This window comes from Sturnus vulgaris, unplaced genomic scaffold (assembly GCF_052056855.1).
Source record: "Sturnus vulgaris isolate bStuVul1 unplaced genomic scaffold, bStuVul1.hap1 Scaffold_195, whole genome shotgun sequence".
Lineage (NCBI taxonomy): Eukaryota > Metazoa > Chordata > Aves > Passeriformes > Sturnidae > Sturnus > Sturnus vulgaris.
The window spans coordinates 4,319,023-4,461,708 of NW_028276170.1; the positions used below are offsets into that span (position 1 = coordinate 4,319,023).

Here is a 142,686-nt window from a genome sequence, read left to right on the forward strand (position 1 = left end):
TGCAGTTCAACTCCTTCGTTTAATATACCAATCTCACTTCTTTTGCCAAACGCTTGTTTCCTACCTAATTCCTTCTTTTCCTTTTATTCTCTCCCCAACCTCTCTTTCTGACTATTTTCCACAATTCTTTCTTAATCACGTACTGAGTCTTCCATCTATTATCCTCCCAACAGATAGTTGAACCTGGTTCATTTACTCCCTTCTTAAATCACTTCTTTCGAGCATCAGCTCCCTTCTCAAAGACTTTTCTCGTGAGTTCTCGGGCTGGGACTTTCCCTCCCAGTCCCTCCCGGGGGATTCACTCGCTCTCCCCTTTCAGACATTCCTCACTCACACACAAGCACACAGCCGCCCCCTTTACCCAACCCCATGGTACTCACACAGCCCATTTTCGCACAGGGTTCTTGTGCACAAGACGTTTTACGGGCACCTTTCCCTTTCTGCCGGCGTTCTCACGGGAGCCTTCTTCTCCTGGCATGCCTCCTTGTAGCTAGCTTCTTTTGCTTATGCTTTATTTTAATTTGGAACTCCTTTTCCAAGAGAGCCTGGTCTAGCCTTGGGACCACCTTAACAATTGGTGGGGAGCTCCTTCCCAAAACTAGCCACTCTTCACTTGGACTGGAGTTCCCGGGCTTCAGCACCAAATTGTTATGAATGATGTTCTATTTTTCCCAATTTATCAAGCAACAAGATTAAATTTAATAGTAAGTTTTTAATAGTAACAAAATGAATACAATCAAAGTATTGGAGATGACAATTAAAGTATTGGAGATGAAACAATCAAAGTGCATATATTTAAGAATATACAAAATTTGGCAGTAAGTAATTTAGTATAATTGAGGTTCGTATAAAGCATAAGCAAAACCGACCGGGGAGGGGCCCCCCTCCGACCGGGGATACGGGGAGTGGTTCGCCATTCCTCACGTATCAAAGCATCCAGGCTAACAATCCCACTTATATACTGTAGGCTACAGAAGTTTCTAGAAAGCTCCTCCTAGTTTCTATTCCTAAGATCTACGTAACTATACTGCACGGCGCATGCTCTACTAATGGGTTGGGGGTCTCTTATCCTTTTAAGGGTCTTATTTCCGGTGAAGGCCTATCATCATCATCAGTGACCGAGGTGTGACCTGCAGGTAGCGCAGGCGCCCTGTGTGACTGAGCAGATGTTTTCCATAACATGACTTTAATTAAGTCCCATGCTTGTGATCATTCCATTTTTGACAGCTTCAAGGTTGAAGCTCTATTTCTAGATGCCGCTTATCAGACCTTCGTCCTTCGACTATTCTTATCTGACTTTCTTCCAACCTCCTTCTTCGACTCCCAACATCTGGGAGATGTCTTTTATCCTGTCTCACCCATCTCTCCCTTCTCACTCTGTAACAATTGTCTTCTATTGATCTAAATACAATTTTGTTAATATAGTTACAACTTAATTAGCACGAATCACATTTATCACAAGAGGAGTGTGAGGAAGAGTAGGGACACATGAGGAGCAGAAATGGGAAGCAGCACAGGATTCCAAACCTCCCTGTATCTACAGCGCCCCTGCAGTCCCAGGGCGTTGCCCCCCCCCCCTCCGCATTCAGCAGGTGACTGGAGAGGAGGATCCACGGTTTTCAGAGGGGTGAATCTTGCTGTTTGTGAGCTTTATTGGGCTAAGACGTGGTGTTTTGTATTTTTGCTGGGCCTGAATCTTTGTATTTTGCAGGGGGGTTTGGCTGAATCTTGGTTTTTTGGGAATTTATGATCTGTGTCTTGATGTTTGGATGATTTTTGGGATGAATCTTGGTGTTTGGGAGGTTATTAGAAACACGAGACGCCCAGTGTCTTCCTCAGCTGTACATCGGAAGGAAGAACCGCCAGCTCAAGGCACTCCCCTCTTGTTTTTTCCCCAAACCAGGATTCTTCATTCCCATGAGGTGGGCAGATGGCGGAGGAGGAAAATTCCCGGCGATCCCTCTGGAGGAGGGGCTGGAAACCCAGCCCAGAGAGCTGTGAGGAGGAAAGACCCTCCCTGAGCCGGGAAGGTGCCTGGAGATCCAGGCAGAGCTCAGAGCTGGTGGAGAAGCCTCATGGAGGGGAGAAGCCCCACAAGTGCTTGGAATGTGGGAAGGGTTTCAGCTGCAGCTCCAAGCTGATCCACACTGGGGAAAAGCCCTACGAGTGTGGGGAATGTGGGAAGAGCTTCAGAGACATCTCTGGTCTAATGCAGCACCAGGTGATCCACACAGGGGAGCGGCCCTACACCTGCTTGGTATGTGGGATGAGCTTTGGACACATCTCCAACCTGAGAAGGCACCAGCGCATCCACACTGGGGAGAGGCCCTATGAGTGTCCCAAGTGTGGGAAGAGGTTTCAGACCAGCTCAAATCTCCTCAAACATGAGAGGATTCACACCGAGGAGAGGCCCTTCCGCTGCCCCGACTGCGGGAAGGGCTTCAAGGAAAATAGCACCCTCACTGTCCACCGGCGCATCCACACTGGGGAGAGGCCCTACGAGTGTCCTGAGTGTGGGAAGAGCTTCTCCAGGAATTCAGCCTTGACCAAACACCAACGGAGGCTCCACTAAGGGAAGCCCTGTGAGTGCCCCGAGTGTGGGAAGAGCTTCGTGCTCTGCTCCAGCTCCATCCCCCATGGGAGGATCGGTGTTGGATGATCCCCAGTGACCCCCGTTGGGCAGAGCCCTGGTGATCCGTGGTCCTGGTGATCCGTGTTGGGAAGACACCTGGCTGAGGGGACTCTGCCTCATCCTGTCTCCCTGTGGGTACCTGGATGAACACAGGGGCAGGAACGTCCATCAGGATCCAAACTGAGATTGGGAATTTCTTGGGGAGAGTGAACTTGTTGACTTTCAACCCTAGGAAATCTTCTTTGTTCAATCCTATCTTCTGGTGGCATTCAGGAATACTGAATGGTCTTGAAGGTCCTTTCCAACCTCAATGAACGTGCAATTTTGATTTTTTATTACTAAAGCATGTCTTCTGCAGCCAAATCATGATGAACTGGGGCAAAGACCAAGATTTTGGAGACAGTGCGGTGGAAACACCTCCAGAAAAGGTTCTTCCCTCCCACCCAAGCACATGGATCCTCAGCCAGCATGGACACAGAAATAATTTTCTTTTGGCCTTGATTTCCTTTTCATTTCTCTTCATCCCTTTAAAACATCCAACACTGGCTTGAAAATAAAGACACTGAACTGAGACATGGGTGGGGACAGGGGGACAATGACATGGTGGGGACACAGACATGGAGAGTGACATGGGGACACGTGGACATGGAGGGGGATGTGGCCATCCGTGGTGACATGGGGGGACATGGGCATGGATGGAGATGTGGGGGACAGTGACAGGGATGGAAACATGGTGGGGACACAGCCATGGGTGAGGACATGGTGGGACATGGCCAGTGACATGTGGGGACACGGCCACGGCCGGTGCCATGGGGGGAACTTGCAGGGGCTGTGGGGGATGCTGGCTTGGAGGGAGTTGAGGGTTCCTGGCAGGGACTTGGGGCTCGCTGAGGCCTTTGGGGACCCCAGGCCGAGCGGCTCCGGCTGTGCTGGGAGACCCTGGCGGAGGTTCTGGGGCAGCTGCTCAAGGACCCCCTGCCCTGGAGCCCCAGCCGGGCATTGGGCTCCTGGAAGGGAATGAACGTCCTTGTCCCCAGCAGGGAAATCCCAGCACCCCCAGGGTGTTTGTCGCAGCTGAGAGGTCACAACAGGGAGGAGAAAGCCAGACAAAGCTATCCCCTTCCAAAACTGAGCACCGAAAATCTCAGAACTTTGGGATTCCACCAGAAAGAAGCTTTGAGGAGCTGCCCGTATTGAGGAAAAGAGGGATAGGACCCCGAGAGTGAGCAGGAGGGACCTGGAAGCCTCTTTCAAAAAGAAGCATTAGGGTAGGGGTGGTTGAGTGGGGGGCAGTGGGGAAGGGCTGGAAGAGCATGGGGAAAAGAGAGGGCTGGTACCACTAAAGAATTTGGAAGGGGGGCGGGATCCCGAATTGCATTGAGAGGTCCCACTCCTCCTCCTTTCTAGTCCTGCCTCCTCTCTGGCCCTTCTTCCACTCCTTTCTCAGCCCTCCTCCTCCTCCATCCCTTCTCCTGCTCTCCTTGGGCCCAGCGCTCATCCTTGGTCCCCCCCATTTTCCCAACGCTGTCACATCCCGTAGGAGGAGGTGGAATAGAGCCGGGGCAGGTCGGGCTGAGGCAGCGCTGAGCTTTTGGCCCAGCCTGGGAAGCCCCCATGTAACTCCTTCCCCAAATTCCCCTGCTGCCTTAGAGGGGATTCCGGCACCTTTGGGTTTGGCGCGGTGCCCTGTTGGGGTTCAGGGTCCCCCCAAGCCCCCCCAGAGCGGGGTGAGAAGTGGGGGACACGACCATTCCTGGGGGGTCTCCATTCCCAGTCCATGCCGGGGCCCATTCTGCCTCTCCCATTCCCTCCACGTCATGGTTTCCCCCGTGGGGTCCCTCCAAGTCCTTCCCCACTGGCCCCCAATAAACAGGACCAGGCAAACTGGGAAGCTTTATTGGGAATACTGGGAGCAGCCGTTCGGGGGCAGAGTGACACCGGGCTGGGGGTCCCCGGGGGGAGCACACACTTTCACCCGAGTCCCGCTGGCCCCAGACAGGTGAGCTCCCAGCAGCACCAGTAGCACCAGTAGGGCCCCAGCTCCCCCGACACGCCCCATGCCCAGCGCCGGGCGGTGCCGCCAGCCCCAAAGCAGCCGCGCTGTGCCCTGGGGGGGTCCCCGCGGCCCCGCCCCACGCGGCACTGGGAGCACCAGTCCGGACCAGTTGGAAGCGTGGGCGGGCGGCACCAGAACCCACGGAAGTGAGTCCACCACAAGGCGTTTAGAACCCCCAAAATTGGCGGAAACCATCAGGATACTCCCAAAAAAGGGGTCACATCTGCCCATAAACTAACTGAGAAATCCCCGAAAGCGTTTATGACCCTCTAAAACTGGTGGAAAGCAGCAGGATCTTCCCTAATATCAACTTCTGTGCTAGTTACACCTGGGGAGAAGAAACTCGAGAGAAATTCTCTCTATGAGAACTCCCTCTGGGAGTTGATGGGACCAATTGGAGGCTGGTTTGGTTACTGACAGCCTGAACAATCAATTGCAGAAAGTTAGTTCGCTCGGTGAGCACACATTTTGAAGGCGGTAACCCGGGAAAAAACTCTCATTTATTTCCGGTGGCTGAGCAGGTAACAACGGCCCAGCCCGGGCTCCCTCCCATGTGGGGGGAGCTCGGGAGGCCGCTGGGCCCCGTTTGCAAACCAGGGAACCCGATGGCCGGGGGGAGGAAAGGCTCATTGATGAGACCTTAGCCCGGCTTCCTCCCCTACGAGCCCGCGGCTCTGGGGGGGCCCGGCTCCTGCTGCTGGCTCGGAGCAGCTTTGGAGGGGCCGAGCCCGCCCAGCCCCCGCACGGCCTGGGGGAGGCAGCCGGGCCCTGTCTGGAAGCAGGGGTGGCCATGGGCAGTGCGGGGCTGCAGCAAGCTCCAGAAAAGCTGATTAACATCTCAGCCGCCCCCCACACCCAGCACCGTGACTTCTGTGTGAAACTTTAACTCTTCAGTGCTCAGGTAAGATTTTGCAGACCTCCGGCTTTCCTTTGAATATGAGAGGGGAAAAGGAGATGCTCCAAAGTCAGTGAAGCAAGAGCTAAGTTTCTTTAGATGGAAGGAGAATGAGGAGATGCTGTGAAGATGGCTGAAAAATCCTTTTGTAAGATTGTAGGGATGAACTGATGTACAGAATATTCCTATAAACCGTGGAGAAAGACATTGGAGATGTTCCATTTGATAGATTGTTAATCAAAGGCATCTGTGTTGAGAATCCTTCGTCCCGAGGAGAAAAGGGGATCTCTTGTTCTGGAGATGAAGCATGAACAGAGAGAAAGAGAGATGAAGAAAATTTTAGTTTGAAACAGTTAATTCTTAAAAGTAAATACCCCATGAGTTTAACATGGCCTATAAGCACAGCTTTGGGAAAGCTGTGAAGATGGGAGGAACTTCACGACTTTGCAAGTTTTTTCCCAGGCAGATGTAAATCGTGAAAGTGAAGCCATGAGAGGACTGGTTTTTTCCCTTCTTGTGGTGAAGTCCCTATGGCCTGACAAGAGGAAACTTCTCTCTCCAAAGTGAACTGAAAAGGACAATTTAACTTGGGAACTGACTGAAGTAGTTTTTTCTATCTTTGTTTTGTTGTTATGAAGGTTGGGAGAGGGAAGGAAGGAGTGCTCTAGAGATCTTATTCTGAATTTGCTTTTCTTTCTCTTTCTTTGTGTACTTAATAAAGTTTTTTATACCCCTTTTTAGGCCTGCCTTGCTCTTTTGCTCCTGGTTCTGTCTCACAACAGAAAAATGAGTATATTTAAATTGGCAAGTCAAAACTATAACAATGGAGGAGAGTGTCAGCAGCTGCAGCTAAGGGCTCGTGTCCCATCAGAGTCTCTAACAATGGCACCAACGCTGCTGCCTTGGGACAGCCGACTCTGGAAGGCGAGTGTGCCCTCGAGCAGAGCCGCTGAGGTCAGTCAGGGGGACAGGCTGCAGCTGAAGCTGCCAAGCGTTGCTGTGATTCTGGCAAGTCAAGAGAAAACCATGGTGACCACTTTCCCTTACACCCTTTGCCAAGCCACGAAAAATTGTGCACACAGCATCCCCTCTTTTGGCATCCTGTCTGGTGTGCATGTCTTCCTGAGGAGGTACAAGCCTTCTGGGTGCTGCTGTTCCTGTGCACACTCTGGTCATTTTTCTCTGATGTCCAGAGCCACGTTGACAGCAGCAGCTCCACAGGCCAGCTCCAGGAGACATCGTTCTTGCCATGGTGGCAGCAGCTCTGTGGGTCCCGAGCTCAGTGTCAGGGGAGTCTTGGCCACACAGCACAGTGGCCTGGACAGCTCTGGGGACCCGGGCTGATCGCCAGCGCTGCCACTTCCCACTGCTCCTCACCTGCAGCAGCCAGTGGCCGTGCTCCAGCAGGGCCTCCTTGTCCCTCCTTGTCCCTCCTTGTCCCTGGCCAAAGCAGCCTGGGCACCTCGGGGCTGTCCCCACCGTCCTGCTGAGGCCAGGCCTCGAGGGCTTCTGCCACAGGCACCAGAGACGCGTCGGGGAAGCACCAGAGCAGCCGGCTGGCAGGAAGAAGGTGGCTGTCTGGGGGCTGCTTATGGCCTCTGCCACCCAGTTCCTCAGGGCTTCCCACCAACCCATCCACACAAGTCCTCCTGGCCCATCACAGCCTCCCGCCAGCCAGCGCCACACGCATCCCCCTCACGCCTTCCCACTGCCTTCTCCGGGCAGGCCTTGGCAGCACCGCAGCCCTTCATGGCCTCCCACTGTCCCGTGCCCTCCACGCCTCCCCCAGGCCTGCCTGGCTGCTGAAGGAGCTCCAGAGGAGCCGCATCAAGAGGCACCTCAGAGCCCTCAGCAATCCAGCCAGCAACACACGGGCAGGACACAGATGGCGCTTCCAGGCTGGCAGAGGGGTGCTGGCCATCTCCAGGGACCGGTCTCTCAGGGATCCCCGCCGCAGCTCCGGCCTCTGCCCGCCCGCTCTGTCAGAAGCCTTAAGGCTTCCACAGAACCACCAAAGGCCAAGGGCCTTTTGGCCACTTTCCCTTCCACTCCGCACGCTTGGCCAACTTGCTGAGCACAAGCACCCTTTTTGCCCTCTTCCCCATTGGCCTGAAGACTCTGGGCACCAAGAGAAAGCTCCTGGACCTCTGTGTATGACAACAGCAATTTACTAATCCTACAGCGGGCTTAAAGAAAGTCCTTGCAGAGCAGAGGTGTTCCCTGCAGGCTCAGGTGGCCCCAGCAGACGCAGCCTCCCGGATCAGTTCTCCACAGTGCTCACACAGGACAACCAGCCCCTGCGACACAGGGAAGGCCGTGACTTCCAGAGGCGGCGGAATCCATCTCGCATCTGCTGGAGTCGGGAGGAGGGAATGCTCTGTACAACTCTGTTGATGTACAGAGTCTGAAGAGCCAGGCATGAGATGGCAGGGCTGGTGTCATCTGTCATGTCCTGAAGAGCTGGAAGAGAGAGGAACAGAGCCACAGTCAGAGCCTGCATCTGCAGGGACCTGGGGAGACCCTCCTGCCCCATCCCTCCCACACGGCAGCTCTTGCCATAGCCTGGAGGAAGCAGGAGACAGCAAGGATCAGCTGGAAGGCGCTGGCCACGAATGTCCCTCCCGCAGGCCCCTGGAAGGTCTCTGTGCTCTGCCCACGCCGCCCCTCGTGCGCGCAGGGAGCAGAGCCCTCCCAGCCGGGGCAGGGAACGCAGCTGCCAGCGCCAGCCCCCGCTGACAGCCCGCTGGCCTCACTCACCCCTGCACATGAGCTGCAACTCTCGCTGCTGCTCTCTCAGGAACCGCCCGGCCATCCCTGCCAACACAGAGCCTGTCACGGCCCCAGCCGCACAGCTGCCCCGCAGCGGCGCTGCCAGCCCTGCGGCCACAGCAGCGCCTTCCCCTGCAGGACTCAGGTCCGGCCCTCGCCGCATCCTGACGCCCAAGGACACGGCTGCGAGAGGGCGGCAGCGGCGCCGAGGGCAGGCGGGGCTCCAGAGCCCCGGCCCGGATGGCGCTGCCGGGGCAGCAGGCGGGGCTGGGGCCGAGCTGCGGCGGGGCGGGGAGGGAGCCGGGCTTGTGGCTCACCAAGAAACCTGAGGGCCGCCTCTCGCAGGGGCTCCTGTGGGCTCCGCAGGTACGGCAGCGCCTGGCGCAGCAGCTCGGCCGCTCGGCTCCTGTCCTGTGCCAGCTGGAGAGAGCGGCAGGGCACGGAGGGAAGGGTTGGCGCGGGCTCTGTCCCTTGGCCCCGGCCTGCCCTGCCCGCACAGCCCTGAGTGGGGCAGAGGGCCCGGCAAGGCGCGGGCTTGATGGAGCTCGGGGCTCCATCAGCTCCGGCCCTGGGGCCAGAGGAGCCTGGAGAAGAGCCCGCGTGGGCAGCCCAGGGAAGGGAGCAGCGTTCTCACCAAGCACTCGCCAAACCTCCACATCTGATCCGCCATCAGCAGGTGCTCAAGATCTCTCCTCTTCAGGAAGCTTAGTGCTGAAAGCAGCGTTTCACAAGAGGCCTGCAGAGCAGCAGAGACCCAGAGATGGCACCGCAGCCCAGGGCACAGGAGCTGCCTCCCTGTGCCAAGGCCAGGAGGAGGCTGGAGCCCATGAGGTGCCCGGGTGCAGGGAGACAGCTGAGCCCCCTGCCAGGAGGACAGCAGCGCCCAGGAGCCCTCACCTCTGCCACACGCATGTTCTCATCGTGGCAGTTGAAGAAGAGTGGCAGCAGGCTCTTGCTCACAAGCATCTTGAGGGGCTTTTTACCCTTGGCCGCTACCAACCTCATCACCTCTTGGAAGAGGCGAATGGAGAGCAGCTGCACATGGCCGTTGTCCTGTTGGAAAGGAAGCAAAAGCCCTCCACATCAGCTGCTCCAGGCCCCTCTGTGCACAGGCCCAAAAATCCACGGGGCACCACACTTGGGGGCAGCACCCAGTGGCCGTGGCTGGGGGCACAGAGCCTTACGTTGTCCAGCAGTGGCCAGAGCGCGCCAGCCAGCCGCAGGGCGATGGGGCTGGGTATTGCGAGGTGTCTGTGCGAGAGCAGAAAGCTGAGCACCGCGACGGTCATCTCAACGATGTCTTCATCTGCATCCCGCAACAGGTCCACAAGGCTTTCTGTCAGGCTGTACATTCTAATGTTCTGCATGGAAGACAAGGCAGGGCAAGCCCACGCTGCTGCTGCTGCTGCCGTGGAGCCCAGGGGCCGAAGGCCTGTCCTGAAGCACTCGGGCAGCTGAACAGCAACGCAGAAGAGCTGGGAGCAGCTGCCGCAGCTCCCAAAGCCCAGCCAAGCCCAAGGGGCTGCTTTCCCCAGCCCCACGCTGCCAGCACAGCTTCAGCCGCTGCTGTCTTCTCACCATCGAGGGGTCCTTGCTGAGCTGCACGAGGCCTCTGAGCACCAGGCGACGCATCTCCCTGGACGTGCTCTGCAGGCGCCTGGCCATGATCTCCAGGACGCTGTCACCCCATTCTTTGATGTCCAGGAGGTCCAGGACCTGAAAGGCACAAAGCAGTGACCGGGGTGCCCAGCTGGCAGGAGCTCAGAACTGCACAGGGCTGAGCCAAGGCAGCAGCACAGGGCACGGGCACCGTCCCAGGCAGCTGCGGCTGTGAGAGGGCAGAGAGGTGGGAGGCAGCTCAGCTGTGCTGCCCATGGGGCTCACCTCCACAAGGAACGCCATGGCGGGCAGCTGCCAGTCTGAAATGTCTTGGCTGAGGAGCTCCAAGAGGCAGGAGATGAAGCTGCAACACCAGATCATGGAGACACAGCGCATCTCCCTGGTGGGGGGGAAAAGGCATCATTGCCCCTGAGCCGAGAGGGCAAAGCTCTCCCAGGAGTGACCCACGGAGCTCTGGTCTTTTCCCAAGCCCCCCGTGGGCGCTTTGGGAGGCGGCTGTTCCCGGGCACCCTCCTCTGCCAGCCTTTTCCAGTCTGCTCGTCCGTCTCTTTGTGACAAAGCCCTCTCACCCATGCCCATGGGAACTGTGTGGGGCACCCTGGGCACAAGTGCCGGGGGCAGCAGGGAGAAGGGGGTCTCACCTGGCCAGGAGTCCCACTGCATAGTGGTGGGTGTCAGTACAGAGCAGCGTGTCCCAGCCAGCCTTGCCTTCCATGGCCACCACAACACGCTCACACTGCACTCGGCAGAGCAGGACCTTCAGGGTCTGCACTGCAAACCTGTGTGCAGAGCAAAGCCCAGGTCATGCTGGCAGCCCTGGCTCCTGCCTTGGAAGGGATAGGGACACTGGGAGGACTGGGATGGAGCACCTTTGGGGGTTGGTGGCAAGGCCCAGTTGCTCCTGGCACCCCTTCCAGAAGGTATCAACCTCCTCTGGCGTATCCAGTGCGCTGATGTAAACTTGGAAGAGCAGACACAGAAAGAGACGGGGAAAATACTCCAACACTATAGGTGGGCACCAGTTCAGGTTGAAGACCCTCCACAGGGTCACGGTTGCCTGCAAAAAATGAACCACCCAGAGACAACACTCAGTGCCAAGACATCCGTGTGGCAGGGCCCGAGCATGCCAGGGAGAGTCTGGGGGAGACACCGTGGGGTCACCCGGTCTGGTGCCCCTGAACCTTGCCCCTAAGGCAGGTTTCAGCGCAGTGCCTGAGGCAGAGAGATGCAGCTGGGGGGAGGACAGAGAGCTAGCTGCTGGAGAGGTGGCCTAGGGGCAAGCCAAGGTCAGTTGCAGGAACTCACAGCCAGGGCAAAGACTCCTGTGCTGTCCCCATCGGAGGTGTACACACTGTCCACTGGCCAGGCGTTCAGCACATTGAGGAGTATCTGCAGCGCCGGCTCCGCAGTCCCAGTGGAGGACATGATCACTCCCCACATGGCCGTAGCAGCTCTGTGGGGTCAGAGCTCTGTGTCAGGGGGGCCTGGGCCACAGCACTGTGGCCTGGTCTGTGCAGGGGCCCGCGCTGGCCGTCAGCCCTGCCTCTGCCCACCGGCCCTCACTGGCAGCACCCAGCCAGCCCACGGGGGTGCAGGCATCTTGAGGGGCAGGGAGGGAGCGTGGCAGCACGCTCAGGGGCTGACATGGCAGCACTGGCAAACGGAGGAGCCAGAGGCTCCTGGAACTGTCCCCCTGTCTGGCAGTCACCAGGGACAGGCTCTACAGGGTAATGGGCCGGGGAACCCTAAACCCTCAAGGCAGGTGGGGCTGCCGTACCTGTCACCCGATGGGGCCCAGCGCAAGAGAGTCATCAGCACATCGCAGGGGTATTCCCTGGTCAGCTCCAGAAGGGCCTTGTCCAGCCTGTGCCCAGCAGACTCATTGGCCATGAGCCACTTGTGGATGTACCTCACCATGGCTGGCACCTGCAGAAGGCCCGGGGAGACTTGGACACCTGCCCGAGCAGCAGGTTCCCCAGCTTCCCTTGAGAAGTGCTGCCCTTCCTACCCTATTGGGCTGGGCCTCAAAGACTGAAGGAACCCAGCAGAGCTGGCTTGAGGTGCCACACAATTCCTGGGGTGATCAAGCCCTGGCCACAGGCTGCTTACTTGCTTTGGATTGGAGACACCCTTCTCCACAAGCAAATCCAGCATGGCAGCCCCGGTCTCAGCACTGAAGAGGTGAAAGTTTGCCAAGAGCCCAGTGCCCACACCGCTGGTCTCTTCCTGCCAAATGCACATGATGAATTCATAGATCATCTGCAGGAGAAGGGCAGGAAGAGAGGGAGAATCCATGGAGTGCTCCAAGCACGGTGCTGGGCTGAGCAGTGACAGCAGGCCCAGCCCAGGTGGGGATGGCTGCAGTACCTGCGCTGTTCTGCGGAAGCGGCCACGGGCAGGGTCCTGCTCTTGTGTCGGGTCCATGGCGGCCCCTGGCAAAGAGCGAGCGCAGCCAGGGCTGAGGGGCTGTGGGAGAGGCCGGAGAACACAGGCCAGCCCTGCATTCCCAGGCAGGGACAGCCCTGGGATGCTTCAGAGATGGGGTGTGGCTGCCTGGGGGTTCAGCCCCAGCTCCTCTTCTGTCCTATCCATGGGCATGTTGGATGGGATGGGATGGGATGGGATGGGATGGGATGGGATGGGATGGGATGGGATGGGGCTAAGCTGGCTGCAGGCACCAGCCCTGTGGCCCAGCTCTGCTACTCACCCTCCTGCAGCAGCTGGATCTGCTCCAGTTCTTCAGGCTGCTGTGCTGAGGGAGCTGCAGCCTCCTCCTCCTCCTTCACCCAGGCCAGCTTGGGCACTCTGGGTGGTGTCTGCTCCATGGCCCTGTATGGAGTTGGGACTGCTTGCAGGAGAGATGTCTCGGAAAAGCTCCAGATGAGCAAGTGCTGCAGTTGTGCCTTGTGGGCACCTGCAACAGAGAAGCCTTGGGAAGGCTACAGGACACCGTGTCCTGCAGTCTGTCCTCGAGGTCACCTGCAGAGGAAACGCTTTGGAAAAGCTCCGGGTCAGTAAGGAACAAGCTGGCTGTGTGGGGGCTCCTCACAGCACCGCTCTCTCCGTCCTGTCCCGACGAGTGCACCGAGCACTGTGGTGTGGCCGTGTCACCGCCAGCACCTATGTCACGACGTGTCACAAAGGGTCACCCTTGTACGCTCTGTCCCTTTCCTATTGCACGGTGACCACGGTGCACTGTGTCACAAAGAGCCCTAGGACACACCTCCACGTGCCCTGGGGACATCCCCACCCCCCCCCCCCCCCCCAAAGTGGCTCAGCTTGCAAGGAAGACGTTCCCCCAAGGTTCGAGGACAGCCCAACAGGAATTTTAGGAATGGCTCAAACAACAAGCAGATGCTCCTCTGCTCTGCCTGCTCAGGGCAGCAGAAGGAGCCCCCACAGTTGCCAACGCAGCTGCAGCAGGAAGGGCATCGGGGCCTTCCACAGCAGCTGCAAGGGCCTCTCTGGGACAAGACCCGGTGCTGGGCGGCCGTCACACACACAGGAGTGTGACACAGACACGGGACGTATGGCCCAGGGCACGAATGCTGCTCTGAGCCCTGGGAGCAGTGAAATCAGCAGGTGTGGCAGAGTCCCTGCCAAAGGAGACCTGCCGCCCCCAAGGCCTGCCAATGCTGGTGCCTGCTCCTGCCACAGAGACCTGTGTCCCCTGGGGACTTCTCTGTCAGAGGACAGTCAAAGCCCACGTGCATTGGTGTGTGTGCTCCTTTCTGCAGGCGGCTGTTGGCAGGAGCACCTGGGGGCAACACTTGGTCTCTGTCAGAAGCTGTTACTCCTTCCTGAAATTATTTTTGCTTGGAAGTGATTATGTGCAGTGTCCACGCATCTCCCCAGCCCATCACTGCCTCACACACGAGGTGACCACCAAGCCACTCTCCGGCCATCTGACCCGCAGCTGAGCCCTTCCCAGAGTGCCCGCACCCGCAGGGAGCGCAGGGCTGGATTTGGCCGCCAGAGAGTTGGTGACCCTCGTGAGATCCTCGGTGCATTTAGTTCCTACAGGAGTGTGGGCACCGCTGGGAAATGATCTGCATGCCTTGTTAATTGGATGTTCTTCCACCGCTAGCCTGGGGCAGGATCTCTCCCGGTCCTCCTCTCAACTCCCGGTTCTCTCCTCAGCCAATCAGAGAAGGCACCAAAATAATTGAGCCAATCAGAGCGCGCGGCGCTGATGACTCCTCAGGCAGTCCCAGAGCGCCCAGAGCTCCTCACCTGGACTCCACCCGCGCCCCGCCCCCAGCGCCTCCCGACAGGAGAATTTGGGGAGGGGGGTATCGCGTTTTATCTTCTTTTTTGTTCTTCCAGAGTCCGCATTAAATGCTCGAGAGACGGAATTTCGTGTTCGGACTCAGATGTTTATTAATTCTTATCTATATTACAGTGAGTTCTACAGCACTTCTAGCTAACAGGTCAAAAATGGACACGTATCTCTCTCTACAAGGCCTTTTAAGGGCCAATCTGTCCAATTAAGAACACACAGCTGAATTCTTTTTACTTTTAACCCAACAACCAATCACCTGTGATCTGCACTGTGGAATTTTCTATCCAATTACAAAAGTACCAGCAAGACCCGTGAAGAAGGTGAAAAAGAAAGAAAACTCCACCCTAAAACCTCCATCTTGTTTTATATGTATTAATATAGTCTAAAACCACAAATTCTAAATTTTCCACCATGGGACATTACACACTTCTATTCAAACTACACACCAGTGATCCCAGTTCTATCACAATTCTGGAAAGCTTCTTCACAGCCTCAGGTCAAAAGCAGTGTTTTCCTGGAGGTCAATGCCTGTCAGCAGAGAAAGCCCAAACCCCTCAGTTTCCAGGGTTCCAACACGGGGGAGGTGTCAGACCCTGCCCAGTGCTGGCCATGGGGCGTGTGGCGGGGGCCCGGAGCTCTTGGCTACTGTGGGCTTCTATGGGGCTGCTGGGGGGCTACCCCAGACCTGTGTCCTGCACACACAGCGCTGTTCCAGGAGATGGTTTAGTCCGAGTGTCACTTCATTCACGGCACCGACCGGCTGAGGTTCGTGGAGAGGAACATCTCCAAGCGGGAGCAGTTCCTGCACTTGGGCAGCGATGTGGGGCTGCACGTGGGGACACCTCCTTTGGGGACAAGGCTGCCAGGCACTGGAACAGCGACCCGCAATGGATGGAGTACAGACGGGCTGCGCTGGACAGGCACTGCCGGCACAACTACGAGTTGTCCAGCCCGTTCCTCGTGGAGCGCAGAGGTGAGCGTGGGGCAGAGCGTGTCCCCTCGGGCCCTGCCCTGGGAATGACCCTGGAGCCCCTCAAAACCTGCCTGGGAATCACCCGAGACACGTCAGCCCTTCTTGTGCCCATCCCCGGGGCCTCCTGCCCCCTCAGCCCAAGTGACTCCAGTGGCTCTCCCAGTCCATCCCAGTCTCTCCTGCTGTCCTCACAGTTCCTCCCCGTGTCACCAGAGTATCTCCCATTTCCCCTCAGTCCCTAGCCATTCCATTCCCTGTCCGCTCCCAGAGCAGAAAAATGTCTCCAACCCCTTCCCCCCACCCAGCACGGATCACCAGGGCTCTGCCCAACGGGGGTCACTGGGGATCATCCAACACCGATCCTCCCATGGGGGATGGAGCTGGAGCAGAGCACGAAGCTCTTCCCACACTCGGGGCACTCACAGGGCTTCCCTTAGTGGTGCCTCCGTTGGTGTTGGGTCAAGTGAAAGCTCTGTGAGAAGCTCTTCCCACACTCAGGACACTCGTAGGGCCTCTCCCCAGTGTGGATGCGCCGGTGGACAGTGAGGGTGTCGTTGCGGTTGAATCCCTTCCCGCAGTCGGGGCAGCGGAAGGGCCTCTCCTCTGTGTGAATCCTCTCATGTAGGAGGAGACTGGAGCTGGTGTGAAACCTCTTCCCACACTTGGGACACTCGTAGGGCCTCTCCCCTGTGTGGATGCGTCGGTGTTTCTTCAGGTAGGACATCCACCCAAAGCTCATGCCACATTCCAAGCAGGTGTAGGGCCGTTCCCCTGTGTGGACCACCTGGTGCCGCATCAGATCAAAAATCGTCCTGAAGCCCTTCCCACATTTCCCACACTCGTAGGGCTTTTCCCCAGTGTGGATCATCTGGTGCCGGATCAGGTGGGAGCTCCACCTGAAACCCTTCCCACATTCCAAGCACTTGTGGGGCTTCTCCCCTCCAGGAGGCTTCTCCACCAGCTCTGAGCTCCGCTTGGATCTCCGGCCGCCTTCCCGGCTCAGGGAGGGTCTTTCCTCCTCGCAGCTCCCTGGGCTGGGTTTGCAGCCCCTCCTTGAGAGAGATCTCTGGGGTTTTTCTGCCTCCATCTACTGACGCCTTAGGAATGAAAAATCCTGGTTTGCGGAAAAAACAAGAGGATAGAGTCTTGGGCTGGGCGCTCCTCCATCCCCAAGTGCAACTCAGGAAGACATTGGGCATCTTGTGTCTGTAAGAATCTCCAAAATACCAAGATACAGCCTAAAAATGTTACAAACATCATGACACAGATCAAAACCCCCCCAAATAGCAAGATGTAGACAAAACTCTGTCCAAAATACTAAGGTTCAGCCCCTGAAAAAAACCAAAGCACCAAAATTTACCCAGCTAAAGCTCAGAAACACCAATATTCACCCCTCTAAAAAGTGTGGAACCCCAATGCTGCATGGGGGGGGGCAACGCTCATGGGACTGGGGGAGAGGCTGCAGATACAGGGAGGAGTGGAACCTTGTGGTGTTTACTGTTCCTACGAATCCTCCTCTGGTGTCCCTGCTCTTCCTCACACTCCTCTTCCTCCCATTATTCCTCTTTCTCCTGCACAATCCCACCTGCTCCTCCCACATACATCGTTTGATCCTTTTCTTCTTCAACCCTGCTTCTCCTTCCATTCTCCTGCTGCCCCCAGGCCCAGCACCCACTGCCGGCTCCCTCTTCCCCCCAAACCCACAGCATCCCAGCGCAGGGGCAGCGATGGAGCTGGGGCAGCTCGGGCTGGGGCAGCGCTGGGCTCTCGGCCGCTCCCGCCCGCACTCGCTCCCCACTGCAGCCGCTGCCGCCACCACAGCGCGGGGGGGCCCGGCCTTGGCGCTCCCCCCCTCCCACCTCCCCAAATTCCCCTGCCGGGGGGCGCTGGGGCCCGGGCCGGGCGCAGGTGGCTCCAGGTGGGCAACGCTGGGAGCTGCGGCTCTGCCTGGACACTGCTGCGTCATCACCGCCGCGCGCTCTCATTGGCTCAGCGCTGCCCGAGGGGCGGGGCTGCACCAAGCCGGGATACCCTGCTCCAGGGGGGATGGCCCCAAAACGGGGGACCCCCATGCAAGGAACAACAGCAAAGGGTCTCTACAAACACATGCTGCGAATCCGCTTGGACACAGGGCCAGCGACGTGGACATAAGGAAGTGACAGCAGAAGCCACCAGGGTCAGAAAATGTTATTAATTGACCACACAGACTGCTGCTCAGCCAAGGTCCTGCTCAATTCATGAACTCCCAGAGGAAGAACAAACACTTAATAGAGTCCTGGACATCGTTAGCTATGTGTGGTGCATATAAAGAGGTGGATGCAGTGAGTGCCTTGGGAAGTCTCTACCCCTTAAGTACTTCAGCCAATATGGAAAGGGAGAGGGAGATGCAGCTGGTAAAATTAGGATGAAAAGGAGGCTGTGTCCTCCAACAATTTCAGAAGCCCCATGGGAAATGGCCAGTGCTCTCTTCCATTTTTTATGAATTAAATTACTTTTACAAGACTCCTCTGTCTTCCTAGCAGACAGAAACCTCTGGTGATGTGAATTTTTCCACACACCTTGGGGCTCGGCACGAATTCCTTCCCCCGTCCGGGGCGGGAGCAGTGAGTGGAGCTGAAGGTGCCTCACCCAGTTTGGGTGATCGGCTCCCTTGGGTGGCGGCGGCACCGGGCATGGATTTGGTACCCGAGAGTGACCAGGAGACAGACGAGTGACAGATCAGGGGGGCTGGGAACAGTCGGCAGCCAGAGAGCACTGAAAATCTCATCAGGGACTACAGTGGGGTCTTCGGGGACTAAACATGGCAGGGCACCCATGGAGGGTAGAAAGGGAAAGCCACGAAGGAATCCCGGAAAAAGGGATAATGATGCCAAAATATCTCTGAAGGGCTCCTTGGGAGCATGTTGAGGGAGTTTGCACATTCTCCCAGAGGTAATCAAGGACAGGGACACCCAGGGGGGCAATAAGGGAAGTCGAGAAGGGATTTAGACAACAGGGGATGGATGCTGTTGGTGTGCTGGGAAGGGATTGCGTGAAGGGGAGTGTGCAGGAATATGGTTCAGGAAAGCGGCAGCAGGAAAAATCTATGTGGGAAGAAAAAGGATGATGACAAAGACGAAGAAGAGAAGAATACTGAGGATGGGGTTGTTTTTCAGCAGGGTTTGATTCTCAGAATTTCCCAGCTGCTGCAGATCCTTTGTATCCCCGGTTGCCAGGACAGGCACACAAGGAGGTCAGGATTGCAGGGGGTTTCTCTGTGCTGGGCAGCGGCAGGAGCGGGCGCAGAGGGGCGGCACCGGGAGCACGGGCTGGGGGCCTGTGGGGAGCTGCGGGGCCGGGCCGGGGCTGTGGGGCAGCCGGGGCTCAGCGCCGGGCGCTGCCTGAGCCCAGCACCCCCCGGCAATTGCAGGCCCGGCAGTGGCCCCCGGCCCCCAGGAGGCTGCGGGACGCCCCGGCCGCTGCCCGGCCCCGTGGAGCTGCCGGCCCTGCCCGCCGGGGGGGCCGCGTTTGGACACTGCGGCAGGACAGGCACCGGCTCTGGGATACGGGCTGGCCACGGCAGCCACAGCACAAGGAGCAGCACGAAGGAACAGCTGGGAAATGGGCATTGGACGGGCAAGCACCGAGAGGAGCTTTTAAGCATTTTCCTTGGGTCACTGCAGAAAGGAATGATTTAGCAGAAAGCTCAGCAGCTGTCAGAGGATGAGCACCCCCAGGCACTGAGGGGGCTGCAGGAGGGGCAGAAGAAGCCCCTGGAGCACTTGGTCACAAAGGCACAGCAGGGGAATGCAAGAAGGGAGGAGGAAAAGGCCAAGGGGAAGGCAAAGGCCATGGCAGAGTTTCTACAGCCCCTGAGGGATGAACCCCAGGGCCCAAGGGGGCTCCAGCACCCAGGGGACTGAGTTTGAAATGCAAGAATTTTCATTTGCACCTAACTGTGATTGTAATGTACTGAGAAGAGATTTGATAGCTAAATTCGAATGCAAATTAACATTGCAAAAGGTGTTACAGAGTCAAGTTCTGTTTTGCCTTTGTGTCAAATATTTGGCAAGGCCTAAGCTGATGTGAACTCAGAAGTTTGGGCAGCTCCAGAAAAATAGGGAAAATGAGATATGGAGCCTCTCCAAAGCTCTTTGAAGCAACCAGGACAAGCGGTGTCTAAAAGCAGTACCCTGCTCCAAGAGAGGGAAGGCAGAGCTTTCAGCCTCTTATTGAGTCCCTGCTAAAGGCAGGGCTTTTGAAGCCAGGGATCTCTCCCTGTAATGCTCCTATCCTGCCGGTCAAGATATCAGATGGAATCGATAGAATGCTGCAGGACCTAAGGAAAATAAATGAGATTATCCAACCCAGGTACCTAACAGTCTCAGATCCTTACACCATCTGGAACCAGGTGCCCTCCTCACACTGACACCATTCAGTACTTGATGGCAAAGATGCTTCCTGGTGATGCCCACGTACACAGTATGGAAAACTAGTATTTGCCTTTTAGTGGGAATAAGAGATAGAAGGGAAAATGGAAAATACATGGACGGTCCTTCTGCAGGGATGCAGGGAAGCACCAGCCTTATTGGGACAAGCCTTGCAGAAAATATCACAGGAATTTACCCCACCCCCAGGGATTGGGTTAATGCAGGATGTGGATGACTTGCTGCAATCAGGAGGACAAGAAGTGGCAGAAGAAGCCTCTGTGAAATGACTCAATGTTCAGGCTAAAAAGCATCTTTGAGTATTTGAAATAAAAGAGGAAATTTTGGAGAAAAGAGTTAAATATTTGGGACATATTTTGACTGAGGGTTTGTGGTGTATTGACCCAGAGAGGGACCAGGGAATCTCAGAAGTAATCCAGGACTAAAAAGCAGGTGCAAGAATTCTGAGGATTAATAGGAAATTGCAGGACCTGGATTGAAGATTCTCTGCTCTAGCCACAACATTTTATGACTTTTTAAACCCAAATATCCTCAGTATTGTGGTATGGACAGGAGAAAAGGAAAAAAACCTGAGAAAATGAAAAACAACAAAATGACTGGACCACCAGCTATGTCTCCTCCAGACAGAGAAAAAGAAAAATGAATTCTAGGTGTGTTATAAGTGTACATTATATTATTGAGACTTTGCAAATATTAAAATGAATCCTATATGCTGGAAAACATTGCTGTATGAATATAGTTTCTTTTAGTTCTGCAATTAACAAAACTTATAAACAGTTGTGTGATAAATATATTTTTCTTGGAGTGTAACGTAAAAATCTTTTGTTCATGTAACAAACTTGGAAAATGGTAAAGAAGATAAATCAGGAAATTCTTCACATTCCTGGATTATGGGACACCAGAACCCCAGGGAAGGCAAAAACAGTGATTTACAGGTTGGAGGGGAATGATTGTGAATAATGCATGAAGGTCTATGAATATGCAACATGTTGCTGCATTTAGGAAGTGTTTTCTGAGTCAGTGTGTGCCCTTGGCTGAAGGCCAAGCATCCGGCCATTATAACCTTTGGCCAGAGCCAGGGCAGATATTCAATTCTCTCCCTTGGAATTGATCTTTGCAATTCCTTACCCTGGGAATTCTCCACCTAGTGCGGGCTGGAGATAAGGGATGTATATTTCAAGCAGTCTGTGGCCAGAATCCTGTCTCTTGTGAAATCTCTGCCACAGGAAGCTGGGCTGGCACAGAGCCTGCCTTGGCACTTTGCTGTTCACAGCATCCACCCAGGACTCTGCCTCTCAATTACACTCACACACTGGGCTGCCTGCGATTCCACTGCTGGAAAATATACCAAATTTAAATTTTTTTACATTTCATTTTACTAGTCAGGCTCGGCTTGCCTTTCTCTCAGGAAAGAAATTTTAAAAGGTTTTTTTTAAGGGATGTTGCACCACTCAACAGAGATGAGTTTAACATCTCAACAGACTGGGAATAGCCCAAAAGATTCCCAGAAAGATAACAACATTCAACAAAACATCAAAGAAACATCAGCAAACATCAAGGAACACCCACCCCAGACACTGCCCCGGCATAGATGGAGACACCTGGTCTGGAAAAGACTGAGAAGGAAATCCAGGAATGTGGATCTAATTAACATCAGAAGAGGAGAAATCCGTGTGCAATAGGAAACCAAACACTAAGAACTACACAACCTGGAAGCAATGAACACAAAACCAATGGATTTCAATGGGTTCGGACTGTAAAAAGTTAAGGGAAAATCTAGTAAAACTCACATGTCATGGAATGATTTTCTCTGCACACCCGGGCTATGTGTGGATGAAATTATTTCTGTTGCACATCCTGACCAGGATCAAGTAATGCCTTAACTCTCTAACACTAAAGATATTGTTGGAGAGATTTTTATTGTCCCTGCAGTTTCAGTGACAAGATTACACCATGAGAAAAATTGTTCACATTAATCCTACTTTTAGATTGTCAGTTAGGTTTGGGCCAGGGGTGTGACAAGCAATTTTTACTCCTAGGAGAAGAGGCAGAAAAGACTTGATTGCATTGGAATATTTTTCTATATATTTGTGGTGGCTCTTAATGACGGCAGAATTTCGGAATGGATCTTTAGAAGCTCACCTTTAAGTTGCATTTTGCAAACCTAGAAGAGTACAAATGGTGAGGCTTTAACGCATAAACTGTTAATAAAAAATCGTTAAAAAAAATAATAAAGAAAAATAAAGCAGTTTGTGAGGGTGGACGTGTGAATCACCTAAAGGCTGCTCTGGAAGAAAATCCTAGTTCCAGGCAGCCAGGAGAGGAGTTTTAGAAATGCAAATTAACATTGCTCTGGAGAAGTGTGGACAATGCCCCAGGGCCTTCTTGCCAGGGGGAGGAATTTCCCTGAGTCCATCTGCCCCTCACCCCCAGCTCTGCCTGCTTGCACAGATGGAATTTGCACAACTAAAGGCAGAGCCCATAGTGAGGATATCTGACTGCAACAGAAATTGGTTAAGCTGCAAAGGGAAACAGCAAACGGAGAATATTGAGCAAATTTCATGAAAAAAAGTGTGTGTGTGGGGGGGATCATCCCTCTCCCCAAAGCAATGAGGTGTTTTTGCTAGTCCAGAGAAATCACTTGAGAATCCAAACATTTTATCATTTCATAAGATAAAAGTGTTCAATTGATGCAGACCTGGCTGGAGGGAGCACCCCAAAAAGGGAAAAAGATGAACGGCCACCAGAACAAATGCTACAACACCATGGACCAGCCCCTGGGATCCCTAACGAATTCATATCAGGACACAGAAAACCCATCCATAATTTGAGTGGCATAATTAGGTTAAAAAGTATCCTTGAAATAATAACCAAGCAGACAGCTCCAGCTCCTGACCTTCCTGCTGACCAAGCTGCTGAAATGAGGAACGAGACATTTCACCATGGGATGGAATCAGATTATCTACTTACAGAAGAAGGAGGAGTTTGTGGAAAATTAAGTGACACAAACGGCTGTTTGCAAACAGATGATAACCGAAAAGTGGTGAAACAGATAACAAAGGAAATAAGAAAATATCTCGTATTCCGGAGAAAGGATGGGAATGGGACAAATTTTCGTGTTTCTCTGGCAGACCACGGCTTAAACGAATGCTGCTGCTCCTCTGACGTGCTGCAGCAACTCTCAGCTTTTTACCATGCACGACACCTTGCACCAAAGAGGATGCAGGAAAAAAAATTGAGTCAATGGAAATTAAAAGTTAGTAAAGGCAATTCTTGAGAATATGAGAAAAGGAAGGATTTAAAGCAGTAAGATTAATATCGTAGTAGGGGTGCATATTAAGAGGGACATGCAGTAGGTGGATCGGGAAGTCTGAACCTTCCAAGTATCTCAGCCAGAGGGGAATGGGAGAGGGAGATGCAGACGGGAAAATGAGGATAAAAAGGAGGCTGCGCTTTAGAGACCGCATGGCAAATGCCGCATGGCCTCTCTCTTTGTTCATCAATAAAGTCACTTTTACAGGACTCCTCTGTCTCCTGCGGGCACACAAACCTCTGGCCACGGGAATTTTCCCGCACAGCCCCGGGCACAGGGCAGACACCTCTGTCTCACCCACAGCAACCGGGACGAGCCAGCGCTGCTCCGGCACCGGCTCCTGCCGAGGCCCCAGCGGGAAGGAGACCGCGGGCAGCCGCTCCCGCAGCGCCCTCAGCCCAGCGCCAACACGGGCCGGCACCGGCACAACCAACCCGCCAGAGCCCCCTGCCGCCCCCTCGGCCCGCAGCGAGCCCCGAGCCCCCGCACAACCGAGCGCGGCTCCCACCTGCGCTGGGGCCGCCTCCGAGCTCCGCCGCCGCTGTGGCTGAGGAATTCGATGGGATGTGTTGCCTTAACCTTTCTGACCACTCCCAGCCCATCTATGCCAGCATTCAAGCCCTGAAAGAAGGTGTGAATTAACTTCGGGTAGATAATGGGTACGACTGGCTGAACTGGCTCTTAGGGCACTGGGGACTCACTGGCTGGGTTAGGAATTTAGTTCAAATAGGTTTGTATGTATTAGGCATCATATTATGCATTGTAGTAGTTATTCCTTGTATTTTACAGGGTGTTAAGAATTTAATTGACAAATCGCTGAAGAGTGTATTTTTAGTTAAAAGAAACGGGGGAGATATGGACATGGGTAATGCAAATGAGCCTGATAGTACTGCAGATTTAATCAGCAAATGCAGCCTGACAACGAGGATGCCTGGCAAGAGCAAACAGAGACCTGACTGCAAGAGGACTGGATCAAGTCTGGGTTATGGGAAATAAGATTTTACTAAGTCCAAATGTAAAGTTTGTCTATGTGAGAGTTTTCTATGTAAGGTTTGTCTATGTGATTGCAGTAAAATATTGCCAGCCTTCCTGTAAATGGTATATAAGCACATGTAGTGCTCATTAAAAATTGGACTTTGATCACCATTCAGTGTCCCCGTCTCTCTCTCATCGTCGATAGTTCAAGTACTCCCAGTGGGGTCCTGGAAAGAGAATGGTGGCACATCTACTGCCTGCTACCCCCCTCTAGGCAATATTCAACTATTTCGTTCACAGACTAATCTTCTAGCACTCTTAGTGGGGTCAGCAGAGCCACTTCCCACTGGTGGGGGCAAAGAGCACCCTCTGTGCCTTTGTGGTGGGAGCAGACAGTGTTGTCTCAAAGGAAAGGTCAAAGAGAGACCAAGCTGGACCTCTGCCTCCTGCCCCTCACCCCACAAGGGCAGGAGGACACAAAACTGAGAATGCTCTTTTCTTTTCGGTCCTATCTTTCCCAGGAGCTTGACTAGTTTGAAGGAGAGGATTAGAAGGATTTCTTGAGGATCACTGCCAGTGCACAGCACACATGGCATCCCTCACCCCTTACATCATCCTGGGATGGAGGGGTAGGAACCAACAACAGCCCTACCCCACTGCTCCAGAAGCCAAACTCCCCATGCAAGCATTTAGTTATGGCCTTCTTAGAGAACCACATTCCCACCCAAATCTTCCCCTCTGCAGCAGCTCATTCCCACAGGAACTGGCAGAGCAGATGGGGTTTGGACATTGGCTGGCTTCCATTGCACTCCTTGCCCTGGAGCTGGCACGGCAGGAGAAGGGCTCTGGTGAACCTTCTCCTCCTCCCATGTAGGCTCTAACCCAGCTGCCAGAACTTCAAGTTCTCAGAGCACTTCTGGGCTCTGAGCAGCGGCCACGGGAGGAGGAGATGCAACTCCAAAGGCAGCAGTTCCCAGGCCCAGCTCCTGCCATCCCAGTGGGGCTGTTCGGTGGTTCAGGAGAGGAAGGGAAGGGCAAGTGCAGGTGGCAGTAGCTCATTTCAGACTGAAAGAGGGAAAGGTAATTTATTCACTTTGAAATCCCTGCATTCAAGCTCTGATTTCAACATGAAAGAGAAGTAGCACCTTCTTGTGTTTAATTTGGGTGAAGAACAACTGTTACATTTGATGTGGTAAGCAGTTCAATTATCAGAGGGAAAGTGTACAGCAAAATTAGTGTTCACAGAGAGAGAGAAAAGTCAGGAGGTAGCAAAAGAGAAGAGGAAAAGAAAGCACACCCCAAGCCAGTGTTTTTCCCAAATCCAGGATTTTCTGTTTGTAGGGAATGGGGTGCAGAGTAGCTTTCCCTTGAGATTCAGGTCTGAGAGGCCAGAGCTAGAAAGGTTGTTCAGTGAGAAATCCCCTCTCCCTGATCTGTACAAGAGCTGTTCTTTAGCTTTTACATGGATGTTTAAAACCTGACATATCCATCCCTCATGTGACTCATCCCACGACCAGTAAACCTAGTTGGACTTAATTACTCTCTTAGTCTGTTCTATTACACAACTCCATATCATCTTAAGTTCTTTGGTGATGGAGTCATATTTCCACCCGGCTAGTTTTCTTCCCGGGGGGCTATTTAAGGGTCTATCTGTTGACATATTTCCATTTCTTTTTCCCCTAGTGAATTCCTTCCTTGCTCTCAGTCCCATTCTTCCCGCCAATCACTGGTTCTCACAACAAAAGCTGCCTTCCCGACAGACAATTACAGGTCCTTGAAAGCAAAGCTGGACTACCAGGAATGTTTTTACAGATCAAGATCTGATTTCTTAGGAACATTAGTGTTAAATAAATGAGGATTTTCTCAAGAACTGTCTGAATGTTCCCACTGTTCTGGATTTGACTGGGCTTCCTTTCTTCCCAGAAAGTGGCACAGGGATGGGATTGGATGCAGGATGGGAATGCTGTGTATGACAGGGAGAGAATTTGGTTGTTGCTAAGCAAGGCTTGCCCTCCTCAAGGACTCTGCAGGGTCCTAGAAGCCACTCGATATCCCATGCTCTGTCATCGAGGAGGTGACAAAGAGCCTGGAGGGAGCCTGTCCAGGACAGCCGAAGGGACTGGACAGAGGGATATTCTCGGAGCTGGGAGCACCTGGATGTGGGACCAGCCAGCTCCTGCTGCCTTTTGGTGGTGCCTGAGCAGGGCTGTGACAATGCCAGGGACATCCTGCAGTGACATCTCCCCTGTCCGTCTGGGCGTGCGCTCGGTCCCAAAGCTCACCCTGATCCTGATCTCAATCTCACTCCATGTTGAGACACACTCACTCTCCTGGATTCAATCTCATCCCAGTGCCAGACTCGTGAAGCCCCAGAGCCAATCTCAAGGCCAGGCCTAAGGCAAATGGCACATTTAGCCTTAACCCCAATTCCAGCTCTAATCTAAAACCCAGCTCTAACTGAAAAACCGAGCCCCAATTCCAGCCCCTACCAAATGCTCAGCCCTAAACCAAATGCCACGTTTAGCCCTAAGCCCAAAGCCAGCCCCAATTGCAACTCTAAACCCAACTCCAATGATAGTCTCAAGCCCTAAGGGCAGCTTTGAGTGCCAGCCCACACTCCAATGCCAGCTTTAGCTTGAACTCCCAAACTCAGCTCCAATTCCTGCCCTAAGGCCAACACAGTTCTTAGTCCTAAGCCCAATGGCAGCCCCAGTCACACTCCCTAGCCCAAGCCTGGCTCTGAACTCAAGGCTCCTGTGTTAAATATATTACACTGCTGGCATTAGCAATTGTTAGAGTGAATACTATGTGCTTTCTAAGGTTGACTTTTGTAAAAGAAGTTTTCCTAAAGTTTAGAGATCTTTTAATGCGAATGTTGTGTTGTGAATGTTGGTGAGGAGTTGTTGTAATGTTAACATTTAACCAGTGAAGGAATTCACACCTGTTGAATGTATTGAAAAGTAACAAATGATGAGGACTGGGAAAACTGCACATGCTTGAAAAAGGTAGGACAGGGGAGCAATCTGTTTAAGTGTTTGAATATGTATAGCCTTTTGTAAATATGTATTGGGCTGATGCAATTCCCAGGTGGGCAGGGGGTAGTCTCTGCCCTCACCGATTCGGGTGGACTGGCACTGGCTCCATCCCCCTCTGATCTAGGGGGGGCAGTGCAGTCGCTGTTGTTACAGATGAGCAATGTGGTGGTTGGCTCTCACAATTAAAGGATGAACAGTGTGTGTATGTTAAGATAAGTTTTGTGGATGTATAATGATGTTATTGTAATATATCCTCCCATAGTCCTCTTTCCCCTCCCCCTTGCATTGTTGTCACGACATGGCTCAGGCAGTCGGGGCATTTGGGGAGGGCCGGCTTGTTCCTACACCTGACCTCCAGTGCAGATGTAAGAAAGGAGTCTCCAGCAATGGACGGCAGAGAAGGAGTTCAGCGACAAGACTTTGGGAGGGCCCAGGGGCATAAAAGGCAGAACATCCATTCTGTAGGGGAGCACGTGGGGGTTTAGTCCCAGAGCTGATATTTCTCCTAATTCAGTCTTTTGCTGTATGTGATAAATGTGATTCGTGCTAATTAAGTTGTAACTATATTAACAAAATTGTATTTAGATCAATAGAAGACAATTGTTACAGAGTGAGAAGGGGGAGATGGGTGAGACAGGATAAAAGACATCTTACAGATGTTGGGAGTCGAAGAAGGAGGTTGGAAGAAAGTCAGATAAGAATAGTAGAAGGACGAAGGTCTGATAAGCGGCATCTAGAAATACAGCTTCAACCTTGAAGCTGTCAAAAATGGAATGATCACAAGCATGGGACTTAATTAAAGTCATGTTATGGAAAACATCTGCTCAGTCACACAGGGCGCCTGCGCTACCTGCAGGTCACACCTCGGTCACTGATGAAGATGATGAGCCTTCACGGGAAATAAGACCCTTAAAAGGATAAGAGACCCCCAACCCATTAGTAGAGCATGCGCCGTGCAGTATAGTTACGTAGATCTTAGGAATAGAAACTAGGAGGAGCTTTCTAGAAACTTCTGTAGCCTACAGTATATAAGTGGGATTGTTAGCCTGGATGCTTTGGTACGTGAGGAATGGGAGCCACTCCCCGTATCCCCGGTCGGAGGGGGGCCCCTCCCCGGTCGGTTTTGCTTATGCTTTATATGAACCTCAATTATACTAAATTACTTACTGCCAAATTTTGTATATTCTTAAATATATGCACTTTGATTGTTTCATCTCCAATACTTTAATTGTCATCTCCAATACTTTGATTGTATTCATTTTGTTACTATTAAAAACTTACTATTAAATTTAATCTTGTTGCTTGATAAATTGAGAAAAATAGAACATCATTCATAACAATTTGGTGCCGAAACCCGGGAACTCCAGTCCAGGTGAAGAGTGGCTAGTTTTGGGAAGGAGCTCCCCACCAATTGTTAAGGTGGTCCCAAGGCTAGACCAGGCTCTCCTGGAGAAGGAGTTCCAAATTAAAATAAAGCATAAGCAAAAGAAGCTCGCTGCAAGGAGGCGCGCCAGAAGAAGAAGGCTCCTGTGGGAACGCCGGCAGAAAGGGAAAGGTGCCCGTAAAACGTCTTGTGCACAAGAACCCTGTGCGAAAATGGGCTGTGTGAGTACCATGGGGTTGGGTAAAGGGGGCGGCTGTGTGCTTGTGTGTGAGTGAGGAATGTCTGAAAGGGGAGAGCGAGTGAATACCCCGGGAGGGACTGGGAGGGAAAGTCCCAGCCCGAGAACTCACGAGAAAAGTCTTTGAGAAGGGAGCTGATGCTCGGAAGAAGTGATTTAAGAAGGGAGTGAATGAGTCAGGTTCAACTATCTGTTGGGAGGATAATAGATGGAAGTTTCAGTACGTGATTAAGAAAGGATTGTGGAGAATGGCCAGAAAGAGAGGTTGGGGAGAGAATAAAAGGAAAAGAAGGAATTAGGTAGGAAACAAGTGTTTGGCAAAAGAAGTGAGATTGGTATATTAAGCGAAGGAGTTGAACTGCAGAACGAATGAGAGAGAGCAAGGGAAATGTTGCCGCCAGAGATGGGTCAGAGGAAAAGTAAAATCTCTGACCCAGGGGTTGTGAAGTGTGAGAAAAATTCACAAGAACCCAGTGTGCCTGGGAACCAAGAGGGGGTTTCCCAGAAGGGGAGCGAGATTCCTCAGGACAGCCCCCTGAGGATAGTGTTACAATACTAAAGTACAAGGGAATCCCAAAGAGAAAAAGTAAGCAGAAAATTATACAGTACTGTATGTTTGAGTGGACAAAAGAAAAGATTTGTGCAAATAATTTGTACTGGCCAGAGTTTAAATCATTTGAGGATTAGATTTGTCAGGCTTTAAATCTATATATGAGTTCAAAACAACGTTTTAATTAGGAAAAAAAGTGAATATGCTGCTTTGTGGCTTCCAAAAAGTGTGTGGGGGGTAAATTTATAGTTCAAAGGCAAGAAAAAGAAGGTTATTCGTTATACCCTTTGCAAACTAAAGGACGGGCAGCAAGAAGGGACTGGCTAAAGCCATGGGAATCGTTAAATCACCTCCCACCCCCATACAGACAGCCTGTCCAGCCTGTCCAGCCTGTTCAGCCCTTGGTCCCCAATGCACCCCTTATTCAAGTCGAGCCAGTAGCACACAGAACTAGAGGCAAAAGGGAACAAGAGGAAGAAAGTGACAAAGAGAGTGAGGAAGCAGGAAGGGAAGATAGATTATACCCTCTTAGAGAGGTTCCAATGGCAAATCTGGCCCCAGGACAGGGACCTATTGGTTACGTGAGTGTTCCCCTGCATACTAGGAACTTTAAGAAATTTAAGAAAGAAATGGGCAGGATGCTAGAAGATCATATTGAGGTATCAGAGAAACTAGATCAGTTATTAGGACTGAATATTTACACCTGAGTGGAATTGCAGTCTATTTTAGGAATCTTGTTTACAGTGGAAGAGAGAAATGATTAGACAGTCAGGAATATGGGCTTGGAATAAAGATCATTAGAAGCCAAACCAAGGAGATCAGAAATGGCCTATGGTAGATCCAAATTGGAATAATCAGGAGGTAGAACATAGGCAAAATATGAGAAATTTCAGGTAGATGATTATCCAAGGAATTCAGGGAGCAGTTCCCAAGGGACAAAATATAGGGAAATCTCTGAGTGAGCACCAAGGGAAAGATAAGTGCCTGGCAGAATGGTTAGAGAGACTAAAACAGGATTTGCAGTTATACTCAAGCATGGACCCCGATACACCAGCAGGGCAGGTCCTTTTGAAAACACAATTTGTAGCTAAGTCTTAAGGGGGGACATCAGGAAGAAGTTAGAAAAATTGGAAGATTGGCAGGATAGGAGCTTCAGGAGTTGTTAAAGGAAGCACAAGAAGCGTATGTTTGGAGATATGAGAAAAAAAATTAAAGCCAGGATTCTAATGGCAGCAATCCAAGAAATACAAGCAGCCACAAACACAAAGAATTTATCAGGAAAGAATAAAAAGAAGAAAGAAAAATCAGGTCCTGCTTCTGAGGACACAAGACCTCTGTGCTTTTCTTGTCACAAAAAAAAAGACATTTACAAAATTTTTGTCCTGTTTCTAGGGGTACAGGAATGCCATTGGGACAAGTTATGTGATATCAAATCTTGTAGTTGGCATATCTCCGGAGCTTTAGTGGATTAGGAAAAATAACTGATCAATCTAGGGAGAGAGATAAGGCAGTGCTGCAAAACTACGAATATTTTGTGCCATCTTTGGAACAGAAAAAGTTAAAATAGCTCATATGAACCTTATGAGGCCAAGGGTATCAAAGAGAAACAAATTCCAGGATAAAAACTTTGCTACCGAGAAGATGGACATCTCGGCCCTTGGCTGCAACCCAAGGGGCCTTGAGACAGGTAGAAAGTTAAAATTCCTGAGAATTATTTTCATTGTGCTTACTATAATACCCCTGGCAACTGGCTAAAACCAGCATGGAGCAAAAAAGAACAGACCATGCAGGAACAAATTACAAGAAGACAAGCAATGCAAGAGCCAGCAGTAAATAAACTATTCCTGATACCTGTGGGTCAAGGATAAAATAGAATCAGTTTTTGTGGCACATTCACATGTTAGTGCTGCCTGTTACAATTGTACCAGCTTTTTAAAAAATTGTATGAAAAGTCCAAAATTCTATTGAGTAAGAAGAAATTTAGGATTCAATGGGTGAACTCCTTATCCTAACAATAATCAACTTTGTCCTAGATATAAAATTTTCTTTTGTTTTGAAAAATGTAATAATGGAAGTTGAAAAAAAAAAAAAAAAAAGATAGGAAAAGATCAAAAGGAAAGAGTTAAGGAAATTGAATGAGCTGTATAAACAATTAAAACAGCACTATAGCGACTGGGATTTGCCAACTTCAAACAAAAATTTGTGTGTAGATCTAATGCAAGAAATTGACACAGAATTGGGATTATCTAAATGTTTTGTTTGTAGAGGACTTAGAATGGCTAAAAGATGGCCATGAAGAGGTGAGGGTTTGGCTCCAGAACAATTTTTAAAATGGAATCATACACAAATTACTAAAACCCTAAAACGGCCTGAAGGCTGGGTCCTGAGTCATCAAGTCATTGGAACAGTTTGTATAACTCGGGAAGGGAGAAAATACACTGAAGTGGTAGGATATACTCCTTGCCTATCTACATTAGTAGTAAATTCAGACAATAACACAAAGACCTGGTGACCCAAGAGTCCTACTGGATATTGGGGAATAGCAAAAGAAATGAATTGCAAGTGGAATAATCAAACTAATTTGTGCTGGCATAACAGTTCTGGAGCTAAGCCCTACCAATCCATAAAAGACTTGAAATCTTATTAGGAACAACCAGAAAATACAAAAAAGAAAGATGGAAAGCCCCTGATGGAATATATTGGATTTGTGGGCAACGAGCATACAGTGAACTACCCCGAAAATGGGAGGGAACTTGTACCTTAGGGATTATACGACCCTCCTTCTTTGTCATACCAAGGTCTAAGGGCGATGTACTAGGAACACCACTTTATGAAACCTTAGAAAGAAAAAAAAGAGAATTAAATCTCGACTATCCAATGGCGGGAGGAAACCAAAAATGGAAAGATGAAGAATGGCCTGCAGAAAGAATTATAGCATACTATGAACCTGCTACTTGGGCTCAGGATGGGTCTTGGGGATATAGAACTCCAATTTACCTATTAAACCGGTTGATAAGGCTCCAGGCCGTAGTGGAAGTCGTCTCAAACCACACAGCAGACGCTTTAAAGTTGTTGGCCAAACAGCATTCACAAATGCGAGCATTTGTATATCAAAACAGAATTGCCCTAGACTACCTGTTGGCAGAAGAAGGAGGAGTTTGTGGGAGGTTTAATGAATCTGAGTGTTGTGTGGAAATGGATGACCACGGGGAAGCCATCACCAAACTTGCTGACGAAAAAGTGGCACATGTACCAGTTCAAAAATGGAATTCTATCCTGAAAGCTGACTGGTGGAATAATCTTTTTGAGGGTGTGTGGTGGAAAAAAATTAGGATTCATGCTATTGTGTTCTGTTTTAGGTCTATTGTTTCTGCCTTGCATGATATCCTGTCTAATCAAACTAATCCACTCAGTAATTCAAGGAATGCAACTTACAGCCATGCCCATAAATCTAAAATCAACAGCAAAAGAGAAATTAAATTCCTTGATGTTACTGAAAGCACAATCCACTTGCACTCGAAGAAAAAAAAAAGAAAAAAAAATTAAGAAAATAGTGACTAAATGCAAAAAAAAAAAAATACCCTGGCATGAGTAATGTTAACCAAATTTGAGAAAAAGTGTGAAAAGCTAGATGCCACATGAAAAATATTAAAAAAATTAGAAACTAGTATAAAGAATCATAGACAATACGAAGTAGCAACTTTTTAGAGCACGAATCAATATAATCGAAAAGAGAAATGGGGGAATTGTGATAAATGTGATTCGTGCTAATTAAGTTGTAACTATATTAACAAAATTGTATTTAGATCAATAGAAGACAATTGTTACAGAGTGAGAAGGGGGAGATGGGTGAGACAGGATAAAAGACATCTTACAGAGGTTGGGAGTCAAAGAAGGAGGTTAGAAGAAAGTCAGATAAGAATAGTAGAAGGACGAAGGTCTGATAAGCAGCATCTAGAAATACAGCTTCAACCTTGAAGCTGTCAAAAATTGAATGATTCCAAGCATGGGACTTAATTAGAGTCATGTTATGGAAAACATCTGCTCAGTCACACAGGGCGCCTGCGCTACCTGCAGGTCACACCTCGGTCACTGATGATGATGATGGGCCTTCACCGGAAATAAGACCCTTAAAAGGATAAGAGACCCCCCAACCCATTAGTAGAGCATGCGCCGTGCAGTATAGTTACGTCAATTTTAGGAATAGAAACTAGGAGGAGCTTTCTAGAAACTTCTGTAGCCTACAGTATATAAGTGGGATTGTTAGCCTGGATGCTTTGGTACGAGAGGAATGGGAGCCACTCCCCGTATCCCCGGTCGGAGGGGGGCCCCTCCCCGGTCGGTTTTGCTTATGCTTTATACGAACCTCAATTATACTAAATTACTTACTGCCAAATTTTGTATATTCTTAAATATATGCACTTTGATTGTTTCATCTCCAGTACTTTAATTGTCATCTCCAATACTTTGATTGTATTCATTTTGTTACTATTAAAAACTTACTATTAAATTTAATCTTGTTGCTTGATAAATTGGGAAAAATAGAACATCATTCATAACACCCCTAATTAGGAGCATCAGTGCATGGTTTTGATTTCCCGCACAAAAAGGGAAAACTGCTCCAAAGCCCTGTGGATGATTTGGAGAGGGGAGAGATTTCTGGCAGAAAACTCCAAAAACTCAGAGCATGAGAAGTAAATGAAGACCCTTCAAACCAGTTTTCCACTCGCCTCCCTCTTCCAGCTGCACATCCTACCTGGGGAGTGGAGGGTGGGAGAAACGACGCTCACTTTGTAAAATTTTAAAGGTTTGTTAAACCGTAGCAGAAAAAAATACACCAAAAGACTGAATTAGGAGAAAAATCAGCGCTGGGAGCACAGGACTAAAGCAGCAGACCCGCGTGTGATTTGGGGGCCCAGCGGGGTCCCCGGGCTGCCCCCCCCCCCCCCCCCTCGATCTCGGCCAAGGGGTGCGAGCGGCGCGGCCCCGCTGCTGAGCACTGACCCCGCCCCGGGGGCCGCCGAGACCCCCCCGAAAAAACCCCACACCTGCACCCCCCCTTCAGTCCCTCCGACCTTCCCAGTCCTGGGGGAAAAGGGGGAAAGGGGAGGACCTGGGGCGGGATCACCCGGAGACCCCCGGGGTGAGGAGCGGGGGGGGGAGGTTGGGCTCGCGCTGAGTGGGGGGTCCCGCGCGAGGATTTCGGGGGGGTTCGCTCGAGGAATTTTGGGGGTCCTCGTGCGACGGATCCTCGTGCAAAGGGCTCCTCTCCTGCCACCGTCTCCTCGTGTCACCCAGACCAGTCTGGGGAGCTCTTTGTGTCACCCAGATGAATTGGGGGGCTCCTCGTGTCACCGAGGGCTCCGCGAGTGACACTGAGAGCCCTGTGTCACCAAGAGCTCCTCAACTGCCCCCAGCTCCTTGTGCCACCAGGAGCCCCTGGAGTGCCACCAGCTCCTCGTATCACCGAGAGCCCCTCGTGCCACCAGGACCTCGTGCCAGAGAATTTGGGCAGAGTCTCTGTGCCACCCGGAGCCCCTGAGTGTCACCAGCCCCGTGCCAGGGTCCCCAGTGTCACCGGGGTCTCTCTCTGTGTCACACACCAGGAACCGACCCCCCCTCCGAGCACCAGGACCCCCGAATTTAACCGTCCTCGTGCACCGGGACCCCCTCAGGACCCTCGAGTTTCCTCTCTCCCCTCCTCGTGCACCGGCATCACCGGACCGCCCCCCCTTTCCCGAGGAATCGCCGGAGACCCCCTCCATCAATCACCGGGCACCGGGACCACCAGAGGACCTCCCCCATCAATCAGCACCGTCACCGTGCACCGGGACTCCCCCCCACCATCGAGCAGTGACACCCCCTCATCGTGCACCGGGACCGCCGGACCCCCCCTCAAACATCGCCAGCCTCGGGCACCGAGATCACCGGGACCCCCCCGTCATGCACCAGGACCACCGGAGACCTCCCCAGGAATCACCGGACACCCCCTCACGAATGACCGGGCACCGGGACGCCCCCTCGGGCACCGGGACTGGACCCCCCCCTCGTGTACCGACCACCCTCCGGTGCACAGGGCCCGGACCCCCCTTTGTGCCCCCCCTGCCCATCCCGGGGATTCCGCCCCTCCCCTTTGACTTCCCCCGGGAACAGGAGCGGGAATGGGGGGGGGGGCCGTGCGCTGGGGGGGCACCGGGGTGTCCCCAGCATCGGGGGGAGGCCCTTGGGGCTCGCTCCTTTCCCCCCCCTCTCCTCCGGTTATCACCAGGGACCCCCCCAATTTACCGGGGCTCCCCCTATTCACTGCCCCCCCTTCACCGACCGCCCCAAAGCGCTGGGACCCCCCGGATACTTGGGACCACCCCAGCGCGCCAGGACCCCCCCCTCACTCACAGCCCCTCCCCCATCTATGGGACCCCCCCCACTCACCGCTCCCCCCCCCGTCACCAGGACCCCAAAATCCATGGGACTCCCCCCACACTCATCAAGACTCCCCCCAAATCCATGGGACCCCTCCCTCCCCCCCACTCACCACCCCCTTCTCAGCACTCCCCGGGCCCTCCCCATTGATCGAACGCCCCCATGGCCCCCCCAGCCCCTCGCCCTCGCATTGGGCCCCCCCGGGGCCGAGGCAGAGCCCTCCCTGAGGGACACCCCTCATCCCCGGCCTGCAGCCGCCCATGGAGCCGCTGACCACAACTCCCTGCCTGCGTCCATCCGGCCAATTCCTCTGGCCCCGCACAGCCCAGCCTGCAAAGCCAGCACCTGCTGGGCACCTGCTCCATGCCACTTCCAGGGGCTTGGGCTGCTGAAGGGCTGCTGGGCTGGGCCCTTTGTGACACAGGGCCGTTCTATCGGGTTCCTGGGTGCTGTTGGCCATTCTGTTGTCCTGGTGACATGGCACAGCCCCGCCCTGCAGGGGTATATACGGGGCACAGGGCCCTGCGCTGCCCAGGGCCAGGAGTGCCACTGGCTCAGGAGGAAGCAGCTCCCGGGATCTCTGTGCTCCAGGCAGTTGCACATGGAGAAGGAAAAGGTGAAGCCCAACTCCAAAGCAGCCAGCCCCATGCCCAGCAGGATGGAAGAGCAGGCCCTCAGCGGGCAGGGGCTGGGGACAGGCGACAGCTCAGGCCTGCAACCATGCAGCAACCTCAGCAACAGCTGCCATGAGGGATCCCAAGGGGAAGCCTGCATTGAGCAGGAGCTGTCCCCACAAGAAACCACCAGAGACCATCAGGCATCCTGAGGGGAAGCCTGCATTGAGCAGGAAGTCTCCCTAGAAAAAAACACCAGCAACCATTAGGAATCCTGTCCCAGCTGGGAGGGCTCTGCTCCCTGCGCGCACGAGGGGCGGCGTGGGCAGAGCACAGAGACCTTCCAGGGGCCTGCGGGAGGGACATTCGTGGCCAGCGCCTTCCAGCTGATCCTCGCTGTCTCCTGCTTCCTCCAGGCTATGGCTAGAGCTGCCGTGTGGGAGGGATGGGGCACGATGAAAGCAACCCCTTGGATGTTAATACATGCAACAAGTCCTTTAAAAGGTCAAAACACATGTCAAATTTTGTGATGCAAGACAGAAACAGCTGGAAGGGCTTGAAAAATGTGTTCCAGGAACTCGTGATATGACAGCACTGGTGTTGCTTGGGAACTGTTCTTCCTCACCTCCTCCCTCATCTCCCTCATCTCCTCTTGGAGGCTCACAATCACAGCAGAGACATGAGCCTGCATCGGGCCATTGATCATACTCTCAAAATTTCTAAGCTTGTTGCTTGTTAGCAACAGAACCCACTGTCTCTGTTATTATCAGCATTAATTGTTGCAATAAAGGTGGTGTATTGAGATGGCCCCAGGTTTGCCAGATTGCACAACATCTGCCCTGTGCACCTGACCTTGTCAGGGTCATTGTCATGCTGTCCATCCCTCCCAAAGAGCACCTCCAGCACTGCCACTTCTCTCAGCTCTTGGATCCCTTCCTCAAGGGTCTTCCAGCACATTCTATGGTGGTGCTCCTGCATTCTCTCTCTGTGGACAAACCTCTCTCTCACACTCATTAAAAGGCACTCCCAGAGGGAAAGGAGGCCTGGCTCCCTTACAAATACCTGGTCCACACCTGAGTCCTGGGTCAAGGGTCCCAAATTCCTTGCCTCAGGACCATCCAGTTGCACACCTGTACCCATAAGGTCTCACACCTGCAGTAACCAGGTGGTAAAAGCCTCACGGCCTCGTCACTCAATGTCTTTTTGCAGAGTATGGAGACTTTTGTACGACAGGGACTTGGGGATGATCTCAACCTCTGGCTCCCCTGCTGGTTGTGAGGGCCCTCCTTTCTTATCCTTATTTTCTAGGTGCCTTGTTTTCATCTTAGACTTCTTTGTTTCCACAGGGGTGACTATTGCTGGCTGTGAGTGCCCTTGCAGTTCAGCTGGAACCTGAACAGATGTAATATCTGTGGGTTCCACTGCTGCACCATCAGACTCTCCCTCTTTAAGGCAGGGGGAGGGTTTCTCACCAGCTGGGGAAAGGTACTCCTTCAGCATCTGGCCCATCTCACACATCTCCTTCACTAAAACACCCACCCAATCCGGGTGTTTCATTTCTGAAGTGGGCTGTGGGGCAGGGTCAGGCTCTGCAGCAGCATCCCAATTTCCTGGGGTAGGTATCAGGGTTGTTATCCAAATCAATCTCCCCTTATCTCTGAATGTTAAATAGAACAGGTTTAACAGGCATATCAGCAACACCAGCCACTGTAAATGCATTAGCATTTAGAGAAGATTTGAAGCCTTTGAAGCCTTTGAAAACTGGTGGGGTGGACCTAAACGGTGGACTGGATGAAGGGAAGGGAGAAAATTTCCCATGCTATTTTCCTCACAGTAAGTACCATTATTGAAGTAACCCCAAAAACACACAGTTAAGAGTGCAATAGCTCTGAACCCACGTTGCCATCTTCCAGAGGAAGTTAAAAACCCATGAATTCCTCACCTTATCAACCCACAAAATGAACTGGATAATAGTCACAGTAGCCTTAGTGATAGGACCCATGTTCAAATAAGGGCCTGCAAACGGGAGAGATGTAGCAGTGACCACGTGCAGCCCAAACCAGGGTAAACTGGACAACATGGTGCCACCTAAAACACAAAATCAGGTCACTCATGAACTGTTACTGCTTTTCCAGCCTTTCCACTCAATGTCCACAGGTTTTACCGTTGGGTGCCAAAATCACTCCTGATTTGAATAAAAGACAGGTGTGTGCTAGGGAAAGCAGGGCCTTCCCTTGAAATGGAGGAAGTAAATCCCTCCCTCTGAATGAGTATAATTTTGAAATTAAGGGGCTCTCAGGCCAAGATATGGGGACAGGAATGACAGTTCTTTACTAGTATATCTAAGAAGGCAAACAGAACAACAACTCTGGAATCAAGAACAAGCAGAACAGGAACCCAGTTCCAGTCCTTCTGGGCCTCAGGGACTTTTCCCCTGTGCTGCAGTCACCGTCACCGCTGGCAGTGAGCGCTGGCAGATTCCCGGTGGACGGGGCAGATGTGACGATCCCGGCACCTGCAGGGGCTGGGGGTGATGGCAGCTGTGTCCCAGATGGGAAGGGATGGAGGAGAGGCAGGATGCTGGGAAAACAGCAAGCTGAAGCAGGAGGGCGTCCAAGCAGGGCTGCGGGGTCCAAAACAGAGAGGCAGCTCCCGGCGTTGGGATGGTGGGGGGGTAGCAATGACCTTTCTGCTCCGAGAGCCAAAAGCGAGCGAGAGCCAGCAACTGCCCCCCACCCTCCTTTACCTGCTTCCAATCTCACCGTGTTCCCCCTTTCCCTCCCCCCACCCTCCGAGAGAAACTCCCAAAAAACCAGTGACGCTCTCCCTGGTGCTGGGACCCAACCATCAGTGCTTCTTAGCATGTCAATGGGAAAAAAATTCCACAGGCAGAGAGGAAAGGAAAAAACAACCCCCAACAGACGCTTATCCAGTTCTTCACTGATTTGAGGTTTATCAGCTGTTGCAGACACTGGGATGATGGTACAATGTTTTAATGTTTGGTAATAATCTAATTTCACAAGTGTTATTAATTATATCTCTTATCGGAAATGTTTTGGATTGCTGTATCAGAATTATTCCCAATTACTCTAAGTTTCTGGTTTTACTACATGTATTGTTTTGTTTTGAACTTCCCTTCATGTTCATGGCAAGAGTCATGAATGCTGTTTTTAAAACAAAGAATGGAGAGTTAGCTCCTAAATATTTACGTATTTATAAAAATTTTTTTGCAATATTTTTACCAAAAAAATTTAAAATATTTTTATGTAAGGCTCTTGAATTGAAGGTACAATGACAAAGTCTAATTAATTCATTAACTTAAGGAGAAGGTATGCATGTGTTTTTATCATCAAGTTCAAAGTAGTCACCTCTTCATTCAGCCAAATATCAATTGCCTCCAAGAAAATTAAGCCCAGTGAGAAGAAAAAGAACCTAATCACCATGCAGCCTTCGTGGCCAGAACAAAACCAGAAGCAGGACTGCCAAGACACGGCTGTGTCTGGAAATTTACAGGCAAATTGCCAACAAAAGCCTTGTGTCATCATCATGGAACAGTGTTCCTACTAACCTTCTTCAGTTATTCCCTGTTCCAGGATCCAAGAGCACATTCAGTGATGTCAAAGATCAACATTTCCAGCTAATGGACTATTTGGACTTTAAAACAATGGTCATTTATTTCCATTTCCCTAGGAGACATTGGACATTATTCTTTTGTTTTCTCATGCTGTGAAACCCTGGGTCAATGACATGATAGAATTTGCTAAGTTTTGTTGATTGTAATCTGTCTTTTATGTATCTTATCCCATATCTAACAGATAACCAGTGATAACCTTAATGAGATAACACCCTCACAAGAGAGAGCTATTTTATCATCAGAACATATGAGCCTTTTTTGAATTAATGAAAAAGGGTGAGATGTTGCAGTCTGGTAGACAAATTATAAAAGGAAGGCTTCATAAAATCAGGTCTTGCTCTCTGCTAAATTAATAGCTAGCCTGTCACTTCTTCTATGTGCAGCTAAGTAACTTGCTTGTTCCCATGTGAAAACAATCTTAAGCCTGAAAACGATTAACACAACAAGCTATTCTGGTAAGAGAACCATTTGCACCTGCAAGAAATAAGAAATCTGTCGTGCTGGGGACAAGGACGTTCATTCCCTTCCAGGAGCCCAATGCCCGGCTGGGGCTCCAGGGCAGGGGGTCCTTGAGCAGCTGCCCCAGAACCTCCGCCAGGGTCTCCCAGCGCAGCCGGAGCCGCTCGGCCTGGGGTCCCCAAAGGCCTCAGCGAGCCCCAAGTCCCTGCCAGGAACCCTCAACTCCCTCCAAGCCAGCATCCCCCACAGCCCCTGCAAGTTCCCCCCATGGCACCGGCCGTGGCCGTGTCCCCACATGTCACTGGCCATGTCCCACCATGTCCTCACCCATGGCTGTGTCCCCACCATGTTTCCATCCCTGTCACTGTCCCCCACATCTCCATCCATGCCCGTGTCCCCCCATGTCCCCACGAATGGCCACATCCCCCTCCATGTCCATGTGTCCCCATGTCACTCTCCATGTCTGTGTCCCACCCTGTCAATGTCCCCCCATGTCCCCACCCATGTCTCAGTTCAGTGTCTTTATTTTTAGACAGTGTTGGATGTTTTAAAGGGATGAAGAGAAATGAAAAGCAAATCAAGGCCAAAATAAAAGAATTTCTGTGTCTGTGCGAGCTGAGGTTTCACGTGCTCGGGAGGGAGGGAAGAACATTTTTGGAGGAGTTTCCACCCCACTGTCTCCAAAATCTTGGTCTTTGCCCCAGTCCATCACCATTTGGCTGCAGAAGACACCTTTGGGCAATAGGAAATCAAAATCCTGGAATCACTGATGTTTGATGTAGTGGTTTTGGTTTATTCATTTGAAACTTTTTTGTGGTGAGAGACGATTAAGAAGGAGACAAAAAACAGGTTTAACTTTAAATGGTAGAAAGAGAAATTTTATTGCTAGAAACTATAAGAAATATAAACTTAGAACAAAACTTGAGACTACTTTTTTTTTCTTCCACACCATTTTTTTTAATACTGAAAACACAGAAAAACAACTCAGGTAGTTTTCCATCATTAAAATAGTTTTTTACTCATTTACTTCAAAGAGGAGACTTTTTTTCAGTCTATGGAGATTTCTTCACAACAAACAGTTTTCTTGTGGTTTGGATGTTAGAGTGATTAAGAGAATGGAAATCTGATTACTATCTAAAACCCCTTTATTCAGACTAACAGTTTTTCTCACAACTTTTATTAAGGACTATTAATTTATGAGGCACACTCTAAGGATTATAGCAGTTTAAAGAAAAGCTTACTTTATTTTTGAGTACAGTGGTTTTTTGCTTTTCTTTTTTTTCTGGGGAACATCAGAGGGATTTTGATTATTTAAACTTACGAGATTACAGCAATTTTAATGTGTGTTTACTTTAATATTACTGCCTTTGTTTATATTTACAGTTAGAACAGTCATATTCACTTCGTAATATTTTTATGTGTTATATAGGAAACAAGAAGTTTTTTGCCATCTCTTTAAAAAGAGAAATTATAGTTCACGACTTTTCTCCTTTGTTTATTTGGGACTTAACTTTTCTTTTTGTTTGATTTTGGTGTTTGTATATTGTTTCTGGGTGCAGCACTATTTTGGTTTTTTCGTTGTTGTTGTTGTTTTTGTTTTGGTTTTATTTAGGAGAGAGAATAAAGTATCTGTAAAGTTTTATTCTGGGCATTGAAAGAGTTAATACCTTGCCCGGGCAGCAGAGGGTTTTGTGACTTTTTCCAGGTGGGGCAGTTGGAGTTATTTACAATAAAGAGCCTTTCAAGGCCAGGCTGGGGGCTGGGTGAGGACTGTAGGGTTTAGTCAGAGGAGCCGTGATGAGTTTCTGGTTTCATGGCTGTTCTCCGGCGCCCGCTGCACTCAATTCCAGCCACGGGCCGGGGGTTCTTCCTCCACCCTGCCCAGCAGGGCACCACCAGAAGAGAGGATTGAACACAGAAGATTTTCTGGGGTTGGAAGTCAACAAATCCACTCTCCCCAAGGAATTCTCAATGTCGGATTGCATCCTGATGGACTTTCCTGCCCCTGAGTTCATCCAGGTGCCCACAGGGAGAAAGGATGATGCAGAGCCCCCCAGCCAGGTGTCTTCCCAACACGGATCACCAGGACCACGGATCACCAGGGCTCTGCCCAACGGGGGTCACTGGGGATCATCCAACACCGATCCTCCCATGGGGGATGGAGCTGGAGCAGAGCACGAAGCTCTTCCCACACTTGGGCACTCACAGGGCTTCCCTTAGTGGAGCCTCCATTGGTGTTGGGTCAAGGTTGAGCTCTGTGAGAAGCTCTTCCCACACTCAGGACACTCGTAGGGCCTCTCCCCAGTGTGGATGCGCCGGTGCCTGATGAGGCTGGAGTTGCGGTTGAATCCCTTCCCGCAGTCGGGGCAGCGGAAGGGCCTCTCCTCTGTGTGAATCCGCTCGTGTTTGAGGCAATCAGAGCTGGTTTGAAACCTCTTCCCGCACTTGGGACACTCGTAGGGCCTCTCCCCAGTGTGGATGTGCTGGTGCCTTCTCAGGCCGGAGCTATGCCCAAATCTCTTCCCACATTCCAAGCAGGTGTAGGGCCGGTCCCCTGTGTGGATCACCTGGTGCTGCATCAGGTTGGAGCTGTCGCTGAAGCTCTTCCCACATTTCCCACACTCATAGGGCTTCTCCCCAGTGTGGATCCTCTGGTGCCTGATCAGCTCAGACCTCCGGATGAAACCCTTCCCACATTCCAAGCACTTGTGGGGCTTCTCCCCTCCAGGAGGCTTCTCCACCAGCTCTGAGCTCTGCCTGGATCTCCGGACACCTACCCAGCTCAGGGAGGGTCTTTCCTCCTCGCAGCTCCCTGGGCTGGGTTTGCAGCCCCTGCTTGTGAGAGATCTCCCTGGGTTTTCCTCCTCCTCCATTTGCCCACACCTTCGGAATGACAAATCCTGGTTTGCGGAAAAGAACAAGATAAGAGGTACTTGGGCTGGGGTCTTCTCCTTTCCCAAGATCATCTCAGGAAGTCACTGAGCATCTTGTGTCTGTGTGTAAGAACCTCCAAGACACCAAGATTCAGCCCAAAAATCCTCCAAAGATCAAGATACACATCAAAACCCCTCCAAACAGCAAGATTCAGCCAAAATCCTCTCCGAAATAGAAAGATTAAGGCCCTGCAAATAAACTAAATCACCAACAGCCCAATAAAGCTCAGAAACACCAAGATTCATCCCTGTGAAAATCGTGGAACCCTCTCCCTTGTCACCCGCTGCAGGTGGGGGGAACAACACTCCTAGGGCTGGAGGGGAGCCTGCACATACAGGGAAGGGTGGAACCTTGTGCTGTTTCCCGTTTCTGCTCATCCTCCTCCTCTGTTTTCACCACTTTTCCTGACATTTCTCTTCCTTCTACTATTCCTCCTTCACATGCACAATCCCACCTGCTCCTCCCACGTGCATCCTTTGACCATTTTGTTCTCCAACCCTGCTTCTCCTTCCCTTCTCCTGCTGCCCCCAGGCCCAGCACCCACTGCCGGCTCCCTCTTCCCCCCAAACCCACAGCATCCCAGCGCAGGGGCAGCGATGGAGCTGGGGCAGCTCGGGCTGGGGCAGCGCTGGGCTCTCGGCCGCTCCCGCCCGCACTCGCTCCCCACTGCAGCCGCTGCCGCCACCACAGCGCGGGGGGGGCCGGCCTTGGCGCTCCCCCCCTCCCACCTCCCCAAATTCCCCTGCCGGGGGGCGCTGGGGCCAGGAGACAGACGAGTGACAGATCAGGGGGGCTGGGAAGAGTCGGCAGCCAGAGAGCACTGAAAATCTCAGCAGTGACTACAGTGGGATCTTCGGGGACTAAACATGGCAGGGCACCCATGCAGGGTAGAAAGGGAAAGCCAGGAAGAGCACCCGGGAAAAGGGCTGATGATTCCTAAATATCTCTGAAGGGTCCCTTGGCAGCATGTTGAGGGAGTTTGCACATTCTCCCAGAGGTAATCAAGGACATGGACACCCATTGGGGCAATAAGGGAAGTCAAGAAGGGATTTAGACAACAGGGCATGGATGCTGTTGGTGTGCTGGGAAGGGATTGTGTGAAGGGCAGTGTGCAGGAATATGGTTCAGGAAAGAAGCAGCAGGAGAAATCTACGTGGGAAGAAAAAGGATGATGGAAAGAGGAGGGAGAGAAAAATACTGAGGATGGGGATGTTTTTCAGCAGGCTCTTATCCTCAGAAGTTGCCAGCTGCTGCAGATCCTTTGTATCCCCGGTTGCCAGGACAGGCACACAAGGAGGTCAGGATTGCAGGGGGTTTCTCTGTGCTGGGCAGCGGCAGGAGCGGGCGCAGAGGGGCGGCACCGGGAGCACGGGCTGGGGGCCTGTGGGGAGCTGCGGGGCCGGGCCGGGGCTGTGGGGCAGCCGGGGCTCAGCGCCGGGCGCTGCCTGAGCCCAGCACCCCCCGGCAATTGCAGGCCCGGCAGTGGCCCCCGGCCCCCAGGAGGCTGCGGGACGCCCCGGCCGCTGCCCGGCCCCGTGGAGCTGCCGGCCCTGCCCGCCGGGGGGGCCGCGTTTGGACACTGCGGCAGGACAGGCACCGGCTCTGGGATACGGGCTGGCCACGGCAGCCACAGCACAAGGAGCAGCAGCACAAAGGAACAGCTGGGAAATGGGGATTGGACGTGCAAGGATCGAGATTCGCTTTTAAGCATTTTCCTTGGGTCACTGCAGAAAGGAATGATTTTGCAGAAAGCTCAGCAGCTGTCAGAGGATGAGCACCCCCAGGCACTGAGGGGGCTGCAGGAGGGGCAGAAGAAGCCCCTGGAGCACTTGGTCACAAAGGCACAGCAGGGGAATGCAAGAAGGGAGGAGGAAAAGGCCAAGGGGAAGGCAAAGGCCATGGCAGAGTTTCTACAGCCCTTGAGGGATGAACCCCAGGGCCCAAGGGGGCCCCAGCACCCAGGGGCTCTCACATCCTTACACCATCTTCAACCAGGTGCCCTCCTCACACTGACACCATTCAGTCCTTGATGGCAAAGATGCTTTCTGGGGATGCCCACTTACACAGGATGGTAAACTGGATTTTGCCTTTGAGTGGGAACAGGAGATAGAAGGGAAAATGGAAAAGACATGGACGGTCCTTCTGCAGGGATGCACGGAAGCACCAGCCTTATTGGGGCAAGCCTTGCAGAAAATATCACAAGAATTTACCCCACCCCCAGGGATTGGGTTAATGCAGGATGTGGACTACTTGCTCCAATAAGAAGGACAAGAAGTGGTAGAAGAAGCCTCTGTGAATTGGCTGAATGTTCAGGCTAAAAAGCATCTTTGATTATTTGAAAAAAAAAGTGCAAATGCTGGAGAAAAAGATTAAATATTTGGGACATATTTTGACTGAAGGTTTGTGGTGTATTGACCCAGAGAGGGACCAGGCAACCTCAGAACTAACATTACCCATCACTTATATGGAGCTGGGACAACTAAGGGGATTAAGAGTGAATTGCAGGACCTGCATTGAGGATTTTCTGTTCCAGCCAGAATATTGTAGGACTTTTTAACCCCAGAGAGCCTTAATATTATGGTATGGACATAAGAAAAAGTACAAAACTTGAGAAAATGAAAAAACAAAGTGACTGAACCCCTGCCATGGCTCTGCCAGACTCAGAAAAGAAATTGGAATGGGGTGTGGATGTTAAATAGGGCCATGCCAAAGGAATTTGGAATTCCCGGCTGCAGGAGCAGCATGGGAGGGCACCACTGACCCTGCACTGAAGGCAACGCAGCAGCAGCCAGGGCTCCACATCGGGCCAAGCCCCTGGGCCTGCCCACAGATCCTCTGCTGAAATCCTCTGCCTGGGCACCCTCCTTTGGCATCTCCACACACTGGGGCCAATCCTTGCTGCCACTGCTGGAGCTTCGCTGCTTTCTGTGCCTGCACTGCCACAGCTGCTGGGGAAGACAACGGCACAATTCCACTCTGCCCCTCAGTTACACTCACACACTGGGCTGCCGGGGATTCCATGGTCGGAAAATACAACGAGTGTAATTTTAAAAATCTATTTCTGTACTCAGGCTTCATGTGCCTTTGCACTGGGGAAAGGAATTTTAAAGAGATTTCTAAGGAATGTTCCTCCACTCGACAGAGATGAGTTTAACATCTCAATAGACTGGGAATAGCCCAAAAGATACTCACAAAGATAACGACCATTAAGGCCCATCAGCAAACATCAAGGAACACCCACCCCAGACACTGCCCCTGGCATAGTTGGAGATGCCTGGTCTGCAAAAGGCTGAGAAGGAAATCCAGGAGTGCGGACCTAATTAATATAGAGGGGAAGAAATTTGGGTCCGATAGGAAATTGAATACTTAAAATTGTACCACTTGGAAGCAATGAACATAAAACCAATGGATTTCTATAGGTTTTGGACTGTAAAAAGTTAAGGGAAAATCGAGTAAAACTCACGTATCATGGAATGATTTTCTCTGCACACCCGGGCTATGTATGGCTGAAATTATTTCTGTTGCACATCCTGGCCAGAATCAAGTAATGCCTTGATTCTCTAACAGTAGAAATGGTGTTGAAGAGTTTTGGGTCCTCCCGCAGTTTTGGTGACAAGATTACACCATTAGAATATCTTTTCTTAATACTCCTACTTTTGTATTTTCAGTTAAGATTGGGCCAAGGGTGTGAGAACCACATTTTAGTGTTAGGGGAATAAGAAGAAAAAATCTTTATTCCTTTGGGGATTTTTTTGTGTATGTTTATGAGTGGCTGTTAGTGATGGCAAAATTTTGGTATGGAATTTGTAACGTTCACTGTTCACCTTTAGGCTGCATTTGGCAAAACCAGAAGCCCTGTAATATTTAATAGAATATTGTTTTAAAAAGAGACCAAAAATGAAAAGCAGCGGGAGGGGGGAGGGGAGAGAGGAAGGAGAGAATATGTGAGTCACCTGATGGGCTTTCGAGAGGTGCTTGAATTGGGGAAAAGGGGGTTGGATCCCCAGAGGAAGCAGGAGGGATCTGGAGCTGTCCGCTTTGAAACTACACCCCAAAAATACTGAAAATCAGGGATTCCTCCCAGGAAAAAGCTGCCGGGAGCTGTCCAAAAGGAGTGAAAGAGGGGGTTGGGAACCCGAGATTGAGCAGGAGAGGCCTGGAACTCCCAAAAGCAAGCACGGGTTAGGGGGTTTGATGTTGGAGTGATGATTGGGAATGGGCCAAAGAATGGGGGAAAAGAGGGAGCTGGGACGCCCAAAGATTGGGGGAGGGGGCTGGGAAACCCACATTGAGTCGTGAGGGGTCAGTAGATTTGGGGAATGATGAGAAAGGGGGAGAGAGGGGGAGGGAAAGGTGGAGTTGGGATGGAAGAAAGGTGGTTCCCTGTCCCTTAGCACTCGATCCCTGGAGCGATTATCTGCGGCTTGGATGGGGGGGCAGATCCTCACTGGAGGGGCCCCCTGCCCATCCCAGTGTGTCCATCTCGCTGCTTCCCTCGAGCTCCCAGCCCGGCCCCGGCTGCCTGCTCTGCTCCCTCATGGATTTCTACCCTGCCCACATCCAGCTGAGCTGGTTCCAGGGCCAGCAGGAGCTCTCGGGACACGTGGTGGCCACCGACCTGGTCCCCAGTGGGGACTGGATTTCTACCAGCTCCTGGTGCTGCTGGAAACCCCCCGGCACGGGGTCAGCTCCAGCTCCAGGTGGAGCACGTCAGCCTGGAGCACCCCCTGAGCCGGCACTGGGGCACGGCCCGGACCCCACAGCGCCGGGAGGGGCTGGCAGGACACGGAGGGGATTGGGGGGCCTGGGCTTAACGTGGACACCCTCCCTGGGAACCCTCTTCCCGCTGTCCCATCTCCCTTTATAGCCCATCTCCCACTCCTTTCCCACCGGTCCCGTTCCCTTCGTGCTCACCCGAGAGAGCTCCTCGCCGGCAGCCAAGGGATGGAGGAGAAGGAGCAGGAGAGGGAGGAGGAGGAGCGTGAGGAAGAGGAGGGATAGAGGAGGAGCAAGAAGAGGAGGAGGAGCAGCGAGAGGCGGCAGCCCGTGCGTCCATTGCTCTCTGGATCTGCAGCCCCTTCGCGCCCGCAGTATCGGCCCCCCCGTATTGTGTAGGTGACCGGGGAGGGGGACCTCGCCCCGAATATCTTGGGCGGTCCTGGCAGGGTTTTTTTGAGAGGGGGAGGGATATTTGGAGCTCACCCGAAGTATCTTTGGGTCTCCCTGTTTGTGTATTTCGGGAGGCGGCGGGCGGAGCGATGTTTGCATCTTGCAGGGCTCCAGAGCTGTCCCGAAATCCCCTTTTGGGGGATCCTGCGGGGTCCCCGGGTGGTTTTTTGGGGATGTCTGGGTGGCGGCTGCAGACAGAGCCCCGGCGGTGGGTGGGGGATGGAGGTCCCCGGAGCCCCGTGGCGATCGCCCGGGACTGGCAGGGCGAGGGGAGCAGCCTTGAGGGGGGGAAAGCGAAAAGGGGAGAGCCCCGGGAGTGCCGGAGCCTGAAATGGGGGCCTGGAGAGGGGGGACCCCGAGAGCCGGGAGTGAGGGGAGCCTGGAGAAGGGATGAGCCTGGAGACGGGACACCGTCCCAGGGGACACCAACGTGGGGACCCCAAAGCCTCCCAGGGCTCTGGCCACGCCAGGGGCTACAAGGCCACGAGGCCGGGGCTGCTCCGGGCCGCTTCCAGGCTGTCCCTCTGCTCTTGGGTGCCGGGGGTGGCCCTTTGTGACACGGGCGTGTGTCAGGGCCCTCGGTGATGCGGGACATTGTGGTGCTGTCATGAATGAGAGCGTTTGAGATCACTTAAAAAACGGTGACAAATGCATGAACAAAAATCAGATTTAATATTAAGCAACAAAGTACAATAAGTTTGTTGGCAAGATTCACTCTACTGCCTACAGGACAGGTGAGGCACAACAAGGCAAGAACAACACCAAATAAAATCCATGCAATCAGAACAGAAATTAACTGGGAACTCTCTAGGGGAGTGTGGGTGGGTGTGTGCTGTGTTTAGGTGCATGCAGGGATTAAAAGGAACACGGCCTGAAAACTTAACAACTCTAAACAACTCTTTAACTTCTACCTTAATTTGTAACTTAACTTATACCTTAGGCCTAGCAAATCAACAGAGGAACAATACTGAACGTGTACCTAACTTAACTTATAACTTAACATTAACAATTCCACAATGTCACTTAACAGCATTTAACCTAACTTACATCTATAACTTCCGACTTAGCAACTTAATACAAAAACAACACTTATGACTTACATTTAAGAACTTAGCAAAACACTTAGCATTTAACAGCATTTAAGTATGTTCATAACTATAACTGAACCTTGCTTAAAGGCCTAACTTAGATATCCAAGGTACTTCCACATCTAGGAAAGCTGTATTTCTCCCAGATTTGCTATAGCATATGTGCAGGGGCACACACACAGACAGGAACAGTCAGTACAGGCAATTCCCCCCAGAGCTCAGTGAAATCCTCCCTTCAGATGTTTTTGCATCTCCCACTGGCCGAAGGATGGGGCCTTGAGCAGTGAGGGTATGGGCCCAGGACAAGTCGTGTTTCAGTGATCCTCCAGGCACAGCAAAGCCGAGGGTTTGCTGGCTCTGAGAGGCCCCTCAGAGGGAGACTGCTGGTCACAGCCCACGGTGGCCCAGGAGAGCTCAAAGGTCTCCTTTTGGATTTCTGCTGGCAGGGTCACAAGAGAGTGGGCTCCAGTCATAATAATGTTTCATCCTGGCCTCAGTTTGGGTCAGCACTTTCTCTAGAAGTGGGGGAATGCATCACCACACTGGGATCTCAGGGGTGCCCATGGCCTGGGTGATGCTGGCCTGATGCCAGGCACCCACCAAAGCCACTGACCCTGCCTCTCCAGCTGCAACAGTGGGGAGAAAGTTTAACCCAGAGTTCCTGGGATGGTGTAAAAAGGGGAAACATCCCGTACCAAACAGCAAAATGTGCATCACAGACCCAGCCTGGGCATGGAGAGGAAATTTATTACCAAGCAAATCACGGCAGGACAAGAAGAAGGGAAAGAAATCTCTCAAACCCCTTCCCCCTCACCCAACGGGGGTCACTGGGGATCATCCAACACCGATCCTCCCATGGAGGATGGAGCTGGAGCAGAGCACGAAGCTCTTCCCACACTCGGGGCACTCACAGGGATTCCCTTAGTGGTGACTCCGTTGGTGTTTGGTCAAGGTTGAGCTGTGTGAGAAGCTCTTCCCACACTCAGGACACTCGTAGGGCCTCTCCCCAGTGTGGATGCGCCGGTGGGCAGTGAGGGTGGAGTTGTGCTTGAATCCCTTCCCGCAGTCGGGGCAGCGGAAGGGCCTCTCCTCTGTGTGAATCCGCTCATGTTTGAGGCAATCGGAGCTGGTGTGAAACCTCTTCCCACACTTGGGACACTCGTAGGGCCTTTCCCCAGTGTGGATACGTCGGTGGATTCTCAGGTTGGAGCTCCACTGAAAGCTCTTCCCACATTCCGAGCAGGTGTAGGGCCGTTCCCCTGTGTGGATCACCTGGTGCTTCATCAGATAAGAAATAGTGCTGAAGTTTTTCCTGCATTTTCCACACTCGTAGGGCTTCTCCCCAGTATGGACCCTCTGGTGTCGGATCAGCTGGGAGCTGTAGTTGAAACCCTTCCCACATTCCAAGCACTTGTGGGGCTTCTCACCTCCAGGAGGCTTCTCCACCAGCTCTGAGCTCTGCCTGGATCTCCGGCCGCCTTCCCGGCTCAGGGAGGGTCTTTCCTCCTCGCAGCTCCCTGGACTGGGTTTGCAGCCCCTCCTCGTGAGAGATCTCCGGGGCTTTTCTGCCTCCTCCATCCCCGCACACCTGAGGAATGAAAATTCCTGGTTTAGGGGGAAATAACAATAAGAGAGCTCCATAAACTGGGTGTTCCTCCTTGCCCAAGTTCATCTCTGGAAGTCATTGAGGATCTTGTGTCTGTAATAACCTCCCAAACACCAAGATTCCCACTCAAAATCCTCCCGACTTTAAGACACAGATCAAAACCACCCCAAATATATAGATTCAGCAAAAATCCCCTCCAAAATTGTGCTGGGTTGAAAGCAAAACCAGTGAGAGACTCCAAGTCAGAAATACAATTTGATAGGAAAAAAGAGAAGAGAAATAAAATCCATGCAATAGTACAAAAGAAAACAACTGACAGAATCAGAATACAACCTGACACCCCACTAGTTAGGGTGGTGGTGGCAGTTCCAATGAAGTGGTCTTCTTGAAGCAGTGATGCTGTAGAAAGGTCTGGTAGCTCTTGTCCTCTGGAAACCAGTGGGTAAGGGCTGCCTTGGTGTTCCAAATCTCAGATTTTATCTAGGTAGGAAAGGCTTGGCTCCTCCCCCTGGCTGGAGCATCTCCCAATGGGATGATGGAATTTTATCAGTCATGCAGTGGCACTCAATGGCCCATTAACAGAAGATATCTTCCTGGAGGAAGGATGGGTTGTGGAAAAGATAAAGAACACTGCCCCACCTGGTTTTAACAGATGGCCCATTAGCACAGGATATCTCCCACACAGATAAGGATCCCTGCTCCATCTGTTTTTTTCCACCACTCTTTGTTCTTTTGTTTCTTCCTGGGACCTCTGACTGGTTACTTCATGTTTGCTGCTGATTTCCTCTCCCTTTTGCAGATGAAAATGGTAAAAGTGTCTTTGACCTGCCTTGCTGGATATTGTGAAGAGGAAGAGTCATCTACTGCAAGTGGAAGTGTCACAGGTGGAGCAGAGTTCTGTGAGTGCTGTATCAAACCAGACCTCGTCAGACCTGCCAGAACAACTGGTCCATGCTGCCCTTCACTGCTCTGCCTGTTCCCCACTGTTTCATGCCAGAGTAATTTAACTGCTGTTAATTGGGTGTGTGTTTCACTTGAGCCAGTCCAGCAGAACCAGCAGAAAGCAGCCCCAGAATGAATGGGGCTCTGCAGAGGAGCCCCAGACTATTCATCAGCCTGCCCGCAGAACTGGCTCCAACTCTGAACCCTTGTGACCACACTCTGAAGAAGACACACTTCTGATATTTCTGAGGCACTTATGACTGAGGCACTGCATGTGCTTGTGCAGGTAAGAATCCCAAAGTTCTTTCTGTCAGGAAAATTAATCCACAAACACCAGAGATTTATGTCCAAAAAGGAGACAGAGGAGTCCTTTTTGCTTTATTCAAATAAAGGGAGAGGCCATGGGACATTCCCCTGGGATCTCTCAAATTTTTGGAGGACGCAGCCTCCTTTTTATCTTATTTTCCCGGCTGCATTTCCCTCTCTCTTTCCCCTTTGGCTGAGGTACTTGAGAGGCACAGACTTCCCGGAACGCCTGATACCTGAAATTCCCCTCTATTGTATAACCCTCCCTTTTCATTTTTAATTCTTATAGAATTCATAGTTTGCCCACCCCCATTGCTTCTTTCATCTTTCGATATCCAATTTCATTTATCAGCAGCCTTACAGTTTGTTTGTAAAGGCAAATATCTCTTTCCATTCATCAATCAGTGGAATCCATCCCATTGTTTCTTTTATCTCTCAGTGCTAGCCTTATCTAAACGGAGATCCACAGCTCATTTGTAAAGACAAATTCAACATTCCTCTCAGCTTTGATTTCCCCCAAAATGGGAAAACTGCCCCAAACCCCAGGGGATGACTGGACGGGAGAGATTTCTGGCAGAAAACTCCAAAAACTCAGAGCAGCATAATGAGAAGTAAATGGAGACCCTTCAAACCAGCTTTCCACTCACCTCCTTCCTTCCAGCTGCACTTCCTACCCCTACAGTGCAGGGTGTGAGAAACGGCGCTTGCTCTTTTAAACTTTCAGCAATTTCTTAAATCTTAGAAAAATACAGCAAAAGACTGAATTAGGAGAAAAATCAGCACTGGGAGCACAGGACTAAACCCCCACGTGCTCCCCTACAGAATGGATGTTCTGCCTTTTATGCCCCTGGGCCCTCCCAAAGTCTTGTCGCTGAACTCCTTCTCTGCCGTCCATTGCTGGAGACTCCTTTCTTACATCTGCACTGGAGGTCAGGTGTAGGAACAAGCCGGCCCTCCCCAAATGCCCCGACTGCCTGAGCCATGTCGTGACAACAATGCAAGGGGGAGGGGAAAGAGGACTATGGGAGGATATATTACAAGAACATCGTTATACATCCACAAAACTTATCTTAACATACACACACTGTTCATCCTTTAAGTGTGAGAGCCAACCACCACATTGCTCATCTGTAACAACAGCGACTGCACTGGCCCCCCTAGATCAGAGGGGGGTGGAGCCAGTGCCAGTCCACCCGAATCGGTGAGGGCAGAGACTACCCCCAGCCCCCTGGGTATTGCATCAGCCTAATACATATTTACAAAAGGCTATACATATTCAAGCACTTAAACAGAGTTTCTCCCCTGTCCTACCTTTTTCAAGCATGTGCAGTTTTCCCAGTCCTCATCATTTGTTACTTTTCAATACATTCAACAGGTGTGAATTCCTTCACTGGTTAAATCTTAACATTATAACAACTCTTCACCAACATTCACAACACAACATTCGCATTAAAAGATCTCTAAACTTTAGGAAAACTTCTTTTACAAAAGTCAACCCTAGAAAACACATATTATTCACTCTAACAATTGCTAAAACAGTGTAATATAGTTATCACAATGGTCTTGAGATTAGAGCCAGGATTGGACTAAGGAGTGTGACTGGGGCTACCATTGGGCTTACGACTAAGAACGGTGTTGGCCTTAGGGCAGGAACTGGGCCTGAGTTTGGGAATTCAAGATGAAGCTGGCATTGGAGTGTGGGCTGGCACTCAAAGCTGCACTTAGGGCTTGAGACTACCATTGGAGTTGGGCTTAGAGTTGCTATTGGGGCTGGTTTTGCCTTAGGGCTAAACGTGGCATTTGGTTTAGGGCTGAGCATTTGGTAGGGGCTGGAACTGGGGCTGGGCTTTGCGGTTAGGGCTTGGATTTATATTAGAGCTGGAATTGGGGTTAAGGCTAAATGTGCCATTTGCCTTAGGCCTGGCCTTGAGATTGGCTCTGAGGCTGCATGAGTCTGGCACTGGGATGAGATTGAATCCAGGAGAGTGAGTGTGTCTCAACATAGAGTGAGATTGAGATCAGGATCAGGGTGAGCTTTGGGACCGAGCGCACGCCCAGACGGACAGGGGAGATGTCACTGCAGGATGTCCCTGGCATCGTCACAGCCCTGCTCAGGCACCACCAAAAGGCAGCAGGAGCTGGCTGGTCCAACATCCAGGTGCTTCCAGCACCGAGAATATCCCTCTGTCCAGTCCCTTCGGCTGTCCTGGACAGGCTCCCTCCAGGCTCTTTGTCACCTCCTCGATGGCAGAGCATGGGATATTGAGTGGCTTCTAGGACCCTGCAGAGTCCTTGAGGAGGGCAAGCCTTGCTTAGCCACAACCAAATTCTCTCCCTGTCATACACAGCATTCCCATCCTGCATCCAATCCCATCCCTGTGCCACTTTCTGGGAAGAAAGGAAGCCCAGTCAAATCCAGAACAGTGGGAACATTCTGACAGTTCTCTGAGAAAATCCTAATGTATTTAACACTAATGCTCCGAAGAAGATCAGATCTTGATCTGTAAACACATTCCTGGTACTCGGAGGCCATCTGACCAGTAGAGTGGGGGAGCTTCCTGCAGATGCAAGAGCCTCCTTGGTTTCATGTGAATCTTTCCCGCTGCAAAGCGTGGGGGGTTCCCCACTGGAACAGGGACAGCGTTCTGGGAACTGACTGTAGGCTGAACACAAGTGGCTCCAGGACACTTCCTGCTGGGACACTTGCCTCTGGGAACAGCTTCTTGGAGATGGCTGGGCTCCACTTTTTATTTCCAGGCTTTCCTGCCCATCTGCATCCTCAGGGATGAGGCTGTTTGTCTCATAGCCGTGGCTCTGAGGGAGCAGGGACGCCTGTCCAAAGGGCTGCCTCCCTCTGCACTCTGGCAGCTCTCACCCAGGCTCTGGCAGGGGTGAAGGCTCTTGCAGAAATATCCCAAGGCTGGAGATCTTCCTTACCCTGCTCCTCCACTGCTGATACCACAGAGTTCCCTGCACATAGGAACATCACCTTTTCTTCTGGAGGAACCTGTTCCAGCACAACACCAAGGGTCTTCTCCTGTGGCACTGCCACAGCATCCTTAAAGCTGTGGACTAGCAAGTGACAGCTCCTGGAAATTGCTGCTGTGTGTCTGGCTGCAGGAAACCCCTTCTGGAATGCCCTTGGTCTCCATTTTTTGCTTTCTGGACTTTGATGGCCAATCTGCATTGATTGCCAGCGAAAATCGCGAGGGTGCCGCGTGAGCAGCGGCCGAAAGCGCTGAGCGGGGCCATCAAACCCAGCCCAGCAACTCCCGGCGTTCGCCAGCCCAGAGGTGGCGCGGACAGCGCGGCCGAGGGTGGAGAACCAGCCCGGCTGTGCGGGAGGGCTCTCACAAAGCGCGGAGCTCGCCAAGCCAGTCCAAGTTGCTCTCGGCGCTGCCCAAGGCCTCGAGTCAGGCCCTTCTCCGGGCCCCCCGGCATAAAGCCGCCGCCGCGCCGAGCGGGGATCGGAGCGGGCGGAGCCGCGGAGCACCGGGCTGGGGGGCGGCGGCGCCGCTCAAGAGCGGGGCTGACCCGGGGGGCACCGAACCGGGCCGGGTTCCCTGCGGGATCCGCCGGCACGAAAAAACAACACGGGGCCACAAGAGCCCACGGCGGGGAGGGGCTTTGGGGCAGCTGCCCCACGCTAAGAAGCCAAAAGGCAGCGGGAAGGGGGAGGGTGCCGGGCTGTGCCGGTTCCCCGGGAATACCCGCCGGCATAAAGCCGTAGGAGCAGGACCCCGAACCGAGGAGGAGAGGAACGGCGGAACCCACCCGGTGCTATGGGGGTCCCTGCATCGTAGGCAAATTGGTTTTACCTTCCAAGATGAACGTAAAGCCTTCTTTTTCTACTCCTTTCTTTTTCTTTCCTGTCTTTTCCCTTCTTTTTCCTTGTATCTGACTGGGAAGGCAAGCTTTACTTGCGAGGACTTATAACTGTCTATCAGGAAGGTGGGCTTTTGTTGTGAGAACCGGTGATTTTTGGGAAGAATGGGACTAAGAGCAAGGAAGGAATCCCCAGGGGGAAGAAGAAATGGAAATATATCAACAGATATACCCTTAAATAGCTCCCTGGGAAGAAAAATACCCGTTGAAAATATGACTACAACGCCAAAGAATTTAAGATGATACAGTACTGTAGAATAGCATAGACTAAAAGAGAAATTAAGTCAGACTATGTATACTGGCCATGAGATGAGTCAAATAAGGAATAGATGTGTCAGGTTTAGAACATCCATGTAAAAGCTAGGAGCAAGCCCGGTACAGATATGGAAGAGGGGATTTCTCACTGAACAACCTTTCTAGCTCTGGTCTCTCAGTCCTGAATTTCAAGGGAAACCTACTCTACACTCCATTCCATACAAACAGAAAATCCTGGATTTGGAAAAAACACTGGCCTAGAGTGTGCCTTGTTTTCCTCCTTCCCTTTTGCCAACTCCTGCCTTTTTTTCTCTCTCTCTGTGATTGCAAATTTTTGCTGTACACTTTCCCTCAGATAATTTAACTGCTTACCGTATCTAATGTAACAGTTGTTCGCCACCTAAATTTAACACGAGCAGGTGCTACTTCTCTTTCAGGTTAAGATCAGAGCTTGAATGCAGTGATTTCAAAGTGAATAAATTACCTTTCCATCTTTCAGTCCAAAATGAGCTACTGCCACCTGCACTTGCCCTTCCCTTCCTCTCCTGAACCACCGAACAGCCCCACTGGGATGGCAGGAGCTGGGCCTGGGAACTGCTGCCTTTGGAGCTGCATCTCCTCCTCCCGTGGCCGCTGCTCAGAGCCCAGAAGTGCTCTGAGAACTTGAAGTTCTGGCAGCTGAGTTAGAGCCTACATGGGAGGAGGAGAAGGTTCACCAGAGCCCTTCTCCTGCCGTGCCAGCTCCAGGGCAAGGAGTGCAATGGAAGCCAGCCAATGTCCAAAGCCCATCTGCTCTGCCAGTTCCTGTGGGAATGAGCTGCTGCAGAGGGGAAGATTTGGGTGGGAATGTGGTTCTCTAAGAAGGCCATAACTAAATGCTTGCATGGGGGTTTTGGCTTCTGGAGCAGTGGGGTAGGGCTGTGCTTGGTTCCTACTCCTCCATCCCATGATGATGTAAGGGGTGAGGGATGCCATGTGTGCTGTGCCCTGGCAGTGATCCTCAAGAAATCCTATGAATCCTCTCCTTCGAGCTAGTCAAGCTCAAGGGAAAGATGGGTCCAAAAAAAAAGTGTTCAGTTTTGCGCCCTCCTGCCCTTGTGCGGTGAGGGACAGGAGGCAGAGGTCCAGCTTGGTCTCTCTTTGACCTTTCCTTTGAGACAACACTGTCTGCTCCCACCACAAAGGCACAGAGGGTGCTCTTTGCCCCCACCAGTGGGAAGTGGCTCTGCTGACCCCACTAAGAGTGCTGGAAGATGAGTCTGTGGACTAAACAGTTGAATATTGCCTAGAGGGGGTAGCAGGCAGTAGATGTGCCACCATTCTCTTTCCAGGAGCCCACTGGGAGTACTTGAACTATCGACGATGAGAGAGAGACAGGGACACTGAATGGTGATCAAAATCCAATTTTTACTGAGCACTACATGTGCTTATATACCATTTACAGGAAGGCTGGTAATATTTAACTGCATAACATAGACAAAACTTACATAGACAAACTCTCACATAGACAAACTTTACATTTGGACTTAGTAAAATCTTATTTCCCATAACCCAGACGTGATCCAGTCCTCTTGCAGTCAGGTCTCTGTTTGCTCTTGTCAGGCATCCTCGTTGTCAGGCTGCATTTGCTGATTCAATCTGCAGTACTATCAGTCTCATTTGCATTACCCATATCCACATCTCCCCCGTTTCTTTTAACTAAAAATACACTCTTAAGCGATTTGTCGATTAAATTCTTAACACACTGTAAAATACAAGGAATAACTACTACAATGCATAATATGATGCCTAATACATACAAACCTATTTGAACTAAATTCCTGACCCAGCCAGTGAGTCCCCAGTGCCCTAAGAGCCAGTTCAGCCAGTCGTACCCATGATCTACCCGAAGTTTATTCACGCCTTCTTTCAGGGCTTGAGTGCTGGCATAGATGGGCTGGGAGTGGTCAGAAAGGTTAAGGCAACACATCCCATCGAATTCCTCAGCCACAGGCGGCGGCGGAGCTCGGAGGCGGCCCCAGCGCAGGTGGGAGCCGCGCTCGGTTGTGCGGGGGCTCGGGGCTCGCTGCGGGCCTCGGGGGCGGCAGGGGGCTCTGGCGGGTTGGTTGTGCCGGTGCCGGCCCGTGTTGGCGCTGGGCTGAGGGCGCTGCGGGAGCGGCTGCCCGCGGTCTCCTTCCCGCTGGGGCCTCGGCAGGAGCCGGTGCCGGAGCAGCGCTGGCTCGTCCCGGTTGCTGTGGGTGGCACAGAGGTGTCTGCCCTGTGCCCGGGACTGTGCGGGAAAATTCCCGTGGCCGGAGGTTTGTGTGCCCGCAGGAGACAGAGGAGTCCTGTAAAAGTGACTTTATTGATGAACAAAGAGAGAGGCCATGCGGCATTTGCCATGCGGTCTCTAAAACGCAGCCTCCTTTTTATCCTCATTTTCCCGTCTGCATCTCCCTCTCCCATTCCCCTCTGGCTGAGATACTTGGAAGGTTCAGACTTCCCGATCCGCCTACTGCATGTCCCTCCTAATATGCACCCCTACTACGATATTAATCTTACTGCTTTCAATCCCTTCTTCTCTCATTTTCTCAAGAATTGCCTTTACTAACTTTTAATTTCCATTGACTCAATTTCTTTTCCTGTGTCCTCTTTGGCGCAAGGTGTGCATGGTAAAAAGCTGAGAGTTGCTGCAGCAGGTCAGAGGAGGAGCAGCATTCGTTTAAGCCGTGGTCTGCCAGAGAACCAGGAAAACGTGTCCCATTCCCATCCTTTCTCCGGAATACGAGATATTTTCATATTTCCTTTGCTATCTGTTTAACCACTTTTCGGTTATCATGTGTTTGCAAACAGCCGTTTGCGTCACTTAATTTTCCACAAACTCCTCCTTCTTCTGTAAGTAGATAATCTGATCCCATCCCATGGTGAAATGTCTCGTTCCTCATTTCAGCGGCTTGGTCAGCAGGAAGGTCAGGAGCTGGAGCTGTCTCCTTGGTTATTATTTCAAGGATACTTTTAAACCTAATTATGCCACTCAAATTATGGATGGATTTTCTGTGTCCTGATATGAATTCGTTAGGGATCCCAGGGGCTGGTCCATGGTGTTGTAGGATTTGTTCTGGTGGCCGTTCATCTTTTTCCCTTTTTTGGGTGCTCCCTCCATCCAGGGCTGCATCAATTGACCACTTTTATCTTATGAAATGATAAAATGTTTGGATTCCCAACTCATTTCTCTGGACTAGCAAAAACACCTCATTGCTTTGGGGAGAGGGATGATCCCCCCCCCACACACTTTTTTTCATGAAATTTGCTCAATATTCTCCGTTTGCTGTTTCCCTTTGCAGCTTAACCAGTTTCTGTTGCAGTCAGATATCCTCACTATGGGCTCTGCCTTTAGTTGTGCAAATTCCATCTGTGCAAGCAGGCAGAGCTGGGGGTGAGGGGCAGATGGACTCAGGGAAATTCCTCCCCCTGGCAAGAAGGCCCTTGGGCATTGTCTGCACTTCTCCAGAGCAATGTTAATTTGCATTTCTAAAACTCCTCTCCTGGCTGCCTGGAACTAGGATTTTCTTCCAGAGCAGCCTTTAGGTGATTCACACGTCCACCCTCACAATCTGCTTTATTTTTCTTTTTTATTTTTTTAAGGATTTTTTATTAACAGTTTATGCGTTAAAGCCTCACCATTAATACTCTTCTAGGTGTGCAAAATGCAACTTAAAGCTGAGCTTCTAAAGATCCATTCCGAAATTCTGCCGTCATTAAGAGCCACCACAAATATATAGAAAAATATTCCAATGCAATCAAGTCTTTTCTGCCTCTTCTCCTAGGAGTAAAAATTGCTTGTCACACCCCTGGCCCAAACCTAACTAACAATATAAAAGTAGGATTATTATGAAAAATTTTTCTCATGGTGTAATCTTGTCACTGAAACTGCAGGGACAATAAAAAACTCTCCAACAATATCTTTAGTGTTAGAGAGTTAAGGCATTTCTTGATCCTGGTCAGGATGTGCAACAGAAATAATTTCATCCACACATAGCCCGGGTGTGCAGAGAAAATCATTCCATGAGATGTGAATTTTGCTAGATTTTTCCTAAACGTTTTAGAGTCTGAACCCATTGAAATCCATTGGTTTAGTGTTTATTGCTTCCAGGTTGTGTAGTTTTTAGTGTTTGGTTTCCGATTGGACCTGGATTTCTCCTCCTGTGATGTTAATGAGGTCCTGCTCCTGGATTTCCTTCTCAGTCTTTTCCAGACCAGGTGTCTCCATCTATGCCGGGGGCAGTGTCTGGGGTGGGTGTTCCTTGATATTTGCTGATGTTTCCTTGATGTTTTGTTGATGTTTGTTATCTTTGTGGGAATCTTTTGGGCTATTCCCAGTCTGTTGAGATGTTAAACTCATCTCTGTTGAGTGGTGCCACATCCCTTAAAAAAAAACTTTTAAAATTTCTTTCCTGAGAGAAAGGCAAACCGAGCCTGACTAGTAAAATGGAATATAAAAAAAATTTAAATTTGGTCTATTTTCCAGCAATGGAATCGCAGGCAGCCCAGTGTGTGAGTGTAATTGAGAGGCAGAGTCCTGGGTGGATGCTGTGAACAGCAAAGTGCCAAGGCAGGCTCTGTGCCAGCCCAGCTTCCTGTGGCAGAGATTTCACAAGAGACAGGATTCTGGCCACAGACTGCTGGAAATATACATCCCTTATCTCCAGCCCGCACTAGGGGGAGAATTCCCAGGGTAAGGAATTGCAAAGATCAATTCCAAGGGAGATAATTGAATATCTGCCCTGGCTCTGGCCAAAGGTTATAATGGCCGGATGCTTGGCCTTCAGCCAAGGGCACACACTGACTCAGAAAACACTTCCTAAATGCAGCAACATGTTGCATATTCATAGACCTTCATGCATTATTCAGAATCATTGTCCTCTGACCTGTAAATCATTATTTTTTCCTTTCCTGGGGTTTTGGTGTCCCATAATCCAGGAATGTGAAGAATTTCCTGATTATCTTTTTTACCATTCTCTGAGTTAGTTACATGAACAAAAGATTTTTACATTAAACTCCAAGAAAAATATATTTATCACACAAGTATTTATAAGTTTTTTTAATTGCAGAACTAAAATAAACTATATTCATACAGCAATGTTTTCCAGCATATAGCATTCATTTAAATATTTGCAAAAAGGCAATAGTATAATGTACACTTATAACACACATAGAATTCAAATTTCTTTTTTGCAGTCTGGAGGAGACATAGCTGGTGGTCCAATCATTTTGTTATTTTCCATTTTCTCAGTTTTTTTCCCTTTTCTCCTGTCCATAGCACAACACTGAGGATATTTGGGTTTAAAAAGTCATACAGTGTTGTGGCTAGAGCAGAGAATCTTCAATGCAGGTCCTGCAATTTCCTATTAATCCTGAGAATTCTTACAGCTGCTTTTTAGTCCTGGATTACTTCTGAGATTCCCTGGTCCCTCTCTGGGTCAATACACCTCAAACCCTTAGTTAAAATATGTCCCAAATATTTAACCCTTTTCTCCACCATTTCCTCTTTTATTTCAAATACTCAAAGATTATTTTTAGCCTGAACATTCAGCCATTTCACAGAGGCTTCTTCTGCCACTTCTTGTCCTCCTGATTGCAGCAAGTCATCCACATCCTGCATTAACCCAATTCCTAGGTAAATCCTAGGGAAAAATTCTTATGATATTTTCTGCAAGATTTGCCACAATAAGGCCGGTGCTTCCATGCATCCCTGCAGAAGGACTGTCCATGTCTTTTCCATTTTCCCTTCTATCTCTTGTTCCCACTCAAAGGCAAAATCCAGTTTACCATCCTGTGTAAGTGGGCATCCCCAGAAAGCATCTTTGCCATCAATTCCTGAATGGTGTCAGTGTGAGGAGGGCACCTGGTTGAAGATGGTGTAAGGATGTGAGAGCCCCTGGGTGCTGGGGCTGCCTTGGGCCCTGGGGTTCATCCTTCAGGGGCTGTAGAAACTCTGCCATGGCCTTTGCCTTCCCCTTGGCCTTTTCCTCATCCCTTCTTACATTCCCCTGCTGTGCCTTTGTGACCAAGTGCTCCAGGGGCTTCTTCTGCCCCTCCTGCAGCCCCCTCAGTGCCTGGGGGTGCTCATCCTCTGACAGCTGCTGAGCTTTCTGCTAAATCATTCCTTTCTGCACTGACCCAAGGAAAATGCTAAAAAGCTAATCTGGATGCTTGCACGTCCAATGCCCATTTCCCAGCTGTTCCTTTGTCCTGCTGCTCCTTGTGCTGTGGCTGCCGTGGCCAGCCCGTATCCCAGAGCCGGTGCCTGTCCTGCCGCAGTGTCCAAACGCGGCCCCCCCGGCGGGCAGGGCCGGCAGCTCCACGGGGCCGGGCAGCGGCCGGGGCGTCCCGCAGCCTCCTGGGGGCCGGGGGCCACTGCCGGGCCTGCAATTGCCGGGGGGTGCTGGGCTCAGGCAGCGCCCGGCGCTGAGCCCCGGCTGCCCCACAGCCCCGGCCCGGCCCCGCAGCTCCCCACAGGCCCCCAGCCCGTGCTCCCGGTGCCGCCCCTCTGCGCCCGCTCCTGCCGCTGCCCAGCACAGAGAAACCCCCTGCAATCCTGACCTCCTTGTGTGCCTGTCCTGGCAACCGGGGATACAAAGGATCTGCAGCAGCTGGCAACTTTTGACGAGAAGAGCCTGCTGAAAAACATCCCCATCCTCAGTATTTTTCTCTTCCTCCTCTTTTCCATCATTCTTTGTCTTCCCACATAGATTCTTTCTGCTGCTTCTTGCCTGAACCATATTCCCTGCACTTCTCATCACACCAACACCATCCATCCCCTGTTGTCTAAATCCCTTCTGGACTTCCCTTATTGCTCCCCTGTGTCTCCCTGTCCTTGATTACCTCTGGGAGAATGGGCAAACTTCCTCAACATGCTCCCAAGGGCCGCTTCAGAGATATTCTGGGATCATCATCTCTTTGGCCAGGAGCCCTTCCTGGCTTTCCCTTTCTACCCTCCATGGGTGCCCTGCCATGTTTAGTCCCCGAAGATGCCACTGTAGTCACTGCTGAGATTTTCAGTGCTCTCTGGCTGCCGACTCTTCCCAGCCCCCCTGATCTGTCACTCGTCTGTCTCCTGGCCCCAGCGCCCCCCGGCAGGGGAATTTGGGGAGGTGGGAGGGGGGGAGCGCCAAGGCCGGGCCCCCCCGCGCTGTGGTGGCGGCAGCGGCTGCAGTGGGGAGCGAGTGCGGGCGGGAGCGGCCGAGAGCCCAGCGCTGCCCCAGCCCGAGCTGCCCCAGCTCCATCGCTGCCCTTGCGCTGGGATGCTGTGGGTTTGGGGGGAAGAGGGAGCCGGCAGTGGGTGCTGGGCCTGGGGGCAGCAGGAGAAGGGAAGGAGAAGCAAGGTTGAAGAACAAAATGGTCAAATAATGCATATGGGAGGAGCAGGTGGGATTGTGCATGAGAAGGAGGAATAGTAGGAGGAAGTGAAATGTGAGGAAAAGCAGGGACACAGGAGAAGGAGGAGCAGAAAAGAGAAGCAACACAAGTTTCCATCCCTCCCTCTATCTACAGCCTCACCCCTGCAGCCCCAAGTTCATTGCCCCCCTCCAAATGCAGCAGGTGACCAGAAAGGGGGATCTGTGAAGGATGAATCTTGGTGTTTGAAAGCTTTATTGGGGTAAAAGTTGGTGTTTTATTTCTTTTGCGGGTACTGAATCTTTGTATTTCAAGGGGATTTTGGCTGAATCTTGCTTTGTGGGGCGCTTTTGATGTGTATCTTGAGGTTTGGAGGATTTTGGGGCTGAATCTTGGTGTTTCAGAGGTTCTTACAGACACAATATGGCCAATAATTTTCTGGGATGAACTTGGGCAAAGGGGAACCGCCAGCTCAAGGCACTCCCCTCTTGTTTTTTCCCCAAACCAGGATTTTTCATTCCCAAGGCATTGGCAGATGGAGGAGGAGGAAAAGCCCCAGAGATCTCTCACGAGGAGGGGCTGCAAACCCAGCCCAGGGAGCTGCGAGGAGGAAAGACCCTCCCTGAGCCGGGAAGGCGGCCGGAGATCCAGGCAGAGCTCAGAGCTGGTGGAGAAGCCTCATGGAGGGGAGAAGCCCCACAAGTGCTTGGAATGTGGGAAGGGTTTCAGATGGACCTCCGACATGATCCGGCACCAGGTGATCCACACTGGAGAACGGCCCTATGATTGTGGGAAATGTGGGAAGAGCTTCAGGACTATTTCTCATCTGATGGAGCACCAAGTGATCCACACAGGGGAACGGCCCTACACCTGCTTGGAATGTGGGATGAGCTTTGGGTGGAGCTCTGACCTGAGAAGGCACCAGCGCATCCACACTGGGGAGAGGCCCTACGAGTGTCCCAAGTGTGGGAAGAGGTTTCACACCAGCTCCGATTGCCTCATCCATGAGCGGATTCACACAGAGGAGAGGCCCTTCCGCTGCCCCGACTGCGGGAAGGGATTCAACCGCAACTCCACCCTCACTGTCCACCGGCGCATCCACACTGGGGAGAGGCCCCACGAGTGTCCTGAGTGTGGGAAGAGCTTCTCACAGAGCTCAACTTTGACCCGACACCAACGGAGGCACCACTAAGGGAATCCCTGTGAGTACCCCAAGAGTGGGAAGATCTTCGTGCTCTGCTCCAGCTCCATCCCCCATGGGAGGATCGGTGTTGGATGATCCCCAGTGACCCCCGTTGGGCAGAGCCCTGGTGATCCGTGGTCCTGGTTATCCCCGTTGGGTCGGGGGAAGGTGTTGGAGAGATTTCTTTCCCTTCTCCTTGTGCTGCTGTGATTTGGTTGGTAATAAATTCCCTCGCTGTGCCCAGGCTGGCTCTGTTGTTCCCGTGCCGGTGCTCGGGGCGGGATCTCTCCTGTTCCTTCTCTCACTCCCGGGCCTCTCCTCAGCCAATCAGAGAATGCGATGAAGAAGATTCAGCCAATCAGAGAGAGCAGCTGTGATGACTCACCGCTTGCCGGGCAGACCCGCAGCACCCAGTGTTCCCCACCTGGACCCGCCCTCCCCGCCCAGTCACGATCCCCACTCCGGGGTCCCCTCAAGTCCTTTCCTAGTACCCCCCACTAAATGAACTGGGTGTAACTGGGAAGCTTTACTGGGAACACTGGGAGCAGCTGGGCTTAGGCAGAGTTCCAGCAGGGCTGGGGGAGACCCACTACCCTCCCAAAATCAGTGTGTGGATGGAGCAGGGGGTCCTGGCCTTCCGTGAGTTCATGGGGAGGGGCTGCGGCCGCTGCCGGCTCAGGAACTCTGTGGGCAGAGAAAAGGGGGTGACACCCGGCTGGAGGTCCCCAGGAGGAGCACACACACTCTGGGGGCGGGGGAATATGAACCCGGGGTCCTCCCCTCAACTTCTTGCACAGGTAGAAGCCGAGCCCCAGCGCCAGGAAGACGAAGCCCAACACGGAGCCACCAATCTCCGTCAGCACATTGCTGTGAGCGGCGTCTGGCGGCATCTCTGGGGGACCACAGGGGTCAGGGCCACCCAAAACCTCTCACGGACATTTCAAGCCTCTCCAAGAATCCTCCCAATCTCCCCCAGCCCACCTAGGGCTCCCTAAAACTTCTAATTCTTCTAATCTCTTCCTGGCTTCCTTGGGACCCACCAAAGCCCCTCCTGTCCCTTTCAAAATGCCATAACTCCCTCTCATTTGCCCCCCACTGCCCCAGGACCCCCACACCATCTCCCAATCCCTTCCCAGCTACAGTAGAACTCACCAAGATCCTCCCAGTCTCTTTGCAGCACAACCAACCTCATTCCAAACCCTGCTTTCCAATCCCTGATCTTTTTCCAGCTCCTCCACGCTCACTCAAAACCTTCCCAGTTATACCCAGCACCCCCAGACTCCCTCCCAGTGCTCTCCAGGACCCCTAGAACCCCATCCCACCCTCCCCAACATCCTTCAAACTCATTCTCAGCCATTCTAGACCGCCGATCCATTCTCCTATTTTAATCCAGGCTATCTCAAACTCCCTCCCAGTTACTCCCAGCACACGCCAATCCCTCTCCCAGCTCCCCCAGTGCCTCCCCCACGCCCCTCCCATTGTGAGGTCCGGGCCGTGCTCCAGGCTGATGTGCTCCACCTGGTAGCTGGAGCTGACCCTGTGCCAGGGGGGTTTCCAGCAGCACCAGGAGCTGGTAGAAATCCAGTCCCCATTAGGGACCAGATTGGTGGCCACCACATGCCCCGGAGCTTCTGCTGGCCCTGGAACCATCTCAGCTGGATCTCGGCAAGGCAGAAATCCATCACAGAGCAGAGCAGTCAGCCGGGTCCGGGCTAGGAGCTCGAGGGCCACAGTGAGATGGGCACTGGGGAGCGCTGGGAAAGAGCGGGGACACACTGGGATCAGCTGGGGGGAGACTAGGAGAAATGGAAGAGGGCTGTTGAGGAAGTGAGAGGGACTGGGGATGAAACTGGAGAAAGTGGGGGAACACTGGGAGAGAGTGGAGTGGATTGGGGAACGGGAGAAAGAGTGGAGGTTTGGGATTGGACTGAAAAGGACTTTGAACAGATTTAGAGGGATTGGGAGTGCACTGGGAGAGAGGGTGGAGGTCTGGGAGTGCACTGGGAATGGAATGGTTGGGGACCGAGAGGAATTGAGAGGGACTCTGGTGAAACTGGGAGGGACTGTGAGGACACTGGGAGGGACTGGGATGGACTGGGTCCATCCCGAGTCACTTGGGTTGAGGGGCAGGAGGCCCCGGGGATGGGCACAAGAAGGGCTGACGTGTCTCGGGTGATTCCCAGGGAGGTTTTGAGGGGCTCCAGGGTCATTCCCAGGGCAGGGCCCGAGGGGACACGCTCTGCCCCACGCTCACCTCTGCGCTCCACGAGGAACGGGCTGGACAACTCGTAGTTGTGCCGGCAGTGCCTGTCCACCGCAGCCCGTCTGTACTCCATCCATTGCGGGTCGCTGTTCCAGTGCCTGGCAGCCTTGTCCCCAAAGGAGGTGTCCCCACGTGCAGCCCCACATCGCTGCCCAAGTGCAGGAACTGCTCCCGCTTGGAGATGTTCCTCTCCACGAACCTCAGCCGGTCGGTGCCGTGAATGAAGTGACACTCGGACTAAACCATCTCCTGGAACAGCGCTGTGTGTGCAGGACACAGGTCCGGGGGTGTCCCCCCAGCAGCCCCCCAGCAGCCCACAGTAGCCAAGAGCTCCGGGTCCCTGCCACACGCCCCATGGCCAGCACTGGATAGGGTCTGACACCTCCCCCCTGTTGGAACCCTGGAAACTGAGGGGTTTGGGCTTTCTCTGCTGACAGACATTGACCCCCAGGAAAACTCTGCTTTTGACCTGAGGCTGTGAAGAAGCTTTCCAGAATTGTGATAGAACTGGGATCACTGGTGTGTAGTTTGAATAGAAGTGTGTAATGTCCCATGGTGGAAAATTTAGAATTTGTGGTTTTAGACTATATTAATACATATAAAACAAGATGGAGGTTTTAGGGTGGAGTTTTCTTTCTTTTTCACCTTCTTCACGGGTCTTGCTGGTACTTTTGTAATTGGATAGAAAATTCCACAGTGCAGGTCACAGGTGATTGGTTGTTGGGTTAAAAGTAAAAAGAATTTAGCTGTGTGTTCTTAAGTGGACAGATTGGCCCTTAAAATGCCTTGTAGAGAGAGATACGTGTCCATTTTTGGCCTGTTAGCTAGAAGTGCTGTAGAACTCACTGTAATATAGATAAGAATAAAATATCTGAGTCCAAACACGAAATTCCGTCTCTAGAGCATTTAATCCCGGCTCTGTAACAACAAAAAAGAAGATAAAACGCAATTTCCCCCTCCCCAAATTCTCCTGGCGGGGGGCGCTGGGGGCGGGGCGCGGGTGGAGTCCAGGTGAGGAGCTCTGGGCGCTCTGGGACTGCCTGAGGAGTCATCAGCGCCGCGCGCTCTGATTGGCTCAATTATTTTGGTGCCTTCTCTGATTGGCTGAGGAGAGGCCCGGGAGTTGAGAGGAGGACCGGGAGAGATCCTGCCCCAGGCTAGCGGTGGAAGAACATCCAATTAACAAGGCATGCAGATCATTTCCCAGCGGTGCCCACACTCCTGTAGGAACTAAATGCACCGAGGATCTCACGAGGGTCACCAACTCTCTGGCGGCCAAATCCAGCCCTGCGCTCCCTGCGGGTGCGGGCACTCTGGGAAGGGCTCAGCTGCGGCTCAGATGGCCGGAGAGTGGCTTGGTGGTCACCTCGTGTGTGAGGCAGTGATGGGCTGGGGAGATGCGTGGACACTGCACATAATCACTTCCAAGCAAAAATCATTCCAGGAAGGAGTAACAGCTTCTGACAGAGACCAAGTGTTGCCACCAGGTGCTCCTGCCAACAGCCGCCTGCAGAAAGGAGCACACACACCAATGCACGTAGGCTTTGGCTGTCCTCTGGCAGAGAAGTCCCCAGGGGACACAGCTCTCTGTGGCAGGAGCAGGCACCAGCATTGGCAGGCCTTGGGGGCGGCAGGTCTCCTTTGGCAGGGACTCTGCCACACCTGCTGATTTCACTGCTCCCAGGACTCAGAGCAGCATTCGTGCCCTGGGCCATACGTCCCGTGTCTGTGTCACACTCCTGTGTGTGTGACGGCCACCCAGCACCGGGTCTTGTCCCAGAGAGGCCCTGGCAGCTGCTGTGGAAGGCCCCGATGCCCTTCCTGCTGCAGCTGCGTTGGCAACCGTGGGGGCTCCTTCTGCTGCCCTGAGCAGGCAGAGCAGAGGAGCATCTGCTTGTTGTTTGAGCCATTCCTAAAATTCCTGTTGGGCTGTCCTCGAACCTTGGGGGAACGTCTTCCTTGCAAGCTGGGCCACTTTGGGGGGGGGGGGGGGGGGGGGTGTCCCCAGGGCACGTGGAGGTGTGTCCTAGGGCTCTTTGTGACACAGTGCACCGTGGTCACCGTGCAATAGGAAAGGGACAGAGCGTACAAGGGTGACCCTTTGTGACACATCGTGACATAGGTGCTGGCGGTGACACGGCCACACCACAGTGCTCGGTGCACTCGTCGGGACAGGACGGAGAGAGCGGTGCTGTGAGGAGCCCCCACACAGCCAGCTTGTTCCCTACTGACCCGGAGCTTTTCCAAAGCGTTTCCTCTGCAGGTGACCTCGAGGACAGACTGCAGGACACGGTGTCCTGTAGCCTTCCCAAGGCTTCTCTGTTGCAGGTGCCCACAAGGCACAACTGCAGCACTTGCCCATCTGGAGCTTTTCCAAGACATCTCTCCTGCAAGCAGTCCCAACTCCAAACAGTGACATGGAGCAGACACCACCCAGAGTGCCCAAGCTGGCCTGGGTGAAGGAGGAGGAGGAGGCTGCAGCTCCCTCAGCACAGCAGCCTGAAGAGCTGGAGCAGATCCAGCTGCTGCAGGAGGGTGAGTAGCAGAGCTGGGTCACAGGGCTGGTGCCTGCAGCCAGCTTAGCCCCATCCCATCCCATCCCATCCCATCCCATCCCATCCCATCCCATCCCATCCCATCCCATCCCATCGCATCCCATCCCATCCCATCCCATCCAACATGCCCATGGATAGGATAGAAGAGGGGCTGGGGCTGAACCCCCAGGCAGCCACACCCCATCCCTGGAGCATCCCAGGGCTGTCCCTGCCTGGGAATGCAGGGCTGGCCTGTGTTCTCCGGCCTCTCCCACAGCCCCTCAGCCCTGGCTGCGCTCGCTCTTTGCCAGGTGCCGCCATGGACCCGACACAAGAGCAGGACCCTGCCCGTGGCCGCTTCCGCAGAACAGCGCAGGTACTGCAGCCATCCCCACCTGGGCTGGGCCTGCTGTCATTGCTCAGCCCAGCACCGTGCTTGGAGCACTCCATGGATTCTCCCTCTCTTCCTGCCCTTCTCCTGCAGATGATCTATGAATTCATCGTGTCCATTTGGCGGGAAGAGACCACCGGTGTGGGCACTGGGCTCTTGGCAAACTTTCCCCTCTTCACTGCTGAGACCGGGGCTGCCATGCTGGATTTGCTTGTGGAGAAGGGTGTCTCCAATCCAAAGCAAGTAAGCAGCCTGTGGCCAGGGCTTGATCACCCCAGGAATTGTGTGGCGCCTCAAGCCAGCTCTGCTGGGTTCCTTCAGTCTTTGAGGCCCAGACCAATAGGGTAGGAAGGGCAGCACTTCTCAGGGGAAGCTGGGGAACCTGCTGCTCGGGCAGGTGTCCAAGTCTCCCCGGGCCTTCTGCAGGTGCCAGCCATGGTGAGGTACATCCACAAGTGGCTCACGGCCAACGAGTCTGCTGGGCACAGGCTGGACAAGGCCCTTCTGGAGCTGACCAGGGAATACCCCTGCGATGTGCTGATGACTCTCTTGCGCTGGGCCCCATCGGGTGACAGGTACGGCAGCCCCACCTGCCTTGAGGGTTTAGGGTTCCCTGGCCCGTTACCCTGTAGAGCCTGTCCCTGGTGACTGCCAGACAGGGGGACAGTTCCAGGAGCCTCTGGCTCCTCCGTTTGCCAGTGCTGCCATGTCAGCCCCTGAGCGTGCTGCCACGCTCCCTCCCTGCCCCTCAAGATGCCTGCACCCCCGTGGGCTGGCTGGGTGCTGCCAGCGAGGGCCGGTGGGCAGAGGCAGGGCTGACGGCCAGCGCGGGCCCCTGCAGCAGCCCAGGCCACAGTGCTGTGGCCCAGACCCCCTTGACACAGAGCTCTGACCCCACAGAGCTGCTACGGCCATGTGGGGAGTGATCATGTCCTCCACTGGGACTGCGGAGCCGGCGCTGCAGATACTCCTCAATGTGCTGAACGCCTGGCCAGTGGACAGTGTGTACACCTCCGATGGGGACAGCACAGGAGTCTTTGCCCTGGCTGTGAGTTCCTGCAACTGACCTTAGCTTGCCCCTAGGCCACCTCTCCAGCAGCTAGCTCTCTGTCCTCCCCCCAGCTGCATCTCTCTGCCTCAGGCACTGCGCTGAAACCTGCCTTAGGGGCAAGGTTCAGGGGCACCAGGCTGGGTGACCCCGAGGTGTCTCCCCCGGCCTCTCCCTGGCATGCTCGGGCTCTGCCACACGGATGTCTTGGCACTGAGTGTTGTCTCTGGGTGGTTCATTTTTTGCAGGCAACCGTGACACTGTGGAGGGTCTTCAACCTGACCTGGTGCCCACCTATAGTGTTGGAGTATTTTCCCCGTCTCTTTCTGTGTCTGCTCTTCCAAGTTTACATCAGCGCACTGGATACGCCAGAGGAGGTTGATACCTTCTGGAAGGGGTGCCAGGAGCAACTGGGGCTTGCCACCAACCCCCAAAGGTGCTCCATCCCAGTCCTCCCAGTCTCCCCATCCCTTCCAAGGCAGGAGCCAGGGCTGCCAGCATCACCTGGGCTTTGCTCTGCACACAGGTTTGCGGTGCAGACCCTGAAGGTCCTGCTCTGCCGAGTGCAGTGTGAGCGTGTTGTGGTAGCCATGGAAGGCAAGGCTGGCTGGGACACGCTGCTCTGTACTGACACCCACCACTATGCAGTGGGACTCCTGGCCAGGTGAGACCCCCTTCTCCCTGCTGCCCCCGGCACTTGTGCCCAGGGTGCCCCACACAGTTCCCATGGGCATGGGTGAGAGGGCTTTGTCACAAAGAGACGGACGAGCAGACTGGAAAAGGCTGGCACAGGAGGGTGCCCGGGAACAGCCGCCTCCCAAAGCGCCCACGGGGTGCTTGGGAAAAGACCAGAGCTCTGTGAGTCAGTCCTGGGAGAGCTTTGCCCTCTCGGCTCAGGGGCAATGATGCCTTTTCCCCCCACCAGGGAGATGCGCTGTGTCTCCATGATCTGGTGTTGCAGCTTCATCTCCTGCCTCTTGGAGCTCCTCAGCCAAGACATTTCAGACTGGCAGCTGCCCGCCATGGCGTTCCTTGTGGAGGTGAGCCCCATGGGCAGCACAGCTGAGCTGCCTCCCACCTCTCTGCCCTCTCACAGCCGCAGCTGCCTGGGACGGTGCCCGTGCCCTGTGCTGCTGCCTTGGCTCAGCCCTGTGCAGTTCTGAGCTCCTGCCAGCTGGGCACCCCGGTCACTGCTTTGTGCCTTTCAGGTCCTGGACCTCCTGGACATCAAAGAATGGGGTGACAGCCTCTTGGAGATCATGGCAAGGCGCCTGCAGAGCACGTCCAGGGAGATGCGTCGCCTGGTGCTCAGAGGCCTCGTGCAGCTCAGCAAGGACCCCTCGATGGTGAGAAGACAGCAGCGGCTGAAGCTGTGCTGGCAGCGTGGGGCTGGGGAAAGCAGCCCCTTGGGCTTGGCTGGGCTTTGGGAGCTGTGGCAGCTGCTCCCAGCTCTCCTGCGTTGCTGTTCAGCTGCCCGAGTGCTTCAGGACAGGCCTTCGGCCCCTGGGCTCCACGGCAGCAGCAGCAGCAGCGTGGGCTTGTCCTGCCTTGTCTTCCGTGCAGAACAGTAGAATGTACAGCCTGACAGAAAGCCTTGTGGACCTGTTGCGGGATGCAGATGAAGACATCGTTGAGATGACCGTCGCGGTGCTCAGCTTTCTGCTCTCGCACAGACACCTCGCAATACCCAGCCCCATCGCCCTGCGGCTGGCTGGCGCGCTCTGGCCACTGCTGGACAACGTAAGGCTCTGTGCCCCCAGCCACGGCCACTGGGTGCTGCCCCCAAGTGTGGTGCCCCGTGGATCTTTGGGCCTGTGCACAGAGGGGCCTGGAGCAGCTGATGTGGAGGGCTTTTGCTTCCTTTCCAACAGGACAACCGCCATGTGCAGCTGCTCTCCATTCGCCTCTTCCAAGAGGTGATGAGGTTGGTAGCGGCCAAGGGTAAAAAGCCCCTCAAGATGCTTGTGAGCAAGAGCCTGCTGCCACTCTTCTTCAACTGCCACGATGAGAACATGCGTGTGGCAGAGGTGAGGACTCCTGGGCGCTGCTGTCCTCCTGGCAGGGGGCTCAGCTGTCTCCCTGCACCCGGGCACCTCATGGGCTCCAGCCTCCTCCTGGCCTTGGCACAGGGAGGCAGCTCCTGTGCCCTGGGCTGCGGTGCCATCTCTGGGTCTCTGCTGCTCTGCAGGCCTCTTGTGAAACGCTGCTTTCTGCACTAAGCTTCCTGAAGAGGAGAGATCTTGAGCAGCTGCTGATGGCGGATCAGATGTGGAGGTTTGGCGAGTGCTTGGTAAGAACGCTGCTCCCTTCCCTGGGCTGCCCACGCGGGCTCTTCTCCAGGCTCCTCTGGCGCCAGGGCCGGAGCTGATGGAGCCCCGAGCTCCATCAAGCCCGCGCCTTGCCTGGCCCTCTGCCCCGCTCAGGGCTGTGCGGGCAGGGCAGGCCGGATCCAAGGGACAGAGCCCGCGCCAACCCTTCCCTCCGTGCCCTGCCGCTCTCTCCAGCTGGCACAGGACAGGAGCCGAGCGGCCGAGCTGCTGCGCCAGGCGCTGCCGTACCTGCGGAGCCCACAGGAGCCCCTGCGAGAGGCGGCCGTCAGGTTTCTTGGTGAGCCACAAGCCCGGCTCCCTCCCCGCCCCGCCGCAGCTCGGCCCCAGCCCCGCCTGCTGCCCCGGCAGCGCCATCCGGGCCGGGGCTCTGGAGCCCCGCCTGCCCTCGGCGCCGCTGCCGCCCTCTCGCAGCCGTGTCCTTGGGCGTCAGGATGCGGCGAGGGCCGGGCCTGAGCCCTGCAGGGGAAGGCGCTGCTGTGGCCGCAGGGCTGGCAGCGCCGCTGCGGGGCAGCTGTGCGGCTGGGGCCGTGACAGGCTCTGTGTTGGCAGGGATGGCCGGGCGGTTCCTGAGAGAGCAGCAGCGAGAGTTGCAGCTCATGTGCAGGGGTGAGTGAGGCCAGCGGGCTGTCAGCGGGGGCTGGCGCTGGCAGCTGCGTTCCCTGCCCCGGCTGGGAGGGCTCTGCTCCCTGCGCGCACGAGGGGCGGCGTGGGCAGAGCACAGAGACCTTCCAGGGGCCTGCGGGAGGGACATTCGTGGCCAGCGCCTTCCAGCTGATCCTTGCTGTCTCCTGCTTCCTCCAGGCCATGGCAAGAGCTGCCGTGTGGGAGGGATGGGGCAGGAGGGTCCCCCCAGGTCCCTGCAGATGCAGGCTCTGACTGTGGCTCTGTTCCTCTCTCTTCCAGCCCTTCAGGACATGACAGATGACACCAGCCCTGCCATCTCATGCCTGGCTCTTCAGACTCTGTACATCAACAGAGTTGTACAGAGCATTCCCTCCTCCCGACTCCAGCAGATGCGAGATGGATTCCGCCGGCTCTGGAAGTCACGGCCTTCCCTGTGTCGCAGGGGCTGGTTGTCCTGTGTGAGCAGTGTGGAGAACTGATCCGGGAGGCTGCGTCTGCTGGGGCCACCTGAGCCTGCAGGGAACACCTCTGCTCTGCAAGCACTTTCTTTCTTCCCACTGTAGGATTAGTAAATTGCTGTTGTCATACACAGAGGTCCAGGAGCTTTCTTTTGGTGCCCAGTCTTCAGGCCAATGGGGAAGAGGGCAAAAAGGGTGCTTGTGCTTGGCAAGTGGGCCAAGCATGCGGAGTGGAAGGGAAAGTGGCCAAAAGGCCCTTGGCCTTTGGTGGTTCTGTGGAAGCCTTAAGGCTTCTGACAGAGCGGGCGCGCAGAGGCCGGAGCTGCGGCGGGGATCCCTGAGAGACCGGTCCCTGGAGATGGCCAGCACCCCTCTGCCAGCCTGGAAGCGCCATCTGTGTCCTGCCCGTGTGTTGCTGGCTGGATTGCTGAGGGCTCTGAGGTGCCTCTTGATGCGGCTCCTCTGGAACTCCTTCAGCAGCCAGGCAGGCCTGGGGGAGGCGTGGAGGGCACGGGGCAGTGGGAGGCCATGAAGGGCTGCGGTGCTGCCAAGGCCTGCCCGGAGAAGGCAGTGGGAAGGCGTGAGGGGGATGCGTGTGGCGCTGGGTGGCGGGAGGCTGTGATGGGCCAGGAGGACTTGTGTGGATGGGTTGGTGGGAAGCCCTGAGGAACTGGGTGGCAGAGGCCATCAGCAGCCCCCAGACAGCCACCTTCTTCCTGCCAGCCGGCTGCTCTGGCGCTTCCCGGACGCGTCTCTGGTGCTTGTGGCAGAAGCCCTCGAGGCCTGGCCTCAGCAGGACGGTGGGGACAGCCCCGAGGTGCCCAAGCTGCTTTGGCCAGGGACAAGGAGGGACAAGAAAGGACAAGGAGGCCCTGCTGGAGCACGGCCACTGGCTGCTGCAGGCGAGGAGCAGTGGGAAGTGGCAGCGCTGGCGATCAGCCCGGGTCCCCAGAGCTGTCCAGGCCACTGTGCTGTGTGGCCAAGATTCCCCTGACACTGAGCTCGGGACCCACAGAGCTGCTGCCACCATGGCAAGAACGATGTCTCCTGGAGCTGGCCTGTGGAGCTCCTGCTGTCAACGTGGCTCTGGACACCAGAGAAAAATGACCAGAGTGTGCACAGGAACAGCAGCACCCAGAAGGCTTGTACCTCCTCAGGAAGACATCCACACCAGACAGGATGCCAAAAGAGGGGATGCTATGGGCACAATTTTTCGTGGCTTGGCAAAGGGTGTCAGGGAAAGTGGTCACCATGGTTTTCTCTTGACTTGCCAGAATCACAGCAACGCTTGGCAGCTTCAGCTGCAGCCTGTCCCCCTGACTGACCTCAGTGGCTCTGCTCGAGGGCACACTCGCCTTCCAGAGTCGGCTGTCCCAATGCAGCAGCGTTGGTGCCATCGTTAGAGACTCTGATGGGACACGAGCCCTTAGCTGCAGCTGCTGACACTCTCCTCCATTGTTATAGTTTTGACTTGCAATTTAAATATACTCATTTTTCTGTTGTGAGACAGAACCAGGAGCAAAAGAGCAAGGCAGGACTAAAACGTAAAAAGGGTATAAAAAACTTTATTATCTACACAAAAAAAGAGAAAGAAAAGCAAATTCAGAAGAAGATCTTCAGACCACTCCTTCCTTCCCTCTCCCAACCTTCATAACAACAAAACAAAGATAGAAAAAACTACTTCAGTCAGTTCCCAAGTTAAATAGCCCTTTTCAGTTCACTTTGGAGAGAGAAGTTTCCTCTAGTCAGGCCATAGGGACTTCACCACAAGAAGGGAAAAAAACAGTCCTCTCGTGGCTTCACTTTCACGATTTGCATCTGCCCTGGAAAAAACTTTCAAAGTCGTTTCCCAAAGCTGTGCTTATGGGCCATACTCATGGGGTATTTACTTTTAAGAATTAACTGTTCCAAACCAAACATTTTCTTCATCTCTCTTTCTCTCTGTTCATGCTCCATCTCCAGAAAAAGAGATCCCCTTTTCTCCTCGGGGCAAAGGATTCTCAACACAGATGCCTTTGATAAACAATCTATCAAATGGAACATCTCCAACCTCCCCGTGTATTTCTCCACGGTTTATAGGAATATTCAGTACATCAGTTCATACCTACAATCTTACAAAAGGATTTTCAGCCATCTTCACAGCATCTCCTCATTCTCCTTCCATCTAAAGAAACTTAGCTCTTGCTTCCTGAGTTTAGAGCATCTCCTTTTTCCCCTCTCATATTCAAAGGAAAGCCGGAGGTCTGCAAAATCTTACCTGAGCACTGAAGAGTTAAAGTTTCACACAGAAGTCACGGCGCTGGGTGTGGGGGCGGCTGAGATGTTAATCAGCTTTTCTGGAGCTTGCTGCAGCCCCGCACTGCCCATGGCCACCCCTGCTTCCAGACAGGGCCCGGCTGCCTCCCCCAGGCCGTGCGGGGGCTGGGCGGGCTCGGCCCCTCCAAAGCTGCTCCGAGCCAGCAGCAGGAGCCGGGCCCCCCCAGAGCCGCGGGCTCGTAGGGGAGGAAGCCGGGCTAAGGTCTCATCAATGAGCCTTTCCTCCCCCCGGCCATCGGGTTCCCTGGTTTGCAAACGGGGCCCAGCCGCCTCCCGAGCTGCCCCCACATGGGAGGGAGCCCGGGCTGGGCCGTTGTTACCTGCTCAGCCACCGGAAATAAATGAGAGTTTTTTCCTGGGTTACCGCCTTCAAAATGTGTGCTCACCGAGCGAACTAACTTTCTCCAGTTGGTTGTTCAGGCTGTCAATAACCAAACCAGCCTCCAATTGGTCCCATCAACTCCCAGAGGGTGTTCTCACAGAGAGAATTTCTCTCTTGAGTTTCTTCTCCCCGGGTGAAACTAGCAGAGAAGTCGATATTAGGGAAGATCCTGCTGCTTTCCACCAGTTTTAGAGGGTCATAAACACTCTGTATAATTTTGAAATTAAGGGGCTCTCAGGCAATGATATGGAAATAGGAATAACAACAACTCTGGAATTAACAACAAACAGAACAGGAGCCCAGTTCCAGTCTCTGGGCCACGGGCACTTTCCCCTTTGGTGCAGTTGCTGTCACAGCTGGCAGTGAGCTCTGGCAGGCTCCTGATGGGCAGGTGCGACGATCCCCATGCGGCTGCAGGGGCACTGGGGTGATGGCAGCTGTGTCCCAGATGGGAAGGGATGGAGGAGAGGCAGGATGCTGGGAAAACAGCAAGCTGAAGCAGGAGGGCGTCCAAGCAGGGCTGCGGGGTCCAAAACAGAGAGGCAGCTCCCGGCGTTGGGATGGTGGGGGGGCAGCAATGACCTTTCTGCTCCGAGAGCCAAAAGCGAGCGAGAGCCAGAAACTGCCCCCCACCCTCCTTTACCTGCTTCTAATTCCACAGTGTTCCCCCTTTCCTTCCCCCATGTCTCCCCTGGCACTCCAAGAGAAACCCCCAAAATACCAAGAAGGCTCTGCCTCCCCCTGTCACTAACCATCACTGCTGAAACCTAGCCATCAGTGCTTGTTGGCATGTCTATGGGAAAAAAAATCCATAGGCAGGGAGGAAAGGAGAAAGCCAACCCCCAAGTCATGGTGATCTCATGGTCATGCTCATCTTGTGCTCGTCTTGTGGTCAACTCATGGCCACAATCATATGATGGTCATGTCAGGATCACAGCTGAGTCATCGTCATGGCCATCTCATGGTCATGTGTAGCAATGAGGAACAAAGACACACGGACTTGATTGCTTGCTCCGAAGAAGATCGTTTATTGTAACCAACTGAGCCTTTTTATACTCGAAACATAACCCAAACTTAACCCAAACTTTACTGAAACAAGCCCGCATTGGCTGCCTGTCACTGCGGTGTCGCTGTTGACGTGTCCCTTTACCCAGTCAGCTCTCTGATCATGTGGTGTCCACGCATCTCCCCAGCCCATCACTGCCTCACACACGAGGTGACCACCAAGCCACTCTCCGGCCATCTGACCCGCAGCTGAGCCCTTCCCAGAGTGCCCGCACCCGCAGGGAGCGCAGGGCTGGATTTGGCCGCCAGAGAGTTGGTGACCCTCGTGAGATCCTCGGTGCATTTAGTTCCTACAGGAGTGTGGGCACCGCTGGGAAATGATCTGCATGCCTTGTTAATTGGATGTTCTTCCACCGCTAGCCTGGGGCAGGATCTCTCCCGGTCCTCCTCTCAACTCCCGGGCCTCTCCTCAGCCAATCAGAGAAGGCACCAAAATAATTGAGCCAATCAGAGCGCGCGGCGCTGATGACTCCTCAGGCAGTCCCAGAGCGCCCAGAGCTCCTCACCTGGACTCCACCCGCGCCCCGCCCCCAGCGCCCCCCGCCAGGAGAATTTGGGGAGGGGAGTATCGTGTTATGTCGCCTTTTTTATTCTTCCAGGGTGAGGATTAAATGCTCGAGAGACGGAATTTCGTGTTCGGACTCAAATATTTATTAATTCTTATCTATATTACAGTGAGTTCTACAGTACTTCTAGCTAACAGGCTAAAAATGGACACGTATCTCTCTCTACAAGGCCTTTTAAGGGCCAATCTGTCCAATTAAGAACACACAGCTAAATTCTTTTTACTCTTAACCCAACAACCAATCACCTGTGACCTGCAATGTGGAATTTTCTATCCAATTACAAAAGTGCCACCTAGACCCGTGAAGAAGGTGAAGAAGAAAGAAACCTCCACCCTAAAATCTCCATCTTGCTTTATATATATATATATTACTATATTCTAAAACCCCAAGCTCTAAATTTTCCACCGTGGGACATTACACACTTCTATTCAAACTACACACCAGTGATCCCAGATCTATCACTCAATTTTGGAAGCCTTCTTCACGGCCTCAGGTCAAAAGCAGTGTTTTCCTGGGGTTCAATGCCTGTCAGCAGAGAAAGCCCAAACCCCTCAGTTTCCAGGGTTCCAACAGCGGGGAGGTGTCAGACCCTGCCCGGCGCTGGCCATGGGGCGTGTGGGGCAGCTGGGGCCCTACTGGTGCCACTGGGAGCCCCCCGGGCTGGGGGCGCGGAGCTCTCGGGTGAGCGGGAGGGGCGGGAAGGGAAGTGGTGGGAACCGTTGGACCGGTGGGGAGAGAAAGGGAAATGGGGAGGTGGGACCCCCAAACAGATGTTTGGGGGAGGCTGGTGACTGGGGAGTGTTGGGAAAGGGGGAGGAAAATACAGAGAAGAGTGGAAAAGAGGAACTGGGACTGCGGGAAGAAGGGTCCCATGCCGGCCGTGGGGCACTGGGGGTGCCGAGTCGCGGTTGCCCGGAGCTCTTGGCTACTGTGGGCTGCTGGGGGCTGCTGGGGGGGAACCCCCGGACCTGTGTCCTGCACACACAGCGCTGTTCCAGGAGATGGTTTAGTCCGAGTGTCACTTCATTCACGGCACCGACCGGCTGAGGTTCGTGGAGAGGAACATCTCCAAGCGGGAGCAGTTCCTGCACTTGGGCAGCGATGTGGGGCTGCACGTGGGGACACCTCCTTTGGGGACAAGGCTGCCAGGCACTGGAACAGCGACCCGCAATGGATGGAGTACAGACGGGCTGCGGTGGACAGGCACTGCCGGCACAACTACGAGTTGTCCAGCCCGTTCCTCGTGGAGCGCAGAGGTGAGCGTGGGGCAGAGCGTGTCCCCTCGGGCCCTGCCCTGGGAATGACCCTGGAGCCCCTCAAAACCTCCCTGGGAATCACGCGAGACACGTCAGCCCTTCTTGTGCCCATCCCCGGGGCCTCCTGCCCCTCATCCCAAGTGACTCCAGTGGCTCTCCCACTCCATCCCAGTCTCTCCTGGTATCCTCATAGTCCTTCCCAGTTTCGCCAGAGTCCCTCCAAATTCCTCTCAGTCCACAGCCATTCCATTCCATTTCCAAGCCCTTTTTCAGTCCAATTCCAGACCACCACCCTGTCACCCATTGCCCCAATCCACTCCACTCTCTCTCGATGTTTCCCCACTCTCTCCAGTTTCATTCCCAGTCCCTCTCAGTGCCACACCAGCCCTCTCCCAGTTCCCCCCAGCTGATCCCAGTGTGTCCTCACTCTCTCCCAGTGTCCCCCCGTGTATCCATCTCACCATGGCACTCGATCTCCCAGCCCGGCCCCGGCTGTCTGCTCTGCTCCGTGATGGATTTCTACCCTGCCAACATCCAGCTGAGCTGGTTCCAGGTGGCTCCAGCAGGAGCTCTCAGGGCATGTGGTGGCCACCGACCTGGTCCCCAATGGGGACTGGATTTCTACCAGCTCCTGGTGCTGCTGGAAACCCCCCGGCACGGGGTCAGCTCCAGCTCCAGGTGGAGCACGTCAGCCTGGAGCACCCCCTGAGCCGGCACTGGGGCACGGCCCGGACCCCACAGTGTGGGGGGAGTGGGGGAGGTATTGGGGGGGCTGGTAGGGGAATTGAGGTGTGCTGGGAGTAACTGGGAGGGAGTTTGAGATAGCCTGGTTTAAACTGGGAGTAAGGCTGGGGGTTCTAGAATGGCTGAGGAGTCTGAAGGATGTTGGGGAGGGTGGGATGGGGTTCCGGGGATCCTGGTGGGCACTGGGAGGGAGTCTGGGGATGCTGGGTGTAACTGGGAGGGATTTGAGTGAGCCTGGAGGGGATGGAAGAAGATCAGGGATGGAAAAGCAGGGGTTGGAATGAGGTTGGTCGTGCTGGAAAGAGACTGGGAGGAGATTTTAAGGGGTCCTACGTGGGCTGGAGGCAATTGGGAGGGTGCTTAGAGGGGTTTCGGGTATCTGTGACAGGTCTGGGGGGGTTCTGACACTTGTGAACCTCCAGAGATGTTGCCAGACACCATCGACACCAAGGTGCTGATGGGGATTGGGGGCTCCGTGCTGGGCTTCATCTTCCTGGCACTGAAGTTCGGCATCTACCTGTGCAAGGAGGTGAGAGGGGGTCCTAACGAGTCGTGGGCCCCCTCCTCCAGAGCCTGTGTGCTCCCCCTGGGAACCCCTGGCTCAGTGTTACCCCCTTTTCTCTGCCCACAAAGCTCCTGTCCCAGCAGCCGCTGCAGACCCTGCCCAGGTGGGGAACACTGGGTGCTGCGGGTCTGCCCGGCAACCTGTGAGTCATCAGAGCTGCTCTCTCTGATTGGCTAAATCTTCTTCATCGCATTCTCTGATTGGCTGAGGAGAGGCCCGGGAGTTGAGAGAAGGAACAGGAGAGATCCCGCCCCGAGCACCGGCACGGGAACAACAGAGCCAGCCTGGGCACAGCGAGGGAATTTATTACCAACCAAATCACAGCAGCACAAGGAGAAGGGAAAGAAATCTCTCCAACCCCTTTCCCCCACCCAACGGGGATAACCAGGGCTCTGCCCAACGGGAGTCACTGGGGATCATCCAACACCGATCCTCCCATGGGGGATGGAGCTGGAGCAGAGCACGAAGCTCTTCCCACACTCGGGGCACTCACAGGGCTTCCCTTAGTGGAGACTCCGTTGGTGTTGGGTCAAGTTACATCTCTGTGAGAAGCTCTTCCCACACTCAGGACACTCGTAGGGCCTCTCCCCAGTGTGGATGCGCCAGTGGACAGTGAGGTTGCCATTTTCCTTGAAGCCCTTCCTGCAGTCAGGGCAACGGAAGGGCCTCTCCTCTGTGTGAATCCACTCATGTAGGAGGAGATTGGAGCTGGTCTGAAACCTCTTCCCACACTTGGGACACTCGTAGGGCCTCTCCCCAGTGTGGATGCGCTGGTGTCGTCTCAAGCTGGAGCTGTCGCCAAAGCTCTTCCCACATTCCAAGCAGGTGTAGGGTCGTTCTCCAGCATGGATCCTCTGGTGTGGGATCAGGTTGGAGCTATGGCTGAAACCCTTCCCACATTCTCCACACTTGTAGGGCTTTTCCCCAGTGTGGATCCTCTGGTGTTCGATCAGCCTGCACCTGTAGCTGAAACCTTTCCCACATTCCAAGCACTTGTGGGGCTTCTCCCCTCCAGGAGGCTTCTCCACCAGCTCTGAGCTCTGCCTGGATCTCCGGCCGCCTTCCCGGCTCAGGGAGGGTCTTTTCTCCTCGCAGCTCCCTGGGCTGGGTTTGCAGCCCCTCCTCGAGAGGGATCTACAGGGCTTTTCTACCTCCTCCATCTGCCAACGCCTTGGGAATGAAATATCCTGGTTTGGGGAAAAGCAAGAGAAGAGGGCCTTAGGCAGGGAGTTCCTCCTTGCCCAAGCTCATCCATGGAAGTCATTGGGCATGTTGTGTCTGTAAGAACCTCCAAAACACCCAGCTTCATCCCAAAAATCCTCCAAACAACACAACACAGTTAAATAATCCCCCAAACATCAAGATTCAGCCAAAATCCCCTCCCAAATATAAAGATTCAGCCCGTGCAAAAAACCAAAGCACCAACTTTTAGCCCAAAAAAGCTCAGAAACACCAAGATTCACCTCTCTAAAAATCATGGATCCCTCTCTCTGCTAACCTGCTGCATGTGGAGGTGCAACACTCCTGGCATTAGGGGAGAGGCTGCAGATAAAGGGAGGAGTGGAACATTGTGCTGTTTACTGTTTCTGCTCCTCCTCCTGTGTCCCCAGTCTTTGTCACACTCCTCCTCCTCCTGGTATTCCTCCACCTTCCGCACACTCCCACCTGCTCCTCCCACATGCATCGTTTGACCATTTTGTTCTTCAACCCCGCTTCTCCTTCCCTTCTGCTGCTGCCCCCAGGCCCAGCACCCACTGCCGGCTCCCTCTTCCCCCCAAACCCACAGCATCCCAGCGCAGGGGCAGCGATGGAGCTGGGGCAGCTCGGGCTGGGGCAGCGCTGGGCTCTCGGCCGCTCCCGCCCGCACTCGCTCCCCACTGCAGCCGCTGCCGCCACCACAGCGCGGGGGGGCCCGGCCTTGGCGCTCCCCCCCTCCCACCTCCCCAAATTCCCCTGCCGGGGGGCGCTGGGGCCAGGAGACAGACGAGTGACAGATCAGGGGGGCTGGGAAGAGTCGGCAGCCAGAGAGCACTGAAAATCTCAGCAGTGACTACAGTGGGATCTTCGGGGACTAAACATGGCAGGACACCCATGCAGGGGAGAAAGGGAAAGCCAGGAAGGGATCCCGGCAAAAGGGATGATGATCCCAAAATATCTCTGAAGGGTCCCTTGGGAGCATGTGGAGGGAGTTTGCACATTCTCCCAGAGGTAATCAAGGACAGGGACACCCACGGGGGGCAATAAGGGAAGTTCAGAAGGGATTTAGACAACAGGGGATGGATGGTGTTGGTGTGCTGGGAAGGGATTGTGTGAAGGGCAGTGTGCAGGAATATGGTTCAGGCAAGAAGAAGCAGCAGGAATCTATGTGGTAAGAAAAAGGATGATGACAAAGACGACGAAGAGAAAAATACTGAGGATGGGGATGTTTTTCAGCAGGCTCTTATCCTCACAAGTTGCCAGCTGATGCAGATCCTTTGTATCCCCGGTTGCCAGGACAGGCACACAAGGAGGTCAGGATTGCAGGGGGTTTCTCTGTGCTGGGCAGCGGCAGGAGCGGGCGCAGAGGGGCGGCACCGGGAGCACGGGCTGGGGGCCTGTGGGGAGCTGCGGGGCCGGGCCGGGGCTGTGGGGCAGCCGGGGCTCAGCGCCGGGCGCTGCCTGAGCCCAGCACCCCCCGGCAATTGCAGGCCCGGCAGTGGCCCCCGGCCCCCAGGAGGCTGCGGGACGCCCCGGCCGCTGCCCGGCCCCGTGGAGCTGCCGGCCCTGCCCGCCGGGGGGGCCGCGTTTGGACACTGCGGCAGGACAGGCACCGGCTCTGGGATACGGGCTGGCCACGGCAGCCACAGCACAAGGAGCAGCAGGACAAAGGAACAGCTGGGAAATGGCGATTGGACATGCAAGGATCGAGATCAGCTCTTAAACATTTTCCTTGGGTCAGTGCAGAAAGGAATGATTTAGCAGAAAGCTCAGCAGCTGTCAGAGGATGAGCACCCCCAGGCACTGAGGGGGCTGCAGGAGGGGCAGAAGAAGCCCCTGGAGCACTTGGTCACAAAGGCACAGCAGGGGAATGCAAGAAGGGATGAGGAAAAGGCCAAGGGGAAGGCAAAGGCCATGGCAGAGTTTCTACAGCCCCTGAGGGATGAACCCCAGGGCCCAAGGGGGCCCCAGCACCCAGGGGACGGGGTCGGCCACAAGGACCTGGCAGAGGCCTTGCCCTCCTCGGCAGGGGAGAACCAACCCAAACAGTCCCTGGGAAGGAATCAGGGTTCCATGTGCAGGGCAGAAGGACACTGGAAGCAGATACAGGAGCACCCTCAGGAGGAGCAAGTCCAGCCCTTGATGGACATACATTGTCAGGGGTGTCACAGCTCCCATTACACCAGGGACACAGAGCATTGGGGCCCTTGAGAACATTCAGGGTGGATCTGGATCGAGAGGAGGCCTTTCCTGATGGACACAGAGACCTCTCCATCCACTCCCAATCTTAGATTTAAGGCGACAAAACGCCAAGAATTATTCAGGGGATAAATGGGAAAGGTGAGCTGGTGTGTTTTATTCAACCGCTGTTAGCAGATGTGGGGGATGGGTTTGTAATTTAGGAATTTTTATTTCCTCCTAATTGTGATTGTAATTTACTGGGAAGGGATTTGATGGCTAAATTGGGAATGCAAATTGATATTGTAAAAGGTGATACAGAGGCCAGTTCTGTTGTGCCTTTGTGTCAAATGTCTGGCAAGGCCTATGCTGAAGTGAAACCAGAAGTGTGGGCAGCTCCAGGAAAATAGGGAAATTAGATATGGAGCCTCTCCAAAGTACTTTGAAGTAACCAGGACAAGTGGCGTCTGAAAGCAATACCCTATTCCAAGGGAGGGAAGGAAGGGCTTACAGCCTCCTATTGAGTCCCTGCTAAAGGCAGGGCTTTTGGAGCCAGGGATTTCTTCCTAAGACATTCCTATCTTGCCAATCAAGAAACTGGAGGGATGGACACCAGGAGGAAAGCAGAATTTTCAAGTGTTAAAAAGCAGATTAACTGAGCCTCCCGCCCTGGTCCTACCACAAAGGGAAAAAGAATTTGAATTGTATGAGAATGCTAAACAGGGCCATGCCAAAGGAATTCTCATGCTAAAATATTTAACCCAGTGGCCAGAGTGGCCTCATTGTCTGCAGAATTGTGCAGCCACAGCTTTAATGGGACCTGAGGCCCAAAAACTGCTGGAAGGAGGATCTCCTGTTGGTCAAGTCTGGCACCAAATTAAAGCTTTGATAACCAAAAGAGTGCCTGCACTCCCACAGCTGCTGGGGAAGACAATGGCAGAATTCCACTCTGCCTCTCAGTTACACTCACACTGGCCTGGCCGGGATTCCACTGTTGGAAAATATACCTAGTTTAAATTTTTAAAAGTTATTTCTCAACTCAGGCTTGTTTTGCCTTTGCACTGGGGAAAGAGGGGAAAGAAATTTTAAAGAACTTTTTAAGGGGTGTTAGACCAGTCAATAGGGATGAGTTTAACATGTCAACAGACTGGGAAAGCCCAAAAGACACCCACAAAGAGAATGCCCATCAACAAAACCTCAACGAAACATCAGCAAATATCAAAGAACACCCACCCCAGACTGCCCCCGGCATCGAGCACAGATGGAGACACCTGGTCTGGAAAAGGCTGAGAAGGAAATCCAGGAGTTCGGACCTAATTAACATCACAAGAGGAGAAATCCGAGTCTGCTAAGAAACAGAATACTAAGAACCACACAACTTTGAAGCAATGAGGAATAGACGAGTGGATTTCTATGGGTTCAGGCCGTAAAAACTTTATGAAAATCTAGTAAAACTCAGGTGTCATGGAATGATTTTCTTTGCACATCCGGGCTATGTGTGGATGAAATTATTTCTGTTGCACACCCCGACCAGAATCAAGTAAAACCTTGACTCTCTAACACTAAAGATATTATTGGAGAGTTTTGTTTTTCCTGCAGTTTAACTGACAAGATTACACCATTAGAAAAAAATTTCATAATAATCCTACATTTATATTATCAGTTAGGATTGGGCCAGGGTTGTGACAATTTTTACTCCCAGGAAAAGCAGAAAAAACTTGATTGCATTGGAATATTTTTGTACATATTTGCAGGAGGAACTTAATGATGGCAGAATGTCGGAATGGATTTTTGGATGCGCATCTTTAGGTTGCATTTGGCAAAACTAGAAGAGTATTAATGGCGAGACTTTAATGCATAACCAGTTAATACAAAATCGTTTAGAAAAAAAAGCAAAACAAAACAAAACAAAACAAAACAAAACAAGCAGGTTGTGGGGGTGCACATGTGAATCAGCAAACGGCAGCTCTGGAAGAGAAGAATCAGTTCCAGGCAGCCGTGAGGGGAGCTTTAGAAATGCAAATTACCTGAAGCAAAGTGTGGACAATGCCCCAGGATCTTCTTGCCTGGGGGAGGAATTGGGCTGATTCCATCTGCCCCTCACCCCAAGCTCAGCCTGCTTGCACAGATGGAATTTGCACAACTAAAGGCAGAGCCCATAGTGAGGATATCTGACTGCAACAGAAATTGGTTAAGCTGCAAAGGGAAACAGCAAATGATGAATGTCGGGAAAACTTCATGAAAAAAAAGTGTGGGGGGGAAATTCTCCCTCTCCCCAGAGCACTGAGGTGTTTTTGCTACTCCAGAGAAATGAGTTGGGAATCCAAACATTTGAGGATTTAATAAGATAAAAGTGGTCAATTGATGCAGCCCTGGCTGGAAGGAGCACCCAAAAATGGGAAAAAGATGAACGGCCACCAGAACAAATCCTACAACACCATGGACCAACCCCTGGGATCTCTAACGAATTCATATCAGGACACAGAAAATCCATCCGTAATTTGAGTGGCATAATTAGGTTAAAGAGTGTCCTCGAAATAATAACCGAGCAGACAGCTCCAGCTCCTGAACTTCCTGACAAACAATCCACTGAAATGAGGAACGAGACGTTTCACCATGGGATGGGATCAGATTATCTATTAACAGAAAAAAGTGGAGTTTGTGGAAAATTAAACTATTCAAATTGCTGTTTGCAAGCAGATGATAACCGAAAAGTAACAAAGGTAACAAAGGAAATAAGAAAGTAGCTCATGTACCAGTCCAAACAGGGAAAGGATGGGAATGGGACACGTTTTCGTGGTTCCCTGGCAGACCATGGCTTAAACGAATGCTGCTCCTCCTCTGACGTGCTGCAGCAACTCTCAGCTTTTTACCATGCAAGACATCTTGCGTCAAAGAGGATGCAGGAAAAGAGATTGAGTCAATGGAAATTAAAAGTTTGTAAAGGCAATTCTTGAGAAAATGAGAAAAAGAGGGATTGAAAGCAGTAATATTATTATCGTAGTAGGAGCGAATATTAAGAGGGACACGCAGTAGGCGGATCGGGAAGTCTGAACCTTCCAAGTAGCTCAGCCAGAGGGGAAAGGGAGAGGGAGATGCAGACGGGAAAATGAGGATAAAAAGGAGGCTGCGTTTTAGAGACCGCATGGCAAATGCCGCATGGTGTCTCCCTTTATTCAGGAATAAAGTTAAGAGGAATGTTGAATTTGTCTTTACAAATGAGCTGTCGATCAGCTTGTAGATAAGGCTAGCACTGAGAGATAAAAGAAACAATGGGATGGATTCCACTGATTGATGAATGGAAAAAGATATTTGCCTTTACAAACAAACTGTAGGGCTGCTGATAAATGAAATTGGATATCGAAAGATGAAAGAAGCAACGGGGGGAAAACTATGAATTCTATAAGAATTAAAAATTAAAAGGGAGGGTTATACATTAGAGGGGAATTTCAGGTATCAGGCGTTCCGGGAAGTCTGTGCCTCTCAAGTACCTCAGCCAATGGGGAAAGAGAGAGGGAAATGCGGCCGGGAAAATAGGATAAAAAGGCGGCTGCGTCCTCCAAAAATTTGAGAGATCCCAGGGGAATGTCCCATGGCCTCTCCCTTTATTCGAATAAAGCGAAAAGGACTCCTCTGTCTCCTTTTTGGACATAAATCTCTGGTATTTGTGGATTAATTTTCCTGACAAAGTCACTTTTACAGGACTCCTCTGTCTCCTTTGGATACACAAACCTCTGGCCACAGGAATTTTCCCGCACAGTCCCGGGCACAGGGCAGACACCTCTGTGCCACCCACAGCAACCGGGACGAGCCAGCGCTGCTCCGGCACCGGCTCCTGCCGAGGCCCCAGCGGGAAGGAGACCGCGGGCAGCCGCTCCCGCAGCGCCCTCAGCCCAGCGCCAACACGGGCCGGCACCGGCACAACCAACCCGCCAGAGCCCCCTGCCGCCCCCTCGGCCCGCAGCGAGCCCCGAGCCCCCGCACAACCGAGCGCGGCTCCCACCTGCGCTGGGGCCGCCTCCGAGCTCCGCCGCCGCCTCCCCGGGCTCCGGCCGCTGCCGCCGCTGCCGGGCCCGCACAGACGCTGCCACAATGGCGCCTTTGCTGCTCTGCCCAATCAGCGCGCGACAACCAGGAGTGCCATTGCCACAATCAGCCAATGGCAGCGAGGGCCGGGCTCTGCACACGGCCCAGCCTCGGCCCGCGCTCTCAGGGCCCCCCGGGCTGTGGGAGGGCAAAGGCGGAGATGAGGAACAGCCCTGGAACGGGCCCGGGCCCGAGCCGCCATTGGCCTGGAAACACAAACAAAGTTCTCCGCAGCTCCCGGCACGCCTTTCCCAGCCCTGCGTGTTCGCTGCCTCCGGCTCAGCGCGCAGCCCTGGAGCCTCACTTCTCCTAACCGTAATTAGGAATATCAATGCATGGCTTTGATTTCCTCCAGAATGGGAAAACTTCTCCAAACCCCTGTGGATGAGTGGGGGAGGAGGGGAGAGATTTCTGGCAGAAAACTCGAAAAACTCAGAGGAGTGTAATGAGAATAAATGAAGACCCTTTAAACCAGCTTTCCGCTACCCATCCCTCCTTCCCTCTGCCCCTCCTACCCCGGCAGTGCAGAAACGACGCTCACTTTTCAAAATGTTAATGGTTTCTGAAACCTTAACAAAATATAATAAAGCATTATGACAAACGACGCTGTTGTTTTTGGGGTTTTGTAAAGTCTCATAGGTTTATTAAACTTCAGCATAAAAATACGCCAAAAGACTGAATAAAGAGAAAAATCAGCGCTGGGAGCACAGGACTAAAGCAGCAGACCCGGGTGTGATTTGGGGGCCCAGCGGGGTCCCCGGGCCGCCCCCGCCCCCCCCGATCTCGGCCAACGGGTGCGAGTGGCGCGGCCCCGCTGCTGAGCACTGACCCCGCCCCGGGGGCCGCCGGGACCCCCCCGGAAAAACCCGCACCTGCACCCCCCCCTCAGTCCCTCCAACCTTCCCAGTCCTGGGGGAAAAGGGGGAATGGGGAGGACCTGGGGCGGGATCACCCGGAGACCCCCGGGTGAGGAGCGGGGGGGGAGGGGGGTTAGGCTCGCGCTGAGTGGGGGGTCCCGCGCGAGGATTTTGGGGGGGTTCACTCAAGAAGTTTTGGGCGTCCTCGTGCAAAGGGCTCGTCTCGTTCCACCGACACCTTGTGTCACCCAGACCAGTTTGGGGTGCACTTTGTGTCACCCAGAGGAATCTGGGGGCTCCTCGTGTCACTGAGAGCCCCGCGAGTGTCATCAAGTGCTCCTCGAGTGCCACCAGCAGGAACAGGGAAATTCCTCGTGTCACCGAGAGCCCTGCGAGTGACATTGAGAGCCCTGTGTCACCGAGAGCCCCTCAAGTGCCCCCAGCTCCTCGTGTCACCGAGAGCCCCTCGTGCCACCAGGACTTCGTGCCAGAGAATCTGGGGAGAGTGTCTGTGCCACCCGGAGCCCCTGAGTGTCACCAGCCCCGTGCCAGGGTCCCCAGTGTGACAATTGATAAAAGATTCGTGTTAATCACAAAAGCATTGGGGTTTGCATAAACCAGAATGCTAAGCTCTGAAGTGAAGCATGGACACTAGATAAAGGAAATTATATGATTAAATAATTTTGTTTAAAATCACCTTGTTATGTTATATTATGTTGTATTATGTTACATTACATTATGTTATGTTATGTTTTTTAAATAAGTTGTATCGGCTACCAGCTGGCGAAATCGGACTTCCCAAAAAGCCCTTCCTGCCTTTGTCTAATCAATACTGCCTACCCCAAAAACCAGACTCCCAGAACTTCTCTGGTGGTTATCTACAAGGACCAGATGGCTATCTGTGACTGATTATCACCCAAAGGCTTTGTGAATTTGTGTACAACGAGAACCCACAGTATAAGAAGAGGCTGCAAACCAAGGTTGGGTGGAGCGTGGAGTGGGCGGTGACCCCTCACGTTCCCCAGTGTGCTGCTTGCTCTTTCTATATGAAATAAAGCAATCTAAATTTTGCTGAATATCGAGACTTTTGTCTCTCATTTATAACAATTTGGTGCCGATACCCGGGACGTCCTTGGAGCCCTGAGAGGCGCTGCAATTTCGGGGAGGCGCCCACTGCTGTGGCCCCGGTTCGTCAGTGATTCTCGGGACCCATCGACGTCCCGCACCATAGAGACTGAGCAAGGAAAATCTCCCCGGAAGACCGCGGCAAAATCACCTGGAATTCTCGTGCACGAAGAGCCAGACAGGAGCATCGGACTGTGAGTATCTGTATGGTTTGGTGGGGATGACTGTGTGCTTGCCTGAATGAGACGTAGCCTTTGCTGCGAAGTGAGAGTGGAGTCCTTCTATCCGCGTTTCCAGCATCCCGCGAGGGACCTGGCCGGTGACCGGACGAAGCGAGTGAGCACAAAGGGAGAGACTGCTTTTCTTGTCCTAGCCCAGGTAGAGGCTGGGTCCTTCCCATCCTAGCCCAGGCAGAGGCAGGACCCGGGAAGCGGGGGGGGGGAAGGGGGAGGAAAATAAAAGCAGATTGCAACACACCAGTCACGGAGGGAGAAGGGAAAAGCTGCTTTTCCCATCCCAGCCCAGGTAGAGGCGGGTTCCAGTCCATCCTGACCCGAGGAGAGGCAGGGGTTTGGGCAGAACACATCGGGGAGTGCAAACACCTCAAGACAGTCCCTTGAGGTAAAAATGGGACAAAGAGGGAGTAAAATTCTGAGTCCCAGGGACCCACGAAGAGGTTCGAGTTCATTTGGTCCACAAGGAGACTGGGAAAATAAAGACAAGACAAGTAGGTTGCCAGAAATAGCACCAGGCAGCCCTTTGGGAGTAATATTAAAATGTTGGGACACAGGGGCGATATACAGAGGAAAAAGTAAAGAAAAATTGATTCAATCTTGCATGGTGGAATGGACCAAAGAAATAATCCATAAAGATAACCTATACTGGCCCATGTTCCGATCATTTGAGGGTTGGATTTGTCGAGCATTAAACACATATGTGGCTCATAAAGAACCATTTAACAGAGAGAAATTTGATTATGCTGCCCTGTGGGCAAAACAGTCCGAGCCATCCTTGATATATACTTTAAAAGAAAAAGAGAATGAGGATAAAAAAAAGGTTACCTGGGAACCCCTCGATAATCTCCCACCTCCGTATAATACAGAAAATACAGGAGATCCCCCCACGCACCCACTTCTCCTCCTGGTACTCCCATAGCTCTGAGAACTCGCTCCAGTCAAAGGAATACCAGGAGAGATGGTATCACCAGAGAGGAGGGAGATAACGACACAAAGGCTCGCCTTTACCCCCTGCGGGAAGTGCCATTAGCAGGACAACAGGCTGGATTAATTGGATTTGTAAATATTCCCTTGAACACAGGGGAAGTGAGAAACTTTAAAAAAGAAATGGGAAAACTATTAGAAGATCCTATAGGGGTATCAGAGAGACTAGATCAATTCCTCGGACCAAGTATGTATACTTGGATGGAATTACAATCTATATTAAGTATCCTATTCACCACGGAGGAACAGGAAATGATCAGATAGGCTGGAATGAGGGTATGGGACCAGGAGGATCAGATTGGACCTAGGGGAGACCAGAAATGGCCATTAAATAATCCTAACTGGGATAATCAAAATGATGTCCATCGCCAGAATATGATGGACTTAAGATGGATACTCGTTAAAGGTATCCGAGAATCAGTTCCTAAAGGACAAAATATTAATAAAGCCTTTAGTGAACAACAAAAAAAGGACGAATCCCCGACTGACTGGTTGGAGCGGCTGAGGAAAGCTCTCCAAATGTACTCCGGGATAGACCCTGATACACAAGTGGGTCAGGCACTCCTCAAAACCCAATTTGTTGCTCGGTTATGGGGAGATATTAGAAAGAAATTAGAAAAGTTAGACAATTGGCAAGATCGGGGGTTACAAGAATTGCTAAGAGAAGCAGAAAGCAAAAGCAAAATCTTTATAGCTGCAGTTCGTGAAACACAGAAAGAAACCCAGCAGAAAGGGGGAGGGAAACCACGGAAACCCCCACCGAAACAAGGAAATGAAGCAGGAAATTATTCACCAAGGCGAACCTGCTTTTACTGTAACAAGAAAGGTCAAATAAGGAAAAATTGTAAGGAACAGATACAGGATGAAAAAAAAAAGTTACAGGAAGATGAATAGGGGTGTCAGGGGCTGTATGTACTGGGGACCATACCATCTAAAGAGCCCTTGATAAAATTAAGGATCGGTCCCCAGGGAGAGGAGGTGGAATTTTAGTAGATACAGAAACCGAAAAATCCACAATTAAACACCTACCAAAAGGCTGTAAACCTAGTAGAGAGTGGTTGGAGCAAAAGATGAACCATTTCGGGTCCCTATTATTAAAAATGTGCAAATTGAGACCCAAATCAAAATTGAATTAAAAGATCTGCTGTTACAGCCAGAGGCAGAAAATAATTTATTGGGGAGGGATTTAATAATAGCATAGGATTTGAAAATTGAAGTATCCCAAGGGCAGCTTAAAATTTTTGCTTTAACCCAAAAGGATGAGGAGCAAATATGTCCTGAGGTGTGGTACACCCCTGGGGAAATAGGGAAGTTAAAAATGAAACCTATCAAAGTGAAAATCACTGATCCCGATTTGCCAATCCGAGTTTGTCAATATCCAATATCTCTGGGAGGGAGACGGGGCCTTAAGCCTCTCATAGAAAACCTTTTGCAACAGGGGGCTTTGGAACCATGTATGTCCCCACATAATACTCCTATTCTGCCTGTCAAAAAGACAGACGGGAATTACAGATTGGTACAGGATTTGAGGGCTATAAATCAGCGAACTGTTACCAAATTTCCTGTAGTAGCAAACCCTTACACTCTCTTAAAAGAGTTGTCCCCTGACTACACTTGGTATAGTGTAATAGATCCAAAAGATGCCTTCTGGGCATGCCCGTTAGAGGAAAGTAGCAGAGATTGCTTTGCCTTTGAATGGGAAGATCCTGATAAGGGCAGGAAACAACAACTGCGTTGGACACTATTGCCTCAGGGCTTTACAGAATCCCCTAATCTCTTTGGACAAGCCCTAAAAGAATTAATGCAATCTTTTGAGTCACCAGACCTTACAATATTGTTACAATATGTAGATGATCTATTAATAGCAGGAAAAGACGAGAAATCTACTAGAAATGGGACTATAAAACTTTTAAACTTTTTGGGACAATAGGGATTGAAGGTATCCAAAGCCAAATTACAGTTCACAGAACCAGAAGTAAAATATTTGGGACATTGGCTAAGTAAAGGGAAAAAGAAATTGGATCCTAATAGAATCTCTGGAATATTAAGTCTGGGACCTCCAAAAACTAAAAAAGAAGTGAGGAAAATTTTGGGATTGCTGGGATATTGTCGCCAATGGATAAAGGGATTTAGTGAGAAAGTAAAATTTCTATATGAAAAACTTACCACTAATCGCCTAAAATGGACAGAAGAGGATGATAAGAGTTTTGAAAAGGTCAAACATGCTTTAATTCAAGCCCCTGTACTGAGTCTCCCAGACTTGGAGAGACCATTTCAGTTATTTGTAAACACCTCTGATCAAACAGCATATGGGGTACTCACCCAGGAATGGGCAGGCAGTCGAAAGCCAGTGGGATTTTATTCTAAACTGCTCGACCCTGTCAGTCGGGGTTGGCCCACATGCCTCCAGGCCCCAGTGGCCACAGCACTTTTAATTGAAGAAGCCCGAAAAATTACCTTTGGGGCAGCCCTAGTGGTCCACACCCCTCATAACGTAAGGGGAATTCTGAATCAAAAAGCTGAGAAATGGTTAACTGATGCCCGAATATTAAAATATGAAGCTATTCTAATCACTTCCCCAGATTTGGAGCTAAAAACAACAACTCCTCAATTCCTGTACTGGGAACCAGGAGAAAATTTAGAATGTGATTGTGAAGACATTAGTCCTCAGGAAAAACAAACAATAAAGAAATTAAGGGCAGAACAGCATGAGAATTAATAGGTTTTACCAAATGGCAGGGAAATTTTACTCAAAACCCAGGCCAGTCAAATTATTGAGCAATTACATCAACGAATTCATTGGGGAGCCATAGTGCTAGCAGACACATTTTTAAAATCTTTTGGATGCATTAACACTTTTGATATTGCAAAGCAGAGCAGCCAGAGTTGTTTGACTTGTCAGAAAAGTAATAAAAGAGGTATGTGACAAGGTCCGTCAGGAGGACAGAAATCTGCTTACAGACCCCTTGAAAGAACAGAAATAGATTTTACAGAATTCCCAAAAATAGGAAGGTGGAAATATTTACTAGTGATAGTAGACCAATTAACCCACTGGGTAGAGGCATACCCTGCAGCTAGAGCCACATCACAAGTGGTAGCCAAAATATTGTTGGAACACATAATCCCAAGGTATGGCCTGGTTCGAGCAATAGACTCAGAGCAGGGGACGCACTTTACATCAAAGGTGCTGCAGTCACTGACCCCGGCACTGGGCATCAGCTGGGAGTATCACACACCTTGGCACCCTCAGAGTTCTGGCAGGGTTGAAAGGATGAATCAAACATTAAAACAACAGCTGTCAAAATTAATGATTGAGACTAAAATGCCATGGACAAAGTGCCTCCCACTAGCCCTGTCTAATATAGGAACAATGCCAAATTCAAAAACAGGGATTTCACCATATGAAATGCTGTATGGTATGCCTGACCCTAAAGGAGTACACCTTGATCCGACCTTAGTTCAGGACCCTTCTCTTCAGAATTACATAACAACAATCAGCAAAAGCTTGGAAGAATTAAGAGAGAAGGGGATTTTAGCTCAAACTGTCGCTCTAGGATTTGCCATACATAAAATTAAGCCAGGACAACATGTGTTAATTAAAGTATGGAAAGAAGAAAATCTAGCTCCAAAATGGGAAGGACCGTATTTAGTTCTGTTAACGACTGAAACAGCTGTGAGGACAGCTGGAAAGGGATGGACACATGTGAGTAGAGTCTGCAGGTTGGGCAGTGACATCTGAGCCTGGAGACCTCAAAGGGCGAATTCAGAGCTCTCGATGTCGGCACCGGATCAATTTGTCTCGAAGGTCTCCCAGTCAGGACTGAAAGTCACCTGTCCTGAAGCCAGGTGTGATTGTAACCTGTTCATCAAAAAGAGGTGTCCATATTGTACTGAGCTGTGGTGGTCTCATCCCTATGGTGGGTATCCCCTATTAACATTATGTGTCATATGTAGAAGAAAGGAACAGAAGAAAACTGTTAAGGTGCTAAATACCCTATCAGCACGTGGAGAAATCGAAATTGATGATCATAACTGGTGGGAGTTATTTGAGAATGGAACAAGAGGAAAAAAGAAAGCCAGAGCAGAGGTATTGGCAAAAGAGTGTCAGAAGGGTTGTGTATACCGAGCTGTTACTGCTGTACCTCGTACTGGAATGTTAAAGCTAAAAGCTGGGACAAAATTAAGAAACACTACCAAAAGAGAAAGACAAAGTGGGAGAGCCCAGGACATATTCCCTGCTGCCGAGAAGATGAAACAAACCTCGGCTACTGGCAGCAACCCCGTAGGCCTTGAGGGAGGCAGAGGGATGAAAATGGTCATGGGAGTCATCCTATTGCTAATGATGATAAAAGGAAATAATGCTGATGCTTGTTCCAAGTGTCACCAGACAATTGGGTACGGGGATGCACGGTATCCACCCTTGCCTTCCACACACACATCAATTCGGCCTGCTAAAATAAACACATTATGCACTATTATGGAAAGAAGTGGCCACCAATTTGGGAAAAGGAGGGTGGGCTCCATCGGCATACCAAAGTTGCCCAGTAGGAGAGACACACCTCTGCTTCACAAAAGAAGGTATGTGGGGATATTCAGATCAGGGAGGAGTGCAAGATCACTACAAGCAGGAATTGATTAAAAAAAAAATAACTAAAATGTTCAAGGGAAAAAGGACAAACCATGGGGGAAGTTTTAACTTGTATAAGAAAATAAAACAACAACTCAGCGAACGGGACTTACCCACCTTGGGAAAAAATTTATTTGTAGAATTAATGAAAGAAATTACTACTGAACTTAACTCACTGTTGGATCTGTAGAGGAATGCAGATGACTGAACAATGGCCATGGAGGGGGGGAAGGATTAAGGCCAAAACAGTTGTTACAGTGGAATGAAACAGAAATATCGAGGGGGGGAGTGTGGGAAGTTTAATAATTCTGAATGCTGATTAGAAATTGATGATAATGGTGAAGCAATTACTAAAATTACAGAAAAAAATAAAACGAATAGCCCATGTACCTGTACAAACCTGGAACTCTATGCTTAATAATAATTGGTGAAATAACCTGTTGGGGGGAGCTTGGTGGAAAAAATTAAGGTTTATATTAACATGTGCATTATTAGGAGTACTGTTCATCCCTTGTCTTGTTCCATGCTTCATTCAACTAATCCAGTCAGTGGTTCAAGGAATGCAAGTTGCTACAATACCAATAGACCCTGAGAAGGCAACAAAATTAATGGCAGTAGATGTATTAAATCTAGTACAAGAAGTACTGACAAAATTTGAAACCAGAACGCGAATCAATGGGATAAAAAAAGAGAAGTGGGGAAATTGTGACAATTGATAAAAGATTCGTGTTAATCACAAAAGCATTGGGGTTTGTATAAACCAGAATACTAAGATCTGAAATGAAGCATGGACACTAGATAAAGGAAATTATATGATAAAATAATTCTGTTTAAAATCACCTTGTTGTTATATTATGTTGTATTATCTTACATCACAATATGTCATGTTATGTTTTTCAAATAAGTTGTATCGGCTACCAGCTTGCAAAATCGGACTTCCCAAAAAGCCCTTCCTGCCTTTGTCTAATCAATACTGCCTATCCCAAAAACCGGACTCCCAGAACTTCTCTGGTGCTTATCTACAAGGACCGGATGGCTATCTGTGACTGATTATCACCCAAAGGCTTTGTGAATTTGTGTACAACGAGAACCCACAGTATAAGAAGGGGCTGCAAACCAAGGTCGGGTGGAGCGTGGAGTGGGCGGTGACCCCTCACGTTCCCCAGCGCTGCTTGCTCTTTCTATATCAAATAAAGCAATCTAAATTTTGCTGAATATCGAGACTTTTGTCTCTCATTTATAACAGCGTTCACCTTTTCCTCCTCCATGTGTAACGTCGTCTAGAGCACAGAGGTCCCGGGAGCTGCTTCCTCCTGAGCCAGTGGCACTCCTGGCCCTGGGCAGCGCAGGGCCCTGTGCCCCGTATATACCCCTGCAGGGCGGGGCTGTGCCATGTCACCAGGACAACAGAATGGCCAACAGCACCCAGGAACCCGATAGAACGGCCCTGTGTCACAAAGGGCCCAGCCCAGCAGCCCTTCAGCAGCCCAAGCCCCTGGAAGTGTCATGGAGCAGGTGCCCAGCAGGTGCTGGCTTTGCAGGCTGGGCTGTGCGGGGCCAGAGGAATTGGCCGGATGGACGCAGGCAGGGAGTTGTGGTCAGCGGCTCCATGGGCGGCTGCAGGCCGGGGATGAGGGGTGTCCCTCAGGGAGGGCTCTGCCTCGGCCCCGGGGGGGCCCAATGCGAGGGTGAGGGGCTGGGGGGGCCATGGGGGCGTTCGATCAATGGGGAGGGCCCGGGGAGTGCTGAGAAGGGGGTGGTGAGTGGGGGGGAGGGAGGGGTCCCATGGATTTGGGGGGAGTCTTGATGAGTGTGGGGGGAGTCCCATGGATTTTGGGGTCCTGGTGACGGGGGGAGAGCGGTGAGTGGGGGGGTCCCATGGATGGGGGAGGGGCGGTGAGTGAGGGGGGGTCCTGGCGCCCTGGGGTGGTCCCAAGTATCCGGGGGGGTCCCAGCACTTTGGGGCGGTCGGTGAACGGGGGGGCAGTGAATAGGGGGAGCCCCGGTAAATTGGGGGGGTCCCTGGTGATAACCGGAGGAGGAAGTGGGGGGAAAGGAGCGAGCCCCAAGGGACGCCCCCCGGTGCTGGGGACACCCCGGTGCCCCCCAGCGCACGCCCCCCCCCCATTCCCGCTCCTGTTCCCGGGAGAAGTCAAAGGGGAGGGGCGGAATCCCCGGGATGGGCAGGGGGGGCACAAAGGGGGGTCCGGGCCCTGTGCACCGGAGGGTGGTCGGTACACGAGGGGGGGGTCCAGTCCCGGTGCCCGAGGGGGCGTCCCGGTGCCCGGTGATTCGTGAGGGGGTGTCCGGTGATTCCTGGGGAGGTCTCCGGTGGTCCTGGTGCATGACGGGGGGGTCCCGGTGACTCATGGAGGGGTCTCCGGTGATCTCGGTGCCCGAGGCTGGCGATGTTTTGGTGGGAGGTCCGGCGGTCCCGGTGCACGATGAGGGGGTGTCACTGCTCGATGGTGGGGGGAGTCCCGGTGCACGGTGACGGTGCTGATTGATGGGGGAGGTCCTCTGGTGGTCCCGGTGCCCGGTGATTGATGGAGGGGGTCTCCGGCGATTCCTCGGGAAAGGGGGGGCGGTCCGGTGATGCCGGTGCACGAGGAGGGGAGAGAGGAAACTCGAGGGTCCTGAGGGGGTCCCGGTGCACGAGGACGGTTAAATTCGGGGGTCCTGGTGCTCGGAGGGGGGGTCGGTTCCTGGTGTGTGACACAGAGAGAGACCCCGGTGACACTGGGGACCCTGGCACGGGGCTGGTGACACTCAGGGGCTCCGGGTGGCACAGAGACTCTCCCCAAATTCTCTGGCACGAGGTCCTGGTGGCACGAGGGGCTCTCGGTGCTACGAGGAGCTGGTGGCACTCCAGGGGCTCCTGGTGGCACAAGGAGCTGGGGGCACTTGAGGGGCTTTTGGTGACACAGGGCTCTCAGTGTCACTTGCAGGGCTCTCGGTGACACAAGGAATCCCCCCGTTCCTCCTGGTGGCAATCGAGGAGCTTTTGGTGACACTCGCGGGGCTCTCAGTGACACGAGGAGCCCCAAAATTCCTCTGGGTGACACAAAGAGCTCCCCAAACTGGTCTGGGTGACACCAGGAGACGGTGGCAGGAGAGGAGCCCTTTGCACGAGGATCCGTCGCACGAGGATCCCCAAAATTCCTCGAGCGAACCCCCCCGAAATCCTCACGCGGGACCCCACACTCAGCGCGAGCCCAACCCCCCGCCCCCCCTCCTGCTCCTCACCCCGGGGGTCTCCGGGTGATCCCGCCCCAGGTCCTCCCCTTTCCCCCTTTTCCCCCAGGACTGGGAAGATCGGAGGGACTGAAGGGGGGGTGCAGGTGCGGGTTTTTTCCGGGGGGGTCCCGGCGGCCCCCGGGGCGGGGTCAGTGCTCAGCAGCGGGGCCGCGCCGCTCGCACCCGTTGGCCGAGATCGGAGGGGGCGGGGGGCGACCGGGGACCCTGCTGGGCCCCCAAATCACACCCGGGTCTGCTGCTTTAGTCCTGTGCTCCCAGCGCTGATTTTTCTCCTAATTCAGTCTTTTGGTGTATTTTTTTTTGCTAAGGTTTAATAAACCTTTATAAATTTACAAAGTGAGCGTCGTTTCTCACACCCTGCACTGTCGGGGTAGGAAGTGCAGCTGGAAGGAGGGGGGCGAGTGGAAAGCTGGTTTGAAGGGTCTTCATTTACTTCTCATTATCCTGCTCTGAGTTTTTGGAGTTTTCTGCCAGAAATCTCTCCCCTCTCCCACTCATCCACAGGGGTTTGGGGCAGTTTTCCCTTTTTGGGGGAAATTAAAGCCAAGCACAGACGCTCCTAAATAGGGGGAGCGGCAGCGAAGCTCCAGGGCTTCCCGCTGAGCCGGAGGCAGCGAACAGGCAGGGCTGGGAAAGGCGTGCCGGGAGCTGCGGAGAACTTTGTTTGTGTTTCCAGGCCAATGGCGGCTCGGGCCCGGGCCCGTTCCAGGGCTGTTCCTCATCTCCGCCTTTGCCCTCCCACAGCCCGGGGGGCCCTGAGAGCGCGGGCCGAGGCTGGGCCGTGTGCAGAGCCCGGCCCTCGCTGCCATTGGCTGATTGTGCCAATGTCACTCCTGGTTGTCGCGCGCTGATTGGGCAGAGCAGCAAAGGCGCCATTGTGGCAGCGTCTGTGCGGGCCCGGCAGCGGCGGCAGCGGCCGGAGCCCGGGGAGGCGGCGGCGGCGGAGCTCGGAGGCGGCCCCAGCGCAGGTGGGAGCCGCGCTCGGTTGTGCGGGGGCTCGGGGCTCGCTGCGGGCCGAGGGGGCGGCAGGGGGCTCTGGCGGGTTGGTTGTGCCGGTGCCGGCCCGTGTTGGCGCTGGGCTGAGGGCGCTGCGGGAGCGGCTGCCCGCGGTCTCCTTCCCGCTGGGGCCTCGGCAGGAGCCGGTGCCGGAGCAGCGCTGGCTCGTCCCGGTTGCTGTGGGTGGCACAGAGGTGTCTGCCCTGTGCCCGGGGCTGTGCGGGAAAATTCCCGTGGCCAGAGGTTTGTGTGCCCAAAGGAGACAGAGGAGTCCTGTAAAAGTGACTTTATTCCTGAACAAAGGGCGACGCCATGTGGCATTTGCCATGCGGTCTTTATAAAGCGCCGCCTCCTTTTCATCCTCATTTTCTCGTCTGCATCTCCCTCTCCTATTCCCCTCTCGCTGAGGAACTTGGAAGGTTCAGAGTTCCCGATCCACCTGCGGCATGTCCCCTTTAATATGCACTCCTACTACGATATTAATCTTACTGCTTTCAATCCCTCCTTTTCTCATTTTCTTAAAAATTGTCTTTACAAACTTTTAATTTCCATTGACTCAATGTCTTTTCCCGCATCCTCTTTGGCCCAAGGTGTCTTGCATGGTAAAAAGCTGAGAGTTGCTGTAGCACGTCAGAGGAGGAGCAGCATTCGTTTAAGCCATGGTCTGCCAGGGAACCACGAAAACGTGTCCCATTCCCATCCTTTCTCCGGAATACGAGATATTTTCTTATTTCCTTTGTTATCTGTTTCACCACTTTTCGGTTATCATCCATTTGCCAACAGCAGTTTGAGTCATGTAATTTTCCACAAACTCCTTCTCCTTCTGTGAATAGATAACCTGATCCCATCCCATGGGGAAACGTTGCATTCCTCATCTGAGTGGATTGATCGGGAAGAAGGTCAGGAGCTGGAGCTGTGTGGTTGGTTATTATTTCAAGGACACTTTTTAACCTAATTATGCCCCTCAAATTACGGATGGATTTTCTGTGTCCTGATATGAATTCGTTAGGGATCCCAGGGGCTGGTCCATGGTGTTGTAGCATTTGTTCTGGTGGCCGTTCATCTTCTTCCCATTTTTGGGTGCTCCTTCCATCCAGGGCTGCATCAATTGACCACTTTTCTCTAATTAAATCATCAAATGTTTGGATTCCCAAGTGATTTCTCTGGACTAGCAAAAACACCTCAGTGCTCTGGGGAGAGGGATGATTTCCCCCACACACTTTTTTTTTCATGACGTTTTCCCAACATTCATCGTTTGCTGTTTCCCTTTGCAGCTTAACCAATTTCTGTTGCAGTCAGATATCCTCACTATGGGCTCTGCCTTTAGTTGTGCAAATTCCATCTGTGCAAGCAGGCAGAGCTTAAGGTGAGGGGCAGAGGGAATCAGCCCAATTCCTCCCCCAGGCAAGAAGATCCTGGGGCATTGTCCACACTTTGCTTCAGGTAATTTGCATTTCTAAAGCTCCCCTCACGGGCTGCCAGGAACCGATTCTTCTCTTCCAGAGCTGCCGTTTGCTGATTCACATGTGCACCCCCACAACCTGCTTGTTTTGTTTTGTTTTGCTTTGCTTTTTTTCTAAACGATTTTGTATTAACTGGTTATGCATTAAAGTCTCACCATTAATACTCTTCTAGTTTTGCCAGATGCAACCTAAAGATTCGCATCCAAAAATCCATTCTGACATTCTGCCATCATTAAGAGCCTCCTGTAAATATGTACAAAAATATTCCAATGCAATCAAGTTTTTTCTGCTTTTCCTGGGAGTAAAATCTGTCACAACCCTGGCCCAATCCTAACTGATAATATAAATGTAGGATTATTATGAAATGTTTTTCTAATGGAGTAATCTTGTCAGTTAAACTGCAGGAAAAACAAAACTCTCCAATAATATCTTTAGTGTTAGAGAGTCAAGGTTTTACTTGATTCTGGTCGGGGTGTGCAACAGAAATCATTTCATCCACACATAGCCCGGATGTGCCAAGAAAATCATTCCATGACACGTGAGTTTTACTAGATTTTCATAAAGTTTTTACAGCCGGAACCCATAGAAATCCACTCGTCTATTCCTCATTGCTTCAAAGTTGTGTGGTTCTTAGTATTTTGTTTCTTAGCAGACCCGGATTTCTCCTCTTGTGATGTTAATTAGGTCCGAACTCTTGGATTTCCTTCTCAGCCTTTTCCAGACCAGGAGTCTCCATCTATGCTCTATGCCGGGGGCAGTGTCTGGGGTGGGTGTTCTTTGATATTTGCTGATGTTTCGTTGAGGTTTTGTTGATGGGCATTCTCTTTGTGGGTATCTTTTGGGCTCTTCCCAGTCTGTTGACATGTTAAACTCATCCCTATTGACTGGTGTAACACCCCTTAAAAAGTTCTTTAAAATTTCTTTTCCCAGTGCAAAGGCAAAACAAGCCTGAGTTGAGAAATAACTTTTAAAAATTTAAACAAGGTATATTTTCCAACAGTGGAATCCCGGGCAGCCCAGTGTGTGAGTGTAACTGAGAGGCAGAGTGGAATTCTGCCATTGTCTTCCCCAGCAGCTGTGGCAGTGCAGGCACTCTTTTGGTTATCAAAACTTTAATTTGATGCAAGACTTGACCAACAGGAGATCCTCCTTCCAGCACTTTTTGGGCCTCAGGTCCCATTAAAGCTGTGGCTGCACAATTCTGCAGACAATGAGGCCACTCTGGCCACTGGGTTAAACATTTTAGCATGAGAATTCCTTTGGCATGGCCCTGTTTAGCATTCTCATACAATTCAAATTCTTTTTCCCTTTGTGGTAGGGCCAGGGCAGGAGGCTCAGTTAATCTACTTTTTAACACTTGAAAATTCTGCTTTCCTCCTGGTGTCCATCCCTCAAGTTTCTTGACTGGCAAGATAGGAATGTCTTAGGAATAAATCCCTGGCTCCAAAAGCCCTGCCTTTAGCAGGGACTCAATAAGAGGCTGTAAGCCCTTCCTTCCCTCCCTTGGAATAGGGTATTGCTTTCAGACTCCACTTGTCCTGGTTACTTCAAAGAGCTTTGGAGAGGCTCCATATCTAATTTCCCTATTTTCCTGGAGCTGCCCACACTTCTGGTTTCACTTCAGCATAGGCCTTGCCAGACATTTGACACAAAGGCACAACAGAACTTGACTCTGTATCACCTTTTCCAATATCAATTTGCATTCCCAATTTAGCCATCAATCCCTTCCCAGTAAATTACAATCACAATTAGGAGGAAATAAAAATTCCTAAATTACAAACCCATCCCCCACAGCTGCTAACAGCGGTTGAATAAAACACACCAGCTCACCTTTCCCCTTTCTCCCCTGAATAATTTTTGGCGATTTGTCGCCTTAAATCTAAGATTGGGAGTGGATGGAGAGGTCTCTGTGTCCATCAGGAAAGGCCTCCTCTCGATCCAGATCCACCCTGAATGTTCTCAAGGGCCCCAGTGCTCTGTGTCCGTGGTGTAATGGGAGCTGTGACACCCCTGACAATGTATGTCCATCAAGGGCTGGACTTGCTCCTCCTGAGGGTGCTCCTGTATCTGCTTCCAGTGTCCTTCTGCCCTGCACATGGAACCCTGATTCCTTCCCAGGGACTGTTTGGGTTGGCTCGCCCCTGCCGAGGAGGGCAATGCCTCTGCCAGGACCTTGTGGCCGACCCCGTCCCCTGGGTGCTGGGCCCCCTTGGGCCCTGGGGTTCATCCCTCAGGGGCTGTAGAAACTCTGCCATGGCCTTTGCCTTCCCCTTGGCCTTTCCCTCCTCCCTTCTTGCATTCCCCTGCTGTGCCTTTGTGACCAAGTGCTCCAGGGGCTTCTTCTGCCCCTCCTGCAGCCCCCTCAGTGCCTGGGGGTGCTCATCCTCTGACAGCTGCTGAGCTTTCTGCTAAATCATTCCTTTCTGCACTGACCCAAGGAAAATGCTTAAAAGCTGATCTGGATGCTTGCATGTCCAATCCCCATTTCCCAGCTGTTCCTTTGTGCTGCTGCTCCTTGTGCTGTGGCTGCCGTGGCCAGCCCGTATCCCAGAGCCGGTGCCTGTCCTGCCGCAGTGTCCAAACGCGGCCCCCCCGGCGGGCAGGGCCGGCAGCTCCACGGGGCCGGGCAGCGGCCGGGGCGTCCCGCAGCCTCCTGGGGGCCGGGGGCCACTGCCGGGCCTGCAATTGCCGGGGGGTGCTGGGCTCAGGCAGCGCCCGGCGCTGAGCCCCGGCTGCCCCACAGCCCCGGCCCGGCCCCGCAGCTCCCCACAGGCCCCCAGCCCGTGCTCCCGGTGCCGCCCCTCTGCGCCCGCTCCTGCCGCTGCCCAGCACAGAGAAACCCCCTGCAATCCTGACCTCCTTGTGTGCCTGTCCTGGCAACCGGGGATACAAAGGATCTGCAGCAGCTGGCAACTCTTGAGGATGTGTGTGCTGAAAAACATCCCCGTCCTCAGAATTTTTCTCTTCCTCCTCTTTACCGTCCTTCATTTTTTTTTTCCCAGATAGAGTGCTCCTGCTGCATCTTGCCTGAACCATATTCCTGCACACTTCTCTTCACCCAATCCCTTCCCAGCACACCAACACCATCCATCCCCTGTTGTCTAAATCCCTTCTCGACTTCCCTTATTGCCCCCCTGGGTGTCCATGTCCGTGATTACCTCTGGGAGAATGTGCAAACTCCCTCAACATGCTGCCAAGGGACCCTTCAGAGATATTTTGGGATCATCATCCCTTTGGCCAGGAGCCCTTCCTGGCTTTCCCTTTCTACCATTCACGGGTGCCCTGCCATGTTTAGTCCCCGAAGATCCCACTGTAGTCCCTGCTGAGATTTTCAGTGCTCTCTGGCTGCTGACTCTTCCCAGCCCCCCTGATCTGTCACTCGTCTGTCTCCTGGCCCCAGCGCCCCCCGGCAGGGGAATTTGGGGAGGTGGGAGGGGGGGAGCGCCAAGGCCGGGCCCCCCCGCGCTGTGGTGGCGGCAGCGGCTGCAGTGGGGAGCGATTGCGGGCGGGAGCGGCCGAGAGCCCAGCGCTGCCCCAGCCCGAGCTGCCCCAGCTCCATCGCTGCCCCTGCGCTGGGATGCTGTGGGTTTGGGGGGAAGAGGGAGCCGGCAGTGGGTGCTGGGCCTGGGGGCAGCAGGAGAAGCGAAGGAGAAGCAGGGTTGAACAAAATGGTCAAATGCTGCACGTGGGAGGAGCAGGTGGGATTGTGCAGGAGAAAGAGGAATAATGGGAGGAAGAGGAGTGTGAGGAAGTGTAGGGACACCAGAGGAGGAACAGAAATGGGAAGCAGCACAATGTTCCACTCGTCCCTGTATCTGCAGCCTCTGCCCCAACCCCAGCAGCGTTCCTCCCCCAACATGCAGCAGGTGACTGAAGAGGACCATCCATGATTTTCACATGACTGAATCTTGGTGTTTGTGAGCTTTATTGGCCTAAATGTTGGTGCTTTGATTTTTTGCAGGGGCTCAATCCTTATATTTTGGAAGGAATTTTGCCTGAAACTTACTTTCTGGGGAGTTTTTTATCTGTGTCTTGATGTTTGGATAATTTTTGTGCTGAATCGTTGTGTTTTGGAGGTTCTTATAGACACAAGATGCCCAATGTCTTCCTGTGTTGCACTTTGAAAGCCCAAGGTGCTCTCTTGTGTTTTCCTCCAAACCAGGATTTGTCATTCCCAAGGTGTGGGTGGATGGAGGAGGAGGAAAAGTCCCAGGGATCCCACAGGAAGAGGGGCTGCAAACCCAGCCCAGGGAGCTGCGAGGAGGAAAGACCCTCCCTGAGCCGGGAAGGCGGCCGGAGATCCAGGCAGAGCTCAGAGCTGGTGGAGAAGCCTCCTGGAGGGGAGAAGCCCCACAAGTGCTTGGAATGTGGGAAGGGTTTCAGCTACAGGTGCAGGCTGATCCAGCACCAGATGATCCACACTGGGGAGAAGCCCTATGAGTGTGGGAAATGCAGGAAGAGCTTCAGGACTATTTCAACTCTGATGAAGCACCAGGTGATCCACACAGGGGAACGGCCCTACACCTGCTTGGAATGTGGGAAGAGCTTTGGGTGGATCTCTGCCCTGAGAAGCCACCAGCACATCCACACCGGGGAGAGGCCCTACGAGTGTCCCAAGTGTGGGAAGAGGTTTCAGACCAGCTCCCATGTCCTCAGACATGAGCGGATTCACACAGAGGAGAGGCCCTTCCGCTGCCCCGACTGCGGGAAGGGATTCAATCTCAACTCCACCCTCACTGTCCACCGGCGCATCCACACTGGGGAGAGGCCCTACGAGTGTCCTGAGTGTGGGAAGAGCTTCTCACAGAGCTCTCACTTGACCCGACACCAACGGAGGCGCCACTAAGAGAAGCTCTGTGAGTGCCCCGAGTGTGGGAAGAGCTTCGTGCTCTGCTCCAGCTCCATCCCCCATGGGAGGATCGGTGTTGGATGATCGAAAAAAACCCAAAAACACAAAACCGAAACAAACAGAAAAACCCAAAAAACAAACAAAAATAAACCCAACAAATCAAAAGAAAACAAACAAACAAAGAACCCAATGAAACAAACAAAAAAACCCCACCCTAATAGTGATACACACAGAAACAATACAAAAACACTGAAATCAAACAAAAAGAAACGTTAAATTCAAAATAAAGAAAGGAGAAAAGTCATGAACTAACATTTCTCTCTTTTTAAACTATGGAGAAAAAACCCTTGTTTCCTCTAAAACATGTAAAAGTATTTTGAAGTGAATATGACTGTTCTAACTGTACATATAAAGAAAAGCATTAATATTAAAGTAAACAAATGTAAAAATTGCAGTAATCTCCTAGGTTTTAGTAATAGAAAACCCCTGCTCTCCCCCCCAAAAAAAGAAAAAGGAAAAAACTCTATTTTAAAAAATAAAGTAAGTTTTTTTTCAACTGTTATAATCCTTAAACTGTGCATCAGAAGTTAATATAGTCCTCAAGAAAAGTTATGAGAAAAACTGTTAGTCTGTATAAAGGATTTTTAGATAGTAATCAGATTTCCATTCTCCTGGGAAGCTAATCACTGTAACATCAAAACAAAAAGAATCCGTTTTCTTGTGGAGGAATCTCCATAGACTGAAAAAAAGTCTCCTCTTTCAAGTAAATGAGTAAAAAACTATTTTAGAGATGGTAGACTGAGTTGTTTTTGTACGTTTTTAGTATTAAAAAAAATGTATGGAAGAAAAAGCAGTAGACTAAAGTTTTCTTCTAAGGGTTTTTTTCATATGGTTTCTAGTAATAAAATTTCTCTTTATACCATTTAAAGTAAAAGCTGTTTTTTGTCTACTTCTTAATCCTCTCTCACAACAAAAAATTTCAAATTAATAAACCAAAACTACTACATTTAACCTCAGTAATTCCAGGATTTTGATTTCCTATTACTCTAGGGTGTCTTCTGCAGCCAAATGGTGATGGACTGGGGCAAAGACCAAGATTTTGGAGACAGTGGGGTGGAAACTCCTCCAAAAATGTTCTTCCCTCCCTCCCTCCCAAGCACGTGGATCCTCAGCTGGCACAGACACAGAAATTCTTTTATTTTGGCCTTGATTTGCTTTTCATTTCTCTTCATCCCTTTAAAACATCCAACACGGGGTAAAAATAAAAACACTGAACTGAGACATGGGTGGGGACATGGGGGGACATTGACAGGGTGGGGACACAGACATGGAGAGTGACATGGGGACACATGGACATGGAGGGGGACGTGGCCATTCCTGGGGACATGGGGGGACACGGGCATGGATGGAGATGTGGGGGACAGTGACAGGGATGGAAACATGGTGGGGACACAGCCATGGGTGAGGACATGGTGGGACATGGCCAGTGACATGTGGGGACACGGCCACGGCCGGTGCCATGGGGGGAACTTGCAGGGGCTGTGGGGGATGCTGGCTTGGAGGGAGTTGAGGGTTCCTGGCAGGGACTTGGGGCTCGCTGAGGCCTTTGGGGACCCCAGGCCGAGCGGCTCCGGCTGCGCTGGGAGACCCTGGTGGAGGTTCTGGGGCAGCTGCTCAAGGACCCCCTGCCCTGGAGCCCCAGCCGGGCATTGGGCTCCTGGAAGGGAATGAACGTCCTTGTCCCCAGCAGGACAGATTTCTTATTTCTTGCAGGTGCAAATGGTTCTCTTACCAGAATAGCTTGTTGTGTTAATTGTTTTCAGGCTTAAGATTGTTTTCACATGGGAACAAGCAAGTAACTTAGCTGCACATAGAAGAAGTGACAGGCTAGCTATTAATTTAGCAGAGAGCAAGACCTGATTTTATGAAGCCTTCCTTTTATAATTTGTCTACCAGACTGCAACATCTCACCCTTTTTCATTAATTCAAAAAAGGTTCATATGTTCTGATGATAAAATAGCTCTCTCTTGTGAGGGTGTTATCTCATTAAGGTTATCACTGGTTATCTGTTAGATATGGGATAAGACGCATAAAAGATTACAATCAACAAAACTTAGCAAATTCTATCATGTCATTGACACAGGGTTTCACAGCATGAGAAAACAAAAGAATAATGTCCAATGTCTCCTAGGGAAATGGAAATAAATGAGCATTGTTTTAAAGTCCAAATAGTCCATTAGCTGGAAATGTTGATCTTTGACATCACTGAATGTGCTCTTGGATCCTGAAACAGGGAATAACTGAAGAAGGTTAGTAGGAACACTTGTCTCGGTTTGAAAGACAGGTATGGTCTAAGGAAAGGCAGGAGCCCCTTTTCTGCGATGCAGAGTGCAATCCCCCTCCCTTTTAATTATTTTAGGTCCAATTCAGACACCTTCAGGCAGGAGATATGGGGATGAGAATAACAGTTCTTTACTGGTATTTAACAAAAGCAGAAAAAAACAACAACAGCTATAAAAATTGGCAACAGAAACAGTCTAGCTCCACTCCAGTCCCTTCTGGCCGCAGGCCGTCTCCCTGTGCTGTTACCGGTGCTGTGGGGGCAGGGCAGGTCCCGCGCAGTTGAAGAGGGCTGGGTGATGGCGGCCGCGGCCCAGGGGAGAGAGAGGATGGGGAAAGTGACTCCCCCCTCACGGTGTCGGTCGTGGTGCTCAGCAGAGTGTCCGGAGGTAGTAGGGTGAGCTGGGAGAGCCGCGGAGCGATGTCCAAAGGCAGGGAGCGTGGATCTCAGCGCTGGGATGACAGGGGAAGATGCCAGAGCAGAGCCCAGGTTGTCTTCCCACTCCACGAGCCAAGCGAGAGCCAGTCCCCCCGCTCCAGACCCCCCTATCCCACCTTTCCTTTTCCGGTTCCCCCCCCCCTCCCCCTCCAGCCACCCCCCTACGAGAGAACATTATCTGTCGTTTTAAGGTGTAGCCACAATTACTTAGCATAACAATGGGAGAAATTCCACAGAAAGAAAAGCGAAGCATTCAACCCCCAACATTATCCACCCCTGAATTTCTCCCATACTAATATGCTATATCAAATTAAACTGTTACATTATATATACATACATGCAGTTAGAGACATAGGCACAGTACTATAGGTATTTCACCCTAAAACAAGGTCTCCTTGGGGTATGCATCTGGTCTCTCCATTCTTTTGCATCACCCACCAGGTGCAACCTGGTCCTTGAGCGAATACAACTCCATGGATGGGATTGTCTTTGCTGGAGGCAGGATTCACCCAAACAGTTTTTCCTAGCATACCTCTCATGTGTACCACTGGAACCTTATCTCCATTCGATATTCCCAAGGGCTCAGATTGGGCAGGGCCTGCTCGGTTAGTGGAACCTCGGGTGTTCACTAACCAGGTGGCCTTTGGTAGATTAATCTCCCAGTTCTTGTAAGTTCCCCCACCCAGTGCCTTCAAGGTGGTTTTAAGCAGGCCATTGCACCGTTCAACTTTCCCTGCAGCTGGTGCATGGTAGGGGATATGGTACACCCACTCAATGCCGTGTTCTCTAGCCCAGGTGTTTATAAGGCTGTTCTTGAAATGAGTCCCATTGTCTGACTCAATTCTCTCAGGGGTACCATGCCTCCAAAGAACTTGTTTTTCCAGGCCCAGGATGGTGTTCCGAGCAGTGGCATGAGGCACAGGGTAGGTCTCCAACCATCCAGTGGTGGCTTCCACCATGGTCAGTACATAGCGCTTGCCCTGGCGGGTTTGAGGCAGTGTGATGTAGTCAATCTGCCAGGCCTCTCCATACTTGTACTTGGACCACCGCCCCCCATACCAGAGGGGCTTCACCCGCTTGGCTTGCTTGATGGCAGCGCATGTCTCACAGTCATGGATAACTTGGGAAATACTGTCCATGGTTAGATCCACCCCTCGGTCTCGTGCCCACTTATATGTGGCATCTCTGCCCTGATGACCTGAGGCATCATGGGCCCATCGAGCCAGGAACAACTCTCCCTTGTGCTGCCAGTCTAAATCTATCTGCGACACCTCTATCTGTGCAGCCTGATCTACCTGCTCATTGTGTCGGTGTTCCTCATTAGCCCGACTCTTGGGGACATGGGCATCTACGTGACGGACTTTCACAGGCAACTTCTCTACCCGGGTGGCAATGTCTTTCCATTCATTGGCAGCCCAGATTGGTTTTCCCCTACGTTGCCAGTTAGCCTTTTTCCACCTTTCCAGCCATCCCCACAGAGCATTGGCTACCATCCATGAATCAGTGTAAAGGTAGAGTTTTGGCCACTTCTCTCTTTCAGCAATGTCCAGGGCCAGCTGAACAGCTTTGAGTTCAGCAAGTTGACTCGATCCACCTTCTCCTTCGGTAGCTTGTGCAACCTGTCGTGTGGGGCTCCATACGGCTGCTTTCCACTTCCGGTTCATCCCCACGATGCGGCAGGAACCATCAGTGAAAAGAGCATAGCATGTTTCATCTGCTGGCAGTTGGTTATACGGTGGGGCTTCTTCGGCCCGGGTCACCTGTTCCTGTTCCTCTTCGTCGGCAAGGCCAAAGTCTTCCCCTTCCGGCCAGTTGGTAATAATCTCCAAAATCCCAGGGCGATTCGGGTTTCCAATACGGGCACGTTGTGTGATGAGGGCAATCCATTTACTCCATGTGGCGTCAGTGGCATGGTGGGTTGAGGGAACCTTTCCTTTAAACATCCAGCTCAGCACTGGCAGTCGGGGTGCCAGGAGGAGTTGTGTTTCTGTGCCAACCACCTCTGAGGCTGCTTGGACCCCTTCATAGGCGGCCAAGATCTCCCTCTCCGTTGGAGTGTAGTTGGCCTCGGACCCTCTGTAGCTTCGGCTCCAGAACCCCAGTGGTCGGCCTCGCGTCTCACCAGGCACCTTCTGCCAAAGGCTCCAGGACAGACCATGGTTCCCGGCTGCAGAGTAGAGCACGTTCTTCACATCTGGTCCTGTCCTGACTGGGCCAAGGGCTACAGCATGAGCAATCTCCTGCTTGATCTGGGCAAAGGCTTGCTGCTGCTCAGGGCCCCAGTGGAAATCGTTCTTCTTGCGGGTGACCAGGTAAAGAGGGCTCACAATCTGGCTGTACTCAGGAATGTGCATTCTCCAAAAGCCTATGGCACCTAGGAAGGCTTGTGTTTCCTTCTTGCTGGTTGGTGGAGACATTGCAGTGATCTTATTGATGACCTCACTGGGGATCTGGCGCCGTCCATCTTGCCACTTTACTCCCAGGAACTGGATCTCTTGGGCAGGCCCTTTGACTTTGCTCTTTTTAATGGCGAAGCCGGCTCCCAGCAGAATCTCAATGATCTTTTCTCCTTTCTGAAATACTTCCATTGCCGTATCCCCCCACACAATGATGTCATCAATGTACTGCAGATGTTCTGGAGCTCCACCCTTCTCCAGTGTAGCCTGGATCAGCCCATGACAGATGGTGGGGCTGTGTTTCCACCCCTGGGGCAGTCGGTTCCACATGTATTGCACACCCCTCCAGGTGAAAGCGAACTGAGGCCTGCACTCTGCTGCCAGAGGAATGGAGAAGAATGCATTGGCGATATCGATAGTGGCGTACCACTTTGCTGCCTTGGACTCCAGCTCGTACTGCAGTTCCAGCATGTCCGGCACGGCAGCGCTCAGCGGTGGAGTCACCTCATTCAGTGCACGATAGTCCACTGTCAATCTCCATTCTCCTTCCGATTTACGCACAGGCCAGATGGGGCTGTTGAAGGGTGAGTGGGTTTTGCTGACCACCCCTTGGCTCTCCAGCTCACGGATCATCTTGTGGATGGGGATCACGGCATCTCGATTCGTCCGGTACTGCCGGCGGTGCACTGTTGAGGTAGCAATTGGCACCTGTTGCTCTTTCACCCTGAGGAGTCCCACTGCAGATGGGTTTTCTGATAGCCCAGGCAGGGTGTTCAACTGCTTAATGCCCTCTGCTGCCACAGCAGCTATTCCAAAAGCCCACCTGAGTCCCTTTGGGTCTTTGTAATAGCCATTCCTGAGGAAGTCTATGCCTAGGATACATGGTGCCTCTGGGCCAGTCACAATTGGATGTTTCTGCCACTCTTTCCCAGTCAGGCTCACCTCAGCCTCCAGCAGAGTCAATTCCTGAGATCCCCCTGTAACCCCAGCAATTGAAACAGGTTCCTTTCCGACATGTCCTGATGGTATTAATGTACATTGTGAACCAGTGTCAACCAATGCTCTGTGTTCCTGTGGCTCTGATGTGCCAGGCCATCGGATCCACACCGTCCAAAAGATCCGGTTTTCCCGTGCCTCTCCCTGGCTAGAGGCAGGGCCCCTCTAGCCCTGGTTATTATTTCTCTCCTGGGCATACATACTGGAGGTTCCTTCAAGGGGATCTGACAGATCATCCTCCCTTCTGTAATACCCTGCACCTCCATGGGAGGCTGAGGCTACCCTCACTTTAGTGGAGTTCCCTCTGTTGGTGTTCCCCTCCCTGATTTGGCGCACCCGTGCTGCCAGGACGGAAGTGGGTTTCCCATCCCACCTTCTCATGTCTTCCCCGTGGTCACGTAGAAAAAACCACAGGTCAGCACGTGGGGTGTACCCTCTCTCCCTAGCTGGGGGGCGTTGGGCTCTACTTTTGGGGTCCATGACTCTCACTGGTGCTGCACTGATCTTCCTCACCTCTTCCCTTATCTCCTTCATCTCCTCCTTAAACTCCTCTCTGAGGTCCTTAGCCACAGCAGAGACATGAGCCTGCACTGGGCCAGCCATCATACTCTGATAATTCCTGAGCCTGTTGGCAACAGAACCCACTGTCACTTGGTTGGTATCAGCATCAATCATTGCAATAAAGGGGGTATATTGAGATGGGCCCAGGTTTGCCAGATTCCACAACATCTGCCCTGTGCACCTGACCTTGTCAGGGTCATTGTCATGCTGTCCATCCCTCCCAAAGAGCACCTCCAGTACTGCCACTTCTCTCAGCTTTTGGATCCCTTCCTCAAGGGTATTCCAACGTGTTCTCTGGTGGTACTCCTGCATTCTTTCCCTGTGGACAAATCTCTCTCTCACACTCATTAAAAGTCGCTCCCAGAGGGAAAGGAGACCTGTCTCCCTTACAAATACCTGGTCCACACCTGAGTCCTGGGTCAAGGCTCCCAAATTCCTTGCCTCAGTACCATCCAGTTGCACACCTGTACCCATAAGGTCCCAGACCCGCAGTAACCAGGTTGTAAAAGCCTCACGGCCCCGCCGTACAATGTCTTTTCGCAGGTTACGGAGACTCTCGTATGACAGGGACTCGGTGATGATCTCAACTTCTGGCTCCCCTGCTGGTTGTGAGGGGCCCCCTTCCTGACCCTTATTATCTAGGTGCCTTGTTTTCATCTTAGACTTCCTAGTTTCCACAGGGGCAACTGCTGCTGGCTGTGAGTGCCCTTGCAGTTCAGCTGGAACCTGGACAGATGTAACATCTGTGGGTCCCACTGCTGCACCACCAGAGTCTCCCTCTTTAAGGCAGGGGGAGGGTTTCTCACCAGCTGGGGAGAGGTACTCCTTCAGCATCTGGCCCATCTCACGTATCTCCTTTGCTAGCACCCCCACCCATTCTGGGTGGTTCCTTTCCGAGGTGGGCTGTGGAGCAGGGTCAAACTCTGGGGTAATATCCCTAGTCTCTGGGATAGGATCAGGCTCTGGGGTAACATCACTATTTCCTCGGGTAGGTATCAGGGTTGTTATCCAAGTCAATCTCCCCTTATCTCTGAATGTTAGATAGAACAGGTTTAACAGGGATATAAGCAACACTAGCCACAATATAATGTCATTAGCATTTAAAGTGGATTGGAACCCCTTGAAGACTGGTGGGGTGAACTTCAAAAACCCTGTGATGGGTTGAGAAAAAATTTCACCTGCTGCCACTTCCTCACAGTAAGTACCATTATTGAAGTAGCCCCAGAAACACACACTTAGAGTGTGATAGCTCTGAATCCATGTGGCCATCTTCCAGAGAAAATTAAAAATCCATGAATTCCTCAACTGATCAACCCACATAATAAACTGGATAATAGCCACAGTAACCTTGGTTATGAAACTCATGTTTAAAAAAGGGCTTGCAAATGGGAGAGATATAGCAGTGACCACATGGAGGCCAATCCAGGGTAAGCTGGACAGCATGGTGTCACCTACCACAAGCTTGGGTAATTTAAGAACTGTTATCCCCTTTTCTACCACTCTCTCAATGCCCTCAGGCAATGCCCCACGTTCCGGGCGCCAAAATCTGTCTCGGTTTGAAAGACAGGTATGGTCTAAGGAAAGGCAGGAGCCCCTTTTCTGCGATGCAGAGTGCAATCCCCCTCCCTTTTAATTATTTTAGGTCCAATTCAGACACCTTCAGGCAGGAGATATGGGGATGAGAATAACAGTTCTTTACTGGTATTTAACAAAAGCAGAAAAAAACAACAACAGCTATAAAAATTGGCAACAGAAACAGTCTAGCTCCACTCCAGTCCCTTCTGGCCGCAGGCCGTCTCCCTGTGCTGTTACCGGTGCTGTGGGGGCAGGGCAGGTCCCGCGCAGTTGAAGAGGGCTGGGTGATGGCGGCCGCGGCCCAGGGGAGAGAGAGGATGGGGAAAGTTACTCCCCCCTCACGGTGTCGGTCGTGGTGCTCAGCAGAGTGTCCGGAGGTAGTAGGGTGAGCTGGGAGAGCAGCGGAGCGATGTCCAAAGGCAGGGAGCGTGGATCTCAGCGCTGGGATGACAGGGGAAGATGCCAGAGCAGAGCCCAGGTTGTCTTCCCACTCCAGGAGCCAAGCGAGAGAGAGCGTCCCCCGCTCCAGACCCCCCCTATCCCACCTTTCCTTTTCCGGTTCCCCCCCCCCTCCCCCTCCAGCCACCCCCCTACGAGAGAACATTATCTGTCGTTTTAGGGTGTAGCCACAATTACTTAGCATAACAATGGGAGAAATTCCACAGAAAGAAAAGCGAAGCATTCAACCCCCAACATTATCCACCCCTGAATTTCTCCCATACTAATATGCTATATCAAATTAAACTGTTACATTATATATACATACATGCAGTTAGAGACATAGGCACAGTACTATAGGTATTTCACCCTAAAACAAGGTCTCCTTGGGGTATGCATCTGGTCTCTCCATTCTTTTGCATCACCCACCAGGTGCAACCTGGTCCTTGAGCGAATACAACTCCATGGATGGGATTGTCTTTGCTGGAGGCAGGATTCACCCAAACAGTTTTTCCTAGCATACCTCTCATGTGTACCACTGGAACCTTATCTCCATTCGATATTCCCAAGGGCTCAGATTGGGCAGGGCCTGCTCGGTTAGTGGAACCTCGGGTGTTCACTAACCAGGTGGCCTTTGGTAGATTAATCTCCCAGTTCTTGAAAGTTCCCCCACCCAGTGCCTTCAAGGTGGTTTTAAGCAGGCCATTGCACCGTTCAACTTTCCCTGCAGCTGGTGCATGGTAGGGGATATGGTACACCCACTCAATGCCGTGTTCTCTAGCCCAGGTGTTTATAAGGCTGTTCTTGAAATGAGTCCCATTGTCTGACTCAATTCTCTCAGGGGTACCATGCCTCCAAAGAACTTGTTTTTCCAGGCCCAGGATGGTGTTCCGAGCAGTGGCATGAGGCACAGGGTAGGTCTCCAACCATCCAGTGGTGGCTTCCACCATGGTCAGTACATAGCGCTTGCCCTGGCGGGTTTGAGGCAGTGTGATGTAGTCAATCTGCCAGGCCTCTCCATACTTATATTTGGACCATCGCCCCCCATACCAGAGGGGCTTCACCCGCTTGGCTTGCTTGATGGCAGCGCATGTCTCACAGTCATGGATAACTTGAGAAATACTGTCCATGGTTAGATCCACCCCTCGGTCTCGTGCCCACTTATATGTGGCATCTCTGCCCTGATGACCTGAGGCATCATGGGCCCATCGAGCCAGGAACAACTCTCCCTTGTGCTGCCAGTCTAAATCTATCTGCGACACCTCTATCTGTGCAGCCTGATCTACTTGCTCATTGTGTCGGTGTTCTTCATTAGCCCGACTCTTGGGGACATGGACATCTATGTGACGGACTTTCACAGGCAACTTCTCTACCCGGGTGGCAATGTCTTTCCATTCATTGGCAGCCCAGATTGGTTTTCCCCTACGTTGCCAGTTAGCCTTTTTCCACCTTTCCAGCCATCCCCACAGAGCATTGGCTACCATCCATGAATCAGTGTAAAGGTAGAGTTTTGGCCACTTCTCTCTTTCAGCAATGTCCAGGGCCAGCTGAACAGCTTTGAGTTCAGCAAGTTGACTTGATCCACCTTCTCCTTCGGTAGCTTGTGCAACCTGTCGTGTGGGGCTCCATACGGCTGCTTTTCACTTCCGGTTCATCCCCACGATGCGGCAGGAACCATCAGTGAAAAGAGCATAGCATGTTTCATCTGCTGGCAGTTGGTTATATGGTGGGGCTTCTTCGGCCCGGGTCACCTGTTCCTGTTCCTCTTCGTCGGCAAGGCCAAAGTCTTCCCCTTCCGGCCAGTTGGTAATTATCTCCAAAATCCCAGGGCGATTCGGGTTTCCAATACGGGCACGTTGTGTGATGAGGGCAATCCATTTACTCCATGTGGCGTCAGTGGCATGGTGGGTTGAGGGAACCTTTCCTTTAAACATCCAGCCCAGCACTGGCAGTCGGGGTGCCAGGAGGAGTTGTGTTTCTGTGCCAACCACCTCTGAGGCTGCTTGGACCCCTTCATAGGCGGCCAAGATCTCCCTCTCCGTCGGAGTGTAGTTGGCCTCGGACCCTCTGTAGCTCCGACTCCAAAATCCTAATGGTCGGCCTCGCGTCTCCCCAGGCACCTTCTGCCAAAGGCTCCAGGAGAGACCATGGTTCCCGGCTGCAGAGTAGAGCACGTTCTTCACATCTGGTCCCGTCCTGACTGGGCCAAGGGCTACTGCATGAGCAATCTCCTGCTTGATCTGGGCAAAGGCTTGCTGCTGCTCAGGGCCCCAGTGGAAATCGTTCTTCTTGCGGGTGACCAGGTAAAGAGGGCTCACAATCTGGCTGTACTCAGGAATGTGCATTCTCCAAAAGCCTATGGCACCTAGGAAGGCTTGTGTTTCCTTCTTGCTGGTTGGTGGAGACATTGCAGTGATCTTATTGATGACCTCACTGGGGATCTGGCGCCGTCCATCTTGCCACTTTACTCCCAGGAACTGGATCTCTTGGGCAGGCCCTTTGACTTTGCTCTTTTTAATGGCGAAGCCGGCTCCCAGCAGAATCTCAATGATCTTTTCTCCTTTCTGAAATACTTCCATTGCCGTATCCCCCCACACAATGATGTCATCAATGTACTGCAGATGTTCTGGAGCTCCACCCTTCTCCAGTGTAGCCTGGATCAGCCCATGACAGATGGTGGGGCTGTGTTTCCACCCCTGGGGCAGTCGGTTCCACATGTATTGCACACCCCTCCAGGTGAAAGCGAACTGAGGCCTGCACTCTGCTGCCAGAGGAATGGAGAAGAATGCATTGGCGATGTCAATGGTGGCGTACCACTTTGCTGCCTTGGACTCCAGCTCGTACTGCAGTTCCAGCATGTCCGGCACGGCAGCGCTCAGCGGTGGAGTCACCTCATTCAGTGCACGATAGTCCACTGTCAATCTCCATTCTCCTTCCGATTTACGCACAGGCCAGATGGGGCTGTTGAAGGGTGAGTGGGTTTTGCTGACCACCCCTTGGCTCTCCAGCTCACGGATCATCTTGTGGATGGGGATCACGGCATCTCGATTCGTCCGGTACTGCCGGCGGTGCACTGTTGAGGTAGCAATTGGCACCTGTTGCTCTTTCACTCTGAGGAGTCCCACTGCAGATGGGTTTTCTGATAGCCCAGGCAGGGTGTTCAACTGCTTAATGCCCTCTGCTGCCACAGCAGCTATTCCAAAAGCCCACCTGAGTCCCTTTGGGTCTTTGTAATAGCCATTCCTGAGGAAGTCTATGCCTAGGATACATGGTGCTTCTGGGCCAGTCACAATTGGATGCTTCTGCCACTCTTTCCCAGTCAGGCTCACCTCAGCCTCCAGCAGAGTCAATTCCTGAGATCCCCCTGTAACCCCAGCAATTGAAACAGGTTCCTTTCCAACATGTCCTGATGGTATTAATGTACATTGTGAACCAGTGTCAACCAATGCTCTGTGTTCCTGTGGCTCTGATGTGCCAGGCCATCGGATCCACACCGTCCAAAAGATCCGGTTTTCCCGTGCCTCTCCCTGGCTAGAGGCAGGGCCCCTCTAGCCCTGGTTATTATTTCTCTCCTGGGCATACATACTGGAGGTTCCTTCAAGGGGATCTGACAGATCATCCTCCCTTCTGTAATACCCTGCACCTCCATGGGAGGCTGAGGCTACCCTCACTTTAGTGGAGTTCCCTCTGTTGGTGTTCCCCTCCCTGATTTGGCGCACCCGTGCTGCCAGGACAGAAGTGGGTTTCCCATCCCACCTTCTCATGTCTTCCCCGTGGTCACGTAGAAAAAGCCACAGGTCAGCACGTGGGGTGTACCCTCTCTCCCTAGCTGGGGGGCGTTGGGCTCTACTTTTGGGGTCCATGACTCTCACTGGTGCTGCACTGATCTTCCTCACCTCTTCCCTTATCTCCTTCATCTCCTCCTTAAACTCCTCTCTGAGGTCCTTAGCCACAGCAGAGACATGAGCCTGCACTGGGCCAGCCATCATACTCTGATAATTCCTGAGCCTGTTGGCAACAGAACCCACTGTCACTTGGTTGGTATCAGCATCAATCATTGCAATAAAGGGGGTATATTGAGATGGGCCCAGGTTTGCCAGATTCCACAACATCTGCCCTGTGCACCTGACCTTGTCAGGGTCATTGTCATGCTGTCCATCCCTCCCAAAGAGCACCTCCAGTACTGCCACTTCTCTCAGCTTTTGGATCCCTTCCTCAAGGGTATTCCAACGTGTTCTCTGGTGGTACTCCTGCATTCTTTCCCTGTGGACAAATCTCTCTCTCACACTCATTAAAAGTCGCTCCCAGAGGGAAAGGAGACCTGTCTCCCTTACAAATACCTGGTCCACACCTGAGTCCTGGGTCAAGGCTCCCAAATTCCTTGCCTCAGTACCATCCAGTTGCACACCTGGACCCATAAGGTCCCAGACCCGCAGTAACCAGGTTGTAAAAGCCTCACGGCCCCGCCGTACAATGTCTTTTCGCAGGTTACGGAGACTCTCGTATGACAGGGACTCGGTGATGATCTCAACTTCTGGCTCCCCTGCTGGTTGTGAGGGGCCCCCTTCCTGACCCTTATTATCTAGGTGCCTTGTTTTCATCTTAGACTTCCTAGTTTCCACAGGGGCAACTGCTGCTGGCTGTGAGTGCCCTTGCAGTTCAGCTGGAACCTGGACAGATGTAACATCTGTGGGTCCCACTGCTGCACCATCAGAGTCTCCCTCTTTAAGGCAGGGGGAGGGTTTCTCACCAGCTGGGGAGAGGTACTCCTTCAGCATCTGGCCCATCTCACGTATCTCCTTTGCTAGCACCCCCACCCATTCTGGGTGGTTCCTTTCCGAGGTGGGCTGTGGAGCAGGGTCAAACTCTGGGGTAATATCCCTAGTCTCTGGGATAGGATCAGGCTCTGGGGTAACCTCCCTAGTCTCTGGGACAAGATCAGGCTCTGGGGTAACCTCCCTAGTCTCTGGGACAGGATCAGGCTCTGGGGTAACATCACTATTTCCTCGGGTAGGTATCAGGGTTGTTATCCAAGTCAATCTCCCCTTATCTCTGAATGTTAGATAGAACAGGTTTAACAGGGATATAAGCAACACTAGCCACAATATAATGTCATTAGCATTTAAAGTGGATTGGAACCCCTTGAAGACTGGTGGGGTGAACTTCAAAAACCCTGTGATGGGTTGAGAAAAAATTTCACCTGCTGCCACTTCCTCACAGTAAGTACCATTATTGAAGTAGCCCCAGAAACACACACTTAGAGTGTGATAGCTCTGAATCCATGTGGCCATCTTCCAGAGAAAATTAAAAATCCATGAATTCCTCAACTGATCAACCCACATAATAAACTGGATAATAGCCACAGTAACCTTGGTTATGAAACTCATGTTTAAAAAAGGGCTTGCAAATGGGAGAGATATAGCAGTGACCACATGGAGGCCAATCCAGGGTAAGCTGGACAGCATGGTGTCACCTACCACAAGCTTGGGTAATTTAAGAACTGTTATCCCCTTTTCTACCCCTCTCTCAATGCCCTCAGGCAATGCCCCACGTTCCGGGCGTAAAAATCTGTCTCGGTTTGAAAGACAGGTATGGTCTAAGGAAAAGCAAGAGCCCCTTTTCTGCGATGCAGAGTGCAATCCCCCTCCCTTTTAATTATTTTAGGTCCAATTCAGACACCTTCAGGCAGGAGATATGGGGATGAGAATAACAGTTCTTTACTGGTATTTAACAAAGCAGAAAAAACAACAACAGCTATACAAATTGGCAACAGAAACAGTCTAGCTCCACTCCAGTCCCTTCTGGCCGCAGGCCGTCTCCCTGTGCTGTTACCGGTGCTGTGGGGGCAGGGCAGGTCCCGCGCAGTTGAAGAGGGCTGGGTGATGGCGGCCGCGGCCCAGGGGTGAGCGGGGATGGGGAAAGTTACTCCCCCCTCACGGTGTCGGTCGTGGTGCTCAGCAGAGTGTCCGGAGGTAGTAGGGTGAGCTGGGAGAGCAGCGGAGCGATGTCCAAAGGCAGGGAGCGTGGATCTCAGCGCTGGGATGACAGGGGAAGATGCCAGAGCAGAGCCCAGGTTGTCTTCCCACTCCAGGAGCCAAGCGAGAGCCAGTCCCCCGCTCCAGACCCCCCTATCCCACCTTTCCTTTTCCGGTTCCCCCCCCCTCTCCCTCCAGCCACCCCCCTACGAGAGAACATTATCTGTCGTTTTAAGGTGTAGCCACAATTACTTAGCATAACAATGGGAGAAATTCCACAGAAAGAAAAGCAAAGCATTCAACCCCCAACACCTAACTTACAGCTATAACTTCCAAATTGTATTTAGCAGCTTAATACAAAAACAACACTTACGATTACATTTAAGAACTTAGCAAAACACTTAGCATTTAATAGCATTTAAGTATGTTCATAACTATAACTGAACCTTGCTTACAGGCCTTAGATATCCAAGGTACTTCCACATCTAGGAAAGCTGTATTTCTCCCAGATTTGCTATAGCATATGTGCAGGGGCACACACAGACAGGAATAGTCAGAGCAAGCAATTCCCCCCAGAGCTCAGTGAAATCCTCCCTTCAGATGTTTTTGCATCTCCCACTGGCCGAAGGATGGGGCCTTGAGCAGTGAGGGTATGGGCCCAGGACACGTCGTGTTTCAGTGATCCTCCAGGCACAGCAAAGCCGAGGGTTTGCTGGCTCTGAGAGGCCCCTCAGAGGGAGACTGCTGGTCACAGCCCACGGTGGCCCAGGAGAGCTCAAAGGTCTCCTTTTGGATTTCTGTTGAGAGGGTCACAAGAGAGTGGGCTCCAGTCATAACCATGTTTCATCCTGGCCTCAGTTTGGGTCAGCACTTTCTCTAGAAGTGGGGGAATGCATCACCACACTGGGATCTCAGGGGTGCCCATGGCCTGGGTGACACTGGCCCAATGCCAGGCACCCACCAAAGCCACTCTGACCCTGCCCCACCCAGCTGCAACAGGGGAGAAAAGGTTTAACCAAGAGTTCCTGGGTTGGTGTAAAAAGGAGAAACATCCCGTACCAAACAGCAAAATGTGCATCACAACCCCAGCCTCGGCATGGAGAGGAAATTTATTACCAACCAAATCACGGCAGGACAAGAAGGGAAAGAAATCTCTCAAACCCCTTCCCCCTCACCCAATGGGGGTCACTGGGAATCATCCAACACCGATCCTCCCATGGGGGATGGAGCTGGAGCAGAGCACGAAGCTCTTCCCACACTTGGGCACTCACAGGGCTTCCCTTAGTGCTGGGTCCTTTGGTGTTGGGTCAAGTTAGAGCTCTGTGAGAAGCTCTTCCCACACTCAGGACACTCGTAGGGCCTCTCCCCAGTGTGGATGTGCCGGTGCCTGATGAGGTTGGAGTTGTGCTTGAATCCCTTCCTGCAGTCGGGGCAGCGGAAGGGCCTCTCCTCTGTGTGAATCCGCTCGTGTAGGAGGAGATTGGAGCTGGTCTGAAACCTCTTCCCACACTTGGGACACTCGTAGGGCCTCTCCCCAGTGTGGATGCGCTGGTGTTTTCTCAGGAGAGAGCTCCATCCAAAGCTCTTCCCACATTCCAAGCAGGTGTAGGGCCGTTCTCCTGTGTGAACCACCTGGTGTGGCAACAGGTCATAGATGTCTCTGAAGCTCTTCCCACATTCCCCACACTCATAGGGCCGTTCCCCAGTGTGGGTCACCTGGTGCCGGATCAGGTGGGAGCTCCTGCTGAAACCCTTCCCACATTCCAAGCACTTGTGGGGCTTCTTCCCTCCATGAGGTTTCTTCATCAGCTCTGAGCTCTGCCTGGATCTCCGGCCGCCTTCCCGGCTCAGGGAGGGTCTTTCCTCCTCGCAGCTCCCTGGGCTGGGTTTGCAGCCCCTCCTCATGAGGGATCTCTGGGGCTTTTCCTCCTCCTCCATCCACTGACACCTTAGGAATGAAAAATAGTGGTGAGGGGGAAAAACAAGAGGATAGAGTCTTGGGCTGGGCATTTCTCATTCCCCAAGTGCAACTCAGGAAGACATTGATCATCTTGTGTCTGTAAAAATCTCCAAAATAACAAGATACAGCCTAAAAATGCTACAAACATCATAACACAGATCAAAAACCCCCAAACAGCAAGATTTAGACAAAACCCTCTCCAAAATACTAAGGTTCAGCCCCTGAAAAAAAACAAAGCCCCAACATTTGGAAAGTTAAAGCTCAGAAACACCAATATCCACCCCTCTAAAAATTGTGGAACCCCACTGTGGTCACTCGCTGCATGTCGGGGGGACAACGCTCCTGGGGCTGGGGGAGAGGCTGCAGATACAGGGCGGGGTGGAACCTTGTGCTGCTTCCAGTTTCTGCCCCTCCTCCTCCAGTATCCCTGCTCTTCCTCACACTTCTCTTCCACCTCCTACTCCTCCTTCTCCTGCACAATCCCACTTTCTCCTCCCACGTGCATCGTTTGACCATTTTGTTCCTCAGCCTCGCTAATCTATCCCTTCTCCGGCTGCCCCCAGGCCCAGCACCCACTGCCGGCTCCCTCTTCCCCCCAAACCCACAGCATCCCAGCGCAGGGGCAGCGATGGAGCTGGGGCAGCTCGGGCTGGGGCAGCGCTGGGCTCTCGGCCGCTCCCGCCCGCACTCGCTCCCCACTGCAGCCGCTGCCGCCACCACAGCGCGGGGGGGCCCGGCCTTGGCGCTCCCCCCCTCCCACCTCCCCAAATTCCCCTGCCGGGGGGCGCTGGGGCCCGGGCCGGGCGCAGGTGGCTCCAGGTGGGCAACGCTGGGAGCTGCGGCTCTGCCTGGACACTGCTGCGTCATCACCGCCGCGCGCTCTCATTGGCTCAGCGCTGCCCGAGGGGCGGGGCTGCACCAAGCCGGGACACCCTGCTCCAGGGGGGATGGCCCCAAAACGGGGGACCCCCATGCAAGGAACAACAGCAAAGGGTCTCTACAAACACATGCTGCGAATCCGCTTGGACACAGGGCCGGGGACGTGGACATAAGGAAGTGACAGCAGAAGCCATCAGGGTCAGAAAATGTTATTAATTGACCACACAGACTGCTGCTCAGCCAAGGTGCTGCTCAATTCATGAACTCCCAGAAGAAGAACAAACACTAAACAGATCCGTGAATATCGTTAGCTATACAAAAGTGGGGTGCATATTCAGGGGATGAAGCAGTGAGTGCATTGGGAAATCTGTACCTCTCAAATACTTCATCCAATGAGGAGAGGGAGATGCAACTAGAAAAATTAGGGTGAAAAGGAGGCTGTGCTCTCCAACAATTGCAGACACGCCATGGGAAATAGCTCATGGCCTCTCCCTTGTTTTATGAATGAAATTGCTTTCATAAGACTCCTCTGTCTTATTTGAGCACAGAAACCTCTGGTGATGTGAATTTTTCCACACACCTTGGGGGTCGGCAGGAATTCCTTCCCCCGTCCGGGGTGGCGGGCAGTGAGTGGAGCTGAAGGTGCCTCACCCAGTTTGGGTGTTCAGCTCCCTTGGGTGGCGGCGGCACCGGGCATGGATTGGGGTTGGGAAGGATGAATTAGGGAAACCTTATCAATACGAGTGCCTAACAAAAGACTTTGAGAATAGGAAAAATATAAGCAAAATAGAAATGACAGCCATTTTTGACTGTGTGGCTGAAAGCAACTGAATGCCTGAAGGCCCCTTTGTTTAGATAATGTTAGATGCTGCGAATACCAAAAAGCAAACAGACATCCTCCCTAGGCATGGCACGAAAGGTCCCAGGTAAAATTTAGAGATAAGAAAAGCAGTAAAACATGGTAATATAGTCATTCCTATAGGTTGCATACAAATGTTAGACAATTTGTATCTTCTATAAGAGTGGTTAGTGGAAACTAGAATATTCAACATAGAAGGAAATTTCTTGTATCGTAAACGGGAAAATCTCACTCTTATGCACTTACTCTTGCCATCTTTCTTACTCTCTTACGCTCTCTGCTCTAACTCTTGCTCTATCCCTCTCTCTCCGTCCTGCTTTGAGCTGCAGCTGGAGTTCCTAGCAGGGCCTTATATATACCCACGCCCTACCAAATAAACTGCAAACTTCAAGACCAGAGCGCCTCAGTTTGTCCCTACAATCCCAACGCAGTAATTCCTACAGACTGTGTACCCGAGAGAGACCAGGAGACAGACGAGTCACAGATCAGGGGGGCTGGGAAGAGTCGGCAGCCAGAGAGCACTGAAAATCTCAGCAGGGACTACAGTGGGATCTTCGGGGACTAAACATGGCAGGGCACCCATGCAGGGTAGAAAGGGAAAGCCAGGAAGGGCTCTCGGCAGAAGGGATGATGATCTCAAAATATCTGTGAAGGGTCCCTTGGGAGTATGTTGAGGGAGTTTGCACATTCTCCCAGAGGTAATCAAGGACAGGGACACCTAGGGAGGCAATAAGGGAAGTCAAGAAGGGATTTAGACAACAGGGGATGGATGGTGTTGGTGTGCTGGGAAGGGATTGGGTGAAGGGCAGTGTGCAGGAATATGGTTCAGGAAAGAAGCAGCAGGAAAAATCTATGTGGGAAGAAAATGGATAATGGAAAAGAGGAGGAAGAGAAGAATACTGAGGATGGGGATGTTTTTCAGCAGGCTCTCATCCTCAAGAGTTGCCAGCTGATGCAGATCCTTTGTATCCCCGGTTGCCAGGACAGGCACACAAGGAGGTCAGGATTGCAGGGGGTTTCTCTGTGCTGGGCAGCGGCAGGAGCGGGCGCAGAGGGGCGGCACCGGGAGCACGGGCTGGGGGCCTGTGGGGAGCTGCGGGGCCGGGCCGGGGCTGTGGGGCAGCCGGGGCTCAGCGCCGGGCGCTGCCTGAGCCCAGCACCCCCCGGCAATTGCAGGCCCGGCAGTGGCCCCCGGCCCCCAGGAGGCTGCGGGACGCCCCGGCCGCTGCCCGGCCCCGTGGAGCTGCCGGCCCTGCCCGCCGGGGGGGGCGCGTTTGGACACTGCGGCAGGACAGGCACCGGCTCTGGGATACGGGCTGGCCACGACAGCCACAGCACAAGGAGCAGCAGGACAAAGGAACAGCTGGGAAATGGGCATTGGACGTGCAAGCATCCAGATCAGCTTTTAAGCATTTTCCTTGGGTCAGTGCAGAAAGGAATGATTTAGCAGAAAGCTCAGCAGCTGTCAGAGGATGAGCACCCCCAGGCACTGAGGGGGCTGCAGGAGGGGCAGAAGAAGCCCCTGGAGCACTTGGTCACAAAGGCACAGCAGGGGAATGCAAGAAGGGATGAGGAAAAGGCCAAGGCGAAGGCAAAGGCCATGGCAGAGTTTCTACAGCCCCTGAGGGATGAACCCCAGGGCCCAAGGGGGCCCCAGCACCCAGGGGCTCTCACATCCTTACACCATCTTGAACCAGGTGCCCTCCTCACACTGACACCATTCAGTCCTTGATGGCAAAGATGCTTTCTGGGGATGCCCACTCACACAGGATGGTAAACTGGATTTTGCCTTTGAGTGAGAACAAGAGGTAGAAGGGAAAATGGGAAAGACATGGACGGTCCTTCTGCAGGGATGTACGGAAGCACCAGCCTTATTGGGGCAAGCCTTGCAGAAAATATCACAAGAATTTACCCCGCCCCCAGGGATTGGGTTAATGCAGGATGTGGATGACTTGCTGCAATCAGGAGGACAAGAAGTGGCAGAAAAAGCCTCTGTGAAATGGCTGAATGTTCAGGCTAAAAAGCATCTTTGAGTATTTGAAAAAAAAGGAGCAAATGGAGAAATGTTAAATATTTGGGACATATTTTGACTGAAGGTTTGCAGTGTAATGACCTAGAGAGGGTCTGGAGAATCTCAGAAGTGATCCAGGACTGAAAAGTAAGTGCAAGAATTCTGAGCTTTAATAAGAAATTTCAGGACCTGGATTGAGGATTCTTTCTTCTACCCATAACATTTTATCACTTTCTAAACCCCAATAGCCTCAATGTTGTGGTATGGACAGAAGAAAAGGAACAAAAGTTGAGAAAATGAAAAATAAAATGATTAGTGCCCCACCTATGGCTCTTCCCGACTGAGAAAATAAATTTATATCCTAAGTGTATTATTAGTACATATTATATTACTGACTTTTTGAAAATATTAAAATGAATGGTCTACGTTGGAAAACTTTGCTGCATGAACAGTTTAGTTTAGCTTTGCTATTTACAGAACTTATAAATAATAGTGATAAATATATTTTTTTGGACTACAACATTTTGATGTAAAAAGCTTTTGTTCATGTAACTAACTCAGAGAATGGTAAAAAAGATAATCAGGAAATTCTTCACATTCCTGGATTATGGAACACCAAAACCCCAGGGAAGGAAAAAATAGTGATTTACAGGTTGGAGGGGAATGATTCTGAATAATGCATGAAGGTCTATGAATATGCAACATGTTGCTGCATTTAGGAAGTGTTTTCTGAGTCAGTGTGTGCCCTTGGCTGAAGGCCAAGCATCCGGCCATTATAACCTTTGGCCAGAGCCAGGGCAGATATTCAATTATCTCCCTTGGAATTGATCTTTGCAATTCCTTACCCTGGGAATTCTCCACCTAGTGCGGGCTGGAGATAAGGGATGTGTATTTCAAGCAGTCTGTGGCCAGAATCCTGTCTCTTGTGAAATCTCTGCCACAGGAAGCTGGGCTGGCACAGAGCCTGCCTTGGCACTTTGCTGTTCACAGCATCCACCCAGGACTCTGCCTCTCAATTACACTCACACACTGGGCTGCCTGCGATTCCATTGCTGGAAAGTATACCAAATTTAAATTTTTTTACATTTCATTTTACTAGTCAGGCTCGGTTTGCCTTTCTCTCAGGAAAGAAAATTTAAAAGGTATTTTTTATGGACTGTTAGACCACTCAACAGAGATGAGTTTAATATCTCAACAGACTGGGAATAGCCCAAAAGATATCCACAAACATAACAAACATCAACAAAACATCAAGGAAACATCAGCAAACATCAAGGAACACCCACCCCAGACACTGCACCCGCCATAGATGGAGACTCCTGGTCTGGAAAAGGCTGAGAAGGAAATCCAGGAGTGGGACCTCATTAACATCACAGGAGGAGAAATCCAGGTCCAGTAGGAAACTAAAGACTAAAAACTACACAACCTGGAAGCAATAAACACTAAACCAATGGATTTCAATGTTTCAGACTGTAAAATTTCAGGAAAAATCTAGTAAAATTCACATCTCATGGAATGATTTTCTCTGCACACCCGGGCTATGTGTGGATGAAATTATTTCTGTTGCACATCCTGACCACAATCAAGTAATGCCTTAACTCTCTAACACTAAAGATATTGCTGGAGAGTTTTTTATTGTCCCTGCAGTTTCAGTGACAAGATTACACCATGAGAAAAAATTTTCACATTAATCCTACATTTAGACTGTCAGTTAGGTTTGGGCCAGGGGTGTGACAAGCAATTTTTACTCCTAGGAGAAGATGTAGAAAAGACTTGATTGCATTGGAATATTTTTCTATATATTTGTGGTGGCTCTTAATGACGGCAGAATTTCAGAATGGATCTTTAGAAGCTCAGCTTTAAGTTGCATTTTGCAAACCTAGAAGAGTATTAATGGTGAGGCTTTAACGCATAAATAGTTAATAAAAAATCGTTAAAAAAAATAATAAAGAAAAATAAAGCAGATTGTGAGGGTGGACGTGTGAATCACCTAAAGGCTGCTCTGGAAGAAAATCCTAGTTCCAGGCAGCCAGGAGAGGAGTTTTAGAAATGCAAATTAACATTGCTCTGGAAATGTGTGGACAATGCCCAAGGGCCTTCTTGCCTGGGGGAGGAATTTCCCTGAGTCCATCTGCCCCTCACCCACACCTCTGCCTGCTTGCACAGATGGAATTTGCACAACTAAAGGCAGAGCCCATAGTGAGGATATCTGACTGCAACAGAAACTGGTTAAGCTGCAAAGGGAAACAGCAAATGGAGAATATTGAGCAAATTTCATGAAAAAAAGTGTGTGGGGGGGGATCATCCCTCTCCCCAAAGCAATGAGGTGTTTTTGCTAGTCCAGAGAAATGAGTTGGGAATCCAAACATTTTATAATTTCATAAGATAAAAGTGTTCAATTGATGCAGCCGTGGACGGAGGGAGCACCCAAAAAAGGGAAAAAGATGAACGGCCACCAGAACAAATGCTACAACACCATGGACCAGCCCCTGGGATCCCTAACGAATTCATATCAGGACACAGAAAACCCATCCATAATTTGAGAGGCATAATTAGGTTTAAAAGTATCCTTGAAATAATAACCAAGCAGACAGCTCCAGCTCCTGACCTTCCTGCTGACCAAGCCGCTGAAATGAGGAACGAGACATTTCACCATGGGATGGGATCAGATTATCTACTTACAGAAGAAGGAGGAGTTTGTGGAAAATTAAATCATTCAAATTGCTGTTTGCAAATAGATGATAACCGAAAAGTGGTGAAACAGATAGCAAAGGAAATAAGAAAGTAGCTCATGTACCAGTCCAAACAGGGAAAGGATGGGAATGGGACACGTTTTCCTGGCTCCCTGGCAGACCATGTCTTAAACGAATGCTGCTCCTCCTCTGATGTGCAGCAGCAACTCTCAGCTTTTTACCATGCACGACGCCTTGCGCCAAAGAGGATTCACGAAAAGAGATTGAGTCAATGGAAATTAAAAGTTTGTAAAGGCAATTCCTGAGAAAATAAGAAAATGAGGGATTGCAAGCAGTAAGATTAATATCGTAGTAGGAGTGCATATTAAGAGGGACATGCAGTAGGTGGATCGGGAAATCTGAACTTTCCGAAAACGTCAGCCAGAGGGGAATGGGAGAGGGAGATGCAGACGGGAAAATGAGGATAAAAAGGAGGCGGCGCTTTAGAGACCGCATGGCAAATGCCGCATGGCCTCTCTCTTTGTTCATCAATAAAGTCACTTTTACAGGACTCCTCTGTCTCCTTTGGGCACACAAAGCTCTGGCCACGGGAATTTTCCCGCACAGCCCCGGGCACAGGGCAGACACCTCTGTGCCACCCACAGCAACCGGGACGAGCCAGCGCTGCTCCGGCACCGGCTCCTGCCGAGGCCCCAGCGGGAAGGAGACCGCGGGCAGCCGCTCCCGCAGCGCCCTCAGCCCAGCGCCAACACGGGCCGGCACCGGCACAACCAACCCGCCAGAGCCCCCTGCCGCCCCCTCGGCCCGCAGCGAGCCCCGAGCCCCCGCACAACCGAGCGCGGCTCCCACCTGCGCTGGGGCCGCCTCCGAGCTCCGCCGCCGCCTGTGGCTGAGGAATTCGATGGGATGTGTTGCCTTAACCTTTCTGACCACTCCCAGCCCATCTATGCCAGCATTCAAGCCCTCAAAGAAGGTGTGAATAAACTTCGGGTAGATAATGGGTACGACTGGCTGAACTGGCTCTTAGGGCACTGGGGACTCACTGGCTGGGTTAGGAATTTAGTTAAAGTAGGTTTGTATGTATTAGGCATCATATTATGCATTGTAGTAGTTATTCCTTGTATTTTACAGTCTGTTAAGAATTTAATAGACAAATCGCTTAAGAGTGTATTTTTAGTTAAAAGAAATGGAGGAGGTGTGGATATGGGTAATGCAAATGAGACTGATAGTACTGCAGATTTAATCAGCAAATGCAGCCTGACAACGAGGATGCCTGGCAAGAGCAAACAGAGACCTGACTGCAAGAGGACTGGATCAAGTCTGGGTTATGCGAAATAAGATTTTACTAAGTCCAAATGTAAAGTTTGTCTGTGTGAGAGTTTGTCTATGTAAGGTTTGTCTATGTGATTGCAGTAAAATATTACCAGCCTTCCTGTAAATGGTATATAAGCACATGTAGTGCTCAGTAAAAATTGGATTTTGATCACCATTCAGCGTCCCCGTCTCTCTCTCATCGTCGATAGTTCAAGTACTCCCAGTGGGCTCCTGGAAAGAGAATGGTGGCACATCTACTGCCTGCTACCCCCCTCTAGGCAATATTCAACTGTTTCGTTCACAGACTCATCTTCTAGCACTCTTAGTGGGGTCAGCAGAGCCACTTCCCACTGGTGGGGGCAAAGAGCACCCTCTGTGCCTTTGTGCTGGGAGCAGACAGTGTTGTCTCAAAGGAAAGGTCAGAGAGAGACCAAGCTGGACCTCTGCCTCCTGCCCCTCACCCCACAAGGACACAAAACTGAGACTGCTGAGTGCTGATAGGGTAGTAAGTACCTTAACAGTTTCCTTACATTTATTTTTTCTACATTGAACACATAATGCAAATGGGGGATACCCACCATAGGAATGACACCACCACAACTCAGTACAATATGGACTCCCTTTTTTTTTTTTTTTTTTTTTTTTGATGAACGGGCTACAATCACAGCCCTTCTGGTGACTTAAAAGATTGCATTAATTCTTCTAGGGCTTGTCCAAAGAGATTGGGAGATTCTGTAAAGCCCTGAGGCAATACTGTCCAATGTAGTTGTTGTTTCCTGCCTTTATTAGGATTTTTTCATTCAAAGGCAATCTCTACTACTTTCCTCTAATGGGCATCTTTTAGATCTATCACACTATACCAAGTGTAGTCAGGGGACAACTCTTTTAAGAGAGTGTAAGGGTTTGCTACTGTGGGAAATTTGGTACCAGTTCGCTGATTTATAGCTCTCAAATCCTGTACCAATCTGTAATTCCCGTCTGTCTTTCTGACAGGCAGAACAGGAGTATTATGTGGGGACATACATGGTTCCAAAGCCCCCTGTTGCAAAAGGTTTTCTATGAGAGGCTTAAGGCCCCGTCTCCCTTCCAGTGATATTGGATATTGATGAACTCGGATAGGTAAATCGGGATCAGTGATTTGCACTTTGATAGGTTTCATTTTTAACTTCCCTATTTCCCCAGGGGTGTACCACACCTCAGGACATATTTCCTCCTCATCCTTTTGAGTTAAAGCAAAAATTTTAAGTTGCCCTTGGGATACTTCAATTTTCAAATCCAATGCTATTATGAAATCCCTCCCCAATAAATTATTTTCTGCCTCTGGCAGTAACAGCAGATCTTTTAATTCAATTTTGTTCTGGGTCTCAGTTTGCACATTTTTAATAATAGGGACCTGAAATGGTTCACTTTTTGCTCCAACCACGAGTGCTGTTTCTCTACTAGATTTACACCCTTTTGGTAGGTGTTTAATTGTGGATTTTTCGGCTCCTGTATCTACTGAAATTCCACCTCCTCTCCCTGGGGACCAATCCTTAATTTTATCAAGGGCTCTTTGGATGGTATGGTCCCCAGTACATATAGCCCCTGACACCCCTATTCGTCTCCCTGGATTTTTTTTTTTTCCAACCTGTATCCATTCTTTACAATTTTTCTTTATATGACCTTTCTTGTTACAGTAAAAGCAGGTTCGCCTTGGTGAATTCTTTCCTGCTTCATTTCCTTGTTTTGGTGGGGGTTTTCGTGGTTTCCCTCCCCCTTTCTGCTGGGTTTCTTTCTGTGTTTCACGAACTGCAGCTATAAAGATTCTAGCTTTTGCTTTTTGCTTCTCTTAGCAATTCTTGTAACCCCCGATCTTGCCAATTGTCTAACTTTTCTAATTTCTTTCTAATATCTCCCCATGATCGAGCAACAAATTGGGTTTTGAGGAGTGCCTGACCCACTTGTGTATCAGGGTCTATCCCGGAGTACATTTGGAGATCTTTCCTCAGCCGCTCCAACCACTCAGTCGGGGATTCGTCCTTTTTTTGTTGTTCACTAAAGGCTTTATTAATATTTTGTCCTTTAGGAACTGATTCTCGGATACCTTTAACGAGTATCCATCTTAAGTCCATCATATTCTGGCGATGGACATCATTTTGGTTATCCCAGTTAGGATTATTTAATGGCCATTTCTGGTCTCCCCTAGGTCCAATCTGATGCTCCCTGTCCCATACCCTCATTCCAGCCTGTCTGATCATTTCCCGTTCCTCCGTGGTGAATAGGATACTTAATATAGATTGTAATTCCATCCAAGTATACATACTTGGTGCGAGGAATTGATCTAGTCTCTCTGATACCCCTATAGGATCTTCTAATAGTTTTCCCATTTCTTTTTTAAAGTTCCTCACTTCCCCTGTGTTCAAGGGAACATTTACAAATCCAATTAATCCAGCCTGTTGTCCTGCTAATGGCACTTCCCTCAGGGGGTAAAGGCGAGCCTTTGTGTCGTTATCTCCCTCCTCTCCGGTGATACCATCTCTGCTGGTATTCCTTTGACTGGAGAGAGTTCTCAGAGCTATGGGAGTACCAGGAGGAGAAGGGGGTGCGTGGGGGGGTCTCCTGTATTTTCTGTATTATACGGAGGTGGGAGATTATCGAGGGGTTCCCAGGTAACCTTTTTTTAATCCTCATCCTTTTTTTCTTTTAAAGTATATATCAAGGATGGCTTGGACTGTTTTGCCCACAGGGCAGCATACTCACATTCCTCTCTGTTAAATGGTTCTTTACAAGCCACATATGTGTTTAATGCCTGACAAATCCAACCCTCAAATGATCGGAACATGGGCCAGTATAGGTTATCTTTACGGATCATTTCTTTGGTCCATTCCACCATGCAATATTGAATCAATTTTTCTTTACTTTTTCCTCTGTATATCGTCCGTGTCCCAACATTTTAATATTACTCCCAAAGGGCTGCCTGGTGCTGTTTCTGGCAACCTACTTGTCTTGTCTTTATTTTCCCAGTCTCCTTGTGGACCAAATGAACTTGAACCTCTTCGTGGGTCCCCGGGACTCAGAATTTTACTCTCTCTTTGTCCCATTTTTACCTCTGTCTTGAGGTGTTTGTACTCCCCGATGTGTTTCGCCCGAGCCCCTGCCTCTCCTTGGGTCAGGATGGACTGGAACCCGCCTCTACCTGGGCTGGGATGGGAAAAGCAGCTTTTCCCTTCTCCCTCCGTGACTGGTGTGTTGCCATCTGCTTTTCTTTTCCTCGCCCTCTCCCCCCACCCCCTTCCCGGGTCCTGCCTCTACCTGGACTAGGATGGGAAGGACCCAGCCTCTACCTGGGCTAGGACAAGAAAAGCAGTCTCTCCCTTTGTGCTCACTCGCTTCGTCCGGTCCCCGGCCAGGTCCCTCGCGGGATGCTGGAAACGCGGATAGAAGGACTCCACTCTCGCTTCGCAGCAAAGGCCACGTCTCATTCAGGCAAGCACACAGTCATCCCCACCAAACCACACAGATACTCACAGTCCGATGCTCCTGTCTGGCTCTTCGTGCACGAGAATTACAGGTGATTTTGCTGCGGTCTTCCGGGGAGATTTTCCTTGCTCAGTCTCTATGGTGCGGGACGTCGATGGGTCCCGAGAATCACTGACGAACCGGGGCCACAGCAGTGGGGCGCCTCCCCGAAATCGCAGTGCCTCTCAGGGCTCCAAGGACGTCCCGGGTTTCGGCACCAAATTGTTATAAATGAGAGACAGAAGTCTCGATATCCAGCAAAATTTAGATTGCTTTATTTGATATGGAAAGAGCAAGCAGCGTGCTGGGGAACGTGAGGGGTCACCACCCACTCCACGCTCCACCCAACCTTGGTTTGCAGCCTCTTCTTATACTGTGGTTTCTCATTGTACAGAAATTCACAAAGCCTTTGGGTGATAATCAGTCACAGATAGCCATCCGGTCCTTCTAGATAAGCACCAGAGAAGTTCTGGGAGTCTGGTTGTTGAGATAGGCAGCATTGATTAGACAAAGGCAGGAAGGGCTTTTTGGGAAGTCTGATTTTGCAAGGTGGTAGCTGATACAACTCATTTGGAAAACATAACATAACATAACATATTATATAATGTAACATAATACAACATAATATGACATAACAAGGTGATTTTAAACAGAATTATTTTATCATATAATTTCCATTATCTAGTGTCCATGCCTCACTTCAGAGCTCAGTATACTGGTTTATACAAACCCCAATGCTTTTGTGATTAACATAAATCTTTTATCAATTATCACATCAGTCAAATCCAAAACAGTGGGAATATTCTGACAGGTCTCCGAGAAAATCCTAATGTATTTAACACTAATGCTCCGAAGAAGATCAGATCTTAATCTGTAAACACATTCCTGGTAGTCAGAGGCCATCTCACTAGTAGAGGGGAGAAGCTTACTGCAGATGGAAAAACCTCCTTGGTTCCATGTGAATCTTTCCCACTGCAAAGCGTGGGAGGTTCCCCACTGGAACGGGGACAGCGTTCTGGGAACTGACTGTAGGCTGAACACAAGTGGCTCCAGGACACTTCCTGCTGGGACACTTGCCTCTGGGAACAGCTTCTTGGAGATGGCTGGGCTCCACTTTTTACTTCCAGGCATTTTCTGCCCATCTGCATCCTCAGGGATGAGGCTGTTTGTCTCATAGCCGTGGCTCTGAGGGAGCAGGGACGCCTGTCCAAAGGGCTGCCTCCCTCTGCACTCTGGCTGCTCTCACCCAGGCTCTGGCAGGGGTGAAGGCTCTTGCAGAAATATCCCAAGGCTGGAGATCTTCCTCACCCTGCTCCTCCACTGCTGATACCACAGAGTTCCCTGCACATAGGAACATCACCTTTTCTTCTGGAGGAACCTTTTCAGCACAACACCCAAGGGTCTTCTCCTGTGGCACTGCCACAGTATCCTTAAAGCTGTGGACTAGCAAGTGACAGCTCCTGGAAATTGCTGCTGTGTGTCTGGCTGCAGGAAACCCCTTCTAGAATGCCCTTGGTCTCCAGTTTTGCTTTCTGATTTTCCTGGCCAATCTGCATTGATTGCCAGCGAAAATCGCGAGGGTGCGGCGTGAGCAGCGGCCGAAAGCGCTGAGCGGGGCCATCAAACCCAGCCCAGCAACTCCCGGCGTTCGCCAGCCCAGAGGTGGCGCGGACAGCGCGGCCGAGGGTGGAGAACCAGCCCGGCTGTGCGGGAGGGCTCTCACAAAGCGCGGAGCTCGCCAAGCCAGTCCAAGTTGCTCTCGGCGCTGCCCAAGGCCTCGAGTCAGGCCCTTCTCCGGGCCCCCCGGCATAAAGCCGCCGCCGCGCCGAGCGGGGATCGGAGCGGGCGGAGCCGCGGAGCACCGGGCTGGGGGGCGGCGGCGCCGCTCAAGAGCGGGGCTGACCCGGGGGGCACCGAACCGGGCCGGGTTCCCTGCGGGATCCGCCGGCACGAAAAAACAACACGGGGCCGCAAGAGCCCACGGCGGGGAGGGGCTTTGGGGCAGCTGCCCCACGCTAAGAAGCCAAAAGGCAGCGGGAAGGGGAGGGTGCCGGGCTGTGCCGGTTTCCCGGGAATACCCGCGGGCATAAAGCCGTAGGAGCGGGGCGCCGAGCCGAGGAGGAGAGGAACGGCGGAACCCACCCGGTGATATGGGGGTCCCTGCATGGTGGGCAAATTGATTTTACTTTCCGAGACGAACGTAAAGCCTATTTGTTCCTTCTCCTTTCTTTCTTTTTCCTTTCTTTTCCCTTCTTTTCCCTTGTAGCTGATTGGAAAGGCAAACTTTTCTTACGAGGACCTGTGATTGTCTGTCAGGAAGGCAGCTTTTGTTGTGAGAACCGGTGATTGGCGGGAAGAATGGGACTAAGAGTAAGGAAGGAATCCTCAAAGGGGAAAAGAAATTAAAAGATATCAACAGATATACCCTCAAATAGCTCCCTGGGAAGAAAACTAGCCCGATGGAAATATGACTCCAACACCAAAGAACTTAAGATAATACAGTATTGTATAATAGAATAGACTAGGAGAGAAATTAAGTCCGACTGTGTTTACTGGCCGTGGGATGAGCCAAATGGGAATGGTATGACAGGTTTGAAATATCCATGTAAAAGCTAAGGAACAACTCCGGTACAGATCTGGGAGAGGAGATTTCTCACTGAACAACCTTTCTAGCTCTGGCCTCTCAGTCCCGATTCTCAAGGGAAAGCTACTCTGCACGCCACTCCATGCAAACAGAAAATCCTGGATTTGGGAAAAACACTGGCTTAGGGTGTGCTTTGTTTTCCTCCTCCCGTTTGCCACCTCCTGCCTTTTTCTCTCTCTCTCTCAGTGAGCACTAATTTTTGTTGTACACTTTCCCTCAGATAATTGAACTGCTTACCATATCAAGTGTAACAGTTGTTCTCCACCCAAATTTAAGATGAGCAGGTGCTACTTCAGTTTCAGGTTAAAATAAGAGCCTGAATGCAGTGATTTCAAAGTGAATAAATTACCTTTCCCTCTTTCAGTCCGAAATGAGCTACTGCCACCTGCACTTGCCCTTCCCTTCCTCTCCTGAACCACCGAGCAGCCCCACTGGGATGGCAGGAGCTGGGCCTGGGAACTGCTGCCTTTGGAGTTGCATCTCCTCCTCCCGTGGCCGCTGCTCAGAGCCCAGAAGTGCTCTGAGAACTTGAAGTTCTGGCAGCTGGGTTAGAGCCTACATGGGAGGAGGAGAAGGTTCACCAGAGCCCTTCTCCTGCCGTGCCAGCTCCAGGGCAAGGAGTGCAATGGAAACCAGCCAATGTCCAAACCCCATCTGCTCTGCCAGTTCCTGTGGGAATGAGCTGCTGCAGAGGGGAAGATTTGGGTGGGAATGTGGTTCTCTAAGAAGGCCATAACTAAATGCTTGCATGGGGGTTTTGGCTTCTGGAGCAGTGGGGTAGGGCTGTTGTTGGTTCCTACCCCTCCATCCCATGATGATGTAAGGGGTGAGGGATGCCATGTGTGCTGTGCACTGGCAGTGATCCTCAAGAAATCCTTCTAATCCTCTCCTTCGAGCTAGTCAAGCTCCTGGAAATGACAGGACAGAAAAAAAAAATTCAAAAGGTGCTCAGTTTTGTGCCCTCCTGCCCTTGTGGTGTGAGGGGCAGGAGGCAGAGGTCCAGCTTGGTCTCTCTCTGACCTTTCCTTTGAGACAACACTGTCTGCTCCCACCACAAAGGCACAGAGGGTGCTCTTTGCCCCCACCAGTGGGAAGTGGCTCTGCTGACCCCACTAAGAGTGCTGGAAGATGAGTCTGTGAACGAAACAGTTGAATATTGCCTAGAGGGGGTAGCAGGCAGTAGATGTGCCACCATTCTCTTTCCAGGAGCCCACTGGGAGTACTTGAACTATCGACGATGAGAGAGAGACGGGGACACTGAATGGTGATCAAAATCCAATTTTTACTGAGCACTATATGTGCTTATATACCATTTACAGGAAGGCTGGTAATATTTTACTGCAATCACATAGACAAACCTTACATAGCCAAACTCTCACATAGACAAACTTTACATTTGGACTTAGTAAAATCTTATTTCCCATAACCCAGACTTGATCCAGTCCTCTTGCAGTCAGGTCTCTGTTTGCTCTTGCCAGGCATCCTCGTTGTCAGGCTACATTTGCTCATTAAATCTGCAGTACTATCAGTCTCATTTGCATTACCCATATCCACACCTCCCCCTTTTCTTTTAACTAAAAATACACTCTTAAGCGATTTGTCGATTAAATTCTTAACACACTGTAAAATACAAGGAATAACTACTACAATGCATAATATGATGCCTAATACATACAAACCTATTTGAACTAAATTCCTGACCCAGCCAGTGAGTCCCCAGTGCCCTAAGAGCCAGTTCAGCCAGTCGTACCCATTATCTACCCGAAGTTTATTCACACCTTCTTTGAGGGCTTGAATGCTGGCATAGATGGGCTGGGAGTGGTCAGAAAGGTTAAGGCAACACATCCCATCGAATTCCTCAGCCACAGGCGGCGGCGGAGCTCGGAGGCGGCCCCAGCGCAGGTGGGAGCCGCGCTCGGTTGTGCGGGGGCTCGGGGCTCGCTGCGGGCCGAGGGGGCGGCAGGGGGCTCTGGCGGGTTGGTTGTGCCGGTGCCGGCCCGTGTTGGCGCTGGGCTGAGGGCGCTGCGGGAGCGGCTGCCCGCGGTCTCCTTCCCGCTGGGGCCTCGGCAGGAGCCGGTGCCGGAGCAGCGCTGGCTCGTCCCGGTTGCTGTGGGTGGCACAGAGGTGTCTGCCCTGTGCCCGGGGCTGTGCGGGAAAATTCCCGTGGCCAGAGCTTTGTGTGCCCAAAGGAGACAGAGGAGTCCTGTAAAAGTGACTTTATTGATGAACAAAGAGAGAGGCCATGCGGCATTTGCCATGCGGTCTCTAAAGCGCCGCCTCCTTTTTATCTTCATTTTCCCGTCTGCATCTCCCTCTCCAATTCCCCTCTGGCTGACGTTTTTGGAAGGTTCAGACTTCCCGATCCGCCTACTGCATGTCCCTCTTAATATGCACCCCTACTACGGTATTAATCTTACTGCTTTCAATCCTTCCTTTTCTCATATTCTCAAGAATTGCCTTTACTAACTTTTAATTTCCATTGACTCAATTTCTTTTCCTGTGTCCTCTTTGGCGCAAGGTGTCGTGCATGGTAAAAAGCTGAGAGTTGCTGCAGCACGTCAGAGGAGGAGCAGCATTCGTTTAAGCCACGATCTGCCAGGGAACCACGAAAACGTGTCCCATTCCCATCGTTTCTCCGGAATACGAGATACTTTCTTATTTCCTTTGTTATCTGTTTCACCACTTTTCAGTTCTCATCTATTTGTGAACAGCAGTTTGAGTCATGTAATTTTCCGTAAACTCCTCCTCCTTCTGTTAATAGATAATCTGATCCTATCCCATGTGAAATGTCTCCTTCCTTATTTCAGTGGATTGGTCGTCAGGAAGGTCAGGATTTGGAGCTGTCTGGTTGGTTATTATTTTGAGGACACTTTTTATCCTAATTCTGCCACTTAAATTATGGATGGATTTTCTGTGTCCTGATATGAATTCGTTAGGGTTCCCAGGGGCTGGTCCATGGTGTTGTAGGATTGGCTCTGGTGTCTGTTCATCTTTTTTCCGTTTTTGGGTGCTCCCTCCATCCAGGGCTGCATCAATTGACCACTTTTCTCTAATTAAATCACCACATACTTGGATTTCCAACTCATTTCCCTGAACTTGTGGCACCAAAAACACCCCAGTGCCCCAATACACCCTATATAACCTGGACAGTGACAGCACAGGTTGGAGCAGGGAGAGGGATGATTCCCCCCCACTTTTTTTAGTAAAGCTTTCCCAACATTCTCCGTTTGCTGTTTCCCTTTGCAGCTTAACCAATTTCTGTTGCAGTCAGATATCCTCACTGTGGGCTCTGCCTTTAGTTGTGCAAATTCCATCTGTGCAAGCAGGCAGAGCTTGGAGTGAGAGACAGAGGCAATCACCGAAATTCCTCCCCCAGGCATGAAGATCATCCTGATTCATTGTGCACACATTGCCCTAGCAGTGTTAATTTGCATTTCTAAAGCTCCTGTTGTGGCTGTGCCTGGATCCAATGCTTCTATTCCGGAGCAGCCCTTAGGTGATCCACAAGTGCACCTCCACAATCTGTTTTTTTTTTTCTTTTATCTTTTTTTAACAATTTTGTTCTAACTGTTTATGTGTTGAAGCCTCACCATTAATACTCTTCTAGTTTTGCAAAATGCAACATAAAGGTGAGCATCAAAAAACCCATTCTGAAATTCTGCCATCATTAAGAGCCACCCACAAATATACACAAAGAAAATCCAATGCAATCTAGATTTTTCTACTTCTTCTCCTAGGAGTAAAAATTGATTTCACACCCCTGGTCGAAACCCAACTCAGAATATAAAAGTAGGATTATTATGAAAAAATTTTCTAATGGTGTAATCTTGTCACTGAAAGTGCAGAAAAAACAAAACCTCTCCAACAATATCTTAATGCTAGAGAGTCAAGGCATTACTTGATCCTGGCCCGGGTGTGCAACAGAAATAATTTCATCCTCACATAGCCTGAGTGTGCAGAGAAAATCATTCCATGAGATGTGAATTTTACTAGATTTTTCCTGAAATTATACATTCTGAACTCACTGAAATCCATTGGTTTAGTGTTTATTGCTTCCAGGTTGTGTAGTTCTTAGTATTTGGTTTCCTATTGGACCTGGATTTCTCCTCCTATGATGTTAATGAGGTCCCACTCCTGCATTTCTTTCTCAGTCTTTTCCAGACCAGGTGTCTCCATCTATGCCGGGGCAGTGTCTGGGGTGGGTGTTCCTGGATGTTTGCTGGTGTTTCGTTGATGTTTTGTTGAATGTCGTTCTCTTTGTGGATATGTTTTGGGCTATTCCCAGTCTGTTGAGATGTTAAACTCATCTCTGTTGAGTGGTCTAACATTCCTTAGAAAAAAACTTTTAAAATTTATTTCCTGAGAGAAAGGCAAACCGAGCCTGACTAGTAAAATGGAATATTAAAAAAATTTAGATTTGGTATATTTTCTAGCAATGGAATCGCAGGCAGCCCAGTGTGTGAGTGTAATTGAGAGGCAGAGTCCTGGGTGGATGCTGTGAACAGCAAAGTGCCAAGGCAGGCTCTGTGCCAGCCCAGCTTCCTGTGGCAGAGATTTCACAAGAGACAGGATTCTGGCCACAGACTGCTTGAAATACACATCCCTTATCTCCAGCCCGCACTAGGTGGAGAATTCCCAGGGTAAGGAATTGCAAAGATCAATTCCGAGGGATATAATTCCATATCTGCC

General features: G+C 51.8%; 1 protein-coding gene and 1 pseudogene across 1 annotated transcript; both read right to left on the bottom strand.

Moving 5' to 3' along the window:
- Nucleotides 1-15,660: 15,660 nt before the first annotated feature.
- LOC148218020 (uncharacterized) lies at nt 15,661-83,247 on the bottom strand (annotated as a pseudogene).
- Nucleotides 83,248-119,474: 36,227 nt separating this feature from the next.
- On the bottom strand, nt 119,475-121,658 carry LOC148218021 (uncharacterized). The gene is made up of 2 exons (XM_088158162.1): nt 121,159-121,658; nt 119,475-121,080 (listed from the first exon to the last, which is right to left on the bottom strand). The coding sequence occupies exons 1-2, from the start codon at nt 121,627-121,629 to the stop codon at nt 119,713-119,715; spliced, it is 1,839 nt and encodes a 612-aa protein (XP_088014288.1). The 5' UTR covers nt 121,630-121,658; the 3' UTR covers nt 119,475-119,712.
- Nucleotides 121,659-142,686: the final 21,028 nt, after the last annotated feature.

Bases quoted from the DNA above. Each gene is read 5' to 3' on its own strand.
- LOC148218021 (XM_088158162.1), bottom strand. From the start codon at position 121,629: ATGCTGTCCAGCTTACCCTGGATTGGCCTCCATGTGGTCACTGCTATA. The intron at 121,081-121,158 runs GTTACCCCAGAG...GAGACTAGGGAG, and splicing joins CTACCCGAGGAAATAGTGAT to GTTACCCCAGAGCCTGATCC.